The 139,343-nt window shown below is 44.2% G+C and overlaps 3 protein-coding genes, 1 non-coding gene and 1 pseudogene across 8 annotated transcripts in view; 4 read left to right on the top strand and 1 right to left on the bottom strand.

Annotated features, from left to right (window-relative positions):
• Positions 1–18,150: 18,150 nt before the first annotated feature.
• UBTD2 (ubiquitin domain containing 2) lies at positions 18,151–93,483 on the top strand. Of its 4 annotated transcripts, XM_003813991.6 has the most exons (4): positions 31,890–35,252; positions 35,447–35,563; positions 68,904–69,140; positions 90,926–93,483. In XM_003813991.6, exons 2-4 carry the CDS (start codon positions 35,542–35,544, stop codon positions 91,321–91,323), a joined length of 657 nt encoding a protein of 218 aa, XP_003814039.2. In that variant the 5' UTR covers positions 31,890–35,252; positions 35,447–35,541; the 3' UTR covers positions 91,324–93,483. The 4 variants fall into 4 exon arrangements, with proteins under 4 accessions (XP_034816855.1, XP_034816854.1, XP_054968848.1 ...); XM_034960964.3 differs by lacking the exons at positions 31,890–35,252; positions 35,447–35,563 and adding an exon at positions 18,151–18,376; XM_034960963.3 differs by lacking the exons at positions 31,890–35,252; positions 35,447–35,563 and adding an exon at positions 18,163–18,372.
• LOC134730464 (Krueppel-like factor 3) lies at positions 42,784–61,572 on the top strand (annotated as a pseudogene).
• LOC112439960 (small nucleolar RNA SNORA57) lies at positions 49,547–49,691 on the top strand. Its single transcript, XR_003028178.1, has one exon. It is a non-coding gene; the product is annotated as a small nucleolar RNA SNORA57 (small nucleolar RNA).
• EFCAB9 (EF-hand calcium binding domain 9) lies at positions 83,633–109,065 on the bottom strand. Of its 2 annotated transcripts, none has more exons than XM_063604704.1 (4): positions 108,861–109,065; positions 103,588–103,736; positions 102,376–102,552; positions 83,633–88,891 (listed from the first exon to the last, which is right to left on the bottom strand). In XM_063604704.1, exons 1-4 carry the CDS (start codon positions 108,994–108,996, stop codon positions 88,865–88,867), a joined length of 489 nt encoding a protein of 162 aa, XP_063460774.1. In that variant the 5' UTR covers positions 108,997–109,065; the 3' UTR covers positions 83,633–88,864. The 2 variants fall into 2 exon arrangements, with proteins under 2 accessions (XP_063460774.1, XP_003814038.1); XM_003813990.4 differs by lacking the exon at positions 83,633–88,891 and adding an exon at positions 93,870–99,906.
• Positions 109,066–115,216: 6,151 nt separating this feature from the next.
• The window catches only part of STK10 (serine/threonine kinase 10), a 143,233-nt gene continuing 119,106 nt past the window's right edge, over positions 115,217–139,343 (top strand). The window contains exon 1 of the mRNA XM_003813989.5: positions 115,217–115,676. Coding sequence (XP_003814037.1) covers positions 115,521–115,676 — 156 coding nt within the window. The 5' untranslated portion in view covers positions 115,217–115,520. The remainder of the gene's footprint in view (positions 115,677–139,343) is intronic.

The raw sequence follows: 139,343 nt of genomic DNA, 5'->3' as shown, positions 1-139,343 counted from the left end.
TCTATGAGTGAGAACATGCCGTGTTTGGTTTTTTGTCCCTGCAATAGTTTACTGAGAATGATGATTTCCAATTTCATCCATGTCCCTACAAAGGACATGAACTCATCATTTTTTTAAGGCTGCATAGTATTCCATGGTGTTTATGTGCCACATTTTCTTAATCCAGTCTATCATTGTTGGACATTTGGGTTGGTTCCAAGTCTTTGCTATTGTGAATAGTGCCGCAATAAACATACGTGTGCATGTGTCTTTATAGCAGCATGATTTATAGTCCTTTGGGTATATACCCAGTAATGGGATGGCTGGGTCAAATAGTATTTCTAGTTCTAGATCCCTGAGGAATCGCCACACTGACTTCCACAATGGTTGAACTAGTTTACAGTCCCACCAACAGTGTAAAAGTGTTCCTATTTCTCCACATCCTCTCCAGCACCTGTTGTTTCCTGACTTTTTAATGATTGCCATTCTAACCGGTGTGGGATGGTATCTTATTGTGGTTTTGATTTGCATTTCTCTGATGGCCAGTGATGATGAGCATTTTTTCATGTGTCTTTTGGCTGCATAAAAGAGAGTAATTTTTTCCTGAAGTAGAATGGTTAGTTGTTCCAAATGAGAAGAGAAAAAGTATAGGAGCAAAACCTGAATGGATAAGAAGGTTGTAGGTGTGTGGAAGATGAATCTTGTGATATAAATTTTATGTGTGATGTAGGGAATTATTTAGAATGTTTTTCCTAAAAAACTGAGCATTAATAGCAAAACTAGAATTTGGCCCTCTCTGTTAAAACAACAAGGTTTTCTTAGAGTATTGGCCTCTGATCTTAACAGAAAATTGTTAACAATTTTTCTTTACCTTTTAGGTAACTGGCCTAGGGGGAAAAAAGATTCTGTGTCTTACCAAGAAATTTTCCTGTGCTTCAATTTTTTTTTTTAAGAGACAGGGTCTCACTCTGTTGCCCAGGGTGGAGTACAGTGGCATATCATAGCTCATTGCAGCCTTGAACTCCTGGGCTCAAGCCATCCCCATGCCTCAGCTTCCCAAGTAGTTAGAACTACAGGTGCTCACTGCCACACCTGGCTACTTTTTTATTTTGTAAAGATGGGTCTCACTATGCTCGCCAGGCTTGTCTTGAACTCCTGGCCTCAACTGATCCTCCCACTTCAGCTTCCCATGCTGTTGAGATTACAGGCATGAGTCACTGCAACCAGCCTCGTGTTGTCTTTATTGGGTTTTCGGTCACTTAAGAAAACTGAGAGATCAGAAAGTTGACTAAATACAGAAAGTTACACGGTTGTCAAAAAAAACCTCAGCTCCAAGCTAAGTGTATAAATGTTTTATACACTTGAGCTGAGGTGTTTTTTTTTTTTTTTTTTTACAGCTATGTAACTTTCTGTATTTGCCTTTGAAGCCTTTTAATTGTCACTTTGGTTAAATGAATGACTATTGTTCACAGTGACCTGTGAACCTATTTTGATCAAATGTTTTAAATCTTTGATATGTTTGACAAACTCCCCCAAAATCAAAATCTAAATGAAATATTTTTCTTGACCTTGAATTAACTTTGAATTTTTCCAGGTGGGCCTTTGGAATATCTCAGAATGATACCTTTCCTTATAAAAAGAGAGATACCACATGAATTGAGCCTATTAAATACATTAAATTATATGGGAAGCATTGCCAAATGATAAGTAATAGTAAACCTTCTTTGAATTATATTTGTATAGATGTGTTATTAATGTGTGTTTTAGAAATTATATGATATTTATAGAAATCAAATAGTCCTGGTAGAATGTTATCATTCATAATTTTAGTTATTATTTTAAAATGTTGCATGCAAGAGAAATAATCAAATTTTGTTGTGAATTGTATTAACATTGTAATTAACTTTAATCAGATCTTTAACCATTCACAAATGGTTAATCTTTGTAACTCACAAATGATTGTTTACTCTGGTACTTTCCTGAATTAAAGAAATAAGATTGGTGTTTAAGAGGGTGTAAATCCAATGTGAAGCCTGGACCCACGAAGAGGCTGGATGGCTGCCTGGTAATTCCTGAGTCCTTAAATCTTCCATCATTAGGCCAGGCATGGTGGCTCACGCCTGTAATTCCAGCACTTTGGGAGGCTGAGACAGGCAGATTGCTGGAGTCCAGGAGCTCAAGACCAGCCTGGGCAACATGGAAAAACCCTATCTCTACAAAAAATACCAAAAAAAAAAAAAAAAATTAGCTGGATCTGGTGGTACATGCCTGTAGTCCCAGCTACTTGGTGCTGAGGTGGGAGGATCACTTGAACCCAGGAGGTTGAAGCTGCAGTGAGCTGAGATCATGCCACTGTACTCCAGCCTGAGTGACAGAGTGAGACCCTATCTCAAAAAGTTTCCTGTTTTTGTTTTTGTTTTTTTGAGACGGAGTTTCACTCTTGTTGCCCAGGCTGGAGTGCAAGGGTGCAATCTCAGCTTGCTGCAACCTCTGCCTCCTGGGTTCAAGAGATTCTCCTGCCTCAGCCTCCCAAGTAGCTGGGATTACGGTGCCTGCCACCTGTAATTTTTGTATTTTTAGTAGAAACGGGGTTTCACCACGTTGGTCAGGCTGGTCTCGAACTCCTGACCTCAGGTGATCCACCTGCCTAGGCCTCCCAAAGGAGCGATTATAGGTGTGAGCCACTGCGCCCGGCCAAAAGTTTCCATCATTAAAAGTTATGCCTGCCATAGCTCACCATGGAGTAGAAAAAAATGATATAAATTACAGAAAAAATATTGATGTGGTAACCAATGTTTGGTTTGTTAAACCCACAATTCTGTAAAGACAAAACTTCAGGTTTTGCTTCATTTCTGCTACTTGATGGGCCATTTGAACATTTTCAGAGGGATTTTATTCAATTGCCACCTTCAATGGGATATAAGTATGTTCTTGTAATAGTCTATGTTCTTTGGCTGAATAGAAGCTTTCCATGGAGGAAGGCCAATACTATTACAGTAGCTAAAAGTTTATTCAAAAATGTGTTTCCTTAATGGGGCATTCTTAGAGAAAAGAAAGCTCCACTGACAGAGATACCAATTTTACTCGGAAAGTTATAAAGCAATAAAATAAAGTGTTGCAAACACAATGGCATTACCATTGTTGCTATCACCTTTAGTCTTCTGGAAAGGTTGAAAGGACAAATGGCATCTTGGAACTGAAACTGGCAAAGTTAAGTGACTTGACTGGATTGCCTTGGCTAACAGTATTACCATTGGCCTTGATGGCAATCAGATTCCCCTCTCAGTGGAAAATGTAACTTGACCCCTTATGAAACAGTCACTGGGCCGGGCATGGTGGCTCATGCCTGTAATCCCAGCACTTTGGGAGGCCGAGGAGGGCAGAACACCTGAGGTCAGGAGTTTGAGACCAGCCTGGCCAACATGGGGGTTTCAACCCCATCTCTATTAAAAATAAAAAATTAGCTGGGTGTCATGGCACGCGCCTGTAGTCCCAGCTACTCAGGAGGCTGAGGAAGGAGAATTACTTGAACCTGGGAGGTGGAGGTTGCAGTGAGCGGGGATCGTGTCACTGCACTCCAGTCCTGGCGACAGAGCGAGACTCCATCTCAAAAAAAAAGAAAGAAAAGAAACAGTCATTGGAAGGCCTATGCCCCTAAGAATAGAACCTCATGTATCTTCTACTCTTATAAACTCTGCTATGATTCAGTAGTGCAAGGCTTTAATGCATTATGCCAAAGCATACTTTCACTAGGTCAAAAAAAAAAAAAAAAAAAGGCAGGCCGGGCGCGGTGGCTCACACCTATAATCCCAGCACTTTGGGAGGCTGAGGCAGGCGGATCACGAGGTCAGGAGTTCAAGACCAGCCTGGCCAAGATGACGAAATCCCGTCTCTACTAAAAATACAAAAATTAGCCAGGTGTGGTGGCAGGCGCCTGTAATCCCAGCTACTTGGGAGGCTGAGGCAGGAGAATCGCTTGAACCTGGGTGGCAGAAGTTGCAGTGAGTCAAGATCACGCCACTGCACTCTAGCCTGGGTGATCAAGTGAGACTCTGTCTCAAAAAAAAAGGAAAAGAAAAAGAAAAAAAGGGGGGGCCTTCATGACCCACCAGCAGATGACAACTAGATTTCTCAGAGTCCAAAACTCAGCGATTGAGTCTTTTGGAAATGACACCAGAGAAAGACTGTCCTTGAACTCTATTGGAAGGGACCATAACAAGTTCTTCTCTGCCACAAAACTTCAGTGCTCTGAGACTTGGATCCACAACTCTCAACTCAAAGGAGCCCCTCAAGACTCCTGAAGCCGTACACCCGTGGGATTCGAGACTCCTGAAGCCGTACGCCCGTGGGATTCGAGACTCCTGAAGCCGTACGCCCGTGGGATTCGAGACTCCTGAAGCCGTACGCCCGTGGGATTCGAGACTCCTGAAGCCCTACGCCCGTGGGATTCGAGACTCCTGAAGCCCTACGCCCGTGGGATTCGAGACTCCTGAAGCTCTACACCTGTGGGATTCGAGACTCCTGAAGCTCTACACCTGTGGGATTCGAGACTCCTGAAGCCGTACGCCCGTGGGATTCGAGACTCCTGAAGCTCTACGCCCGTGGGATTCGAGACTCCTGAAGCCGTACGCCCGTGGGATTCGAGACTCCTGAAGCCCTACGCCCGTGGGATTCGAGACTCCTGAAGCCCTACGCCCGTGGGATTCGAGACTCCTGAAGCCGTACGCCCGTGGGATTCGAGACTCCTGAAGCTCTACACCTGTGGGATTCGAGACTCCTGAAGCCGTACGCCTGTGGGATTCGAGACTCCTGAAGTTCTACACCTGTGGGATTCGAGACTCCTGAAGCCCTACGCCCGTGGGATTCGAGACTCCTGAAGCCCTACGCCCGTGGGATTCGAGACTCCTGAAGCCGTACGCCCGTGGGATTCGAGACTCCTGAAGTTCTACACCTGTGGGATTCGAGACTCCTGAAGCTCTACACCCGTGGGATTCGAGACTCCTGAAGCCCTACGCCCGTGGGATTCGAGACTCCTGAAGCCGTACGCCCGTGGGATTCGAGACTCCTGAAGCCCTACACCTGTGGGATTCGAGACTCCTGAAGCTCTACGCCCGTGGGATTCGAGACTCCTGAAGCCCTACACCTGTGGGATTCGAGACTCCTGAAGCCGTACGCCCGTGGGATTTGAGACTCCTGAAGCTCTACACCTGTGGGATTCGAGACTCCTGAAGCTCTACACCTGTGGGATTCGAGATTCCTGAAGCTGTATACCTGTGGAAGACTTTCAGGTAAAGCTGGTGAGGGAACTTTTCCCTCCAGAAGCAGAAGGCATTCTAGATGTGGACTCTTTCCCGAGATCATGGGTCAAGACTTCTTTGCATCATGAAAGCCTTATCCTCCCCTGACCCCCTCTTTCCTGCTGCCCTAATCCTTTCCTTTTCTCTCCAGGAAAATCCATGGGACCATAATTTGTGGCTTTAGCTAAGGTTCATGCTCCAGCAAAAAAACAGAGCAATTGTTGGGTATATGAAGACAAGCTAGTTTCCATTGAGGAACAGTTCCAATGGGGTTCTTGGGGGCTCACTCTTGATAATAGTGGAGTATTGTTAGTATCGAATTGAAGCTAATTCATAACTTGGGGAAAAATCTTGGACTTTTTGGCCAATCAGACCTCCCAGGGGTTCAGATAAGTAGAAGTCGCCCTCTGAAATGTGGATGACAACATACGTTTTCAATAAAAGAACTTAATGGGGCCGGGTGTGGTGGCTCATGCCGGTAATCCTAGCACTTTGGGAAGCCGAGGTGGGTGGATCACTTGAGGTCAGGAGTTCAAGACTAGCCTGGCCAATACGGTGAAACCCCATCTCTACTAAAAATACAAAAATTAGCCAAGCGTGGTGGCATGTGCCTGTAATCCCAGCTGCTCGGGAGGCTGAGGCAGAAGAATTGCTTGAACCCAGGAGGCGGAGGTTACAGTGAGCCAAGATTGCACCACTGCACTCCAGCCTGGGTGACAGAGCGAGATTCTGTCAAAACAACAACAACAACAAAAAAAAAAACAAGCCCTTAAGGAACATCAACAGCTTTAGCTCTTCTTTTTGCTCAGGGCTTGTGCATGGTCCTAAACAAAACTGAATCTTGTACCTATCTTTCCCCTGATTTTGCTACTACAGAAAGCTTAATTTAAAAGGTGGTTGATGGTAGGTGGGCATGATGGCACACACCTGTAGTCTCAACTATTCAGTAGGCTGAGGCAGAAGGATAGCTTTGAGCTCAGGAGTTCAAGTCTAGCATAGGCAACCTAGCAGGACCGCATCTCTAAAAATAAATTTGCTGGATTTTTTGTTTTGTTTTGTTTTTTGAGACAGTCTTGCTCTGTTGCCCAGGCTAGAGTGCAGTGGCTCTATCTCAACTCACTGTGACCTCCACCTCCCAGGTTCAAGCAATTCTCCTGCCTCAGCCTCCCGGGGATTACAGGCAAGTGCCACCGTGCCCGGCTAATTTTTGTATTTTTAGTAGAGACGGGGTTCACCATGTTGGCCAGGCTGATCTCGAACTCCCGACCTCAGGTGATCCCCCTGCCTCGGCCTTCCAAAGTGCTGGGATTACAGGCGTGAGCCACCTTGCCCAGCTGATATTGCTGTTTCTTTAGGTATTGCCACCAAATACATTAAGGAAATGTCTCAAGAAAAAGGAAACATGATGTATTTATAGGAGCAAACAACAGTTGGCTTGCAAACATCCTAAATGGTGGATGGCAAGCTTGGCTTTTCCAAGGTTTTCCAATCTTTATGTTCTTCTAGTGGGTCTTCAGGTTACTATGACTTGTGTTAACAGGCTAACAACAAAACTGGATACCTCTTTAAATCAGACTACTCTACAGTGAACTATGGTCCTCAATTGCCATTGTGCCTCAACAAGGACTATGACCAAATGAACTCAGATGCCTATATTGTATGAACTTTGACTTGTTTGATTTGGTTGTTTGGTTCATAGGGACTCCTATTGAAGAGTACTCTTTAGTCTTTTGGTATTATCCTCCTGACAGTCATCATAATAATCCCCCTAGTACACTATATCCTCTTGTTTTTTTGTTTTTTGTTTTTTGTGTTTTTTTTGAGACAGAGTTTTTCTCTTGTTACCCAGGCTGGAGTGCAATGGTGTGATCTCAGCTCACTGCAACCTCCGCCTCCTGGGTTCAAGGGATTCTCCTGCCTTAGCCTCCCGAGTAGCTGGGATTACAGGCATGCGCCACCATGCCTGGCTAATTTTTGTATTTTTAGTAGAGACAGGGTTTCACCACGTTGGTCAGGCTGGTCTCAAACTCCTGACCTCAGGTGATCCACCCACCTCAGCCTCTCAAAGCGCTGGAATTACAGGTGTGAGCCACCATGCCCATCTTAAATGTCATCTTAAATGTCTGTATGAAGCCATCCATTGAGTGTTCAGTGGTCTCACTTCAATTAGATCATCAAGAACATCAAGAATTATTCAACTGCTGTGACTTTGTGACTTGTGAATTTCATACTAAAACCAAATAGGTCCATTTGCAATGGTGACAGAGAGTGGCATCAATGCTCAAGGTTTAGGTCAATCTCTCAAAAATTGAGAGGCTGACCAAAATGGAGGAATTGTTAAACTAAATTTGGCTGGAGGATGCCTCTGTACTTGAGTCCTTATGGAACAAATTGTAACCTTAGTACATAAACGAACTACAAGCCTAACTTAGGAGTATACTTTTGTAACAGTAGCTGAGTCTCACCCGGTCACACTAGCCAAGCCTCAGTCAATCACAGTTGGGCAACTGATTAGACCATATTCAAATAAAGCAAATGCTGAGCTGTAATCACCTGAAGTATTCATAAGTGCTGCCTGCCCACATTGCAGGCTACAAATCTTTCAACCTGTTCTGGTTTTGAGGGTTGCCTGATTCATGAATTATTCTTTGTTTAAATAAATTCTGCTTTAATGTAATTTGTCTAAAAATTTTAACAGGGCTATGAATTTTCTTTTGATATATGAGTTTTTCTGGGGATATGTGCTTTACATATATCCCATAGATTTGGATTTGTAGCAATTCTTTAATGTCTGTAATTCCCTAGATCCAAGAGTTGTGAAGCACAGGTTTTAAAGTTTTCAGGTAGAACATTATGCCAGTTATCAAATTGTTGAATCTCAGATGCAAACTCAATCTTCATTGCCTGCTCTGTGAAAATGAATATGGGCCCTTTAAATATTGTTTCTTTGCCAGCTGGCACAATGTTTAGCTTTGACAGTAGAGGGCACTGGAGAGACACTGCAGGAGGCTCACTCACTCAGTAGGTTTCCACGGCCCGGGTGGCTTCTCCAGTGCCAGGTTCCTGCGCTGTGTGCAGCCTTTCTAAGTGGCCAGCTTTTGCGGCACAAACAAGCTTCTCTAGCGTAGCTCCTTCAGTATATATGTTGCTCCAGCACCAGGCTCCTGAGGTGGTGGGCAGCTTCTCCAAGGCCCAGATCCTGCAATATGCAGAAGCCTACACCACCTAGCAATGAGCAATTTCTCCAGGTACTTCGTAGTACCTGGTAGTTTCACAGCAGAATGGCTCTAAGTGGGGTACCTCCTATAAACAGCCTTTCAGCATTACAGGGCATATTATCAGCAAGTCCTAGAGAAGGGATTTCCAGCAACTTCCACTGGTGTGGCACAAGAGGAACTTCTCTGCCATTCACCAAGCCAAGGCCATATCCCCTCTAGCAATGGGGCACTGGCTTTCAGCCCTAGAAGGGCCTCTTCCTTAAGTGCACTGTCTCAGCCCTAGGGTTGCTGCTGCTGCTTATCTGCATTCCTCCGTTCTTTAGAGTTTCCTTTTCTCTTCCATAAAATCGAAATAATACCTGATACAAAAAGTGGACAAAGACCTTTAAGGAAAAAAAGAACTATAGACACTGGGTGCAATGGCTCACGCCTGTAATCCCAGCACTTTCGGAGGCCGAGGTGGTGGATCACCTGAGGTCGGGAATTCGAGACCAGCCTGACCAACATGAAGAAACCTGTCTCTACTAAAAATACAAACTTAGGGCCAGGTGCGGTGGCTCACACCTGTAATCCCAGCACTTTGGGAGGCCAGGGTGGGTGGATCATGAGGTCAGGAGATCGAGACCATCCTGGCTAACATGGTGAAACCCTGTCTCTACTAAAAATGCAAAAATTAGCCAGGCTTGGTGGCACATGCCTGTAATCCCAGCTACTCGGGAGGCTGAGGCAGGAGAATTGCCCGAACCCGGGAGGCAGAGGTTGCAGTGAGCCGAGCAGTGAGCCGAGATCATGCCACTGCACTCCAGCCTGGGTGACAGAGTGAGACTCTGTCTCAAAAAAAAAAAAAAAAGTCAGGCATGGTAGCTCATGCCTGTAATCCCAGCTACTTGGGAGGCTGAGGCAGGAGAAGTGCTTGAACCTGGGAGGCAGTTCAAGCAACAAGAGCGAAACTACGTCTCAAAAAAAAATTATAGGCAAATATTCATAACCAGAGATGCAATAATTTAGAACAAAATGTTATAAGGGCTAAATGGTAAGAGTTTATGAACACAAAGAAGGAAACAAAAGAAGGAAACAGGCCAGGCACGGTGGCTCAGCCTGTAATCCCAACACTTTGGGAGGCCGAGGCGGGCGGATCACCTGAGGTCAGGAGTTTGAGACCAGCCTGGCCAACATGGTGAAACCCCATCTCTACTAAAAATACAAAAATTAGCCGGGCGTGATGGTGAGCACTTATAATCCCAGCTACTCAGGAGGCTGAGGCAGGAGAATCACTTGCACCTGGGAGGCGGAGTTTGCAGTGAGCTGAGATCATGCCACTGCACTCCAGGGGTGACAGAGCAAGACGCTGTCTCAAAAAAAAGAAAGAAAGAAGAAAAAGGAGGAAACAACAGACACAGGTCTACTGGAGGAGGGAGAGTGGGAGGAGGGGGAGGAGCAGAAAAGCTAACTAGTGGGTACTGGGCTTAATACCTGGGTGATGTAATAATATGTACAACAACCCCTATGACACGTGTTTACCTATGTAACAAACCTTCACATGTACCCCCAAACCTAAAATAACAATTTTTTTAAATTGCTAAATATGCCACAAAAATCATTTTAATATAGAAATAAAAGAGCTGTTTATGATTCTGAAAAAAAAAGTTAGCAAATAGAATGCAACAGTACATAAAGAGGACAATACAACCTTGAATTTCCCAGCTTCAAAACTTACTGTAACACTACAGTAATTAAGACAGTGTACTACTCGCATAATCATGACATAAAAGATCAATGAAATAAAACTGACAGTCAGAAATAAACTCTAACATTTATGGTCAATTGATTTTTGACAAGGGCATCAAGACAATTCAATGGGGAAAGAATGGCCGGAGGTGGTGGCTCACGCCTGTAATCCCAGCACTTTGGGAGGCCAAAGTGGGTGGATCACTTGAGGTCAGGAGTTCGACACCAGCCTGGCCAACATAGTGAAACCGTGTCTCTACTAAAAATACAAAATTAGCTGGGCATGGTGGTGCATTCCTGTAATCCCAGCTACTTGGGGGGCTGTGGCAGGAGAATTACTCAAACCTGGGAGGCGAAAGTTACAGTGAGCCGAGATCGTGCCATTGCACTCCAGCCCGGGCAACAAGAGCACAACTCCATCTCAAAAAAAAAAAAAAAAAAAAAAAAAAGGTGGGCGGGGGTGGATAGAATAATCTTTTCAACAAATGATGCTGGGACACTGGAAATCCACATGCAAAAGAATGAAGTTGGATCCCTACTTTACATCATTTATAAATATTAAGTCAGGCTGGGTGCAGTAGCTCACACCTCTAATCCCAGAACTGTGGGAGGCCAAGGTGGGAGGCCAGAAGTTCAAGCTTGAGGCCAGAAGTTCAAGACCAGCTTAAGCAACATAGCAAAATCCCATCTTTAGTTCAAATACATTTATAAAAAATAAAAATAAGTTATTTCATGTTATATGTATTTTACCACAATAAAAATATTAATTCAAAACAGATCAAAGACCTAAATGTAAGTGCTAAAAGTATAAAACTCTTAGAGTGTAAATCTCCATGGCCTTAGACAATGGTTTCTTTTTGTTTTTATTTCTTTTTCTTTTTTGGACATGGTGTATTGCTTTGTCACCCAGGCTGGAGTGCAATGGCATGATCATGGCTCACTGAAGCTTCGACCTTCCATTCTCAAGTGATCCTCCCATCTCAGCCTCCCAAGTAGCTGGGACCACAGGCACACAGCACCATGCCTAGCTAATTCTTTAAATTTTTTTTGTAGATACAGGGTCTCATTATGTTGTCCAGGCTGGTCTTGAACTCTGGGGTTCAAGGCATTTTGCCTCCCAAAGTGCTGGAGTTATAGGCACGGGCCACTGCACCCAGCCAACAATGGTTTCTTAGATATGAGCCCCAAAGCACAAGCAATCAAAGAAAAAAATAGGTTAAATGGACTTCATTAAAATCAGCTGGTGCAGTGGTCCATGACTGTGGTCCCAATTCTTCAGGAGGCTGAGGTGGAAGTATGGATTGGGCCCAGGAGTCAGAGTCTAGCCTGGGTAACATAGTGAGACCCCCATCTCCAAAAAAAAAAACAAACAAACAAAAAAAGGAAACTACCTTTTGTGCTTCAAAAGACACTATCAAGAGGGTTAAGCAAGGAGCATTGGTTCACGTTTGTAATTCCAACACTTTGGGAGGCTGAGGCGGGAGGATCACTTGAGGCCAGAGTTTAAGACCAGCCTGGGCAGCATAGTGAGACCCTGTCTCTACAAAATATAAAGAAAATTAGCCAGGCATGGTGGCATGCAGCTGTAGTCCCAGCTACTAGAAAGGCTGAGGTGAGAAGATCATTTGAGCCTGGAAGGTTAAGGCTGCCGTGAGCCAAGATTGTGCCATTGCACTCCAGCCTGGGCAACAGAGCAAGATCCCGTCTCCAAAATTAAAACAAAAAAAAAGAAAAGAAAGTTAAGCCAGGTGTGGTGGCTCACACCTGTAACCCCGGCACTTTGGGAGGCTGAGGCAGGAGGATCACTTGATCTCAGTAGTTCAAGATCAGCCTAGGCAACATAACAAGACCCTATCTCTACAAAAAGAATTTTTTTTTTGAGATGGAGTTTCGCTCTTGTTGCCCAGGCTGGAGCACAATGGCGAGATGTTGGCTCACCACAACCTCTGCCTTCCGGATTCAAGCGATTCTCCTGCCTCAGCCTCCCAAGTAGCTGGGATTACAGGCACGTGCCACCACGTCCAGCTAATTTTGTGTTTTTAGTAGAGACAGAGTTTCACCATGTTGGCCAGGCTGGTCTTGAACTCCTGACCTCAGGTGATCCCACCCACCTCGGCCTCCCAAATTGCTGGGATTACAGGTGTGAGCCACCGTGCCCAGCCCAAAAAGAAATTTTTTAAGTTAGCTGGGCATGGTGGTGTGCACCTGTAGACCCAGCTACTTGGTAGACTGAAGTGGGAGGATTGCTTGAGCCAGGAGTTCAAGGCTGCAGTGAGCTACGATTGCATCACTGCACTCTAGGTTGGGCAACAGAGTGATACTTCATCTAAAAAAAAAAAAGAGAAAAAATTAGCCAGGCGTGGTGGCAGGTGCCTGGTGTCCCAGCTACTTGGGAGGCTGAGGTAGGAGAATCACTTGAATTCAGGAGACAGAGGTTGCAGTGAGCCAAAATCACGTCACTGCACTCCACCCTGGGTGACAGAGCAAGACTCCGTCACACACACACACACACAAAAGCAAAAAACCTACAATAGGCTGGGTATAGTGGTTCACACCTGTAATCCCAGCACTTTGGGAGGCCAAGGTGGCCAGATCACTTGAGGTCAGGAGTTCGAGACCAGCCTGGCCAACATGGCAAAACTCCGTGTCTACTAAAAATACAAAAATTAGCCAGTCATGGTGGTAGGCATCCGTAATCCCAGCCACTCAGGAGGCTGAGGCGGGAGGATCACTTAAACCTGGGAGGCAGAGGTTTCAATGAGCCAAGATCATGCCACTGCACTCCAGCCTGGACTACAGAGCAAGACTTCATCTCAAAAAAAAAAAAAAAAAAAAAAAAAGAGCAAGTATCTTGAGTAGACATTTTCCAAAATAGATATACAAGTGGCCTATAAGTACATAAAAAGATGCTCAACATTATTAGCCATTAGGAAAATCAAGTCAAAACCACTTTGGAAACAATTTGCCAATTTTTCAGAAAGTTAAACAGGGTTACCATATGACCAAGCAATTCCATTCCTAGGTATAAATCCAAGACAATTAAAAACATATGGCTACACAAAAGCTTGTACAGGGATGTTCATAGCAGCTTTATTCCAATACCCCAAAAATGGAAACAATCCAAATAACCACCAACTGATGAAAGGATAAACAAAATGTGGTACATCCATACAATGGAATATTGTCCACAAAGAGCAATGAAGTTAGTCTCAGCTACTGGGTATTGTGTGTGTTGGCGGCGGGTTGGGGGGGGGGCGGGGGGGAGGCGGGGGGAGGTGGGAGGATTGCTTGAGCCTGGAAGGTTGAGTAACATGGTGAAACCCCGTCTGTACTAAAAATACAAAAAATTAGCTGGGCATGGTGGTGCACACCTGTAGTCCCAGCTGCTCGGGAGGCCAAGGTGGGAGAATCACTTGAACTGCGAGGATGCAGAGAGCTGAGATTGCGCCACTGCACTCTAGCCTGGGTGACAGAGGGAGACTCCGTCTCAAAAAATAAAAAGAGAAAGGTTTGTGGTCGCCTAGGGCTGGGGTGAGGTAGGGGATAGAATGAAATGGGGAGTGACTGCTAATAGGTACAGGGTTTCTTTTTAGGGTGATAAAAATGTTTTAAAATTCATTGACTATTGATATTTAGTAAATATACTAAAAACCATTGACTTGTACAATGTAAATTGGTGAAGGGGTGGGGGTGGTTGGGGAAAAGGGAGATGTTGATTCCAGAGTAGAAAGTTTCAGTTAGGTGGAATAGGCATTAGTGACCTACTGCACAGAATGGTGACTATAATAATGCACTGTATACTTCCGAATCATTAACAGAGTAGATCTTAAATGTTTTCACCACAAAAAAGAGAAGCATGTGGACGGGGCGCAGTGGCTCGGGGCGCAGTGGCTCACGCCTGTAATCCCAGCACTTTGGGAGGCCAAGGTGGGCAGATCACGAGGTCAGCAATTTGAGACTAGCCTGGCCAACATGGCGAAACCCCATTTCTACTAAAATTACAAAAATTAGCTGGGCGTGGTGGCAGGCGCCTGTAATCCCAGTAACTTGGGAGGCTGAGGCAGGAGAATCGCTTGAACCCAGGAGGCAGAGGTTGCAGTGAGCTCAGATTGTGCCACTGCACTCCAGCCTGTGCAACAAGAACAAGACTACGTCTCAAAAAAAAAAAAGACAAATACGTGAGGTGATGGATTTGTTAATTAGCCTAGTCATTCCACATTGTAAACATGTATCTAAACATCACACTGTTACCTCATAATACAGTTATTTGTCAATTAAAAATAAACTGGTGAAATACATGGTATATGAATATCTTAATAAAGATACTATAAAACAGTAGAAAAGCACATGTGCACACACACACACACACAAAGAAGGAATTGTTTTGATAGAAAGTGCTATGCAGTCAGTTTTTTTTTTTTTTGGAGTCAGTCTTGCTCTGTGGCCCAGGCTAAAGTGCAGTGGTGCTATCTTGGCTCACTGCAACCTCTGCCTCCCAGGTTCAAGTGATTCTCCTGCCTCAGCCTCCCGAGTAGCTGGGATTACAGGCACACGCCACCATGCCCAGCTAATTTTTGAATTTTTAGTAGAGACGGGGTTTCACCACGTTGGTCAACCTGGTCTCAAACTCCTGACCACAGGTGGTCTGCCCGCCTCAGCCTCCCAAAGTGTTGGGATTATAGGCCGCAGCCACTGTGCCTGCCTGCAGTAAATTTAGATAGATGATGCTAGACATGAAATAAAGAGTTGATGAAGAGCCCCACAGAGTTTGGAGCATTATTTTTGGCCCAATTTTACAGGTGAGGAAACTGAACTCCACATAAACCTTTTTTTTTTTTTTTTTTTTTTTTTTTTTTTTTAGATGGAGTCTCACTCTATCGCCCAGGTTGGAGTGCAGTGGCAAGATCTCAGCTCACTACAACCTCCGCCCTCCGGGTTCAAGCTATTCTTCTGCCTCAAACTCCCAAGTAGCTGGGACTACAGGTGCGAGCCACCACGCCTGGCTTTTTTTTTTTTTTTTTTTTTTGAGATGGAGTCTCGCTCTGTTGCCCAGGCTGCCAGGCTGGAGTGCAGTGGCGCAATCTCTGCTCACTGCAAGCTCTGCCTTCCGGGTTCACGCCATTCTCCTGCCTCAGCCTCCTGAGTAGCTGGGACTACAGGCGCCTGCCACCACGCCCGGCTAATTTTTTGTATTTTTAGTAGAGACGGGGTTTCACCATGTTAGCCAGGATGGTCTCGATCTCCTGACCTCGTGATCCGCCTGCCTCGGCCTCCCAAAGTGCTGGGATTACAGGCATGAGGCACCACGCCCAGCCTAATTTTTGTATTTTTAATAGAGATGGGATTTCACCATATTGGCCAGGCTGGCCTCCAACTCCTGACCTCGTGATCTGCCCGCCTCGGCCTCCCAGAGTGCTAGGATTACAGGCATGAACCACCGTGCCTGGCCAAACTTTCTTTTTTCTTTTTTTGAGACAGGGTCTCGCTCTGTCACCCACACTGGAGTGCAGTGGCGCGATCACAGCTCACTGTAGCCTCCACCTCTCTGGATTCAGGTAATTCTCCTACCTCAGCCCCCTGAGTAGCTGGGACTACAGGCGCTCACCACCACGCCCCGCTAATTTTTAAAATTTTTTCGTAGAGACAGGGTCTCCCTATGTTGCTCAGGCTGGTCTGAAACAGCTGGGCTCAAGTGAGCTTCCCACCTCAGCCTCCCAAGGTGCTGGGATCACAGGCGTGAGCCACCATGCCTGGCAGAAACTTCAGACCATATAGCTAGTACACGATGGAAGCCAGATTCCAATCCAGGAAGTTAATAGCCAAGCTGGGGCCCTGACTGCGACACTACTCTGCCTCCTGGGAAATGTGTCTCTAAGATAAAGGCAGGGTGGAGAACATCTATTGCTGAGAATCTCTCCCCGAGATTGCTCTCTCTTCCTAGTGCCAACTCCTCAGTGCTCATCGGAGAGCCCTCATCATTTGGGTGCCTACCATCTGTTTAATAGACATCGTGGAAGTCTTGGTTTCTGCAATTTCTAGAGTGAAATTCAGGACAAAGCAATCTCTTTGCAAATATTCAGCATGCAGCTTCTCTTCTTCAGGGAAGTGATGAAGTGATGTGTCTGCCAACGTGTATAGTTAGTTGAAAATGATCAGACAGAAGGCTTTGTGACACAGCCCCTGATGTCAGAGCAACCTCTGAAAACTCATAATAACATCGATGGCATAAGCTCTTTTTGGAATGTTCAGGACCACAACTGAGGACAATACTAATTCTTCAGGATGAGTTTAATATAGCAGATTTCTATATCTCACGACATTTCTGTGTTTTAACCTAAGTGTAGGTTTTGCTTGTCTACTGTCTTTTTATCAAATGAATACAGAGATCTAAATCTTTGTATAATATCTTGATCTATTTCTGTGAGCTAGATTTCCAGATGTGGAATAATCCCGAGTCAAAGGATATGAACATTTTTAAGGCTCTTGATCTGCATTGCCAAGTTGCTTTGCAAAAAAGATTGAACCAATTTACACTCCCACCAGCAGTGTATGAGAATATATTTAAATGCAAATCCCAAGCTGCAGAGCATCTCTTTCTTAGGTATTTCAACTTAAAAAATTTTTTTTCGTGCTAAGCAAAAGCTGACCCAGGATGTTAAAAAAAGAAAGTCTGATATAAAAATGGAGCCGATAGTTAAAACAGCTTCTTAGGCAGAAATAAGCTTTAGAAAGGCCCAAGCAGGATGATAACAATTTTAAGGCATCATAGCACGAAGCACAATTCTAAAGGGACCATTAACAATTTGGCTGAGATTGGAAAAGTAACCGCCAAGAATGTTGGGCGTGGTCAATGTCCCAAATTCTAGATTCGAAAAGGCAGGGTGTTTCACTCATTTACACTTCACTTTGGCCTAAGGACGATTTAAGATACCCAAAGGCAGGATCTTGATAAGTAGTATTGTTTGAATCATTAATCCCGTGAAAATGAAAGAAACCCACGCCCCCTGAACTAAGGTCAGCGTTTATCTCTTCTTTCCAGGCGTTCCATCAGGACGCCTCGCCTCTAATCTCAGTTTGGTTTGCCACAACCACTGCCTCCACCCCTAATAATGGGGCCCCATGATTTTAGGGAAGACGGGGGTGGGCAGGCAGGAGGAAGCCCAGATTCGGGGTACCAACCCACGGAGCGCCATACAAATTCAAAGGGCGCTGGGACCTCAAGGTTCGGCCAGGACACTCTCCCCCGAGCCCCCGTTATTTGGGAAACCGCCCCGTCCCCGCCTGCGAGTCTTCCACGACTACTTCTCGGTTCCCCCGTGCGACCCGCTTCCACCAGCAAGAAGGAGCCGACGGCCGAGGAGCCAGGAACTCGATTTCGCCCCTTCCCACTCCTCTTTTCTCACTTTTGTTCGGCTTTTCCTGCTTTCCCTCCCTTCTTCCCTCTCCTTTCTTCTTCCCGTCCTCCCTCTCTCCTCCTCCCCTCGCCTCCAGTCCTCCCCCCGCCTGCAGTCCTCCCCCCACCTAGCCCCCTGCGTCCCCTCCCCCGCCTCACCCTCGCCCCGCTCCGCTCGCAGCCCCGCCCGCAGCCAATCAGAGCGCGGCCTCCGGTGGCCCCGCCCTTCTCCGGCGATTCCGGGCGGGCCGGGCCGAGCCCAGGCCGTGGGTGCGGAGGGCGGCGCCGCGGGGCGGGGGCCGATGGGTCCTGGCGGACGCGAGGCGCCGGCGCGGGGCTCGCCTGGACTCGGGTGTGCGGGGCTGTGAGGGGGCGAGGCGGGCGCTGCGGCCCGCCCGGGATGGGCCAGCCCTGGCCTGGCGGGGCTGAGCCGACGGCGAGGGCGGCGCGCGGGCCAGGCCTGCCGGGCGGGCGGCCCGGGGGTTGAGGTAGAAGTGGGCGCGGAGGAAGGGGCCGAGCCAAGGCGGTGGGTGGAGCGGCGAGGGGGGCGGAGGCTGGGCCGCGGCGGGCGAGCGGAGCGGCGCGCCTGTCCGGAGCTCGGCGGTGGCGCCGGAGGAGGCTGCAGCGGCGGCGGCGGCGGGCCCGGACGAGCGTCCGGAGGTGGCGGACGAGGCGCCGGGGGCCCCCATGGGCGGGTGTGTGGGCGCCCAGCACGACTCCTCGGGCAGCCTCAACGAGAACTCGGAGGGCACCGGAGGTAGGTGAGCGCCAGGGGGCAGCCTCGGCCCCCCATTGTTCCCGGCCAGGCCCGGCCACCTGTCCCGACCCCCGCGGGCCGCGCCGGGCCCCCGCGCCCCTTTGTCATCCCCTCTTCCACGTCATTCCCCGCGCTCCGCTTCCGGCTGCCCTGCCAGCCGCGGGGGTCGCCCCTTCCCACCCCAGCCCCGAAGAAAAGTCCTCTGAGCGCCGGGGACGTAGCCCTTGGCCTCGCCGACCGCCCCGCTCGGCTCAGGGAAGTCGGACCCGAAGCTGCCCTTCTGGCCACCTCACTCCCTCTCCAGGCCGTTTAATTATTGAGGATCAGGATGGCGGCGCCGGGGTTGCAGAAAAGCGAATTGATGGCGGGGGGAGGGAGCTTGATGCGTTCCCTCCGACGGGCCCCGCCACATCTTTCCGCACCCTTCCTTGTTCTGTGGAGTTGGCTGGTCTCAGCTTTCCTGAGTTTCAGATGACAGCTGCCCCGGTTGGTTCCAAATTGGCCATTTAAACCTGCGAGTTTCTGGAGCTCGGCTGGAGGAGTCTCCAGTGGCCGCAGGCATTGTATTAAGGAGGGGTGGGGAAACGGTCTTCCCGGGTAAAACGTGGCTCCTTGCTACAGCTTGGGGGTGTTAGGCCGGTGTGCTGTCGGGGTGGGCTAATCAAATTCCCATCTGTCTTACGTAGAAGGAAAATATGTAGGATAAAAGTACAAATGCAGTTGGACCCTGACTTACCCCAGTAAGATCAGTACTTTAAAAGTTTTCTAACACGGGAACGCACTCCTACTTTATAGTAAAAGCGTGCTGAGGATAGGTATTTTAATTCAATCAGTAGTAGTTGTAGTATGGCAGTATAATAATAAAATTAGTTCTATCTTTATTTAAGTGACCTTTGGTTACGTCCATTCTGTAGAATATTTTAGTTATAAACAGCCTTTAGGCAAAGATGACAGCGTTGGTTTTATTTGTGACCTAATGTTAGCTGCCTTAAAATGTGCATGTCTGTAAATTTTTAAATTGTTTGGGTATGGGAGGGTTTACAACTTTATCGTAGCATACTAACATTTAGACCAGTTGCTTGCCCTGTCACTTAAGCTCTCTTCACAAACCATGTACACCTAAGTTTTTTGGCTAATGGATTTCCTGAATTCCATGATGGTTAGCCATGCCACTTTATTAAAATCTGTGGGTATCCTGTATGACTAAATCCTGGGTAAATAACTTGAGAACTCAGTGGAAGTTGTCTTGAAAAAGTCCATGAAAATGCTACTTTATAGTGTATTTTATGTCGTAGCATTATTACTGGCATATTGAGATCCTCAGTGACAACAAAGCAGGAAGATAAAAAGGGCACGATTTAAAACAGCCTTGGGTTAAGGTGAAATTGAAGGATCAAAATGAATCTTCCTCTAATTGTGTTGATCATTAATGGTTCTGAAATATATTAGTATTTGTTATCGCTAGTGTTTAGTTTTAATTAAATTTTTTTCACACTCATTTTAATATTGTCATAAGCATTTTGCTCTTCTCCGTAATGTATGTGGATTAATTTATTTAAGCCTTTTGGTAGTGTGACTTATGACCAGACAGGCATTATTAATATGGGCTTTAAAAAGCGTGAAATCTTAGCTTTGGGTAATTTATCCAGTTAGATAGCTATAGTATCAGTTTCTTTGAGGACTGAGTTCTCTGGACCATAAGCTCTGCTGTACATGAAGTTTAGAAAAAGGAACATTAACCACCAAACGTCTTTATTTTCTTTTGGAGAGAGGACATGGGCCCTGATGTAACTGGGGTCAGGGAAGAGGCTCTTGTACTAAAAGGATTATTTCTGGAATTTGATTATGGACGCTTTTATTCTCCATTATTGTCATGATAATTAAGAGTTAATTGTGGTTTAGTGAAATTAACTCAGGTGTGTTGCAGGTTAACATATAAAAAAAATTATTGCTTAATAAGTAGATTGTTGGGAAGGGAAAGACTTTTTCCTAAGGGTGTTGGCACAGATCCCTAGCTTTTCAAACATACTGTGGTAGTGAGTTAGGTTTGGGGGATGTGTGGAGGGCTTGGTTTGGTTTCTCGAGACAGGTTCTTGCTTTATCGCCCAAGCTGGAGTGCAGTGCCAGATCACAGCTCACTGCAGCCTTGACCTCCCAGGTACAAGTGATCCTTCTACCTCAGCCTCCCAAGTAACTGGGACCACGAGGTGCATGCCACCGCACCCGGCTAATTTTTAAAAATTTTTTAGTAGAGGTGGGTTTTGCCGTGTTTTTAATCTGAATGTGTTGGGTTATGAAAGTTGTTTTATCAATATGGAGTCTTCACATGCTTCTTACAACGGATTTAAACTTTTCATGACAGATTTAGTTACATTCACCAACCAGGCGGGGTGGCTCATGCCTGTAATCCCAGCACTTTGGGATGATGAGGCGAGAGGATTGCTTGAGCCCAGGAGTTGGAGACCAGCCCAGGCAACATAGTGAGACTCTGTCTTTAAAAAAATAAACAAAATAATTACATTCACAGTGTTGTGCAAACATCACCATTTTAGAATAGCTTGACCCTTTCTAAATATCAGCCAGCCTTAGGAAGAAAAAGATTTTTAAAAAATCTTTTGACTATTTGAAATACTATACTTTCCTTTTTTCCTCTGAATCCATCTCTTATGTATGCAAGTAATTATGTGTCTATCAATAAAACCTTCCTTATTAGGTGTATTACTTCTTTGAAGGAATTTGGGAGATTTTTATAAGAGACTGTAGAATATGGAAGTGGCTTAATTCACATTATAAGCTTTGCATTATCTGTTGTTTTGGGATTAATTGTTGTATTTTCCTTTGGCATATACCTTGCCTAGAATTTAGTTCTTGAGCTCCAGCTACTTAGGCTTTTTTCAAATAAAAAAACTTTTATTTTTATATTTTATTATTGAGATAGTATCTTGCTCTGTCACCCAGGCTGAAGTACTGTGGCATGATCATAGATTACTGCAGCCTTGAACTCTTGGGCTCAGGCAGTCATCTGGCCTCAGCCACATGAGTAGTTAGGCTGGTTTTTGTTTTTTTGTTTTTTTTGAGATGGAGTCTTGCTCTGTTGCCCAGGCTGCAGTACAGTGGCACGATCTCTGCTCACTGCAGCCTCTGCCTCCCAGGTTCAAGAGATTCTCCTACCTTAGCCTCCGGAGTAGCTGGGATTACGGGTGCCCACCACCACGCCCAGCTAATTTGTTTGTATTTTTAGTAGAGACGGGGTTTCACCAGGTTGGCCTGGCTGGTCTTGAACTCCTGACCTTTAAGTAATCCGCCCGCCTGTGCTTCCCAAAGTGTTGGGATTACAGGTGTGAGCCACTGTGCCCAGCCTACTTTTTTTTTTAATGCCTACTTTTAATCAAGACAGGTATGTCATAGAAGTTATGTAAGATTATTTAACAGTTCCAAGCTTCCATGCTCCTAGAATTTCCCATTGTTTTGACTTTTTTTTTTTTTTGAGACGTCGTTTCGCTCTTGTTGCCCAGGCTGGAATGCAATGGCACGATCTCAGCTCACTGCAACCTCCGCCCTCCCGGGTTCAAGCAGTTCTCCTGCCTCAGCCTCCCAATTAGCTGGCATTACCGGCGTGCGCCACCATGCCTGGCTAATTTCATATTTTTAGTGGAGATGGGGTTTCACCGTGTTGGTCAGGCTGGTCTTGAACTCCTGAGTTAACGTGAGCCACCTCGCCCAGCCTGTTTTGACATTTTCAGACATTCTGTATGGTTCTCCGCCATACTATAATGACATTGTGATGCTGGAGTTGGCACTTAGGACCTCTAGACAAGCCTTTAGCCATGACATTTGCTAAGGAATTAAATCCTTTATGATTTTTTGAAATAAATATGTGGGCAGAAAATCCAATAAAATTGTATTAATTGAAGACAACCAACAACCTTTTCTTTCTTCACCTCTTTAATGAAAGTATAATGATGTACAAAGTAACTTCTCACTTTCTGAGTGTGTCATTTATTTTGTGCATTCAGTGATATCCTAAGAGAACTGACCGTGGTGGTCACAAGTTTCCAGGTTTACAGAGAATAACTGAATGCTGGACATTCATTCCTTTAGTCTCTATTCCAGAATGTCTTGAGAACATCATGGAGTTCTTTCAGATACCCATTTATAGCAGCCTTACAGACACCTACTCAGTGAGTAACAATGGTTTTTGAATAGCATCTACCATTTATCCAGTATTTATTATGTAACAGGTCCTAACAACCTTATGAGGTGGATAGTATCTCTGTTTCATAGATAAAGATTGAAGCCCAGAGCAGTTATTAGGTTAGTGCAAAAATAGTTTTGTTCTTTGCCATTACTTTTAATTGCAAAAACCGCAATTACTTTTGCACCAACCTTTAATAACTTGCTCATCATCACATAGCTTATAACTGGCAGTCAGAGCTTAAACCCAGGGCTGCTATAAAGAATGCTAGTTTTCTGTTTTTCCGTAGTTTACTTTTTTTAAATTGTGACAAAATTGGCCAGGCCCAGTGGCTTACACCTGCAATCGCACCACATTGGGAGGCCAAGACAGGTAGATCACTTGAGGTCAGGAGTTCAAGACCAGCCTGGCCAACATGGAGAAACCCCATCTCTACTGAAAATACAAAAATTAGCCGGGTGTGGTGGCGAGTGCCTGTAATCCCAGCTACTCAGGAGGCTGAGGCAGGAGAATCGCTTGAACATGGGAGGCAGAGGTTGCAGTGAGCCAGGATCACGCCATTGCACTCCAGCCTGGGTGACAGAGTGAGACTTGGTCTCAAAATAAATAAATAAAAATAAAATTGTGGCAAAACATATAACAGAATTACCGTCTCAACCATTTTTAAATGTGTAATTCAGTGGCATTGATTATATTCACAACGTTGTGTGGTCCTATATGTAGAATCATAAAATATTTGCCCTTTTGTTTGTGGTTTATTTACTTACCATAAAGTCTGCCGTGTTCATCCTGTTGTAGCATGTATTTGTACTCTATCCTTTTTATGGCTAAATAATATTCCATTGTATGTATATACCGCTTTTTTTTTTTTTTTTTTCCCCTGAGGCAGAGTCTCACTCTGTCGCCCAGGCTGGAATGCAATGGCGTGATCTCAGCTCGCTGCAACCTCTGCCTCCCAGGTTCAAGCCATTCTCCTGTCTCAGTCTTCCGAGTAGCTGGGATTATAGGTACGCACCACCACGCCTGGCTAATTTTTTGTATTTTTAGTAGAGATGGGGTTTCACCATGTTGGCCAGGCTGGTCTCCAACTCCTGCCCATGTATATACCACTTTTTTTTTTTAGCCATTCATCTGTTGGACATTTGGGCTGCTTCCAGATTTTGGTGTGAATGATGCAGCTCTGAACTTTGGTGTACAAGTGTCTGTTTTCAATCTCCGTTTCCAGTTCTTTCAGCTGGATAGGAGTGGAATTAATGGGTCATATGGTAATTCTGTGTTTACCTTTTTGAGAAACTACCAGATTATTTTCTACCACTTATTCTTACCAGCAGTGTATGATGGTTCCAGTTTCTCTCTTTTCACCATCACTTGTTATATTCCATTTTTTAAATTACAGCAATTCTGAAGTAGTATCTCTTAGTTTGATTTGCATTTTCCTGATGAGTAGTGGTGTTGAGCACCTGTTTTCATGTCCATTTATATATCTTCCCTGGAGAAATATTTATTTATGCCCTTTGCTCATTTTTTGAGTTGTTTGGCTTTTTTTTTTTTTCTGAGTTGTAAGAGTTTTATATATTCTGGATATTGAACCCTTATCAAATATATGATATGCAGATATTTTCCCCCATTCTGTGAGTTGTCTTTTCATTCTCTCGATGGTGTCCTTTCATGTACAAAGTTTTTTTGTTGTTGTTGTTGTTGTTTTTTAATAGAGTCTCGCTCTGTTACCCATGATGGAGTGCAGTGGCGTAATCATGGCCTACTGCAGCCTCTACCTCCGGGGGCTTAGCCAATCTTCCTGGTTCAGCCTCCTGAGTAACTGGGACCACAGGTGTGCACCACCACAGCCAGCTAATTTTTAAATTTTTGTAGAGACGGGGTCTTTCTGTGTTGTTGAGGCTGGTCTCAAACTCCCGGGCTTAAGGGATCCTCCCTCCTTGACCTCCCAAAATGCTGGGATTACAGACGTGAGCCACCGTGCATCACCTAAAGTTTGTAATTTTAATGATGTCCGATTTATCTATTTTTTTCTTCTGTTGCTTGTGCTTCTAGTTTCAGTTTTAAATATAAAGTAACCTTTCACTGATGTATACAGAATAGATCTATAGCCAATAATTTGCAGATCTCACAGCTAACATTTGCTTTCTCAACAAGAAGTGGAAAATTTTTATTTCCTCTGTCTGATCTGATGAAAGGTTATTAGCAGTGAAATGGTTTATAGAAGTTGACAATTCAGTTAACAGGGTAGCTAAAAAAGAAAAAAAGTTGACAAAAGTAATTCATAAATGTACTTCGTCTTCTTTTTGTTCCCTTCTTTTTTTTTTTTTTTTTTTTTTTTTGAGACAGAGTCTGCTTTGTCACCCAGGGTGTAGTACAGTGGCATGATCTCAGCTGATTGCAATCTCCGCCTCCCAGGTTGAAGCAATTCTCCTGCCTCAGCCTCCCGAATAGCTGGGATTACAGGTGCGCACCTCCACACCGGGTAATTTTTGTATGTTTAGTAGAGACGGGGTTTCACTGTGTTGGCCAGACTGGTGTCGAAATCCTGACCTCAAGTGATCCCCTGCCTCAGACTCCCAAAGTGCTGGAATTACAGTTGTGAGCCACTGTGCCTGGCCATTTTGTTTCCTTTTTTTGTCTTCTTCCTTCCCTTCCTCCCTTCTCTCCCCCTTTCCCTTTCTTCCCTCTTTCCCTCCCTCCCTTTCTTTGTCTCTGCACCCCAATAATGAACCTTACAAATGAAAGCATCTGTCCTAAGGAACATAATGCAACTGGCCCACATGTACGGGGTCAGAAGGCGTGGGGGACTGATCTTCGCCCCAGTTGATTCTCCAGCTCAGTTTGTAAACTGATAGTACATGAGTCACATCCAGTCAACAAACATGCTTTATTTGGCCGGTATGATGTTTTTAAAAACATACCAGATAGAAGAATGGTTATGAAGTAAAGCTTGGAAGTGGTTGTAAACAATACATGCATGGGGTAATCGTTGGTAAAGTGGCTGCTTTGGCTTGAGCAGTGTGTGTGAGAGAAAATGATGGAGAAACTGGACAGGTATTGCGTAGGATGTTAGTGTGGACTCTTGAAGAGAAGTGCTTATGTGATGAAAAGAGTGTACTGACTGCTAAATATCATTCACTAAATATTAGTTGAACCACTATTATGTACTAGTTACTGGGATTACAACAGGGAAAAAAAAATCTCTGCCCTCAAAGGAATTTACAGTCTAGTACTTTGCTGCTCAGAAAGTTTTGTCTCTGGACCAGCAATATTGGCATCACCTTGGGAGCATGTTAGAAATTCAGAGCCTCAGACCTACAGAATCTGCATTCTCACAAGATTCTCAAGTGATTTCCTATGTACATTAATGTTTGAGAAGCACTGGTATAGGATTGCCTAAAGTGGGAAGGGACTAGGATGAGGAACCCGTGAGGGAAACAAATGGAATGAGTTGGTGATTTATTGGATGTAGGGGTACAGAAGAGAAAAAGAGAAGTAAAATAATACCATGTTTATGAACCTGAGTGACCGGGAATATTGAGGTAGCTTGTCAGGTTTTGTGGAATAAGAAAGATATCTGGGAAAAGCCCTGGTTTAGCATTCAGTATATGTTAAGGTGTAGGTGACAGAAGAATGTCTAAGTGGAGTCACCATGTAGTGTGGTACGGAAATTTAGATAGGGAACTCCTAGATGCTTAGGGCTATGATTGTGGATTTTGGGATCAGCTGGGGTGAGTTGACTGAAGGTGTAAAAGTGAGTGACTGCTAATAAGTAAGTGAAAGAGGAGGAAAATACTAAGAATTGAGTCATGAGAGTTTCATAAAGGGTGAAGCAATAGGAAAATCACCTCTAATCAGGCCTGACACATAGTAAGTAGGTACTTACTGAATTCTGTTGAATTGGGAAAGAGGGAAGCAGGTCTCTGCTTGTGAAACTAATCTGGTTGTATTTAGAACGGATCATTCTTGTAATTTCAGAAAATAATTTGGTTCAGTAACTTGGTTCTAGCTGTGGTGTGATACCGTTTGGCTGTGTTCCCACCCAAATCTCATCCTGAATTGTAGTTTTCATAATCTCCACGTGTCATGGGAGATACCCAGTGGGAGGTAATTGAATCATGGGGGCGGTTACCTCCATGCTGTTCTTGTGATAGTGAGTGAGTTCTCACAAGATTTGTGGTTTTATCAGGGGCTTTCCCCGCTTTTGCTCGGCACTTCTTCCTGCCATGTGAACAAGGACGTGTTTGTTGCCCCTTCCACCGTGATTGTAAGTTTCCTGAGGCCTCCACAGCCCTGCGGAACTGTGAGTCAATTAAACTTCTTTCCTTTATAAATTACCCAGTCTCAGGCAGTTCTTTGTTTTTGAGACGGAGTCTCGCTCTGTTGCACAGGCTGGAGTGCAGTGGCGCAATCTTGGCTCATGGCAAACTCTGCCTGCTGGGTTCATGCCATTCTCCTGCCTCAGCCTCCCAAGTAGCTGGGACTACAGGCGCCCGCCACCATGCCTGGCTAATTTTTTGTATTTTTAGTAGAGATGGGGTTTCACCGTGTTAGGATGGTCTCGATCTTCTGATCTCATGATCCGCCCACCTCGGCCACCCAAAGTGCTGGGATTATAGGCATGAGCCACCACGCCTGGCCTCAGGCAGTTCTTTATAGTAGCATGAGAACGGACTAATACATAGTGTTTGCAAAAATTCTAGCTGTAGTTTGTTACTCATATCCTAAAATAAGGTAGACTTCTTAGGTATACAATTCCAGAATATACCAGTAGCCCTTTTGAGGTTGGTGTGGTTCAGGACAAACACAACATTCTCTATAAGACTTTCTTCACCAAGAATGTCGAGTGTACTTCTTTCTTATGTATTTTCAGTGTCCATTATGTTCTGCACATCATCTAACTGGTTTATTGAATTTTCTTATGCTTCTATTCTTTGGTTTGTGCCAATAGTAAAGAGTAAAACAGCCAGGTGCAGTGGCTCACACCTGTAATCCCAGCACTTTGGGAGGCTGAGGCGGGCGGATCATGAGGTCAGGAGATCAAGACCATCCTGGCCAACATGGTGAAAGCCTGTCTCTACTAAAAATACAAAAATTAGCTGGGCATGGTGGCACGTGCCTGTAGTCCTAGCTACTTGGGAGGCTGAAGCAGGAGAATCGCTTGAACCCGGGAGGCGGAGGTTGCAGTGAGCCAAGATTGCGCCACTGCACTCCAAGCCTGGCGACACAGCAAGGCTCCGTCTCAAAAAAAAAAAAAAAAAAAGTAAAGCAAAATTGAGCATGAGGAGGACTGAAGATTTAGTCTCCTTGTATCCCTAGTGTGACAGTGGAGGTGAAAATCCTTCATATTTTCTGGGTCGGTGAGCTCTGGGGCTTTATGAGAGAGGTGCCTAAAATTTCATACCACTTTGGCAAGAGACTTTTAGGGCATTTACTTGATACAAAGCAGAAGGCAGCAAATTTTACTAGGAGGAGTAGAGTTGTAGGGAGGGGACCAAAAAGAAAATGGGCAGCAAGAAGATATAGGTTGAAAATACAGTGGTACTCTGGGTAGGCAGGTCTGGCAGGTATGAGAACCTAATATATAGGTCAAGGAAGCTACAGTCGGAAAATATTAGACATGAGGAGAGCTGAATCCTCTTTGGGAAAAGTTTTAGCACTAGAGTTTACATTAAAAATTGACATGGGCCATTGTAGCTGCTTCCTGATCATCTACCTTCCGTTGGGCTAGTCCCACTCCATTTTCAATTTTCTATCAATAAAGGATTGGAATTTATGTTGGAAAGCTTTTTTTTTTTTTTTTTTTTTTTTTTTGAGACGTAGTCTCACTCTGTCGCCCAGGCTGGAGCGCAGTGGCACAATCTCGGCTCACTGCAACCTCTGCCTCCTAGGTTCAAGCGATTCTCCTGCCTCAGCCTGAAATAGCTGGGATTACAGGCGTGTGCCACCACGCCTGGCTAATTTTTGTATTTTTAGTAGAGACGAGGTTTCACCACATTGGCCAGGCTGGTTTTTAACTCCTAACCTCAGGTGATCCACCCGCCTTGGCTTCCCAAAGTGCTGGGATTACAGGTGTGAGCCACCATGCCCAGCCAGAAGGCATTTTTAAAGAAGAATCTTGCAGTGGGCATTATTTGAGGATGTTTTCATCTCTAATTTAAATTTATTTAGGAATCAGTTATTAGTGCTGCATTTTATGGACAGAAGCTTTAATCCATTAGACATGATAGCAGTTTTTACTCTTCTAACTTTTGATAGCCCTGGTCTATAATGCCTCTTCTTTGGACAGATTTTTTTTTTTTTTTTTTTTTTTTTTTTTGGAGACGGAGAGACGGAGGCTTGCTGTCTCGCCCAAGCTGGAGTGCAGTGGCACGATCTTGGCTCACTGCAACCTCTGTCTCCTGGGCTCAAGCGATTTTCCTGCCTCAGCCTCCCGAGTAGCTGGGACTACAGGTGTGCGACTACGCTCAGCTAATTTTTGTATTTTTAGTAGAGATGGGGTTTCACCATGTTGGTCAGGATGGTCTCAATCTCTTGACCTTGTGGTCCGCCTGCCTCGGCCTCCCAAAGTGCTGGGATTACAGGCGTGAGCCACCGCGCCTGGCCTCTTTGGACAGATTTTAGTAGATGGGTTTTATTTTTAAATCTGGCTGATTTTATTACTGTATATGCAAAGCTTTGGCAGTACCTTCTTAGTACTACTTTACCCAGGTGAGTCCTCTAATGAGAATGATTATTGAGTATTAAATCACTAGTAACAAAATTTTGCCTTTACATTGATGAATTAATTATATCTCTTGTGGCTTTTGACTAAAACACATTCTTATCTTGTTGCAGGAATACATTAGGTTTATTTAGTTTAAGCAACATAATCAAATTAACCGGACATGATCAATTTGCTGATTTAATGACTCATTTTTTTCCTTACTGCAGACCACCTGAGTGGTTATCTTCATTTGGGGGGCCACTGCACCTGCTTCTCCCCATGCCCCTCATCCCTCGCATCTTTCCGCTTCTGCTTTTCTGGCAGTACTAGGCTGCCAGCAAGCTTTTCTTGAGTCACTGGTAGTTCAAGGACCATAGGCTGAGACTTTACTAATGCATATGTACTTAAAGATGCATGTGTGTTGGCCAAGAACAATCAGCATGTATTTGTCTTGCATCAGCTACTTTGACATGCCGTCAGCAAGAATCAAGTTTGGTTTTTAATATATCCGTATATTGAGCTGAGCGGTTAAATACTGCTGAGTGTACATTGGGTGTTGTGATGCCATATTTTTGCATGTTTGCAGTGAAACTTAGAAGTTTCCATTATTGCTCGTTTTCTGAAGTGGAATTTCTGTTGAAGTTAGACATCTAAGAAAAATGAAATATTTACATGTGAAAATCATTCTAAATGAATTTTATTTGAGTGTGAGGTCATAATTATATTTACATTTGCTCAAAGCTTGACTAAGTAATGAATTAGTGACTTGGGCTTTTCTCATTGAGTTCTTATCCTCACAGTAAAACCTTTAAGTTTTTTTTGCATTTATTGTAGTGGGCTTTTAGGTATAAGCAAGGTGAGACTATTTCTTTGCATTGGTTCAGATCATTTCCATGCTTGTGGGCTATGTGACAGTATCAAAGGAGTGGAGTAACAAATAGTTCAGTTCATTTAATTATGAATCTGCCTTCAACTTAGGGCAACCACTTTATTTCTTGAGTTAAGATGCTTCTTCCTGAAACTTTAAAAAATAGCCTCCGTTATTCCAACTCCCAGCACTTGACGCTAGCTGTAATTAGAGATGTAAATAAGGCCTGCTGTATGATATTAAGTGTCTTATGGCCTACTGGAGGAATCATACATTTAAGTAGAACTTAGGTAAAATTTAAAAAGTCTCTAGAGCAATGAATATTATGTAAGTTCAAGGAGGAGTGGGGGGCAGGGTCAGAAAGCGTCACTGAAACAGTGATACAAGAAGTTGGTCTTTTTTTTTCTTTTGTGATGGAGTCTAGCTCTGTCACCCAGGCTGGAGTGCAGTGGTGTGATCTCGGCTCACTGCAAGATCTGCCTCCTGGGGTCACGCCATTCTCCTGCCTCAGCCTCCGGAGTAGCTTGGACTACAGGCGTCTGCCACCACGCCTGGCTAATTTTTTTATTTTTAGTAGAGACGGGGTTTCACTGTGTCAGCCAGGATGGTCTTGATCTCCTGACCTCGTGATCCACCGGCCTCGGCCTCCCAAAATGCTGGGATTACAGGTGTGAGCCACTGCGCCCAGCCCAAGAATTTGGTCTTAAAAGAGGATTAGATGAAGAAAAGGCAGAGAAGGGCATCATTCTGTATGTAGAGGAAATTACTTGTACAGAGATATGAAAAAACATAGCATTTAGGGGGATTGCTAAGAAGCTTGTAGAGGAGATAGGTGAAATGTGAAGTTATTAAGATATGTTATTAGATTTGGGAAGACAGGATTGCCATAAGTAGACCAAGTTGTGAGACTATATTATAGGTGATATTAGTGAAGTGGTTTAAAATTTTTGTTTTTTGTGCTTCTAACAGACTAATTCCCATGTAATGCTGCATTTTGCAAGGTTATTTTATATAAAATTCTAATGTACTAGGTTATTATAGTCTAACAGAGTTTTATTCTGTTACAATTTTAATGCTACAGGTTGGACATCCCTAATCCAAACTTAGAGGATTTCAGGTTTTCAGATTAGGGATACTCACTTAGTATGTGTGCTGCAAGTATTCAAATCTGAAAAACTCTAAAATTCTAGGCTGGGTGCTGTGGCTCACACCTGTAATCCCAGCACTTTGGGAGGCCGAGGTAGGCAGATCACGGGGTCAGGAGATTGAGACCATCCCGGTCAACATTGAAACCCCGTCTTTTACTAAAATACAAAAAAATTAGCCTGGCGTGGTCGTGGGCGCCTGTAGTCCCAGCTACTCGGGAGGCTGAGGCAGGGGAATTGCTTGAACCCAGGAGGCAGAGGTTGAAGAGCCGAGATCGCACCATTGCACTCCGGCCTGGGCAACAAGAGCGAAACTCCACCTCAAAAAAAAAAAAAAAAAAATTCTAAAATTCTAAATACTTCTAGTTTCAGAACTTTTGAATAAGAGCTACTCAGTCTGTATTATCACAGATTAAGCATAAGAAATGTATTTAAATTAAAAATTAGGCAGGCCAGGTGGTAGCTGTGCCTGTAGTCCCAGCTACTGGTGAGACTGAGATGGGAGGATCTGTTTGAGCCCATGAGTTCAAGGCTGCAGTGAGCCGTGATTGTGCCACTGCACTCCAGCCTTGGTGACAGAGCAAGACTCTGACTCTTGTTTTTTTGTTTTTAAATTGAGACAGAGTCTTGCTCTGTCGCCCAGGCTGGAGTGCAATGGCGTGATCTTGGCTCACTGCAACCTCTGCCTCCTGGGTTCAAGCAATTCTCCTGCCTCAGCCTCCCGAGTAGCTGGGATTACAGGCGTGTGCAACCACGCCCAGCTAATTTTTTGTATTTTTAGTAGAGACGGAGTTTCACCATGTTGGCCAGGCCGGTCTCGAACTCCTGACCTCGTGAACTGCCTGCCTTGGCCTCCCAAAGTGCTGGGATTACAGGCATGAGCCACCGTGCCTGGCCTACCCTGACTCTTAAAGAAAAAAAAAATGTGTTTAACTTTTTTTTTTTTTTTTTTTTACATGCACATGTATATGTTTGTTACAGAATCAGTCTGTGTCTCTTAGTTCCCAGTTTTCTGGCATATGGAAAGAGTTTGGTCTAAGATTCTTCAGACCGCTTGGGTTTTAATCTTGTTACGAGAAGAGGCCTCCATTAGCTGTGTGCGACTCAATTTCTTTCATTGTTGAAAGGAGTGGATGGATAGACCATCTTTACCAAGGTTACATCTAATTCTTTTTTTCCAACTTTTAATTTTTTTTTTTTTTTTTTTGAGACAGGGCCTCACTCTGTTGCCCAGACCGGAGTGCGGTGGTGCAGTCTCGGCTCACTGCAACCTCCGCCTCCCAGGCTCAAGTGATTCTCCTGCCTCAGCCTCCCGAGGAGCTAGTATTACAGGCGCACACCACTACTGCCTGGCTAATTTTTGTGTTTTTAGTAGAGATGGGGTTTCACCGTGTCAGCCAGACTGCTCCAACTCCTAACCTTAAATGATCCACCTGCCTTGGCCTCCCAAAGTGCTGGGATTACAGGCATGAGCCACCCCGCCCCGCCCAAACTTTTTAAATGACAATTTTCAAACATACTGAAAAGTTGGAAGACTCTAGTACAGAAACCCTTGAACGCCTGTCACCTATATTAAACAAATGATATTTTGTCATATTTATATATCTTTTTTGATATATATTCCTTTGTATCTCTTTTTTTTTTGCACTTAACTGTTTGAAAGTGAATATAGACATCATGACACTTCAATGTGAATCTCTTAAAAGTAAAGCTGTTCTCCTACATAACCACAGTACCATTATCACTGCTAAGAAAGATTATTATATCTTCATGTCCTCTGAGATCTAGTCCATAGTCCAAATCCCTTAATTGTCCTCAAAATGTCTTTTATAACTGGGTTTTTTCCCCCAAATCAGATCTTATCAGCATTTAGACATTGCATTTGTCACTTCAATCTTTTAAAACCCGGAACTCCTCCTCCTCTCCTTCCCTATGACATTCTCTTTTTTTAAGATGGAGTCTCACTTTGTTGCCCAGGCTGGAGTGCAGTGGCATGATCTCTGCTCACTGCAACCTCTGCCTCCTGGGTTCAAGCAATTCTTCTGCCTCAGCCTCCTGAGTAGTTGGGGAATACAGGTGCGCGCCACCATGCCTGGCTAATTTGTCTATTTTTTGGTGGAGACGGGGTTTTACCATGTTGGCCAGGCTGGTCTTGAACTCCTGACCTCAAGTGATCTGCCACGCCCGGCCGACATTGACTTTTTGAAGAGTCTCGTAGAATGTACCACAATCTGGATTTGTCTGAATGTGGCCTTGTATCATTTAATGTGTGCTGTAGCCTCTGTTTTCCCTGGAAATCAGGTAGATTTAATTCTACAGAGGATGGTTGAACTATTTTCCAGGCTACAGTAGATCCACACTCTTCCCACTTCTCTTTTTCTACGTTCCAACTAGGATAATCTTTCATTATTGACCAACTCTGAGCGTTTTTCTCAGTTTTCTACCCAGAAATAATCCTGCCGTTTTCTGAACTTCCTTAGTACTATTCTTATAGTACTTATCCTCTCCACTCTACTTAAAAAAAAAAAACTTCTATCATGGCTATTTTTATACATTACTTATCTTCGCACAATGTAAGCTGCATTGGACCTGGGGCAGAGACTGGTTCTCTCATAATGCTTTAGGATCAATTATCATTCGTGTGGAACACATCTTTGACTTTATAATGGCATTGGAGAGAAAATAATATCTCTTAATAGAAGCCTTTCTTAGTTCTAGAACAGAAGCTTTGTTAAATAGGACCACAGAGTATAATGAAAAGATCTGGGAGTCAGAAGAACCCTTGAGTGCTAGTTCCACTCATCTTCCGTTTCTTTATGACCTTAAATAAGTCAGTTGACTTCCCAGCTTTCGTTTTTAAGTATGTTAGATGAAATCAGTAGATTCAGACATTAACATGGAATCTTCTTTTTTTAAAATCTGACATTGAACACTAACATAGCCTCAGCATTTGATTTCTTTATATTTTATTTTGATGGTGTGGAATCAGTAAAGTCCGGTACACAAAAAAATTTTTAAACATGATTTAGAGTCTCATAAAGTTCTGTAGGAGATTTTAAGTTTGAATCACCAACATCATCAGCTGTACTCAGAAGTTAAACACGTCATGTCAAGCAGTTATGACTTAAGTTATATTTTCTCCGAGTATTGTTTATTTACTTTGTGTTGATGAGAGCGTATACTGAGCAGATGCATCTGAGCTTGCTGTGACATTTAGTGGAACCTAGACATCCATGTACTGTGTTAATGTGCTCACTTGTACAGTTTTACGGGACTGGATGTATACATGCCTGTATTAACAAAAGACACCATGCAGACCTGTGGTTTTCCCAGTCAGTAACACATTTGCAGGAAGTTTCCTAAATTTCATATATGCGTAAAGATGGCAAGAAAAGCTTCATTCCAATGCCTTTACAATCATTTTGACCTGGTGGCATAAGCTAACATGTCTCATGATGGTCTTCATATTAGAAACTTAACATTTGTGGAACTTTTTATTATAGTTCTTAAAAATAGCAAAAATAGGTTTTACAGAGTAATCTCAGTTGTGTTTATGGATCTCTGAAGCAGGTGTTTCTTTTGTTCTCTTGGGTTCTTTGGAACCAGTTTTTAAAATCATACGGTAAGATTCTAGGAAAAACCTTTTTTTTTTTTTTTTAAAGAGAGGCTCTCTGTTACCTAGTGGAGTGCAGTGGTGTGATCAGAGTTCACTGCAGTCTCAAACTCCTGGGTGGTCAAGCAATCCCCTGCCTCAGGCAGCCTCTGGGGTAGCTAGGATTATAGGCTCACACCACTGCACCTGGCTGATCTCTAAATTTTTTTTGTATAGATGGTGTCTTGTTTTGTTGCCCAGGCTGATCTTGAAATCCTGGCTTCAAGTGATCTGCCCTGCCTGGGCCTCCCAAAGTGTTGGGATCACAAGCATGAGCTACTGCAGCCGGCCAACTTTTGGCTGCTTAATGTACTGTAAGTGAAGTTGTTTGTTTATGATGTGAACCTTACCTCTTAGCCCATTCGAAGCTGGAAATGCAACTTAGCACTATTAGGCCTACTCTCCCTATCTCTCACCTGACATTACTTTTCTCCTTCCTCTCTTGGGCATAAAATATTACATCTCTTCGCCTCCAATTGGAACAGACTTATATTATGTTTAACCGTAGGAAATTCAGACAGGAAGTACTTCACGGAAAAGGGGCCGGTGGATGAGATGTGTTTGACAGTTTGGCTGTGGCTTGTGGAGTAGGAACCAGAATAGATGGCATGCCAAGAAGGACCTGGTAGGTAAAGTCTGGTGCCTGCTCTGCTGTGTTTTTAAAAATCTGACTGTTGCTTATGAAGAATGGATTAGATTCAGATGAAACCAGTTGGATACCGATGCAGTCTTTACATCTAGTGACTCACACACAGCTTCTTCCCATCTTAGGGCTTTCATGCTGTTCCCTTTACTTGGAATCTAAACAATGTGTGGTGCTGGCCAGGTGCGGTGGCTCACACCTGTAATCCCAGCACTTTCGGAGGCCGAGGCGAGTGGATCAGCTGAGGTGAGGAGTTCAAGACCAGCCTGGCTAACACAGTGAAACCTCATCTCTACTAAAACAAAAATTAGCCGGGCGTGGTGGCACACACCTGTAATCCCAGCTACTCAGGAGGCTGAGGCAGGAGAATTGCTTGAACCCGGGAGGCAGAGGTTGCAGTGAGCCGAGATCATGCCACTGCACTCCAGCCTGGGTGACAGAGCAAGACTCTGTCTCAAAAAAAAAAAACAATGGGTGGTGTTTTTTATTACAGTTCTTAAAACTAGCATGCCCCTCCCACTTGCTTTAAAAAAGTTGCTTTTAGAAATTATTTGTTTACTTATATGCTTCCCGTCTTCCCCCAGAATATTGTAAGCACTGTGAAGGCAAGGATTTTGTCTGATTTGTTCTTTACTATATCCCTAGTATCTGGTATAGTGCCTAGTACATCTGCAATAAATAGTTGTTGCTCGAGTAAATAAGTGAAATAATGAATAGACAGTTGTGGCTCTTTTATCATTTGGAGAATGAAAAGTTTACTACTCAGTGGCCAGGGACGGTGGCTCACGCCTGTAATCCCAGCACTTTGGGAGGCCGAGGCGGGCGGATCACAAGGTCAGGAGATCGAGACCATCCTGGCTAACACAGTGAAACCCTGTCTCTACTAAAAATACAAAAAATTAGCCGGGGTGGTGGGCGCCTGTAGTCCCAGCTACTCGGGAGGCTGAGGCAGGAGAATGGCGTGAACCCAGGGGGCGGAGCTCGCAGTGAGCCAAGATCGTGCCACTGCACTCCACCAGCCTGGGTGACAGAGCAAGACTCCGTCTCCAAAAAAAAAAAAGTTTACTACTCGGCTTTAATTATTTCGTTTGGGTTTTGGGTGAAATTATTTTATTCCTGACTGGTTCCTTAGTTGTGCAGAAGCCTATTATCTTTAGAGAGACTCTTCATGGTAATTAACTCAGATAGATTCTTATTTGCCTGGTGAAAGGAGGCAGTGATCTAATTTGCTTGTTAAGAGCTTCCTACTTATTTTGTGTTTGTGTATTTTATTCTGTCATCCTTAGCAAACATATTGGTGACTTGACTTGCTTTGGAGGTGAACAGAGGATTAATTGCATGTATAGCCTATTCAGCCCAGTGGACTTAGGTTGCCCTTGGGCTGATCTGTGCTTATGTTGAATGAAGCAGAAATTCAGGCTTCATGTGCAGCCTACACTGAGTACTGTATGAATAGGAAGTAATGATAACAACTTTTAAGAATTCTCTGAATTTTTTTTATTTGTTTTGTTTTCATTTGTTTGTGTTTTTTTTTTGAGATGGGGTCCCCCTCTGTCTCCCAGGCTGGAGTGCAGTGGCACAACCACAGCTCACTGCAGCCTTGACCTCCTGGGCTCAAGCCATCTTCTCACCTCAGCCTTCTGAGTGGCTGGGACTATAGGCGCATGCCACTATGCCTGGTTAATTTTTTTATTTTTTGTAGAAATGGGAGTCTCACCATGTTGCCCAGTTTGGTCTCTTAACTCCTGGGCTCAGGTGATCATCTTGTCTTGGCCTCCCAAAGTGGATTACAGGCATGAGCCACGGTGTGTGCCTAGCCCCTTGGGTTGTTTTTTTTTTTTTTTTAATTTTTTAATTTTTTTTTTGAGACGGAATCTCGCTCTGTTGCCCAGGCTGGAGTGCAGTGGCACTATCTCAGCTCACTGCAACCTCTGCTTCCTGGGTTCAAGTGATTCTCCTGTCTCAGCCTCCCAGGTAGCTGGGATTATAGGTGCCACCACACCTGGCTATTTTTTTGTATTTTTAGTAGAGATGGGGTTTCACCATTAACCAGGCTGGTCTTGAACTTCTGACCTCAAGTGATCCGCCCTCCTCAGCCTCCCAAAGTGCTGGGATTACAGGTGTGAGCCACTGCACCTGGCTAGGTTGTTTTATTTTAAGCAGACATTTTAGAGGATGCTGGAGGAGGAGGAGAACAATCTGAGGACAAGTTATTGCTGGTACTGATTTTTAGAATACTTGTCGAGGCTGCAGTGAGCTGTAATTGAGCCACTGCATTTCAGCCTGGGTGATGGCAAGACCCTGTTTCAAAAAAAAACAAAAGTAAATAAAATACCAAAGACTAATTTTATTTCAGGGGTCAGAACTATTCATCCTTTATCTTTTTATTTGAAACCACATATTTCACCATATAAAAATTAGAGCCTAGGTGTGTTGTTGCACACCTGTAGTCTCATCTACTCTGGAGGCTGAAGCGGGAGGAGTGCTTGAGCCCAGCCTGGGCAACATAGCAAGATTCCATCTCAGAAAAATTACACACACACACACACACACACACACACACACACAGAGAGAGAGAGAGAGAGAGGCGCTTGCATTGTATCTTGGGGGGAATTTATTACTCAAGGTTTTTTTTTTTTTTTTTTTTGAGATGGAGTCTCGCTCTGTCGCCCAGGCTGGAGTGCAGTGGCGCGATCTCGGCTCACTGAAGCTCCACCTCCTGGGTCCACGCCATTCTCCTGCCTCAGCCCCCGGAGTAGCAGGGACCACGGGCGCCCGCCACCGTGCCTGGCTAATTTTTTGTATTTTTAGTAGAGATGGGGTTTCACCATGTTAACTGGGATGGTCTCGATCTCCTGACCTCGTGATCCGCCTGCCTCAACCTCCCAAAGTGCTGGGACTATAGGCGTGAGCCACCGCGCCCGGCCCCTACTCAAGTTTTTAAATATAACTTTATATAACATACAATTTAAACTTTATAACATATGTTTATGCCTTTATATTACATGCTTTGTATTATGAGATGTTTAGTAATACAGATATATTTCACAACTACTGTCCTATTTTAACTTACGAAAGTCTCCCTTCCCAACTCTTGTTATTTTCACAACAAACGTACCCTGAATATACCTAGTGACATACTTGAACTTGTATGTAACTATCTCAACAGTGATTTATAAGCAGTGGGTATATAATAAAATACTAGTTGAGGCCAGGTACTGTGGCTTGCACCTGTAATCCTAGCACTTTGGAAGGCTGAGGTAAGCAGATTGCTTGAGCTCAGGAGTTGAAGACCAGCCTGGGCAACATGGCGAAACCCTGTCTGTACAAAAAAATTAACTAGATGTGGTGGTGCGCACCTGTAGTCCCAGCTACTTGGGGGGCTGAGGTGGGAGGATCGCTCGCCCGGAGGTCGTGGCTGCAGTGAGCCACCAAGATCATACCACTGCACTCCACTCTAGGTGACAGAGCAAGACCCTGTCTCAAAAAATAAAACACAAAAAACTAGTTGAATGCGTATGAGTGTATCTTATTGAAGTTATTAATAGCTTTTCAGTTGTTTAAGCTTCACAAATACAATTTATAGACGTGAAAAGAACTGTGATTGTTAACGATACTTTTTTTTGAGATGAGTCTTGCTCTGTCACCTGGGCTGGAGGGCAGTGGCGTGATCTTGGCCTACTGCAACCTCCGCCTCCCGGGTTCAAGCGACTCTCCTACCTCAGCCTCCCAAGTAGCTGGGACTACAGGCACGTGCCACCACGCCTGGCTAATTTTTTTTGTATTCTTAGTAGAGATGGGGGTTTGCCTTGTTGGTGAGGCTGGTCTCGAACTCCTGGCCTCAAGTGATCCATCTACCTCGGCCTCCCAAAGTGCTGGGATTACAGATGTGAGCCACCATGCCTGGCTGTTAATGATAGATTTTATTGTACATTTTTATTTTTGAAGAATCTTCATATACATTTTCTTGATTTTTTTTTTTTTTTTTTTTTTTTTTTTTTGGTGGATCTGTCTCTGTCACCCAGGCTGGAATGCAGTGGCACGATCTCAGCTTGCTGCAACCTCTGCCTCCCAGGTTCAAGTGATTCTTCTCTCTCAACCTCCCAAGTAGCTGGGATTACAGGCATGTGCCACCATGCCCAGCTAATTTTTGTATTTTTAGTAGAGATGGGGTTTCACCATGTTGGCCAGGCTAGTCTCAAACTCCTTACCTCAAGTGATCCACCTGCCTCAGCCTCCCAAAGTGCTGGGATTATAGGTGTGAGCCACCGCTCCCGACCACATTTTCTTGATTCTTAAAAAGACCCTTTGACTTTAATGAAGACTGATGTTAATATTGCCATCTTATAGTGGAGGAAACTGAGGCACAGGGTCTCAGTTCTGATTTTGATCTGAAAGAGAAATAAAAAGAGTAGCTAAAACTGTAAGCTTTGTCTTCTGTTGTCTAGTTCAGTATTCTCTCCACAGATGGTGGGAGTTTTTGGTTGGCTTTTCTTTCCTTGCAGTAGAAGTGTATGTGAGTGAGGCTGGGTGTGGTGGGTCATGCTTGTAATCCCAGCACTCTGGGAGGCAGAGGCAGGCGGATCACTTGAGGCCAGGAGTTCAAGACCAGCCTGGCCAACATGGCGAAACCCATCTCTGTTAAAAATTCAGAAATTAGCTGGATGTGGAGGCGCATGCCTGTAATCCCAGCTACTAAGAGGCTAAGGCATGAGAATCACTTGAATCTGGAAGGCAGAGGTTGCAGTGAGCCGAGATCGTGCCACTACACTCCAGCCTGGGCAACAGAGTGAGACTCCGTCTCAAAAAAAAAAAAAGTCTATGTGAGTGGTTTCCTTCATGACAGTAAACACAGTTATTATCTAACTGGGTCAAGTAGAGAAAAGGCATAATCCTGCTCATCTTTCCTTGTGCCCCTTTACTTGATTATGTTCTTTCTCATTACCTTTTTGCCTTCTATCCCAGACCGAATGTTTTCAGCTTAAAACTCCATTCAAACTTGACTTGAATTTAGCAGTTGAACTGTGTGGGGAAAGAAGTTTCACTGAGGTACAAGAAAGGAAGGCATTGTTTAATCTGTAGAAAGATTAATAAAGCTTTTCTAGGTCTGTGCTCTTCAGTCACTTAGTGGAGTTTTGGAAAATCTATCTCGGTTATAAAGTGGTGCTTGTCCCAAGGGGTAAGTTGAAGGAGATTGCATGAAAGTGTTCTCTCTGCTCTTAGAATATCAGCATGTGGTCATTTGGGGTCACCTTCTGGTTTTATAGTTGATAAAGGGAGCAGAGACATTCTTGCTTCCTAAAGTGTCTCACTTAGAAGCGGAGGAGGGGGAACCTACAGTGGTCCTGTAATACAGAGTTTCATTATCATAGCTTGTACGTTTTCTGATAGTCACCCATTTCTGTCTTGGGCAGTTACCTGGATAATAATTTTAACTTGATGGTGATTCAAGAGCTTTTAAGGCTTTGATCATTGTTGTATTGCTAAACATTAACACATAGGGCCTATTCAACAAACCCTGGCTTTCACTGCTCTGGGTTTGTGATGGCTGCATCATGTCACAGAGATGCTCTTCCTAAATGAATCAGAGTAGTTCATATTCTCTTTAAATTCTCATAATTTCGAAGTTAAAAGTTGAGATGTGCCACAACATATAACAAGTAGGACATAGTGAAAAGGAACTTTAGAAACAATAAAATGATACCCAGTACTTCTGGAATGGACATCGAGTGAGACACTTAATCTGTAACAAGAGCTCTGAGAATGGGAAGAATTGCTTATCTGTTATTGAATGAAATGACATGTAATAGTCTTGGAAGCAAGGAGACTATCTTTCTGCATTGTATCAGTTGTAGGGTAGGAATAGGTTATTGTGGGTGTTTGTATTTTTGTTTTTTATATTTTAATACTAAATTTGCTGACTAAAACCTATGATATACCCTGCATAAGGCAAGCACGTAAGTGAAAAAATAACCTTTTTTCTATAACAAGCAATCCTTAAGCATTTTAAGAAGGGAATAATCAATAGGAACAGAACTTATGCTTCAGTGGTAAAGATAGGTTTTTCAGCTGGGGACAAGGATGGATACTAAAAGTCTTATCTATAGGAAGTTTCATAATTGCTCGAAGAGGGAGGAAGGAAGTTTTCAAATAAAACATTAAGAGAGAGTAAAGAAAATTAAGATGTATTAATAGAATAAAATTCAGTTTCCACCAAGAAATACTTCTGATTTAATAGTAAGTAGAAAGTATAAAATACATTGGCAGGTTATTTTTGCAGCAGAATCTCAGGGACATATTATCAAATTTTAATGAATAGGAAAATACTGATTAATGATGTCTTTGCATTTGCTCTTCTTTTTGTTGGGGGGTGGGGGTGCGGCGGGGAGGGGGTGGGGGCGGACAGAGTTTTACTCTGTCACCCAGGCTGGAGTGCAGTGGCACGATCTTGGCTCACTGCAACCTCTGCCTCCTGGGTTCAAGCGATTCTCCTGCCTCAGCCTCCCGAGTAGCTGGGATTACAGGTGCTTGCCATCATGCTCAGCTAATTTTTGTATTTTCAGTAGAGACTGGTTTCGCTGTGTTGGCCAGGCTGGTATCGAACTCCTGACCTCAAGCGATCCACCCACCTCAGCCTCCCAAAGTGCTGAGATTACAGGCGTGAACCATCCTGCCTGGCCCATTTACTGTTGATACAGTCCAAAAGCTTATTCTGACCTTGCTAAACTAAATCAATACCTTGTCAAGTTCAGATTGGAACACTTAAAAGATCACTTTTGCCTTCTAGGTAACAGAAAAAGTAAAGCTTTAATTTCCTCCCCACCCCCACACCGCCTCCACACACATACATTTATATGGTGTATACAGTACATATACACATACAACATATATACATAGAGTATATATGTTTTTTATTGTATTAATATATAGTCTCTTCTCTCTTCTATGAGAATGTGTTGAAGACTACTCCTTTCTTACTATAATTATAGTCATTTTTAAAACCCTCAACAGGGCTGGGCGCGATGGGTCACTCCTGTAATCCCAGCACTTTGGGAGGCTGAGGTGGGCAGATCATGAGGTCAGGAGTTCAAGACCAGCCTGGCCAAAATAGTGAAACCCCGTCTCTACCAAAAATACAAAAATTAGCCAGGCGTGGTGGTGGGTACCTGTAGTCCCAGCTACTGGGGAGGCTGAGGCAGGAGAATCGCTTGAACCCAGGAGGCAGAGGTTGCAGTGAGCCAAGGTGGCACCACTGCACTCCAGCCTGGGTGACATAACGAGACTCTGTCTCAAAAAAACAAAACACAAACCCTCAGCAAAGTAGCCATTAAAGGAACATACCTCAAAATCATAAGAGCCATCTATGACAAACCCACAGCAACATCATACTGAATGGGTAAAAGCTGGAAACATTCCCCTTGAGAACCAGAACAAAACAAGGATGCCCACTCTTAGCACTCCTATTTAGCATAGTTCTGGAAGTCCTAGCCAGAGCAATCAGGTAAGAGAAAGAAATAAAAGGTATCCTAAGAGGAAGAGAGGAAGTCAAACTCTTTCTTTGCAGATTATATGATTCTGTACCTAGAAAACCCCCTAGTCTGCCCAAAAGCTCCTAGATCGGAAACTTTAGCAAAGTTTCTGGATACAAAATCACTGTACAAAATCAGTAGCATTTCTATACACAATAACATCCAAGCCAAGAGCTAAATCAAGAATACAATTCTATTCACAGTAGCTGCAAAAAGAATAGAATACCTAGGAAAACAGCCAACCCGGGAAGTGAAAGATCTCCACAACAAGAATTACAAAACACTGCTGAAGGAAATCAGAGGACATAAACATGCTCTCATGGAGAGGAAGAATCAATATTGTTAAGATGGGCATACAGCCCAAAGCAATTTACAGATTGGATGCACTCCTGTCAAACTATCAATAACATTTTTCACAGAATTTGAAAACACTATTCTAAAATTCATATGGAACCAAAAAGGCCAAAAAGCCAAAACAATCCTAAGCAAAAACAAGAAAGCATCACACTGCCTGACCTCAACTATACTTCAAGGCTACAGTAACCAAAACAGCATAGTACTGGTACAAAAACAGACACATAGAACAATGGAATGAGTTAGATAACCCAGAAATAAAGTCACACACCTACAATCATCTGATCTTCAACAAAGTAAGCAGTGGGGAAAGGACTCCCTATTCAATAAATGGTCCTGGGATAACTGGCTAGCCATATGCAGAAGATTGAAACTGGACCCCTTCTTTTCACCATCTACAAAAGTCAACTCAAGATGGATTGAAGACTTAAATGTAAAACTTGAAAAACCCTAGAAGAAACCCTAGGAAATACCATTCTGGACATAGGCCCTGGCAAAGTTTTTATGATGAAGATTGCAAAAGAAATTGCAACAGAAACAAAAATTGACAGGTGGGACCTAAGTAAACTAAGAGCTTCTGCACAGCAAAAGAAACTATCAATAAAGTAAACAGACAACCTACACGATGGGAGAAAATATTTGTAAACTCTATGTCCAACAAAGGTCTAAAACCCTGAATTGATAAGAAACTTAACAGACAAAAAGCAAACAACCCCATTAAAAAATGGGCAAAGGACATGAACAGACACTTCTCAAAAGAAGACATTCCTGTGGCTAACAAGTATATGAAAAAATGCTCAACATCACTAATCATTAGAGAAATGTAAATCATGACTTTTTTGGTTTTCTTGTGTTTTAAAAAAATATAAATCAGAACCACAATGAGATACTATCACACCAATCAGGATGACTATTGTTAAAAAGTCAAAAAATAACAGACGTGATGAGGTTGTGGAGAAAAGGGAACGCTGATGGGAATGGTATATTAGTTCAGCCTCTATGGGAAGCAGTTTGGAGGTTTCTCAAATAACTTAGAACTACCATTCGACCCAGGAATCCCATTACTGGGTATATACTCAAAGGAATATAAATTGTTCTGCCATGAAGACTCATGTGTGGATGTTTATCATATACCATTCCCAATAGCAAAGACATGGAATCGATGTAGATGTCCATCATCAGTGGACTGGATAAAGAAAATGTATGTATACACCATGGAATACTTACACAGCTATAAAAAGAAGGAGGTCATGTCCTTTGCAGCAACATGGATGCAGCTGGAGGCCATTATCCTAAGTGAATTAACACAGAAACAGAAAAGCAAATACTACATGTTCTCACTAATAACTGGGAGCTAAACATTGAGTACACGTAAACACAAGGAAACAGTAGTCACTGGGACCTCCTTGAGGGCAGAGGATGGGAGGAGGGTGAGGATCATAAAACTACTTACTGGGTACTGTGCTTGCTACCTGGGTGACATAATAATTTATACTCCAAACCCCAGTGACATTCAATTTACCCACGTAACAAACCTGCACATATACCTCCGAACGTAAAAGTTGGAAGAAGAAAAAGAAAAAGAATTCATCAAGAAGGAAGAAAGTTATAATCATTTTTAGAACTTTTAGAAACTTTTTTTTGAGACGGAGTCTCGCTGTTATCGCCCAGACTGGAGTGCAGTGGTGCGATCTCAGCTCACTGCAACCACCTGCCGGGTTCAAGCGATTCTCCTGCCTCAGCCTCCCAAGTAGCTGGGATTATAGGTGTCTGCCACCACGCCTGGCTAATTTTTGTATTTTTAGTAGAGATGGGGTTTCACCATTTGTCCAGGCTGGTCTTGAATTCCTGACCTCAGGTGATCTGCCCGCCTTGGCCTCCCAAAGTGCTGGGATTACAGGCGTGAACCACCTCGCCTGGCCGCTTTTAGATACTTTTTGTGAAAAAAAATCAGAAAAATATCAAAAAGTGTGTTTACCAGCCTGGACAACATAGCAAAACCACATCTCTACTAAAAAAAAAAAAAAAAAAAAAAAAGCTGGGCATGGTGACATGCACCTGTAGTCCCAGCTACTTGGGAGACTAAAAAAGGAGTATCACTTGAGACTGCAGTGAGCCCTGATGGTGCCACTGAATTCCAGCTTAGGCAACAGAGCAAGACCCTGTCTCCAAAAAACAAAAAAGTATAAGGAAAAGTAAACCACATTTATCCTACCACCTAACATAAACATTTTTATGTATACCTTTTCAGACTTAAGGTGTGTGTGTGTTGGGGGCAGGTGTTGGGAGTACATGGTCAGAGAAATTTAAAGTGCTTAATGAGGTTATCACAACTATGACTTAATAGAGTGGCTTTACTGATGTTCTGGTTTGGGAATGTAACAGGAATGTCATTGTTAGCTTTTCATTATAGGACGGATTGTCAGTATTTTTTTGACCTTGCTATCCATCTTTTTTTTTTTTTTTTTCTCTTTTGAGACAGAATTTGGCTTTTATTGCCCAGGCTGGAGTGCAGTGGTGTGATCTCGGCTCACTGCAACCTTCGCCTCCTGGGTTCAAGCAATTCTCCTGCCTCAGCCTCCCAAGTAGCTGGGATTACAGGTATCTGCCACCACGCCGGGCTAATTTTTGTATTTTCAGTAGCGATGGGGTTTTACCATGTTGGCCAGGCTGGTCTCGAACTCCTGACCTCAGGTGATCCATCTGCCTCTGCCTCCCAAAGTGGTGGGATTGCAGGCGTGAGCCACTGCGCCCAGCCCCTTGCCATCTATCTTAAAAGTTAAGAATTCAGCCCTGACCCTCCCACCCTGGGTCCTAGCCTCTTCTTACCCCACCAGCCTCGGGGGACTTGCTGAGCGAGCGGCGCCGGCATCGTGTGACTGCCTGGGGTTGGTGCCAGGAGCCAGAGGGGAGCCTCGTGTAGCCGGGCCCCAGCCGGAACGCAGGGAGAGCGCCTGCTGCATGCGCGCCCGTCCTTGTCCCCTGCCGTCAACGCTGCCCGGAACCCTGACATTACTGCGCTTGGGGGCCTCCAGGCAGCCCGGATCTGGGCCTTTATTTCTCGTCAGCGGCGTCCCTAACCGCACCTCTCAAAGCCAAACACCAGAGCACCCTAGAAGGTTTAAAAGAATGCTCATGTTTGACCCAGTTCCTGTTAAGCAAGAGGCCCGTGGACTCTGTCTCGGTGTCATACTCATCTAATTACAAGGAATCCATGAAGCCCAACAAGTATGGGGTCATCTACTCCACACAATTGCCTGATAAGTTCTTTCAGACCCTAGAAGGCCTGTGGCACGGAATACAGATGGAGCCAGTGGACTTCATGGTGAGCAAGCGGAGTTCACCTCCTTCTGCTGGGAATTTGCACTCCTCTCTCAAGTTCCTATCCTCACACCAGAGAGCCTCGCCTGGGTTGAGCATGCCTTCTTCCAGCCCACCAATGAAAATACTCATCCCCTTCTCCAGGCTGGCAGCCTTTTGACGTGCCACTTGTCCATGCCGCAGGTGATGGCAGCTGCCCTCTCCTGGCACAGAATATGGAGCCTGGGGATCTTGCTGGTCATCCAGCCGGTGGTGGTGCAGCCCATCCCCTTTATGTACATGAGGCACCTCCAGGAGCCTCTCATGGTCTCCTTGAGGAGGAGGAGGAAGAGGTCTTCCATGGAGGAGATGAAAAATTCCAGTAGTAGCATGCAAGTACCTGGGATTGAATCATAAGAAAATCCTATACCAGAGAAAAAAATTAAAATAGAACCTGGGATTGAACCATAGAGGACGGATTATCCTGAAGAAATGTCACCCCCCCCCCCCTTAATGAACTCAGTGTTCCCCCCCACAAGCATTGTTGCAAGAGAATCACCCTTTGGTCATCTTGCAGCCTGGGAAGAGACCTTTACCTGTGGAATCCCCGGATACTCGAAGTGGAGGATACACAGATGTGATTACGATGGATGCAGCAAAGTGTACACTAAAAGCTCCCACTTGAAAGCACACAGAAGACGACACACAGAAAAACCCTACAAATGTACATGGGAAGGATGCACATGGACGTTTGCTCGGTCTGATGAACTAAAAAGACATTTAGGAAAACATACTGGAATCAAACCTTTACAGTGTCCGGACTGTAACCATAGCTTTTCCCGTCCCAACCATAGGAAAAGCCACATGGAGGCCGGGCGCAGTGGCTCACGCCTGTAATCCCAACACTTTGGGAGGCCGAGGCTGGCGGATCAGAGGTCAGGAGTTCGAGACCAGCCTGACCAACATGGTGAAACCCCATCTCTACTAAAAATACAAAAATTAACCGGGCGTGGTGGCGCTCCCCTGTAATCCCAGCTACTTGGGAGGCTGAGGCAGGAGAATCCCTTGAACCCGGGAGGCAGAGGTTGTAGTGAGCCAAGATTGCACCACTGCGCTCCAGCCTGGGCGACAGAGCGAGACTCTGTCTCAAAAGAAAAAGAAAAAGGGAATGCTAGTTTGAATGCCTCTGTGTCCTGCCTCCCATTATCTAAACCATTTTAATTTGATTCAGCCGGTCTGAATCTCTGAACTTATATTATCCAAAACTTCCATATGGTCAGTAGATGTTGTCTAATCCTCCCTCTCCTTACCATGGGTAAGACCTAAAGAATGAGAACACTTTTTTTTTTCCCTAGGGTTGCTAAGCAAACCATTCTTATCATAGATAACATTTGATGTAATAAGAACAAGGGAACATGTAAACTAACCAATTGTCAGTTGTCCATGTATTCCTCAAAAGAATGTCAGAGTAAATTTATTAGAAATAAAAAAAAAGTTAAGAATTCATTGGGTTGGGGCCGTGCGTAGTGGCTCATGCCTGTAATCCCAGCAGTTTGGGAGGCCAGGGCAGGAGGATCATGAAGTCAAGAGATCAAGACCATCCTGGCCAAAAACGTGAGACCCCATCTGTACTAAAAATACAAAAATTAGCTGGGTGTGGTGGCGCGTGCCTGTAATCCCAGGTACTTGGGAGGCCGAGGCAAGAGAATTGCTTGAACCCAGGAGGTGGAGGTTGCAGTGAGTGGAGATCCCGCCACTGCACTACAGCCTGGCAACAGAGTGAGACTCCATCTCAAAAAAAAAAAATTCATAGGGTTGATATTGACAATATCAATTTTGTCAGTTGATTTGTGAGATTTATATCTCAGGACTTAACTTGAGGAAATACAGTATAGAGCAAAAGGAATACCCAGCTAATAATGGGCAAGTTTCTCAAAGCTTTTAGGAGCATAGTTTGCAAGAATATAGTATTTCTTTCTCTTTCTGAACATTGTACTTAAGCTAAAAATAAAGCTTAGAATTTTGTAATGATCGTAGTCATAGATAAAATTTAAAAATAGTAAATGGCCAGGCACGGTGGCTCACACCTGTAATCCCAGCACTTTGGGATCCTGAGGCAGGAGGGTCACTTGAGCCCAGGAGTTTGAGTCTGCACTGAGCTATGGTGGTGCCACTGCACTCCAGCCTAGGTGATGGAATGAGACCTTATCTCAAAAAACAAAACAAAAGATTAAGTGACATCTAAGATACTTCTGTCTTTACCCATGAATCTAACCCCAAGAGAATACAGTTTCTAGTTGTTTTTTTTCTGTTTGCATCAAAATATCTTTTTCTTTATAACTGGATAGAATTTAACATGTTAGTCCCAGTTCTGTTTTATTGATTTCGTAGCAAAATCTTGCACAAGCCAAAATACCAATATGTTTTATGGTTCTGTTGAACCTACTTTTTGATTCTTGTCCATTCTTGAAAGCAAGAGGGCTTTGACTGCAAAAACCCATTAAAGGAGAAGGACTTGACAAATGAGTACAACCTCAAGTGAAGTATGTTTATACACATTTTTGCCAGGCTCTTAACATTAGAATTTCTCAAGCCGAGGAAACTTCAGATAGAAGAGGGAGACCAGCTTGAAGAAAGAGTCCTTTGTACTCCTAGTGTATTTCTTAGGAAACAATTAGCCCTTCCCTTGATCGTGGTCTCAGGACAGGCAGCAATATGCTTTTGATAATTGATGTATGCTGCCTAGGAATTATTTTGTTTGGTCACTAAAGGTCAATGCCACCCTCGCTTTCTTTGCAGGGAGCAGGTATGTATGTTCCCTATTATGTCTGGAGGCAGAGGGAAAGGGCTTCAGTCCCCTGGGCATCATGTCTTTGGTGCCGGTGGCTTCCTGTCTGCCAATTCTATCCTCAAGCACTGGGACACAGAGGGGGAAAAAAAAGGCCAACTTCTGTGCCATCCTAAGTATGGGTTCACATCTTTGAAATCTTATGGAGGCTTAAAACCTCTCAAATGGGTTAATACAGTTTCACTTTGGGTGGGTAGGTGAAAATCCAAATCCATGTTAAACATTTATTCAAGTAACTCCTAAAGCCAGGAGGCAGAATAGTCCTGGTTAAGAGCATGAACTTTGGAGTCAGTGTTGGTTTGAATCCCTGTTACACTGTTTAGTTCTATGATCTTTGAGAAATAGTTACTTCTTCTAATTCAGTGTACATTTATGTGTTTTCTTTGTGACAGGCACTGTTCTAATTGTTTGAGAAATATTACCTCATTAAATCTTTATAACAGTCCTATGAAACAGATATTATTGTCATCTCCCTCATCTTCCTTTCCATCCTACCCAGGTAATCGACATCTTTATTTGCAAAGTCAATTATACCCTATACTTCAGGAACCATCTGTATTCTGAATTTTACTTTCACCAGTTTTATACTTTGAGATGTTTTGTGTTTCTCATTGACATCCTTTCTTTCAGCTTCAAGAATTACCTTTAGCATTTCTTGTAAGACAGGTCTGGTAATGAAGGACTCACTCAGCTTTTGTATAGGAAACTCTTTTATCTTTCCTTCATTCTGAAGAACAGCTTTGCTGGTTATGGTATTCTTGGTTGCCATTTTTTTTTTTTTCATTGCACTTTGAACATACCCACTGTCTCTGGGTGTGAAGGTTTCTGCTGAGAAATCTGCTGCTAGCCATATTGGAAGTCCCTTATATGTTATTTGCTGCTTTTCTCATGCTGCTTTCAGGATCTTCTCTTTATCTGTTTTTTGTTTGTTTGTTTGTTTTTGTTTTTTTTGGACAGTTTGATTATAATGTCTTGGGGCAGTGTTGTTTGGATTGAATATGATTGGACACTGTAGATTTTTCTGTATGTGGAACTGTTTGATTATATTTCTGACAGGAACCCATCTTATCTTTAAATACTTTAGTGGCTATTTTCTTTTTTTTTTTTTTTTTTTTTTTTTGAGACAGGCTCACTGTCACCCAGGCTGGAGTGCAGTGGCGCGATCTCGGCTCACTGCAAGCCCGGCCTCCTGGGTTCAGGCCATTCTCCTGCCTCAGCCTCCCGAGTAGCTGGGACTACAGGCACCTGCAACCACGCCCGGCCAATTTTTTTTTTTTTTTGTATTTTTAGTAGAGATGGGGTTTCGCCGTGTTAGCCAGGATGAGCTCAATTTCCTGACCTCGTGATCCACCCGCCTCGGCCTCCCGAAGTGCTGGGATTACAGGCGTGAGCCACCGTGCCCAGCCTTTAGTGGCTATTTTCTAAGAACAAGGACTTTATCTTTCTTTTCTTCCTTTTTCGTCCTTTTACTTTCTTTCTTTCTTTTTTTTTTTTTTTTGAGACAGGGTCTCGCTCTGTCACCCAGGCTGGAGTGCAGTGGTACAATCACAGCTCACTGCAGCCTCGACCTCCCTGAGCTCAGGTGATCCACCCACCTCAGCCTCCTGAGTAGCTGGTACTACAGGTGCATGCCACCATGCCTGGCTAATTTTTTATTTTTTGTACAGACAGGGTTTTACCATGTTGTCCAGGCTGGAAGGATGTTATCTTTCATGAGCACAATATAATTATCAAAATCAGGAAGGTGGATATTGACATAATGCTAATATCTACTGTATAGGCCTTATTCACAATTCACTATTATCTCCATTAATAGTCAAAGTTATCCAGGATCATGCATTGTTTAGTTATATCCCCTTAGTTTGCTTTGCTCTGAAACAGTTCCTAAGACTTTTTTGTCTTCTCATTATGTTGGCATTTTGAGGACAGGCCAGTTATTTTATACATGTCTATAAATTTGAATGCTTAGATTCCTCATTACACAGGAATATTATAGAAGTAAATTGTGTCCTCAGTGCAGCATATCAGGAGTCACAAAATGTCTGTTTTCCCATTATTGGTGATGTTAACTTTGATCACGTAGGGCGACTGCCAACTTTCTTCACTGTAAAGTTAACTATTTTTCCTAATGCAAATGATAAGTATTTTATGGGAAGATTTGAGCCTATGTAATTTATTTTATTTTATTTTATTTTTTTGAGATGGAGTTTCGCTCTTATTACCCAGGCTGGGTTGCATGGAGTGCAGTGGCGCTATCTCGGCTCACTGCAACCTCCGCCTACCAGGTTCAAGTGACTCTCCTGCCTCAGCCTCCCAAGTAGCTGGGATTACAGACACCCACCACCACGCTCAGCTAATGTTTGTATTTTTAGTAGAGACGAGGTTTCACCACGTTTGCCAGGCTGGTCTCAAACTCCTGACCTCAGATGATCAACCCACCTTGGCCTCCTAATCTTAGAAAGGAAACCTTTCAGTGTCTCTTCATTGAGTATGACATTACATGTAGGTTTTCAATAAAGACTATTTATTATGTTGAGGAAGTTTTCTTCTATTCCAGTTTTATGAAAAAGCATTTTGTCTGATGTTTTTCTGCATTAATTGAGATGATCACGTGGGTTCCCCCTTAATTCTATTAATGTGACATATTACGTATCTTCTTATGGCCTTGCAGTTTTGAGAAAAATCTCAATTGTGATATATAATCTTTATGCATTTAGATTTAGTTTGCTGGTATTAATAATTTGCTGAGGATTTTTGCATATGCTATTTTGACCAGGCTGGGCTGAAACTAGTGATCTTCCCATCTCAGCCTCCCAAGTATCTGGGGCTATGAGGGTGTGCACCACTGTGCATGGGTTTTGCGTATATCTTAAGGGATATTGCTCTGTAGTTTTCTTGCGGTGTTTTTGTCTGGCTTTAGTATTAGGGTAATGTTGGCCTCATAGAATGAGTTAGGAAATGTTCTTTCTATTTTTTGGAAGAGATTGAGAAGGATTGCTGTTCTTTTTTTTTTTTTTTTTTTTTTTTTTTTTTCATGAGATGGAGTCTTGCTCTGTCACCTAGGCTGGAGTGCAGTGGTGCAATCTTGGCTCACTGCAACCTCCTCCTGGGTTCATGGGTTCAAGCGATTCTCCTGCCTCAGCCTCCCGAGTAGCTGGGATTACAGGCGCACGCCACCATGCTCAGCTAATTTTTTGTATTTTTAGTAGAGATGGGGTTTCACCATGTTGGCCAAGTTGGTCTCGAACTCCTGACCGCAACTGATACACCCGCCTCGGCCTTCCAAAGTGCTGGGATTACAGGTGTGAGCCACTGCACCCGGCCCCACTATTAATTCTATTTCTATAAGATTGGTAATATTAGCCCCACTTTTGTTTCTAATTTTAGTTATTTGTGCCTTCTCATTTTTTCTTAGTCTAGCTAAAAGTCTTTCTATTTTGTTGAATCTCTACTGTTTTTCTATTCTGTTTTATTTATCTCTGCTCTAATTGTTTTCCCTCCCAAGACAGGGCCTCTCTCCGTGACCCAGGCTGGAGTGCAGTGGTGCAATCATGGCTCCCTGCAGCCCCACCTCTCAGGCTCAAGTGATCTTCCAGCCTCGGCCATCTGAGTATCTGGGATTCTAGGCACATGCCACCACACCCAACTAATCTTTTTAATTAATTTATTTTTTTTTGAGACAGGATCTTGCTCTGTCACCTAGGCTGGAATACAGTGGTGCATTCTCAGCTCACTGCAGCCTCCACCTCCCAGGTTTAAGTGATTCTCATGCCTCTGCCATCTGAGTGTCTGGGATTACAGGCAAGCGTTATCAGGCCTGGCTAATTTTTGTGGGTTTTTTTTTTTTTTTAGACGGAGTCTCGCTCTGTCACCCAGGCTGGAATGCAGTGGTGCGATCTTGGCTCACTGCAACCTTCGCCTCCTGGGTTCAAGCAATTCTTCTGCCTCAGCCTCCTGAGTAGCTGGGACTACAGGGGTGTGCCGCCACACCCAGCTAATTTTTGTATTTTTGGTAGAAATGGGGTTTCACCATATTGCCCAGGCTGGTCTCGAATTCCTGACCCCGTGATCTGCCCGCCTTGGCCTCCCAGAGTGCTAAGATTATAGGCATGAGCCACCCCATCCAGCCTCAGCTGTAGTCTTTATGTTCTTTTACTTTTGGGTTTTGTCTGTTCTTTTTTGGTTCCTTGAGGCATGAAGTTAGGTTATTCATTGAGATCTTTCTTCCCTTTTAATGTGACTGTTTACATTTGTAAATTTTCCTCTGAGCATTGCTTTCACTGCATCTCATAAGTTTTTGTATGTTTTGTGTTCACTTCTATTCATCTTATTGTATTTTCTCATTTTCCTTGTAATTTCTTTTTTGGTCCATTCATTGTATGAGTGTATTAGTTTTTTTATATTTGTGAATTTTCCAGTTTTCCTTATTTCTTGCTTTATTCCATGTAATCATAGAAGATAACTTTGTATGATTTCAGTCTTTTAAAGTTTATTGAGACTTGTTTTGTGGTCTAACATATAGTCTATCCTGGAGAATTTCTATGTGTTTTTAAGAAGAATGTGTATTCTGCTCCTTTTGGGTAGAATGTTCTTTATGTCAGTTAAGTCTAGTTGGTTTATAGTGTTCAAGTCTCCTGTTTGCTTATCACTATTCTGTCTATATGTTTCATACATTATTGAAAATAGGATATTGAGGTTTCCAAGTATTGTTTGTAGAACTGTATCTCCCTTCAATTCTGTGCTTGCTTCATATATTCTGGGGTTCTGTTGTATATACTTGTTATGTCTTTCTGATGAATTGACACTTTAATTATAAAACATCTCTTTTATCTTTAGTAAAAATGTTTGTCTTAAAGTCTATTTTATTGTTTACAAATATAGCCACTGTAGTCCTCTTGTTTTTGGTGGTGGTGGTTGTTTTTTGTTTGTTTATTTGAGAAAGTGTTGCTCAGGTTGGAGTGCAGTGGTGTGATCATAGTTTTATTTTGACCTCCCAAGCTCAAGAGATCTTCCCACCTCGGTCTCCCAGAGTGCTGGGATTACAGGTGTGAGCCACTGCACCTGGCCTGTTTCTTCTGTAATTCTCTCAGTTTCTGCTTGATGTCTGTTATTAGGTACATACTTAATATTGCCATGTCTTCTTGGTGAATTGACTTTTTTACTGTTATCATTTATCTCTGGAGCTGTTCCTAGGTTCTGAAGTCTACTTTGTGTAATGATAGTGTAGCCACTTAAACTTTCTTTTGGTTAGTATTTGCATGATTCTATTTATCATCCTGTAATGCTAGTTATCATCCTTTTACTTCTACCTTCTCTATGTTAACATACTTACAGGGATTTCTTGTAGATAGCATGTAGTCGAATCTTTAAAACTGCAATCTTGGGCCAGATGCCGTGGCTCATGCTTGTAATCCCAGCACTTTGGGAGGCTGAGGCAGGCGGATCATGGGGTCAGGAGTTTGAGACCAGCCTGACCAACATGGTGAAACCCCATCTCTACTGAAAATACAACAATTAGCAGGGAATGGTGGTGCAATCCCAGCTACTTGGGAGGCTGAGACAGGAGAATGGCTTGAATCTGGAAGGCAGAGGTTGCAGTGAGCCAAGATCAAGCCATTATACTCCAGCCTGGGTGACAGAGCAAGACTCTGTCTCAAAAAAAAAAAAAAAAAAAAGCAATCTCGGCTGGGCGTGGTGGCTCACACCTGTAATCTCAGCACTTTAGGAGGCCAAGGCGGGCAGATCACTTAAGGGCAGGAGTTCGAGACCAGCCTGGCCAACATGGGGAAACCCTGTCTCTACCAAAAATACAAAAATTAGCCAGGCATGGTGGCATTCACCTGTAGTCCCAGCTTTTGGGAGGCTGAGGCAGGAGAACTGCTTGGACCTGGGAGGCGGAGGTTGCAGCGAGCCAAGATCGCACCACTGCATTGCAGCCTGGGCGACGGAGTGAACTCCATCTCAAAAAAAAAAAAAAAAAAAAGCAATCTCAATGTGTTTCTTTTTTAAATTGGTTTGTTTAGATCATATAGTGACTGATATGATTGGATTTAGGTCTGACATTGTATTATGTGTTTTCTGTTTGTTCCCTCCGGTTTTTTTTCCTTTGCTTTCTGTTTTCTGCCTTCATTTGGATTGTTTAAATGTTTCTGTTTTTTATTTTATTTATTGAGAAATAGAATATAGATTTTCTATTTTTCGTTTATAAAATTTGTATTTGGCTCTTGATTAGCATTTCAGTTTCTCTGCTAAAAACGTTCATTTGTTTCAAGAGAGTTCCCTTTCCTCTCCCACCCCACCATGGAACATTGTTATAATAACTGCTTTGAAGTCTTTGTCTGATAATTTCAACATCTGGATCATCTCAGATTTTCCATTTGCTGATTGTCTTTTCCTTTGAAAATTGGTCACATATTTCTGGCTCTTTGTGTGTTGAGTAATTTTGGATTACATCCTGGACATTTTGAATATTATGTGAGAATCTGTTTCCTCATAAAAATCTGGAGAACTTTGATTTTGTTTTGTTTTAGCAGGCAATCAACCTTGCTAGGTTCAGCCAGCATGTTCTGCCTCTCCTTTTGTTGCTAGTGGTTCTGATGTCAGTTCACTTTTCAAAGCCTTTGCTTTGTGCACAGCACATGCACCATTTAGGTTACTGTGGGGCTAAAGTGGTGGTTTATATCAGAATTCATTTTTCTTTCTTTTTTTTTTTTTGAGTCAGTGTCTTACTGTGTCACCCAGGCTAGAGTGCAATGGTGTGATCTCTGCTCACTGCAGCCTCTGCCTCCAGGGTTCAAATGATTCTCCTGCCTCAGCTACCCAGGTAGCTGGGATTACAGGCATGCGCCACCACGTGGGGCTAATTTTTGTATTTTTAGTAGAGGTGAGGTTTCACCATGTTGCCCAGGCTGGTCTCGAACTCCTGAGCTCAAGCAGTCGCCTGTCTTGGCATCCCAAACAGAATTTATTTCTCAGAGAGCCATGGCTGTATTGTTTTGGGACTGTTCCATGCATGCACAGGTTAGAGGTGAACGTGGAACTTGGGTCAGTTCAAACACAGAATTTTAGGGTATTCTCTTCTTTAGCTGTTTCTGCTCTGCAGTTTCCCCCATGATCTCCATTACCAAGGAGATCTTTTATCTGCCTTATGGCTAGAAAGACAAGCTCCTCTCAGAGTTGTTACTGCCAGCACTGCCAGATGGTTCCATGTAACTGGAACTGCCTTTGGGGTAAAGTGGCAATAATAAAGTGGTAAAATGCAAAGGGAGAAAAAATATTTTCCTCATATTCCACAGTACCCTTTTTCTTGGTTTGTCTAGAATAGATTTTCTTATTGAGTGTTATGTGTCCACTCTACCACTACTATTGCTAGGAACTTTTAAAAGACTGCAAAACAGGCTGGGCCCGGTGGCTCATGCCTGTAATCCCAGCACTTTGAGAGGCTGAGGCAGGCAGATCACCTGAGGTCAGGAGTTCATAGACCAGCCTGGCCAACATGGTGAAACCCGTCTCTACTAAAAATACGAAAATTAGCCGGGCGTGGTGGCAGGTGCCTGTAATCTCAGCTACTCGGGAGGCTGAGGCATGAGAATCGCTTGAACCCCGGAGTTGGAGGTTGCAATGAGCTGAGATCACGCCATTGCACTCCATCCTGAGGGACTAGAGCAAGACTTCGTCTCAAAAAAGAAAAAAAAAAAGAATACAAAACAGATTTCTTCCCTCACTTCGCAGGTTTTTGGGCATAATCAGTAGGGAGATAGGCTCTAGTGGGCTTATAACATCTTGACCTGCACCAAATGTCCAGGACATTTTAACACCAAAAACTGGGAGGGGCCGGGCACGGTGGCTTACATCTGTAATCCCTGCACTTTGGGAGGCTAAGGCAGGCGGATCATCTAAGGTTGGGAGTTCGAGACCAACCTGACCAGCATGGAGAAACCCCGTCTCTACTAAAAATACAAAAAATTAGCTGGGCGTGGTGGCGCATGCCTGTAATCCCAGCTACCCCGGAGGCTGAGGCAGGAGAATTGCTTGCACCCGGGAGGCAGAGGTTGTAGTGAGACGAGATTGTGCCACTGCACTCCAGCCTGGGCAACAAGAGCAAAACTCTGTCTCAAAAAAAAAAAACCTGGGAGGAAAGGGGAAACAGTCTTGCGATAAATTGATTCATCAAATAAAATTTAACATTCTTTTAAAATACTGTTGCTGACTTAATAGGTTTTTGTTCCAAATAAGCACTACCCCATAGATGAGGATATTTTTTCCATATATCCATTCAGTTGTTGGATTCTGACTGTAGAATGCCCCCAATCAGCTTTAATGTTCAAGGAGCACAAGAATATGTAGGAAGATTAGGCATGGGCCCAAATAGAACGTTGCAACTAGATCAATGTTTCCTTCATGCTGAAACCCAAGATGATGGTCTCCCTTTTTGAAACCAAGGAGACAACCCTCTTGATCTCTGATTTGCCTTCGGAGTCATTCTTCCCATGTCTTGAAAAATAGTGCACGGTCTCAGCCATATAACTCTGTGGTCGTATCCTGTAAAAAAAGAATTCCATTATCTGGGTGGCTTAACGCCAAAAAAAAATTCTTTGGGAGGCCGAGGCGGGTGGATCACCTGAGGTCTGGAGTTCGAGACCAGCCTGGCCAACATGGTGAAACCCCGTCTCTACTAAAAATACAAAAATTAGCCGGGCGTGGTGGCAGGCGTCGGTAATCCCAGCTACTCAGGAGGCTGAGGCAGGAGAATCACTTGAACCCTGGAGGCAGAGGTTGCAGTGAGCTGAGGTCGCGCCATTGTACTCCAGCCTAGGTGACAAGAGAAAAACTCCCTCTCTTAAAAAAAAAAAAAAAAAAAAAGGTTTCTCACAATTCTGGAGGCTGGAAAGTTTGAGTCAAGGTGCCAGCTGATTTGGTATCTGGTGAGGGCGTCCATCTTCCTGTTTTACATACAGTTATCTTCTTGCTGTGTCCTCATGTGGCAAGGAAAAATCATCTCTCCTCTCTAGTCTTACAAGGTCACTAGTCCCATTCAGTGCCCCACCTCCAAATACTATCACATTGGGTATTAGATCTTCACCACACAAATTTTGTGAGGACACACATGCAGTCTATAGCCATGCTGTGGAACTTCAATTGTATAAGCTATTGGTAAGTGATATCAGGGTCAGAACTGGAGTACCTTATTGTATTTTATGTCTTATTCTTTACAGGGTTTGAGGAGTTTTCCCCAAAAAAAGTTTTATTGGCAAAGTATTCAAATATTAAAAAAAAAAAAAAAAAAAAAAAGGCCAGTCATGGTGGCTGACACCTGTAATCCCAGCACTTTGGGAGGCTGAGGCAGGAGGCTCACTTGAGCCCAGGAGTTTGAGACCAGATTCGGTAACATAGTGAGACCCTGTCTCTACAAAAAAGCAATTTGAAGGAGACAATGTGGGTCAATTTTGGAGCATACATAGTGACTGAAATTTATTTTAATATATTGACTAAATAAAAGTTCATGAATCCTTACTACTACTAAAAAGGGAATGAGGGAAGACCTTTTTCTTACCAAAGAATGCCAGTATTAAAGGAAGAAAAGAATGACATACTTAGAAGAATCACCCTTTTACAACCCTGTAGCTGATTCAGGTAAGGATCATCAATAGATATACTAAAGCATCATGGGTAACAGGATATTCAAGATGTCAGAGATCACCCCCTGTACTGGTAATTGCCAAGGACAAATTATACCATAGACGTGACATTCAGTTGCCTTAACCAGGTAGCCAAACTTAGCCTTCTCATGTGTCACAATATAAAGAATATAAGACATATATGAAGAATTCTTACGCAAAATGTTTTACTTGACTCTAATAAAGCTTCTAAACCTAACTTCCTATTTATAGGTTAATACAAAGGGTAAAGGAACAAGTTAAAATGTCTTCACACATTGCCATATATCCCCTGGAGGGCAAAACTGTCCCCAGCTGAGAAACGCTGGCCTACATCAAATGACAACACATAAGCCTTGATTGGAACTTGGTATGAAAAACATTTTGGAAAAGTTGGATAAATCTAATAAATAAGACTTCATAATAGATGATATAAATTTTTAAAAAATTTTTCTTAGGTATGACAACGATATTATAGTGTGTTAATCTGACTGTTTGCCTTGCCATAAAGGAATACCTGAGACTGGGTAATTTATAAAGAAAAGAGTTTTATTTGGCTCATGGTTCTACAGGCTGTACAGGAAGCATGGCACTGGCCTCTGTTCCTGTTGAGGGCCTCAGGGAGCTTACAATCATGGCAGAAGGCAAAGGGGAAGCCATTGCATCACATAGCAAGAGAAAAAAAGGGGAGGAAGTGCTGTATTCTTTTAAACAACCAGATCTCATGGGAAGGGCACCAAGCCATTCATGAGGGTCTTCCTCTGTTGCCCAGGCTAGAGTGCAGTTGCACGATCACAGCTCACTGCAGCCTACATCTCCCAGGCTCTAGTGATCCTCCCACCTCAGTCCCCAAGTAGCTGGGACTACAGGTATATACAACTACACCCAGCTAATTTTTGTATTTTTTGTAGAGATGAGGTTTCGCCGTGTTGGCCAGGCTGGCTGGTTTCAAACTCCTGGGCTCAGGTGATCCTTGCATCTTGGCCTCCTAAAGTGCTGAGATTAGAGGTATGAGCCAGCACACCCAACCAGCCTTATACTTCTTTTTAAAAAAACTTTTATTTACCATAGTGAGAAAAAGTGTCAGAAAAGCCTTATACTTTCAATTATAGAGGTTTTGTAATACCTGGCCCTAACAGATATCAAACTATATTATATCATCTGCAATTATATATATAATCTAATTATATCTAATTACAGGTTTGATATATTATCTGCAACTAGAACTAGTTTTATTTCTGGTCCTTAAATTTCTAGTTGTTTTATTCTGTCTCATTTTGCATCTAACACTGTTTCCAAATAGTGTTAAAAGTGGAGATAGTGGGCATCTTTTTTTTTTTTTTTTTTTTTTTATCGAGACAGAGTTTCATTCTTGTCACCCAAGCTGGAGTGCAATGGCATGATCTCAGCTCACTGCAACCTCCACCTCCAGGGTTCAAGCGATTTTCCTGCCTCAGCCTCCTGAGTAGCTGGGATTACAGGCACCGCTGCGCCTGGCTAATTTTGTATTTTTAGTAGAGACGGGGTTTTGCCACGTTGGCCAGGCTTGTCTCAAACTCCTGACCTCAGGTGATCCACTCACGTCGGCCTCCCAAAGTGCTGAGATTACAGGTGTGAGCCACCGTGCCCGGCCAGCATCCTTGATTTATGTGTGTGCCTTCTTTCTCATGAATTGAGAGAAGAAAAGGTCTCTACAATAAAAAAAAAAAAAATGTTAACTCATGGTAAAGCCATTGCCCCCATCCAGTAAAATAAACCATCTTAGAGTTTATATACTACTTAAAAGTTGCAGTGGTCTCATGTTAGGTGATCATATTCTTTTATTTATATATATGTATTTATGATAGAGACAGGGTCTCAATATGCTGCCCAGGCTGATCTTGAACTCCTTGGCCACAGTGATCTGTCTGCCTTGGCCTTCCAAAGTGCTGGGATTACAGGCATGAGCTACCACACCCAACTGCCTAGGCGACCATATTCTTAGTCCCAGTTTCATATAATATTATCTTTCTCAATAAAGTTGTTTTGTGGAGTGGGGAGGACTTAATTGTGTGATTTCATAATACTTTTAATAAGACTGACCCATTAAGAAAAGTTTTGTAGGATCTGAGAGCTATAGTTAAAAAAAAAAGTGGGGGGAAAAGTCTTTGAACATACTATGTTGCGGTAGGTGTTACAAAATGTTGCCTGTTTGTATGCTGAGATCATTGGTAAGGGGACTTACACTCTGAGAATCAGGGCTAGGAAGTTATGTTGACTTTTTCCCCCCCAATAAAGCTACCTCAAAAACATTGAAATTATATAAATGCCTTTAAAATTATTATGCTTCAATTGGTAAGCTTTAGGATATAAGCATGGCAGAAGTTCATTTTTATTTCATTTTTAATAAAATTATAGTACGGAAAATGATGTATCTAACTTGTCTAGGCAGATATTCCTACATACGATCCTTAGTCTCTAACTTGTTGTAGATGCTAAGTATTTATAAGTTGAAAGTGATAGGCCGTAAAGCCACATCACCCCTTCTTTACTGCAGGATTCCTCTTCAGTGATCATGGTTGGTATCTCCACAACATAGATTAAGTGGTAGATTAGATAGGGCTAGGGAGCTGCTTAGATAGGGCTAGGGAGCTGCTGCTTCTCCTTTGTTAGCTTTTCCTTTGTCTGGTCATAACCATTCCATTGGCCATAGTAAAGCCCATGGATGGATCATTTCTGTAGAAAAACAATTCAGCATATGCTTTATTTAGAGTGAATCTTCGTTATTGGTTTGCTATGTGAAAACAAGCAGCCCAGTAAGACATGAAGTGCTATAATGGAAAGAGAGATCTGGACTTTGTTGTTGCTGTGTTCTGTTTTGTTTTGTTTTGAGACGGAGTCTCGCTCTGTTGCCCAGGCTGGAGTGCAATGGTGTGATCTCGGCTCACTGCAACCTCTGCCTCCCAGGTTCAAGTGATTCTCCTGCCTCAGCCTGCCGAGTAGCTGGGATTCCAGGTGCCTGCCACCACGCCTGGCTAATTTTTGTATTTTGGGTAGAGATGGGGTTTCACCAGGCTGGGCACGGTGGCTCATGCCTGTAATCCCAGCACTTTGGGAGGCCAAGGCTGGTGGATCACCTGAGGTCGGGAGTTCGAGACCAGCCTGACCAACATGGGAAAACCTTGTCTCTACTAAAAATATAAAAATCAGCTAGGCGTGGTGGCAGGCACCTGTAATCCCAGCTACTCGGGAGGCTGAGGCAGGAGAATCACATGAACCCGGGAGGCAGAGGTGGCAGTGAGCCGAGATCATGCCATTGCACTCCAGCCTGGGCAACAAGAGTGAAACTCCATCTCAAAAAAAAGAGAGACGGGGTTTCACCATGTTGGCCAGGCTGGTCTCAAACTCCTGGCTTCAAGTGATCCCCCCTGCCTCGGCCTCCCAAAGTGCTGGGATTACAGATGTGAGCCACCGGGCCCAGTGAGATCTGGACTTTGAATTTGGGCACGTGTGTTCTAGTACGGGGTCATTATTTTAAGCCATCCTTGTTACATCTTAGTTTCCTATCTGTCAGTAAGGTTGGATTATACAATCTAAGGTCTCTTCTAACTTTAAATTCTCAAACAGTAGAGAAGATTTGCATATTGTATTGATTGTTGGCATTTTAGGCATTTTAATTCCCATATCCCTATTTTTTTTTTTTTTGGCAGTTAGTTGCTTTAGGTAAAGGGAATATATGTATTATGCATGTATGTATATATGTGTGTATATAGTGCATTCTAAATTTACGTGAAAATATTTGCAAGTGTCCTTTTAGTTTAGCACCGTCTGTTACGGAAGGGTTCTAATACTCCATTTTTTCCCCTCACACTATTGTCTTATGGAAACTGATGCTTCCAGTTTTCAACCTGTTAAAGCTGTTGCTTGAGTCATATCTTGATATTTTCACCTTATCCATGCATTATGGCCTCTTCTTCATTTGAAGCATTCCATCATTAAATCAAGGTTTTCAAAGAGGAACCCAAAACAGGAAAACAATTATAATCATACTTAACTTCAAAATTGATTGTTTTTTACCAATGTCAAAATGAGTTTTTGGTAGAATGCTTTAAATTATGTAGTAAAAATATTTAAAATTATGTGTTATTTAGATCTGAGAAACAAGCCTTACTTGGGTTTTCTGTGTGTTAGATCTGTTTATTTGTTACAGAGTGGGAAGAAGTGTTTAAAGATTACAAGGAAAGATAAAGAGTGGGTGAATATGATTAAGAGGCTTCTGAGAAAAAGATGACTTTTGGACACGTTTTGAAGTAAATGTGGATTGATGGGGGAAAGGATATTTTCTGAAATAGACTGTGTGGTTTTTTAACGTTAGATTGCTTTATTAATTTTTTATTTCTCATATGTTAATTCATAGAGCACTAAAGATGGTTCGTTACCTGCAGTTTAAGGATAGAGAAGCAGAAATTTGGGGAATAAAAGATGTTTCCTGTCTTTAAATTTTTCACTGTTAGAGCATGGTACCTAGTCCTATATGCTATGTATGGTACCAAGCATCTCTCTTTTGGTATCAGCAGTCAGAAGATGTGTGAAGCAGATAAAACTGAAAGTTTAAGAGCATAAAATGAAATCTAGTTGAGTATGTATATATTCCACATCTTACAAAAATGTTTGGCTTGGTACAAACATGAGGTACTTAGCTGCCAGGCTGATAATCTATGTCCAACTACTGCATTTTCAGAAATACAGGTTTGTGGCACCACCTGAACTCAAAGGATAAGATTTGGTGAACAAATGCCTAGCAAGTATACTCTGATAAGGCACAGGAAGTGCATGACAATCAGAGGACATTTCTTTAACATTTAAGGAAGGGATTGGGAAGTTATGAAAAGAAGAAAGCCTGTATATTTTTGCCAAAGGACTTAAAGATGTTATTTCATATAGTACCTCTAAGTTCATTTTTACTTATTTAGCAAACATTTATTTGCAGTTTTATTGTATATCATGCATTATTATGAGTGGTTTATGAATATGAACTTAAGTCCTCTTAACAAACCTAAATATTTTCATGTTTTCACGAGAGGATAGTTCAAATGCTTTTGCTAAATGCTAATTTTTTTCCCAGTTATTTATTTAACAAAGGTTAGTCATTTAGTTTAACATGAAGCTTGAAACCTCAGATTTTGTAGTGAAAATTCTGCACTGCTCTGTGGTTTCACTAAAGTAATTATGTTACAAAGATTTAATCATTGTTTAACAGTGGACATTCTATAGACAGATATTCTATATTATGTTTATAATACAGGCAGAAATAGGCAAATAAAAGTAATCTTCCTTCATGTCACAAGCATTTATTTTGTCTTTTGCGGGATAATTACTGTGAAACTTTTGACAGCATGTAGATTTGAAAATGCATTGGGGGCCTGTCGCAGTGGCTCATGCCTGTAATTCCAGCACTTTGGGAGGCTGAGGCGGGCAGATCATGAAGTCAAGAAATTGAAACTAGTTCTAGATCCCTGAGGAATCGCCACACTGACTTCCACAATGGTTGAACTAGTTTACAGTCCCACCAACAGTGTAAAAGTGTTCCTATTTCTCCACATCCTCTCCAGCACCTGTTGTTTCCTGACTTTTTAATGATTGCCATTCTAACTGGTGTGAGATGATATCTCATTGTGGTTTTGATTTGCATTTCTCTGATGGCCAGTGATGATGAGCATTTTTTCATGTGTTTTTTGGCTGCATAAATGTCTTCTTTTGAGAAGTGTCTGTTCATGTCCCTCACCCACTTTTTGATGGGGTTGTTTGTTTTTTTCTTGTAAATTTGTTTGAGTTCATTGTAGATTCTGGATATTTGCCCTTTGTCAGATGAGTAGGTTGCGAAAATTTTCTCCCATGTTGTAGGTTGCCTGTTCACTCTGATGGTAGTTTCTTTTGCTGTGCAGAAGCTCTTTAGTTTAATTAGATCCCATTTGTCAATTTTGGCTTTTGTTGCCATTGCTTTTGGTGTTTTGGACATGAAGTCCTTGCCCACGCCTATGTCCTGAATGGTAATGCCTAGGTTTTCTTCTAGGGTTTTTATGGTTTTAGGTCTAACGTTTAAATCTTTAATCCATCTTGAATTGATTTTTGTATAAGGTGTAAGGAAGGGATCCAGCCATCCCATTACTGGGTATATACCCAAATGACTATAAATCATGCTGCTATAAAGACACATGCACACGTATGTTTATTGCGGCATTATTCACAATAGCAAAGACTTGGAACCAACCCAAATGTCCAACAATGATAGACTGGATTAAGAAAATGTGGCACATATACACCATGGAATACTATGCAGCCATAAAAAATGATGAGTTCATGTCCTTTGTAGGGACATGGATGAAATTGGAAACCATCATTCTCAGTAAACTATCACAAGAACAAAAAACCAAACACCGCATATTCTCACTCATAGGTGGGAATTGAACAATGAGATCACATGGACACAGGAAGGGGAATATCACACTTTGGGGACTGTGGTGGGGAGGGGGGAGGGGGGAGGGATAGCATTGGGAGATATACCTAATGCTAGATGACGAGTTAGTGGGTGCAGCGCACCAGCATGGCACATGTATACATATGTAACTAACCTGCACAATGTGCACATGTACCCTAAAACTTAAAGTATAATTAAAAAAATAAAAATAAAATAAAATAAAAAAGAAATTGAAACTATCCTGGCCAATATGGTGAAACCCCGTCTCTACTAAAAATACAAAAACTAGCTGGGCGTGGTGGCACGGGCCTGTAGTCCCAGCTACTCGAGAGGCTGAGGCAGGAGAATCGCTTGAACCCAGGAGGCGGAGGTTGCAGTGAGTCGGGTTGCATCAGTGCACTCCAGCCTTGGCGACAGAGCAAGACTCTGTCTCAAGTAAATGAATAAAATTTAAAAATTAAAGAAAATGCATTTGGAATGATTTTCCTTAAGCAACATAAATGCATCATCTGTTCTTTTTGTGGGACTTTGTTCATCTGTGCTTAGTACAAACGGAGAGAGGTGAAATGAACCTACCTCACATTTGTAAGGACGGTGTTTTACAATTTTTCCAAGGTACTTTGTACCCTTATTATGATTGTTTTTCTGTTGGCTTCCTCTTTTCAAAGTCCTCTTCCTTTCATTTGCTTTAGTTTTAGGTCCTGAGATTCTTCTGTAGAGGTTTTGTTGTTTTTGTCCATGCTTTGTAATTCTCTCAGAATGACAGGAAAAATTATACTGAGTTATCTCTCATGCATTTAATACATATGAGGCCAGATAATTCTGTAGAAATACTCAGACCCAAAACTTTATTCAGATAAATATCTTACTGAGTCTACCTACTTACTGTGCCATCTTCCACTTCCTGGTCAGTAAGCTGAGTGTTGTCTGTAAACTGTCTCTAACTCATCTAAATGATAATGTAGCAGAAAATAAAATCTACCTTGCATTCCATCGTGTTGGTGCAATCAGTGGGTTGTGGTTATCAGACCAGATTCTGAACATCTTCTAGAGAATTATGCTCTAGCTGCATTGTCTGTATTATTTGGAAGAGGTAGGGAAAAATCATTAGTATAGACTGTGTTTCTCACATTTGAATTAAATATAATAGGCACATCTGTAGTGTTACTCCCAGTAGACACTCAGTACATATTTGTTGATTAAATAAAGAGACTTGGATTCTGTTTCCAGCTCTGCTACTAAATGGGTGGGTTTCCTATTCTGCTTCCTCACCCTTTCAGTTTTGCATTTCACTAGGACAAGTTAGAGGGCAAAAAGTATTTGAGTTAATGCTGAGTGTTTTAAGTGGAAAACAGCTAGTCTTTTGGTGTGCCACCCTGAGGGGAGAGGACAGAAGAGACCTGACCTGGCAGTCTTTATTGAGAATATAGCCTGGAGAGTAGAGAGAGCCCAGGGTCTGGAGTCATTTTATTTTCTGTTTTGCATAGTCCAAATTTCATCTGGCCCTGGGCCAATGAGGGAGTAGTCAATTTCATGGATGCTTTAGAACCAGTTTGAGAGTGATTTCTTTAAAATTGGTATTCTTTCTGCAATTAAATATAGAACATTGAATTTTGACACACACCCTCTCTCCTTCCCACCCGCTGTGTCATTTATTTCCCACCCACTCTTTTCCAACACTCTTCTTATCTTTTCATCCAGCTTCAATTTTCTTTCTATCTTCTATCCCATCTATCAAACTATTCCCTATCTATAGCACTGTATAATCTTACAGAGCCATAAATAAGAATGGCTCTGTAGGTCAGTATGACCCATGGAAATAGATCACAGATAATACACCAGATGGTTATCTGGGTGCAAGGATGCTGCATCAGACTTATTCCAGCGCTACTACTACATAACATTGTCTAAGGGGAGATGCTGCCACTTGCCCTTTGTTTTCTTCTTCTCTTGGGTTGAAACTAGGGTAGGGTATCATAGTTCTTCTGCTCCTTGTGGTTCGGAGCTAATCCCTTGGCCTAGCATCAAAGATTATCTCTTTTATTCCCAGTTCCTCAAAAAATACTAAAGTACTGATTCTACCCTTTGTAAATTAGTTCCTGTTTGAGTTCCAGAGAAAGGTATTTACAGTTCCTTGACTAAAGTCCAGAGAGTAGAATGCTAGAGGAGCATTCCTCTAATCAGTTTGTTCATGATTCTGGTGGTTTGGCTCTTCTTTCTCTGGGCACTGAAAAGCAGTCTTTTACCTCTTTGGATTTTCTCAGTTCCTACTTCCTGGTTTCATGTGTCCAAGCTACTATTGCCGTTTGGCTTCCCCAAGTATCTTGCCTCTCTTTCATGGTGTCTCTTGACTCTCATATCCTGCTCTTACAGTCTGATGAAACACTTACCTGCTAGGCAGTTCTTTTAAAATGAACAAAACGAAACTTTCATTGTATTAAAAAAAATTTTTTTAGAGCAGTTTTAGATTCATAACAGAATTGAGAGGAAGGTACAGAGATTTCCTATGTACTCCCAGTGCCTACACATACATAGCCTCCTTTCCCTGATTATCAGCATCCTCCACCAGAGTGGTACATTCATTACAACTATAATTCTCTGGGGTTCTTTAGTTTTGTTTTGTTTTGTTTGAGATGAGGTTTCACTCTCGCCCAGGCTGAAGTGCAGTGGCGTGATCATGGCTCACTGCAAACACAACCTCCCAGGCTCAAGTGATCCTCCCACCTCAGCCTCCCGAGTAGCTGGGACCACAGGCACATGCCAACATGCCAGGCTAATTTTTGTGTATTTTGTAGAGATGGGGTCTCACCACGTTGCCCAGGCTAGTCTCGAACTCCTGGATTCAAGCCTTCCTTCCACCTCAGCCTCCCAAAGTGCTGGGATTACAGGTGTTGAGCTACTGCACTCAGCCTGTAATTCTTTTTAATGATCCTGTGGAGAGGGTGTACTGAGTGGAAAAGAGCTACCAATTTGTTTTGCATAGAGCAATCTAATGTCTCTATTCACTTTTGTAGTTCCAAAATGTGTTAGAGGAATTTCAGGATGCACAAATTAGCTAGCAGGTAAATTTCTGGCTGTGATTTTGATGAAATAATCCAAGAGAGGAATGACCAGATAATTTTTGATACATATTTTATAAATTTTGGGTTTGATCTCAGTCTTTTATTTTTCTTTTCAGTTGCTCTAGGTCGTAACCAGCCTTTGAAAAAGGAGAAACCAAAATGGAAAAGCGATTATCCTATGACAGATGGACAGCTACGCAGCAAGAGGGATGAATTTTGGGATACAGCACCAGCTTTTGAAGGCCGGAAAGAGATTTGGGATGCCTTGAAGGCTGCTGCACATGCTTTTGAGAGCAATGATCATGAACTGGCACAAGCAATCATTGATGGTGCAAACATAACATTACCACATGGTAGGTTTGGTGTTCCTCAAGGACAGAGGAAACATAATCAGCTTTGTTTCTGATAGCAAGAAACCAAATGGGAGAGTTTTTTCCTTGCTATGAATTATTCTAACTTTTTTTTTTAATGTAGCAAGGAATAGCATTCCTCTTTTTTTCTTGTACATCTTTCAGCTGGAGACAGGTTTTACTTTGTGTGTTTGTGTATAGATATATATTTTTTAAATATATCTTAATTTCAGAAAAGAACTCTTGATCATCTAAAAAGTTTCCGTGCAACCTAGTTCTCCGTGAAGACCTCTTCCCTCCACCCTCCCACCCCCACCTCCCCAGCCTCATCACCCGGCCAGTCTATTGGAGCTTCCACTTCACTGGTTCCCTCCTAGCAGCGCTAGAGATAGAGTCTCAGTTTAGATTTTGTAAGCTGTAGAGACTCAGAGGATGCTCCTTTTAGTCATTATACTTTCTCATCTAGCCTATTTTTGGCATAATAAGCAAACCCAAACTTAGAAGAGAGTCCCGCATGTTTTTAAGGACAGTTTTCCATGATTGTAGCCCTGAGCATTCTTAGGAACTTCTCTTTTGCGTAAGAATGTGACTCTTTTAAGGATAACCGTAAGCTTTGAATGTTTCCGGGGATACACATATGCTGGTCCGTGTACATACTCTTGTTTGGTCTCCTTGATGAGAAACATAGGAGAATTTTTCATGCTACATTGAGATTTAGGTGTTAATTTTGTATTTACATTTTTTATTTCTGTATTAATATTCTCAGTATTCTCTTCAGTTTTTCAAGTTCAAGGTTGTCTTTTCAGATTTATGTAATAACCACCTTGCATTGATTCTATTCATTATTATACCTTCATTGTTTTAATCCCTAGTATGTCCCTTTATCTACATTCTTAGAGGAACAGGGACTTTCATTGTTTAACCATCTGCTTTATGTCCTTTCACTGTATGTCAAATGAAAGATTTTTATTTTATTCTATTCTTTCTCCCTCTCTTTTTTGAGACAGAGTCTTGCTCTGTCGCCCAGCAGGCTGGAGTGCAGTGGTGCACTCAGCTCACTGCAACCTCCGCCTCCTAGGTTCAAGTGATTCTCGTGCCTCAGCTTCCCCACCATGCCTGGCTAATTTTTGTATTTTTAGTAGAGACAGGGTTTCACCATGTTGGCTAGGCTGGTCTCAGCTCCTGACCTCAGGTGATCCGCCCGCCTCAGCCCCCCAAAGTCCCTTTTTTTAAGAGACAGGTCTCACTCTGTCATCCAGACCAGAATGTGGTGGCACGATGACAGCTCATTGCAGCCTTGACCTCCCAGGCTCAAGAGATCCTCCCACCTCAGCTTCTCAAGTACCTGGTACTACAGGCACGCATCACCATGCCTGGCTACGTTTTTTTTGTTTTTTTGTTTTGTTGTGTTTTGTTTTTGGAGAGTCATGGTCTCACTATGTTGCCCAGATGGTCTCGAACTCCTGGGTTCAAGCAATCCTCCTGCCTTGGCCTCCCAAAGTGCTGAGGTTATAAGCATGAGCTGCTGTGCCTGTCCAAAAGATACTTAACTTACTATATCCTTGCCAGATTCCAAATCACCATTAGTTTTCTGATTAATTGTGCTTCCAAGAAACATTCCTTTTTTTATAGCTGCCTGTTCTTTATTATGAAAGTTTATTAGCATAGTCTTCTTGCTAATGTTATTGAGCACCCACTGATCACTTTTTCTATACATGTATAAAAGTGATCCCTCCTACATTTGAAGAATTTATAATAGAATGCCATTTTCAGTGTGACTTTTTTTTTTTTTTTAATGACAGTCTTTTTCTTTTGGTAACTTATTTTATTTTTTTGAGACAGGGTCTCACTCTGTTGCCCAGGCTGGAGTGCAGTGGCATGATCTTGGCTTACTGTAACCTCCACCTCCCAGGTTCAAGCAATTTTCATGCCTCAGCCTCCCAAGTAGCTGGGATTACAGGCATGCGCCACCATGCCCAGCTAATTTTTGTATTTTTTTGGTAGAGACAGGGTTTCGCCATGTTGGCCAAGCTGGTCTCGAACCCCTGGCCTCAAGCTATTTGCCTGCCTTGGCCTTCTAAAGTGCTGGGATTACAGGCGTGAACCACTGCACCTGGCCTCAGTATGACTCTTTAGTCTCAGTTTTCATGGATAGTCTCTAAATTCTTTACCTTTATGTGATTGTGGGTTGGGAGGTGGTGGGCATCATCTTAGTCCATTTACCTTTTTCAGTTTTGTAATTATTGTCTTCACATACCACCTTTATATAACGGGAAGGGGTCTTCCTTTACAGATAGTTTTATCATCCTTCTCTTTTTGATGTCCATATCCTCTGTTTTTCAAGGAGAATATATGTTTTATAGACCTGTATGTAGGTGGAAGAAGAGTCATGTATGTGTGATTATGTGAGATCCAGAATGTTGGAACTTTGAATTTCTTATTTTGTACTTATAATTACCTACTGGAATACCTGGTTGCATTCTGTATATTGTAGCCTTGTTTAAAACTTCATGGAGGCAAAATAATTCTGTTGCATGTAAGGCTGGGGCTCATGCATATCCTATTGGATGTGGGCTCAGATCACTAAAGACCGAAGTCCCTCATTTCTGCTTCTCTGTGGAAAATGTTCCCGGCAGCCCTGCCTACCAGCAGATCAAGGAGAATTACTCTCAGAAATTCAAGAATTATTAGATGACCCTCTATTTGCCTTCTATGTTTAAGGAATATTTTCTCCTTAAGCATGGAATAATCAAGCCAATATCTGAGCTTTTCTCTTTCAAAACTCTGTGATAACTTTCTGGGTGTTAATATTGTCACTGGTGCCCTTGATTGACTTCTTTTGTTCATATCTGAATCTTGTCAATATTTCTTGGACCTTATAATTTTGTTTTGTCATGTACTCTAACTCACCATCAGTTTATAACTAGGCTATTGTATGCTTTTACCTAGACTGGCTTAGTGGTATTGCCGAAATTCTTTCCATCTTTTTTGTGTAAATTACATGTTTGAAATTTTACTTTGGGCCAGGTGCAGTGGCTTACGCCTGTAATCCCAGCACTTTGGGAGGCCGAGGTGGGCAGATCATGAGGTCAGGAGATCGAGACCATCCCAGCTAACACGGTGAAACCCCGTCTGTACTAAAAATACAAAGGATTAGCCAGGCCTTTTGGCAGGCGCCTATAGTCCCAGCTACTCAGGAGGCTGAGGCAGGAGAATGGCATGAACCTGGGAGGCGGAGCTTGCAGTGAGCCAAGATCGCGTCACTGCACTCTAGCCTGGGCGACGGAGCAAGACTCCGTCTCAAAAAAATTTAAAAAAAAGGAAAAAAATAAATTTTACGTTGGGCACATTGTGTTGTGCTACCCCTTAAATATCCCAAAGCACTTTAAGTTTAAATTATTACATAGACTTGACTATTATTTAGTTCAGCGTTTGATATCAGTTCTGGTCTTACTTCTGTCCCTACCGTATTACTTGCAGCTATGTGACTTTGGGCAAATCACATCTTCTGTAAGCTTCAATTCTCTCATATGTAAAATATGGATAATAACTGTCTACCTCTTGGGATGGTTATGTTGATTAAATGTAATAATAATACATGTAAGTTGCTGATCAGAGTGCTCGGTATCCAAAAAGCACTTAATAAATAGTAGTGCTGATGATCTTATTTCCTGAACTCTGAAATTAACAGTAAATTCCCTGTTCCCTGCACCAAAATTCTGAATTATAGATTTTGATCATTTTCTAAATTATCTTTTTTTTTCTTTGAGATGGAGTTTCACTTTTGTCACCCAGGCTGGAGAACAAAATAACATTACACTTTTTAATTATCTTCCTCTGTTAATAACAACAATAAGTCTTCAGTTTATTCTCAAGTGGCAGTGGGGAGAGTAAGAGGGAACTTGTCATAACTACCTGTTAATTTTATATATACACATACGGTATATTTTCATTCTGGAAATTGACTCATATTGAGAATGGTATGAACATATACTGTGGAAAAAGCTCCCCATGTGATTTTGATACCTGATACCTTTCACAGTTTTCCTGCCCTGTATGAGCTTTATTTTTCATGATTTGCACAGCATGTTATTACTCATTGTCTTACATTTCTTAAAGAGCTTATTTCCTTTTTCTCATTGATTGCTATTTTGCCATTACCTACAAATCCTAAAAATATTCTTAATATAGTAGTTTACCAGTGAAACCAGGTTATAGATTAGCGATTTGCCAAATTAGCATAAACAGGGTAAGAAAAAAACAAGTAGTATTTACACTTTTCACACAGTTTCTGCGTAGTGAATAGTATACTATTCAGTACTTTTCAGTGAAAGCTTATTCAGAAACTGTATCTTGTAAAGATGAACACTTAATACTTTTTGTAATTATGATATAGAAGATTTAAAAGGATTTTAGGAATTGCCTACTGCCTTCCTCTACCTCCTGATTTTCTAGAAAGGTAGTTGTTGATATTTGTTTAGCATCTACAATTATCTCATAATTCTTAGTGAGAATATTTTTTTCTAACATGTTTTCCATATCCCAGCAATTCAAATGTAAAAGCGCTCCTCTTTTTTTTTTTTTTTTTTTTTGAGACGGAGTCTTGCTCTGTCGCCCAGGCTGGAGTGCAGTGGCGCAATCTCAGCTCACTGCAAGCTCCGCCTCCCGAGTTCACACCATTCTCCTGCCTCAGCCCCCCAAGTAGCTGGGACTACAGGTGCCCGCCACCACGCCCGGCTAATTTTTGTATTTTTTAGTAGAGACAGGGTTTCACCGTGTTAGCCAGGATGGTCTCGATCTCCTGACCTTGTGATCCACCCGCCTCGGCCTCCCAAAGTGCTGGGATTACAGGCGTGAGCCACCGCGCCTGGCCAAAAGCTCTCCTCTTAACCTCCTTGAATAGATGGAGTAGCTAGCTACTTACTCAAACATGCTTTTCTACTGGGAAACAGAAATTTAACCCCGATTTTATTCATACTTATTATAGCTAAATGTTGCCAGTTCTTCAGTTTGGCTTTTGAGGACCTGTTTCTTTTGTCCTTAACCCTTAAGGGGTATGGGAGGTAGAAAAAGTTAATTCTTAAAAGGCTTAACTTTTTTTATTTCTCTTTTCACAGAGTTTGTTATATGGGTGGGAAAGGAGTTCCCCAGAATGTTTTTTTCTTTATCTCAAAATATATTAAATGTGCATTATGTATAATAAAATTTAATTTTTAAAAAAACAAAGGCACTTAGAAATAGTATAAAGAGCATGTTATGTGTAAGGAACCAACGTATGAAAAGAACACTGGACTGAGAATCAGCAATAAAATACTCAAAACTCATGTTGTTTTTATTTATTTGTTTATTTTATGTTTTTTTTTTGGAGACGGAGTCTAGCTCTGTCACCCAGGCTGGAGTGCAGTGGTGCGATCTTAGCTCACTGCAACCTCCACCTCCTGGGTTCAAGCAATTCTTGTGCCTCAGCCTCCTGAGTAGCTGAGATTACAGGCGTGCAGCACCACGCCCATCTAATTTTTGTATTTTTAGTAGAGACCGGGTTTCACCATGTTGACCAGGGTGGTCTCAATCTCCTGACCTCAAGTAATCCACCCGCCTTGGCCTCCCAAAGTGCTGGGATTACAAGCATGAGCCACTGTGCCCACCCTCATGTTTTGAATTAACATTTAATTCTTATGCCTGTAATAATCACCTACAACAGTCCCCACTTTGTACAGATCAGAAAACTGAAGCACAGAGAGGTTGCATCATTCTTCCAAAGTATAAGTCATGAAATTGGGATTTGAACTCAAGTCTTGGATCTAACAGTAACTAATGCAACTCAATGCCCTGGACAAGTCATTTCATCTCCCTGTTCTGTAAAGTGATTGCACAAGTAATCTTCAGTGTTTAGTCTATGTCTAATGTTTTAGTTCTCTTGCACACTATATAGAATACTTTAAAATAGTAAACTGTTAAAGAGAAAAAAGCAAATTCTCTTAAGACATAGACAGGAAATGCATGTGTGTAAGTCTTGTTTCTATTTTCCTTAGGTGTTTCAGAGGCCCATTAAGAAGCAGGCCATGAATTTTGGTGTGGACTTTAAAGGTTCCTATAAGAATTTTTCAGGCCGGGCACAGTGACTCATGCCTGTAATCACAGCACTTTGGGAGGCCGAGGTGGGTGGATCACAAGGTCAGGAGTTAGAGACCAGCCTAGCCAACATGGCGAAACCCCGTCTCTACTAAAAATACAAAAATTAGCCGGGCATGGTGGCGGGCGCCTGTAATCCCAGCTACTCGGGAGGCTGAGGCAGGAGAATTGCTTGAACCCAGGAGGCATAGGTTGTACTCCAGCCTGGACGACAAGAGCAAGACTCTGTCTCAAAAAAAAAAAAAAAAAAAAAGAATTTTTCATTTGGCCAGGCATGGTGGCTCACGCCTATAATCCCAGCACTTTGGGAGGCCAAGGCAGGCAGATCATGAGGTCAGGAGATCGAGACCATCCCGGCTAACGTGGTAAAACCCCATCTTTAATAAAAATACAAAAAAAAAAATTTGTCATTTAACAAAGTTAATTGATAAGTTAATTCATAAACATAAAGCTTAGGAATGAAGGCATGAAGATATATTTACACAGGAGATGGGATTTTTGCTGGACTGTTGTAGGGTTTAGAAATGAAACAGGGCCTTAATGAAGGATCTGATGACTGATTAACCATAAAATAAATGTTATATCATTTTTCTCTCTCTATCCTCAAACAAAAATAGTTCAAGGTTTTAAATTGTAAATGTATTCCAGTTTATCTATTCCTCTGCTGTTGTCAACCTTTTTCTTCAATTAGAGCAATAAAGGCCTGCAAACAGCTGAGGTGAGAGGTTGTCCCTGAGTCAGAAGGCTTGTCTCTGAAAAAGACCTCCTTTTTATGCCATTCTGGGTAGTGGAGGTAGAGGAACACAGGGTTTCTAACATGGTCCCAGGGAGTATGTTATACCAACTTCTACTTCTGTAAAGCCAGATCAGCTTTACACAGACCACTGTGTTCAGGTGCTTCTAGTCTGCTCCGTTGTCCCTTTTAGAGCACTGAAAATTAAAGATCAGTGTCCCCCTTAAAACTGTGGTGAAGTGTTACACAAGCTCTTAATCATGATTTGCCTATCATATGACATCAACAGTACGTATACAGGTTAAGCCACTTTTCACTTATGTTTACTAAAAGAGATGATAGACTTAGTTTTTCTGAATGCCACAGTCTTGATGGCTGATTTGGTAGTTTGAGATAGCTAGACCTTCTGCTTCTAAAGCCTGATTGCCAAATATAAACTTGATATATATAATTCCTAGCAAAGTGTTTGCATGAGAGAACCTGTAATTTGTTAGCATCTCTACAATCCTGAAAAACTGCACCTAATTTCTGGATGGAAGATAATTTTGATGGCCCTTTGGACATTAGTGTGATTCAGGTTTGTGGAAATCACCATGAAATATGGAGCCATGGACTCAAATTTTATGAAACCTTGATCCTTTGTGACATTGCTGTTGGTGAGTGTTGCCCTGTAAGTCTGATTGTGAGATTTAAAACTTGAGAGAAGACAGCCAACATTATTGTGTGTTTTCTATGGATTTGTTATATGTACTAGGCAATTTTTCATGTGCTTATTATTTAATCTTTACAACAACCTCATAAGGGAGGTACTATAATTCTTGAGGAAATAGACTCACCATATCCAAAATCAGGGTCTAAATTCAAATGGGGTATGACTGACTCCAAAGCCATGGTTCCTTCTGTCACATCTCACTGCTTCTCCTGGAATCTTATGTCCCTCTATCAGGCTTGAGTATACTGCCTGAACGTTCACCCCACTGTTTCATTCCTTTGCATTCATTCTGTCATTTAAGTGTTCTCATTCTTTCTAGCAATTTCCAACTCAAATGTTAAGGCTTTCCTTTGCCATAGCAGGGCATGGTTGTCAAGAAGTAGAAGAGTTCATAATACAAAAATTTGCCAGGGTTGATGGCAGGCGCCTGTGGTCCCAGCTACGTTGGGAGGCTAAGGCAGGAAAATTGCTTGAGCCCAGGAGGCAGAGGTTGCAGTGAGCTGAGATTGTGCCACTCTCCTCCAGCATGGGCAGCAGAGCAAGATTCCATCTCAAAAAAAAAAAAAAAGAGAGAGAGTTTAAGCCTTCTGAATCAGAAAAGAGAAGTCAGGAGCAAAGACATTTATTCCTACAGGCTTTGGAAGAGGCCCATAGTGCTACAAAAACCTTGGAGTTCTAGAACATTGCCCCCTTCTTTCATTTTGGGAGGATGGTTTTCTGTACCAGATTGCCAATGTGATCTAAATATTAAGTTTGTCAACTTTATTAAGTACACTAAACAGCATGTTTAAAGTGGACAATTTGATCAGCTTTGACATGTATGTAAAACTCCCCACAGTCAAGATAACAAACATTTCCACACCCTTGCCAACACTGATTTTTAACTTTTACAAACCTGTTCATGTAGTGATGCAAGTCTCACGTGGTAAAAATTTTTAACACTGAGCTGCAGTCTTAAGGGAGTGAGAGCACAGAGGGATAAACAGTGAGGCCTTTAAATGCTGAAAAATACATCTTTCTTTCTAACCTGAAAGATTGCTTGAAAAACAGTATAAAGCATTAGTCCTAATGACATTTAGTAAAGGTATTATTTGTCAGCTAATTTAGTTTTATCGTTCTTATTTTCTAGTGGAATATTTTGAGACATAATTTAAAATAATCATAGAAGAAAACAGTTCACCAAGGAAAACAGAAACATCTGAGCCAATCATCTAGATAAAAGATAAATAGAAACAACTTCAGAAAATTATGTATGAAATCAGAACAGAAGGTGGAGACTTGGCAGCTTTCTTCCTACCATGGGGAGCTTTCAGGGCTTCCTGGCCTGGGGAAATGATGCCCTGGCACTTATTTAGCCTGGTGGCCATCTGTCTCTGCTAGGACATGAAGCCTACAATAGGTTTGTGAGAAGAAAAAAAAAAAAAACCTGTCCTTCCACAGAGGATGTTAGGTGAGCAATCTGAGCAATCCTGGCTAGAACTATGTTAAAACTAGTAAATGCTAAATGAACTGCACCCTTGGTGGCCAGTGGGTGGTAATTAAAACGTTTTGTAAAATTTTTTGTAAATTTTGTAAATGTAGCTAAAAGTGATTTTGGAAAAATAGAAAAATCCCTGTATTGTCAACTTTTAGAGTGTTCCTTCCCTTTTGTGTTTAAACATACTGGGTTTCTTTAAGCAAACCTCTCTGTATTAGTCTGTTTTCACACTGCTGTAAAGAACTGCCGGAGACTAGGTAATTTACAAAGAAAAGAGGTTTAATTGACTCACAGTTCCACAGGGCTGAGGGGGCCTTAGGAAACTTAACAATCATGATGGAAGGCAAAGGGGAAGCAAGGCCTCCACATGGCAGCAGGAGAGAGAAGAGTGAGGAGCAGAGGGGGAAGAGTCCCTTATAAAACCATCAGATCTTGGCCGGGCACAGTGGCTCATGCCTGTAATCCCAGCACTTTGAGAGGCAGAGACAGGCAGGTCACTTGAAGTCAGGAGTTTGAGACTAGCCTGGCCAACATGGGGAAATCCCATCTCTACTAAAAGTACAAAAATTAGCCAGGCATGGTCGTGCATACCTGTAATCTCAGGAGCCTGAGGCTGAGAATTGCTTGAACGTGGGAGGTGGAGGTTTCAGTGAGCTGAGATTGTGCCACCTCACTCCAGCCTGGGCGACAGGGTGAGATTCTGTCTCAAAAAAAAAAAAAGAAATGAAAAACATCAGATCCCATGAGAACTCCCTCATTATTATGAGAACAGCTTGGGGGAAGCCGCCCCTGTGATCCAGTCACCTCCCACCAGGCCTCTCCCTAGGTACTTGGGGTTTATGGGGATTGCAATTCAAGACGAGATTTGGGTGGGAACAGCCAAACCATATCACCGTCTATCTTCTGTTGCCTCATTTTTTTCACACACTCCTCTCAAATACTGTAGATGAGACAGCCTCATACCACTGAAACTTCTCTCAGTCACCACCATTTCCTTTGGACCAACTTGGGCTCATCTTCCATTTCCTTCTTTAAGCTGTCGTAGGCATCATTAGCAAATACGTTGTTGGGCTCCACTGGGCACTGTTGGTTTCTTGCTCCTTGTGATTCATTTCTCAACTTTTTATCCCTTGTATTTGTCCTCTGTCTTTTGTTCTCTTCCAAGTACATTTTCTCCTTCTCATTAACTAATCTGAGAACCAATCCCTGTACCTCTTATACATTATACACTTGGCCACTTACTAGTTCTGTGACCCTGGACAAAAGTTACTTTATTCTACTTCAATTTTTCCATCTGTAAAATGGGTATAATAGACTTAGCTTATAATGCTTTTGTAAGGATTAAATGTTAATGTATGTAAAGTGCTTAGACAGGGTTAGCAGTGGTAAACACTCCTAAGTGTGCTTTTTTTTTTTTTTTTTTTTTTTTTTTGACTCCGTCGCCCAGGCTGGAGTGCAGTGGCGTGATCTTGGCTCACTGCAACCTCTGCCTCCCGGGTTCAAGCAATTCTCCTCCATCAGCCTCCTGAGTAGCTGGGATTACAGGAGCGTGCCACCACACCTGGCTAATTTTTGTATTTTTAGTAGAGACAGGATTTCACCATGTTAGGCTGGTCTCGAACTCCTGACCTCGTGATCTGCCCACCTCAGCCTCCCAAAGTGCTGGGATTACAGGCATGAGTCACCATGCCTGGCCAAGTGTTTGCTTTTTTATGTTAAATCTTATATGTTGGAAATTATTGCTCTCCAAACTTATTTTACCCTGACTTTTCCCAGTCTGCTTTAGTTACTTGTAGATAATTCAGCTGAAGCATCTCATGGAACCTGGAACAATTAAAAGCTAAGCAAAGAATCTTGTAACCCTAAATTATCTATTTTTTTCTGTCATTCTAGTTTCCAGTTACATGATTCTTTCCTTTTGGTTTTCCATCAAATCTAACCCATCATTTGGTTCTGCCAGTTATCTTTGAATTTCTCAGTTTGATTTTTTTCCATTTCTGTAGTCAGGCAGTCATGATTCCAATCAGTCTTTCTTTCTTCAGGTAGATGATAAAACAGTCAGCAGGCTTTGTCTTGTTCACCAACACAACCTTAGCACCTAGAATATCCAGTAGCATATAAAAGGCAGTGAATGTTGAACGTCTAATTTACCTGTTTTAGCCACCTCTGGTAATTTCCTGTAGTATTAAGCCTAAACTCCTGAATCTTACTATCAGGTTTCACTATTACTGCCTATTTATTAATTTTACATCATTGAATCTGTATTCTACTTCAACAAGGTCCCATGGTATTCTCTATTTACCTTGTAATTATTCTTATTTCCATATCATTTCTATTTCTTGGGATTCCCTTCATTGCTATTCTGTGTCTTTAAAGTCATGCCCAGAACACACCATTTCTACAGAATTCCTCCATGTTGGCTCTACCAACTCTAGTCACTTTTCTGTTCTGCGATGTCTCAGCACGTGTGTTTGTTTTTCATTGTATCCATTTGTACTAAAATCTGTGATGGGTATGCTGTATCTGCTCATGAATATATGCTCCTGGAGATCAGGGACAGTCTTGGTTCTCTTATAACCTTCTTTCCTCAGTGCCAGTGACATGCCCTACTCACTTCAAGATGATCAGTAAATGTCTATGCAGTGACTCTAGAATGTAAGAATTGTTTCCTATTGATCCTTGTTAGGTCCTAAAGAGGTTGTGTGGTAGAAACCACTATTATCAGTGCAGCTTTGTCTTTAGTAGAGATTTGGGGCCATTAAATAGTGGAGGATTGGGATTATGTTGTTCAAGAGTCTAGGCCACAAAGGGGCCAGTCTGCTCTGAATAGGTAATTCTGCAGTAATAGTCAGCTATGGACTACAATGTAAAATATTACTTTTATTGATATTTTGTGATCCCAGATATTTAATTCAGGAAGAGTGTAACCCATAAACCTATAGACTTAAAATGAAATCAAATAGTATTTGAGTAAATGATATGGATTTTTCCCTTATTTATTTTAGAGTGGTTTTAAGTTCACAGCAAAATTAAGTGGAAGAAACAGGGATTTCCCATATACCCCCTGCTCCCACACATGCATAGCCTCCCCCAATATCAACATGCACCATTAGAGTAGTTCATTTGTTAAAAATAAATGAACCTACATTGAAACATCATTATCACTCAGAAGTCCATAGTTCATGGTTCACTCTTGGTGTTGTACATTCTGTGGGTTTGGACAAATTTATATTGACATGTATCCATCATTAATAGTATCATACAGAGTAGTTTCACTATCCTAAAAAATCCTCTGTGTTCTACCTATTCATCCCTGCCTCCCTCCTAATCCCATGGCAACCATTGACCTTTTTTATTGTCTTCATAGTTTTGCCTTTTCCAAAGTGTGAAATAGTTGAAATCATATTATATATAGCTTTATCACACTATCTTCTTTCAGTTAACTAATATGCATTTAAGTTTTCGCCATGTGTTTTCATGACTTACTGGCTCACTTATTTATTTTATTATTTATTTATAGATAGGGTCTTACTCTGTCACCCAGGCTGGAGTATGGTGGCCCAGACATAGCTCACTGCAGCCTCAAATTGCTGGGCTCAAGCAGTCCTTCCTCAGTCTTCCAAGTAGGTGGGACTATGGGCAGGCACCACCATGCCTGGCTAATTTTTTATTTCTTTGGTAAAGATGGGGCCTTGCTATGTTACCCAGGCTGGTTTTGAACTGTTAGCCTCAAGCCATCCTCCCACCATAGCCTCCCCAAGCACTGGGATTGCAGGCATGAACCACTGTGCCCAGCCTCCTTCTGGGATTTTGATTGGGATTTGCATCAAATCTATAGACTAAGCTGGGAAGAACTGACATCTTGACAATATTAAGTCTTCCTATCCATGAACATGGACTCTTTCTCTATTTAGTAATTATTTTATCAAGGTTTTTTTTTGTTGTTGTTTCATATCTTATACATACTTCGTTAGACTTATACCTATTTTCTTTTTGAGGTGCTAATGTAAATTGTGTTTTAAATTTCATATTCTACTTGCTCATTGCTGATGTATAGGAGAGCAGTTGACTTTTGTATATTAACTTTGTATCTTGCAACCTTGCTATAATTGCTTATTAGGTCTAGTAGCTTTTATGTTGATTCTTCATATTTTTTACATAGACAGTATGTCATCTGCAAACAAAGGCAGTTTTATTTTCTCCTTTCCAATCTGTATACCTTTTCTTATCTTGCCTTGTTTTATTGCATTAGCTAGGACTTCCAGTACAGTGTTTAAAAGTGGTGATGGGAGGGGACATCCTTGTCTTGTTCCCAACTTAGTAGGAAAGCTTTGAGTTTCTCATCATTAAGTATGTCTTAGCTATAAGGTTTTTGTTTGTTTGTTTTTAAGGAATTTTGCTCTTGTTACCCAGGCTCACTCCAATCTTGGCTCACCACAACCTCCACCTCCTGGGTTCAAGTGATTCTCCTGCCTCAACCTCCCGAATAGCTGGGATTACAGGCATGTGCCACCACGCTCGGCTAATTTTGTATTTTTAGTAGAGATGGAGTTTCTCCATGTTGGTCAGTCTGGTCTTGAACTCCCCACCTCAGGGGATCCACCCCTCTCAGCCTCCCAAAGTGCTGGGATTACAGGCGTGAGCCACCGTGCCCGGCCAGCTATAGCTTTTTTGTAGATATTCTTTATCAAGTTGAGGAAGTTCCCTTCTATTCCTAGTACAGATAATCAGTGTTGGGTTTTGTTATATGCTTTTTCAGCATCTATTGATATGATCATGTAATTTTTCTTCTTTAGCCTATTGATATTATGGATTATATTAATTGATTTTCAAATGTTGAACCAGTCTTGAATACTTGAGACTAAAGCCTACTTGGTCATGGTGTATAATTATTTATACAGTGTTGAATTTGATTCATTAATATTTTGTTGAGGATTTTTCAGTCTATGTTCATGAGAGATATTGGTCTGTAGTTTTCTTTGCTTGTAATGTTTGGTTTTGGTATTAGGGTAATGTTGGCCTCATAGAATGAGTTAGGAAGTACAGTGGTACCCCCTTATCCATGGGGAGATATGGTCTTGGAATGTTCCAGAACCCCCAGTGGATGCTTGAAACTGTGGATAGTACTGAACCTAAATGCTGTCAATTGGAACACAATTCTTTTCTTGTCTTCCACCCACAAATGTAATGCCTTTTTCATCTGAACTAATCGCTTGTCACGCACTGTGTTTTAACTATTGGGGTTTGAAGTGCCACGGCAAAACTAGCATGAGTTTTTTTTCCTTCTTTACAACTTCACAAATAAATTTGTTCTTATCTTAGATCTTAGCAACATCAACATACAGATGTTTTTCTTTATTTATTTGAGAACCTCCACATTTTCATTTTTAAAAAGTACTTTATGGCTTCTTTTGGCATATCTAAATTGCCAGCACCACTACTCTTGTGTTTTAGGGCCATTAAAGCACTGCGATAATGCAACTGTTGATCTGATAACCAAGATGGCTACTAAGTGATTAATGGGCAGGTGGTGTATACAGCATGGATACTCCAGACAAAAGGTTGATTCATGTCCCAGGCCAGATGGAGCAGGATGGCAAGAGATTTTATCATGCTACTCAGAAAGTTAAATAATTTAAAACTTGTGAATTGTGTGGTTCTGGATTTTTCCATTTAATATTTTTGGACCACAGTTGACCAAGAAAAATTGAAACTGCAGAAAGCAAAACTGTGAGTAAAGGGAGGAATGCTGTATTCCCTTTTCTATCTAATGAAAAAGATTGTAGAGAATTGTTATAATTTGTTTCTGAAATGTTTGATAGAATTTACCAGTGAATCCATCTGGAATTGGTTCTTTTCTGTTTTGGAAAGTTATTAATTATTGATTCAATTTCTTTAATAGATGTAGGCCTATTCAGATTGTCTGTTTTGTGTGAGTTTTGGCAGACTGTGTCTTTCAAGGAATGGGTCCATTTTATCTAGGTTTATCAAATGTGTAGGCATAGAGTTGTTCATAATATTCTTTTATTATCCTTTCAACATCTGTGGGATCTGTAGTGATGTCTTCTCTTTCATTCCAGTAATTTGTGTCCTCTTTTTTTCTTGGTTAGCCTGGGTAGAGGCTTACCAATTTTATTGACCTTTTGGTCAATAAAACCTTGTAATCAGCTTTTGGTTTTGTTGATTTTTTTTTTTTTTTTTTTTTTTTTTGGTGACAGGGTCTGACTCTGTTGCCCAGGCTGGAGTGAGATCACAGCTCACTGCAGCCTCAAACTCCCAGGGACAGGCATCCTCCCACCTCAGCCTCCTGGGTAGCTGGGACTACAGGCATGTACCACCACACTCTGCTAATTTTTGCATTTTTTTGTGCAAAAATTTTTTTGTGCATGTTACCCAGGCTGGTCGCAAACTCCTGGACTCAAGCGATCTACCTGCCTTGGCCTTCCAAAGTGCTGGGATTACAGGCATGAGCCACAGTGCCCAGCCTTGTTGATTTTATTCTTTCATTGATTTTTTCCATTTCATTGATTTCTATTTTAATTTTTTTTCTGCCTACTTTGGACTTAAATTGGTTTTCTTTTTTTAGTTTCCCAAGGTGGAAGCTTACTGATTGATTTTAGATATTTCTTCTTCTCTAATATAGGCATTATAAATTTCCCAGTGATCACTGCTTTTGCTGCATCCTGACATTATAAGTTGTTTTCCTTTAATTAAAATATATTTTAATTTCTCTCGATTTCTTCTTTGACCCCATGTGTTATTTAGAAATGTATTGTTTAATATCCATATATTATGGATTTTCCAACTACCTGTCTGATATTCATTTCCAGTTTATTTCCATTATGGTATAAGCAGACATTGTATGATTTCATTTTGTTATGGTGTGTTTTATGTTTCAGAATGTGATCTCTCTTGGTAAATGTTCCATGTGAACTTGAGAGAAAAATGTGTAGTTTGCTATTGTTGGATGAAGTAGTTTAAACATGTTCATTACATTAAATCGATTGATGGTATTGTTGCATTCAAGTATGTCATTTCTGATTTTCTTCTTGTTAGATCTGTCCATTTCTGATTGAGGGGTGTTGAAGGCTTCAACTATAATAGTGGATTCATCTCTTTCTCCTTGTAGTTCTGTCAGTTTCTGCCTCACATACTTTGCTGTGCGGTTAGGTGCATACACATTAAACATTATTATTTCTTCTTGGTCCAGGCATGGTGGCTCATGCCTGTAATCACAGCAAGCGAGGTAGGCGGATCATTTGCCCCCAGGAGTTTGAGACCAGCCTGGACAACATGAACATGGCAAAACCCTGCCTCTACCAAAAAATACAAAAATTACCTGGGCATGGTGGGGTATACCTGTAGTTCCAGCTACTCATGAGACTAAGGCAGGAGGGATAGCCTTGAGCCAAGGAGTTCAAGGCTGCAGTGAGCTGTGATCACACCAGTGTATTATAGTCTAGGTGACAGCAAGACCCTGTCTCTAAAAGTAAATAAGAAAAAAAATTTTTTTAAAGGTTCTTATTTCACCTTTGCTTCTTTCTTTCTTTTTTTTTTTTTGAGACAGAGTCTCGCACTTTCGCCCAGGCTGGAGTGCAATGGCGCGATCTCGACTCACTGCAAGCTCCGCCTCCTGGGTTCATGCCATTCTCCTGCCTCAGCCTCCGGAGTAGGTGGGATTATAAGCACCCGCCACCATGCCCGGCTAATTTTTTTTTTTGTATTTTTACTACAGACAGGGTTTCACTGTGTTATAGCCAGGCTGATCTTGAACTCCTGACCTCAGGTGATCCACCCACCTTGGCCTCCCAAAGTGCTGGGATTGTAGGCATAAGCCACCACGCCCTGCCTCTCCTTCAGTTTTGAAGGATAATTTCACAGCATACAAAATTATAGGTTGGTGGTTTTTTCTATGCCTTAGATATTTCACTTCACTGTATACTTGCATGGTTTCTGAGAAGTTGGAGTTGGATATGTAATTCTGTCTTTGTTTTGTGTGTGTGTGTGTTTTTTTTAGGCAAGGTCTGTCTCTGTTGCTCAGGCTGGAGTACAGTGACACAATCTTGGCTCACTGCACCCTTGACCTCCCGGGCTCAAGTGATCCCCTCACCTCAGCCTCCTGAGTAGCTGGAAGTACAGGCACACACCACCACACCCAACTAATTTTTGTATTTTTTGTAGAGACAGGGTTTCACCATGTTGCTCAGGGTGATTTTGAACTCCTGAGCTCAGGCTATCTCAAGCTATCTGCCCATCAGAGCCTCCCAAAGTGCTGGATTACAGGCATGAGCCACCGTGCCCAGCCATTTAATTCTTTTCTTTGCTCCTCTGTGGGTAAGCTGTTTTTTTCCCCTCTGGCCTTTTTTTTTTTTTTTTTTTTTGGGTAGAGATGGGATTTCCCTATGTTGCCCAAGCTGGCCTCAAACTCCTGGGCTCAAGCAATCCTCCTACCTTGGCCTCGCAAAGTGCTGGAGTTATAGGCATGAATCAGTATGTCTGGCCAGGAGTTTTTTGTTTTTTTTTTTTTAATCTTTGATTTCCTGAAGTTTGAAAATGATATGCTTAGATGTGTGTAGTTTTTCTGACATTAACTCTGGAAAATTCTCAGTCATAATTGTTTCAAATATTTTTCCTGTTTCTTTCTCTTGTTCTTCTCTGCTGTTCCCATCATGTGTATGTTACACTTTGGTTTGTCCCACAGTTTCTGGATACTCTGTTTTGTGGTGGGGTTTTTTGTTTTTAGATTTCGTGGGGTTTTTTGGGCTTTTTTGTTGTCGTTGTTGTTTATTTGTTTTTTGTTTTTTTTTGAGACAGTCTCGCTCTTGTTGCCAGGCTGGAGTGCAGTGACGCAATCTCAGCTCACTGCGACCTCTGCCTCCCAGGTTCAAGCGATTCTCCTGACTCAGCCTCCTGAGTAGCTGGGATTATTACAGGCGCCTGCCGCCACGCTCGGCTAATTTTTGTACTTTTAGTAGAGACGGGGTTTCGCCATGTTGGCCAGGCTGGTCTCGAACTCCTGACCTGAGGTGATACCCCCGCCTCAACCTCCCAAGGTTTTTTGGTCTTTTTTGTCTTTGCTTTTCAGTTTTAGAGATTTTTACTGAGATATCATCAAACTCAGATATTCATTCCTCATTTGTGTTCAGTTACCAGTAAGCCCATCAAAGGCATTCTTTATTTCTGTTACAGTGGTTTTGTTCTCTAGCATTTCTTTTTGGTTCTTTTTAGAATTTCCATCTCTCTTATTACATTCCCATTTGTTCTTCTTATATGCTGTCTGCTTCATCCATTAGAGCCATTAGCATATTAATCATGTTTTAAATTCCCAGTCTGATCATTCTAACACTTCTGCCATATCTGAGTCTAGTTTTGTGCTTGCTCTAAAAAACTGTTTTTTTGCCTTTTGGTACATCTTGTAATTTTTTGGGAAAGGTGGACATAATATACAGGAACTGTGTGAAATGGGCCTTCAGTAATATGGAGGTTTTAGTCTTTTTGTGAGCCTCTGCCTCTGGATCATGAACTGGACCAGTGCTTCTCAGTCATAGTCCCTGCCTTAGGTGGGACAAGATGGCTAGAAGGGGCTAGAGCTGGGTATTTCTCTTCTCCCAAATTAGTTAGGCTCTGATAAAACCCCAGCAGGATAGACTCTAGTTAGTTTCTTCTGAGGGCAGAATTCTCTGGCATATTTAAAAATGGTTCCTTTTGCACCCTCCTCCAACCCAGGGAATTATTCTGACTGTCACTACGAGGAAGTTGTAGAGGTCCAGAAGGTAAAACTCAGGAAGGTATCACTCTTCCCAGACACCCTTCACCAAGTCCCCATGGAGCTTTCTCTCTAAGACTTGTCCACACTGAGCCTTTAGCAATTCACTTAGTTACATTTGAGGTTTCCCTACCCTGCACTGGTTCCACAGAGATTTCAGCTCCTGGGTGTCTTCTATGGTAAATGGTGATGCTCTGTATTACCCTGCCTGTCTCTCCTATTTCGGGGGCAGTGGTTTGCCCTGTGACCTTACTTCTCCCACAGATTAAGAATATCTGTTGATTTTTCAGTTTGCTCAGCCTTTTACTTGTTAGGATGGAGTGGTGACTTCTAAGTTTTTTGCATGCCAGACTAGAAACAGAAAGTCTGATTTTTAGTTTAATGTAAAACTAGAGCATATTTACAACTCAGATTATAATTTTGTAGAAAGAAGTGCCGAAAAGAATAAACTAGAAAATTCCCTATTAAATAAAAAACAAATTACTGTTTCTAAAAATACCGAAATACAGGAGCTTCTGTAACCATCTAAATAGCTTACTTCCAGCATTATGGATTGAGCACTGGCAGAGCATGAGTAAGAATATACACCATCCAGCTGTAACTCTTCATGGAGTTTTTCTCTCTCACCTTTTAGAGATTTGAAAACTAAACCCTGACTCACTGGGATGAAGGGCAGAAGGGAAAGGGCAGTGTGAAGTTACTGGTATAGGGACTGCTAGTGATCACAACTGTGCCTGAAGTAGATCCATTTCTACAATAGTATTAGTGAATACACAGAGGCTAAACAGAGAAGAGGGAAGATTCATGTGTGTTCTGCTTTCCAACTAAGCTATCACCCCAGCCCATCTTACGTAACTTAGAAGGCAGACCAGATTGGACCTGTGGTGGGTTGATGACCATTCCAGACTCATTTCAGGTGCTTTATATTTTCATCCTATTGACATTAAACACAAATACCGGTTCATTAACTCATTTGTTCATTGATAACCATTTCTCAGTGTTCTGGATTTGGTAGACATTTTGGTTTTTTATCCAAATTTATAATAAGCTGATACCATATTCTAGTTTGGGGAAACGATATGTATAACCTTAAAACGTTCATTAAGTTATGCTTTTGGCCGGGCACGGTGGCTCACGCCTGTAATCCCAACACTTTGGGAGGCCAAGGCGAGCAGATCACCTAGGTCAGGAGTTCAAGAACAGCCTGACCAACATGGAGAAACCCTGTCTCTACTAAAAATACAAAATTAGCTGGGCGTGGTGGCGCATGCCTGTAATCCCTGCTACTCGGGAGGCTGAGGCAGGAGAATTACTTGAACCCAGGAGGCGGAGGTTGTGGTGAGCCAAGATCGCGCCATTGCACTCCAGCCTAGGCAACAAGAGTGAAACTCCATCTCAAAAAAGAAAAAGAAAAAGAAAAAAAAAGTTATGCTTTCAAGTTCCCCCGAGGAAGTCCTGGTAACTGTAATGTAGTTTACACACCTAGTCTCAGCTACTCAGGAGGTGGAGGCAGGAGGATTGCTTGAGCCCAGGAGTTTTGAGTCCAGCCTGGGCAACATAGCAAGACCTTGTCTCTAAAATTTTGTTTTTGATTTTGAAATTATAATATATGATTTGTAAGGAAGTTAACCATTAATGCATTTTTTAAAAACCTTGAGTGCTTTTTCCCTTCCCTGAGCTAGCTTGTTATGTCATAGCCCTTTTGTTTTTCCTTTTTAATCCATAGCTTCTCTGTACTAGATAGATTAATTGGGGTTAAATAAAACACCTCAGTCATTTCTGTGGTAATTTTACTAATGAGACTCACAGATAAGCAATGAATCTGTGGCAGCTGCTAAGGCTGTCATCTCTAATTTGTGATCTCTGGACTAAGGACTTCTTGCCAAGTGCTTCAATTTAGGAAGTCCAGGCACTGGGCTGGGCATGGTGGCTCATGCCTGTAATCTCAGCACTTTGGAAGGCCAAGGCAGGTGGATCATTTGAGGTCACGAGTTTGAGACCAGCCTGGCCAACATGGTGAGACCCTGTCTCTCCCAAAAATACAAAAATTACCCAGGCGTGGTGGTGTGTGCCTGTAATCCCAGCTGCTCAGGAGGCTGAGGCAGGAGAATTGCTTGAACCCGGGAAATGGAGGTTGCAGTAAACTGAGATCACATCCCTGCACTCCAGCCTGGGCAACAGAGTGAGACTCTGTGTCAAAAAGAAAGAAAGAAGTCCAGGTACTAAGAAAACTGCTCTAGGGCTGGGCACGGTGGCTCATGCCTGTAATCCTAGCTCTTTGGGAGGCTGAGGTGGGTGGATCACCTGAGGTCAGGAGTTTGAGACCAGCCTGGCCAACATGGTGAAACTCTGTCTATACTAAAAATACAAAAAATTAGCCAGGTGTGGTACCAGGCACCTGTAATCCCAACTACTCGGAAGGCTGAGGCAGGAGAATCTCTGGAACCCAGGAGGCAGAGGTTGCAGTGAGCCGAGATGGCGCCGCTGCACTCCAGCCTGGGCAACACAGCGAGACTCCGTCTCAATAAAAAGAAAAAGAATAAAAGAAAACTGCTCTGGAACACTTGTGGTGAATTGAGCTTAGAAATCAATTTTTTTTTATTTGCTTGCTTGTTTAAGGTAGCGGATTCATTTCTGTAAAAGATATCCTAATGTAATTTAAATGTTCTCTAAGTCTTGTGTAAGCATTAATATTAGTACATTTGAGTTGTATGCCGTTTTAATGAAATTGTGAAAAGGATATGAAATGACTTAGAAGAGCGTAAGCGTAAGGACCTAGCATTCTGGTTAATATAAAATTAAATACTCAAATAATTGGGCATGGGATTTGATAATCATTGATGATCAGCTGACAGTGATGTTTTTTACAGTGCCATGCTAGCAAGAGAAGCTTAAGCATTTTGTGAGGCATAAACAAAAATGCATTCATTAAGGATTAAGTTCTTATTCATATCTTCTCTTTCTGAAGGTGCACTTACAGAGTGCTACGATGAACTGGGGAACAGATATCAGCTTCCAGTGTATTGCTTGGCACCGCCAATCAACATGATAGAGGAAAAGAGCGACATAGAGACTCTGGATATTCCTGAGCCACCACCCAATTCTGGATATGAATGTCAGCTTCGTTTGCGCCTTTCCACAGGCAAAGACCTCAAGCTTGTGGTTCGCAGCACAGACACAGTATTCCACATGAAGAGACGGTTGCATGCAGCAGAGGGAGTGGAACCAGGTAGTCAGCGGTGGTTTTTTTCTGGCAGACCTCTCACTGACAAAATGAAGTTCGAAGAGCTGAAGATCCCAAAGGACTATGTTGTACAGGTTATAGTGAGCCAACCTGTGCAGAACCCAACACCAGTGGAGAACTGAACTGAGCCCTGTTGGCCAGCTCCCACATCCCTCTGCTCCTTTTTATGGTTGTTGTTGTCATTTCCTACTCTACGGCGTGAAATCTGTTTCACTGCTCTAAATTCCCTATGAATGGATTTAGTTCTGAGGAATTACCAGTGAAAAATTCCATCTGTGATGGAGACCAACAAAAATAATAAAACACAAAGAGCCAGGCTTTGAGACTCATGTAATTACAATTTCTAATTTGAAAGGCAGTTAAGAAATAGATAACCATTTATTTTAGAACACTCAACAACTATGTAATGGCTATATTTCAGTGACTTGGACTGTAAATGAAACATTGCATCCATGAAGGACAGCACCAAGCACCTTTTTGAATACAGAATTTTTTTAGAAAAATATATCAAATTATATAATTTCCAGAAACCATAAATAATGGATATAAAACTTAACCTTTTTGTTTTGTTTTGTTTTGGTTAATGGAAACTGAAAAGAGCAGTATTTGAGGTTGCTTCTATTCTGGTTTTTTATTCTTAGCTCAATTAATATTTAGCCATAAATGAGTAGAGACTGGCAAATTGTGCTTTAGTGTTGCTTTCCTCATCCCCACATCTTGAGCTCCTTATTTACATTCACACTAAATTTTGGTGGCTTCCAGCACATTAGTGGCAGGCACCCTTCTGGAACACTAGGCAATAATTTCATCAATACAGTCAGGTCTGTTGAGTTTCAACAGATACTCAGTTGAAAAGTCGCTGTCATCTTGCTGCATAAGTATTCTGAAAGGTCTGTATAACGAAGCCGTTTTTATATCCAGGCTTAGAAGGTCACTACTATATAGTACCTTCATTGATCTATCTATTCTGCTTGGAACTTTTCATAGCTAAGTATAACCCCCAAATGCATGGTTCCTGGGTCAGGAGACACCAAAATCAATTATAGCTGTTCCCACTCAAGTTAATAAAGTAAATGATCTCCTCCACTTTGCATGGAGGGGTGTAAGGAAAGCCTATTTTATCTGTGCCTGGGAGAACTGTGCCTATTTTCAGTCTTTTAGAGGAAATTTCAACTCAAAATTTTTAAGTGTGAAAGGTTTACTGGTGTCACATAAACATTAGCAGTGAGACCAAATAATGAAACATTGCTTTATACCTTAGTGTTTTCCAGTTCACTGTTACCTCTAGTCATGGTAGATGACAATTTTCCTCCCTCATCTTTTGTAGCAAAGAAGCAAATTAAGAGCCTTTTGCAAGTTAGATTAGGGGACTGAAAAATCCAGGGAGATAACCTGATTCTTCTATACTATGACTGGAGTAAAGCTGCCAAGAGTTGGGTTGAATTTGGAGCCTTTTAAAAGTTGGTTCCATAAGTGAGAAGGGGGGCTAACATGTGACCACTGTGCCCCTGAGAATCCATGAGATGGAAAAGTACAGACAAGAAGGCACTTAACGCTGTTCTCAGTTGGAAAATGTCAGCCCTCCACACCTGTTTGGATGTGAAGTGCATTATTAATTTTAATGACAAAATGAAACTGCTAATTAGTTTAAATGTAATGTTTAAATGGTATTGAATTTCCTATTGCCTGATTAAATATATCTGTAATTGTAACATCATGTTTCTGAGAGCTTTAACTACTTCCTTATTTTTATGCAATCATTTTAAAGATTGTGGGTATATCTAATTTAAATTTGCTGATGATTGAATCTAAATTCAAGTGAAGACCACAGCATTAATCCCAAAGGAGAATTTTTTTATGTTTAGAGGTGGAGATATTAGGGTAAATCAGTATATTGCTCCTGTCATCAAAGTTTTTGTTCATTTGTGTGCCACATCGAATAGCAGCACTTCTCAAAGTTTGTCAACTGGAAAAAAGTGTTTAAAACTGTTTTTTTCTTAAGCAAATTTGGTGATGTCATCAATATCTATGATATCGATTGGTAAAAGGTCTTTCTTTGTTGAGGATTTGAGCTCTCTTTTTAAGAGTTTATTTTATTTTAAAGGAACATATGCTTTGAATAACAATTCTCTGGGCATGTTTAACTAACCTAGGTGGGAAAACCATGGTGCTGTTTAATTGTAAATAGATTGATATAAGATTGGACCAGTACTTGATGTGTATAATTTTAGTATGTAGGGTTTATGTGCTTTTTAAAAAAAAAAAAAAAAAGGTTCAATTTTTCTCTTTGTCTTTGCCTTTATTATTGGTTTCTAATTGTTTTTACTCTCTATAAGGGTAATTGCCTCATTCTAAGTGAGAATTATGAAGGTTTTCCTCCTTTTTAAAACCTCTGCTCAGTAAATAACAGGTTCATTATCACCAAACTTAGGCTCTGCTATGCCAAGTCATACATGGTAATTTATAAATGTGCTTCATCTTCTGCACTGAAATCTTGGTCTAAAATAGGTTGTTGTGGGGTTTTTTTTGTTTTTTGTTTTGTTTTGTTTTGTTTTGAGATGGAGTCTTGCTCTGTCGCCCAGGCTGGAGTGCTGTGGCATGATCTCAGCTCACTGCAAGCTCCACTTCCCGGGTTCACGCCATTCTCCTGCATGAACTCAGCCTCCCGAGTAGCTGGGACTACAGGCGCCCACCACCACGCCCGGCTAATTTTTTTGTATTTTTAGTAGAGACGGGATTTCACTGTGTTAACCAGGATGGTCTCAATCTCCTGATCTCGTGATCCGCCCGCCTCGACCTCCCAAAGTGCTGGGATTACAGGCGTGAGCCACCACACCCGGCTGTGTTTTTGTTTTTCTTTTTGTTTTTTAAGAATCATGCTGGCCAGGTGCCGTGGCTCATGCCTGTAATCCCAGCACTTTGGATGGCCAAGACGGGAGGACTGGGCTCAGGAGTTCAAGACCCAGCCTGGGCAGCATAGAGGAGACCGCATCTCTACTAAAAATTAAAAAATTGGCCACGCGTGATAGAGCATGCCTGTAGTCCCAGCTACTTGGGAGGCTGAGTTGGGAGGATCACTTGAGCTGGGATGTCAAGGCTGCAATGACCCATGATCATGCTGTTTTACTCCAGCCTGGGTAAATTTCATGTAAAGCAGGTGATACTTCATAACTTTATGAAGTAGGCAATACACACCCATGGTAAAAGAATCCAGATATATCAAAGCAAAAAGAGTCTTTCACTCCTGTCGCTCTTCTGTTTCTCCTCCCAGAGGCAACAACTTTGACCATTTTCTGTGTATCTTTAAACTTAAGCATGCATCAGAATCACCTGAAAGGTTATTAAAACAGATTGCTTGACCCTTTACTCAGATGTTCTGAGTCAGTAGATCTGAATGTTGCCCTATAACTTACATGCTTAAAAGGTCCCGGGTTGTGCTGCTTCTGCTGATCTGGGAGACACACTCAAAAACCACTCTTTTAGTGTATATGGGTATATTCACTCCACCTCATTTTTTTCCATAAATACATATACTATTCTGCACCTTTGATTTTTCTAAAATGGTAAACCTCAGAGATCATTCCGCATACATAGATCTAGATCTGCATCCTTCCTCTTCATAGGTGCAGTGGTACTCCATGGTCTGGGCATACCACAGTTACATCAGTCTCTATTCTGGTCGGCTTTGCTGTTCCTAGTTTTTTGCTACTGCGAACCATGCTGCAATGAGTTTCCTTTTATATAGGTAAGATCTTTGTATACATAGATGGAGGAATTGCATTCTATAGATTTATGTGACTTGTCCTCCAAAGCGATTTTACCAATTCTTATACTACAGCAATATGACTGCTCTAATTTTCCTACACCCTGACCGCCTTTCTGATCTTTGACAATCTGATAAGTAAAAACTTTGACCTGTGGTTTTGCTTTGTATTTTCCTTATGAGCAAAGTTTAACATTTTACTATATTTTAAGGCCATTTTTTTTTTCTGTGAATGTTCTATTTGCCCATATTCCTATCGCATGTTGGTCTTTACTGTCAAGACTTGTGAGTACCTGTCCTCTATTGAGGAAATTGGTTCTTTTCTATCATGTGTTGTCATTTCTTTTGTTTGGGTGGAATTTACCATGTGCAGATTTTAAGTTTTTCCTGGTCAGATCTGTCAGTCTCTTATTTTACAGTTTCTGAGTTTTTTTCTTAACCTCAAACAATCTTCCCCAATTTGAGCTTATAAAAATGTTTCCCCAATCCGAGGTTACAAAAATGTTTCTTGTGTGTTTCCTTTTTGGTTTCATTGTTATATGAAATTTATTTTGGTGAAAGAAGTAGGGTAGCAATCCACATTTATTTTTCCAAATAGCTACCCCACTTTTCCTGATAATACTTACTGAATAACTTTTATCTATCTTTTCCCCATTGATGTGAAAAAATCCTTATTTTATGACAAGTTTTTAAGACACTATAGTTTTTTAATGGTCTTTTCTTATCAATTGGACAAATTAGCAGGTATACATTATGTCTACCTCCAACTCTCAAATACTGTAATTTAGTGTTTTCACTTATGGAGAGGAAAGAATGAAGCTGATAACCTCCCTTGCTATAGCCAATCTTCTGTGATGTCTGTTTGGGTTTCTTGTGGCTCCTCTGATGCTCCAGGTTCTGTAGGCTGCTAAGGTGGATAACTGTCCCACTCAGCAGATGTCAGCACAGTTCATTTGGCTCTTTCTAATCATTGTCTTTGGTATGAGGCTTAAGATGATAAGACATGAACTCTAAGAACTGGTGGAAGATGTTGAGTTGGTGCAAAGGGGATTGCAGTTTTGCCATTGCGTTTAATGCTTTTAATGCCAGTGGCAAAAACAGTTCCCTTTGCACCAACCTAATAAATGATCTCACTTGATTTATAATTAGCTTCCTCCAAATGTCTTCCCTCTTTGTAGCGGATATAGATTATGGAGGAACCAGTCTGGGCCTGGGCTGAAACTGTAGCTGGGTCAGCCCTCCCTCCCATCAGGCCTGCATTTCCCTACCTCTGCAGGTGCTGCTCTCTTCCCAGGGCTCGGGCCACCTGAACACACTTGGTTGACCAAAACATTTTAATGCAACTATGACTTAGTAATAATACAGAGGGTTGGTACCATCCAAAAACATACCTAAATGTACATTGTCTAATAAACTCTACCCTTAAAAGCACAATCCGATGGGTGAATTCACTGTGGAAATAGTGAAACTTAAGTTGAAGCATCTACACACATACCTACAAACACATTTAAAATTTGTTGTCATAAAATGTAATTGTGAAAAAGTCCTAAAGTGTACATTAGTAGATTGTTTTATAAATTGTACTACTAAGTCCCAAAAAAATATCACTGAAGTGGTGCGTTTGAATTTTCTTTTTGACACTAAGTTTCAGTGTGAGCTATTCAGAGAGTTGCTCAGTTTCCTGATACCACTCTAGAAGCATCCAGTTTAGGAAAATGCTCTTAAAAGTAAGAACATTTTAAAAATCTGATAGTTGGGCCGGGCACGGTGGCTCACGCCTGTAATCCCAGCACTTTGGGAGGCTAAGGTGGGCAGATCACCTTAGGTCAGGAGTTCAAGACTAGCCTGGCCAACATGGCGAAACCCCATCTCTACTAAAAATACAAACAGCCGGGCGTGGTGGCGAGTGTATGTAATCCCAGCTACTCAGGAGGCTGAGGCAGGAGAATCGCTTGAACTGGGAAGTGAAGGTTGCAGTGAGCCGGGACTGCGTCATTGCGCTCCAGCAAGAGCGAAACTCCATCTCAAAAAAAAAAAAAAAAAAAAAAAATCTGATAGTTGGTTAATTATACCTTTTATAGCCACCCTAATGGTTCCCAGAGTGGAGGGGAAAACTTTTATAAAATTGCTCATTCATGAAACTTCAGTCATTTGATGTGGTTTTAAATTAGCCTAAATCAGTACCTATATGTACCTATTATCTTTGGCCATCTTTTCTCCCTGCCCCCATTCTGAAACAATAAAGAGTATAGTATTTTCATTGCTTTAGAGACCATGTCTGAAAAAATACATATCCATGGTTACCCTTTTGTTTTGGTTTGGTTTTAATACAGACAGGGCCTCACCATGTTGCCCAGGCTAGTCTCGAACTCCTGAGCGCAAGTGATCCACCCACCTCGGCCTCCCAAAGTGGTGAGGTTACGGGCTTGAGCCACTATGCCTGGCCATGGTTACCCTTTATATATCTCAGGACCCCTCTGGAAGGTAGGACAGAGAAGGCTTCCTGAGACCTCACTAATTTCTTCTTCCAAAACCATGCCTAGATCCCAAGGCTGTCTGGTGGCAAAAGCCATCGAGGCTGCCACAAGAGGCAGAAACGGTTTATGCCAAGATGAGCTTAGTGGGGCACTTTGGAACTATGGCTAATCTCTAGCTGCCATTTTCTGACCAGATAGTGCTCATCTTTCAGTACAGTGGGTAGGTGTAGTAGTGTCCATACTTGCTTGCCAGAGAGTCTCCTTGGAGAATAATTGCAAACTCTTCACCAAAGCAAAGGAAGGGAAGAGCACTGTTGTGAGATGCATTGCATCTTTTTGTTTTTCACAATTCCATGAGGTAGATACCATTATCCCTAGATCAGAGGTCAAGTATCTTGAGTTGGGTTTGTTTTTTCTGGTACCATTGTGGGGAAGAGAAGTTTTGGCTGCTAATTACATTTGTCACACTTGAAAGCATGAAATCAAAATCCTATGTCTATTAAATAGAGACAGAGAGTAATTATTTGCTGTTATTTACAAGTTTAACTTATGAATGACAATCTTAAGCAGTATTCTTGTCTGTTGCACATTGACAAAGTAATTAAATTTTATTTTTGATATTAAGTACTCTGGAACTCATGGAATTCCTTAAGGCCAGTTATGTAATGTATCCTTAAGAAATCCTTGGTTTATAGTAAATGAGCTGTATTTTTTTCTTTTTTTTTTTTTTTTTTTGAGCTGTATTTAACTTCTTCCCTGAGAAATTTATGGTAGCAGGAGATGTGGTGATTAATAACATTATGCAAAATAGATTTCCAAGCCAATGACATCTCAGCTTAAAACTTGGATCTGCTGAAACTAAAATGAGCTGCTCAGATACTGGCTCTAAGCACAGGCATCTAATTGACCTTGAATTTGAATCCTGGTCAGCCCTCTTGCGAGCTATATGTTCTTGAGTAAGGTTCTTAACCTTCCTAGGTCTCAATTTTCTCATCTGCACATCAAGGATGACACCTAATTCATAGGGCTATAAGGATAAATCATGCCTCTAAAGAACTACCGAACCCATAGCAAGCACATGATAATATGGTAGCTGTCATCAGTAACATTACAGTACAATTGGGTAGAGAGGATTCATAAGTTCCATCCCCAAAAAATATTTTTAAATTATTCAAGGCATAAAAAAATTAAAATTATTCAATGGCATATAATAATTATTTTACCGAGCCAGGCACGATGGTTCACGCCTGTAATCCCCGCACTTTGGGAGGCCAAGGCAGGTGAGTCACGAGGTCAGGAGTTTGAGACCAGCCTGGCCAATATGGTAAAACCCCGTCTCTACTAAAAATACAAAAATTAGCCAAGCCTGGTGGGGTATGCCTGTAGTCCCAGCTACTCGGGAGACTGAGGCAGGGAGAATCGCTTGAACCGGGGAGGCAGAGGTTGCAGTGAGCCGAGATTGCGCCACTGCACTCCAGCCTGGGTGACAGAGCGAGACTCGGTCTCAAAAAATAATTATTATTATTTTACCCTAGTGAATTTGGTATGCTTGTTTAAGTACCTAACTCAGAGTAATTAAGATTCTAGGAAGAACATGGCCTCCATATTCTTAAATGTCAACTACTGTGTGGTTGGAGCACGTCACCATTGGCTAATTTGAAATCTCTGGCACCTAGGTGGCCTTAGCCTAAGAAGTAGGAGGCTGTTGGACCACTATGACCAATATCAGGAAAGCTGCACCTTCTTTCGCCTACCTGGCTCCAGTATGTTGTGTTAGCAATTACTTGGATACAGAGGAAGCTATTGATCAGGGTTGATCTGAAAAGCAGCAGCAGAATTAGGACATGTCAACAAAACGAAAGTGGTTATTCCACATTATTGTGAGTTCTGTGTGAGATCAAGAGGTTATTAAAATTCAAAACCTGGCTGAGCACAGTGCTCACACCTGTAATCCCAGCACTTTGGGAGGCTAAGGTGGGTGGATAACTTGAGGTCAGGAGTTCGAGACCAGCCTGAGTAACATAGTGAAACCCCATCTCTACTAAAAATACAAAAAATTAGCTGGGCATGGTGGTAATCCCAGCTACTCGGGAGGCTGAGACATGAGAATCACTTGAACCCAGGAGGCAGAGGTTGCAGTGAGCCCAGATCATCCCACTGTACTATAGCCTGGGCGATAGAGCAAGAGTCAGTCTCAAAAAAAAAAAAAGTCATTATAAAGATATCTACTTTGATGCTCTGAATTTATTTTTAGACATGTTAACAGTCTTCATCAATGTTCATGTTCTGTACTTTCAGATCCCATTTTTTTCCAAGACTCTTTCAGCTTGTATCTACTTGATGTGACATTTTGAGTAGAGACTTCTCTTTCTCTCTCCTTTTCCTTTCTCCTCTGTTTTCTGCCTCTTCTGTAATTTGTCAGTGTAGATGATTGTATACAGCTTAAATTCCTGATAATTAAGACGCTTTGGTTAGGGGGGGAAAAAAAGAAAAATTATTTCAGGAAAAACTTCATACTTTGTTTCAGATGATAGCAGGATTATATTCATTTCTATTTTAAAAACTTGGAAAATTAAAGACACTCAGTAATTGGGACATAATTATAGTCTGATTGTAGTCGAGTACCCAGGAATAGAGAGTCTATTGTAGATGCTAAAGGAACAAGGGCCACTTTTTTTTTTTTGAGACGGAGTCTCTCTCTGTCGCCCAGGCCGGAGTGCAGTGGCGCTATCTCGGCTCACTGCAACTCCACCTCCCAGGTTCAAGTGATTCCCCTGCCTCAGCCTCCTGAGTAGCTGGGATTACAGATGCACACCACCACGCCCAGCTAATTTTTGTATTTTTAGTAGAGATGGGGTTTCATCACGTTGGTCAGGCTGGTCTCAAACTCCTGACCTCATGACCCGCCTGCCTCGGCCTCCCAAAGTGCTGGGATTACAGGCATGAGACACTGTGCCTGGCCTTTTTTTTTTGAGACGGGGTCTCACTTGGTCACCCAGGCTGGAGGGCAGTGGCGTGATCTCAGCTCACTGCAACCTCCGCCTCCCGGGTTCAAGAGATTCTCCCATCTCAGCCTCCCGAGTAACTGGGCTTACAAGCGTGTGCCACCACACCTGGCTAATTCTTGTATTTTTCGTAGAGACGGGGTTTCACCATGTTGGCCAGGCTGATCTTGAACTCCTGGCCTCAAGTTATCCACCCACCCCAGCCTCCCAAAGTGTTGGGATTACAGTCATGAGCCATGGTGCCCAGCACAAAGGTCACTTTCTTCCATTAGGTTGGTAGAAAAGGCAAAAGTAATTGCGGCTTTTGCCATTACTTTCTTTTTTTTTTTTTTTTTTTTTTTTTGAGATGAAGTCTCACTCTGTCGCCCAGGCAGTGGCGTGATCTCGTCTCACTGCAAGCTCCGCCTCCTAGGTTCACACCATTCTCCTGCCTTAGCCTCCCGAGTAGCTGGGACCACAGGCGCCTGCCACCATGCCCAGCTAGTTTTTTTGTATTTTTAGTAGAGATGGGGTTTCACCGTGTTAGCCAAGATGGTCTCGATCTCCTGTCCTTGTGATCTGCCCACCTCGGCCTCCCAAAGTCCTGGGATTACAGGTATGAGCCACCGCGCCCAACCCCAGCCTGCCAACTTTAAATGGCAAAAACCGCAATTACTTTTTTCACCGATCATTACCATGTGAAGTCCAGAGGCTTCAGGCTGGCATCTAAGGTTGTTCACAGTGTGATCATTGTTTTCAACCTTAGCTGCCACTTGTTTCCCCAATGTGGATTTCCTCTTTAAATAGGCAGAATTCACTGTCTTCACCATAGCTTTCTCTTAGGAATTTTTTTTTGAGACAGGATCTCACTATGTTGCCCGGGCTGGCCTGGAACTCCTGGGCTCAAGCGATCCTCCCTTCTCAGCCTCCCAGGGAGCTGGGACTACAGGTGTGCACCACAGTGCCCAGCCCTTAGGATTATGCTCACATGCTCCCATTCATCATATAATCTCTTCCTGTTTAATTCAAATCTACAAACGCTTCCCCCAACACTAAACTACTGTCATATTATTATATTTCCTCCAAAGTATAATTTTGTATCCATATTATATGATGTAGCATTTTTTGTTTGTTTGTTTGTTTTTTAAGATGGAGTCTCCCTGTGTCACCCAGGCTGGAGTGCAATGGTGTGATCATGACTCACTGCAACCTCCGCCTCCCGGATTCAAGTGATTCTTCTGCCTCAGCCTCCCAAGTAGCTGGGATTACAGGCACCTGCCACCACGCCTGGCTAATTTTTGTTGTTGTTGTTGTTTTTAAGTTGGAGTTTCCCTCTTGTTGCCCAGGCTGGAGTACAATGGCATGATTTAGCTCACTGCAACCTCCACCTCCCAGGTTCAAGCGATTCTCCTGCCTCAGCCTCCCAAGTATGTGGGATTACAGGCATGTGCCACTGCGCCCGGCTGATTTTATATTTTTAGTAGGGACAGGGTTTCTCCATATTGGTCAGGCTGGTCTCAAATTCCCGGCCTCAGGTGATCCGCCCACCTCGGCCTCCCAAAATTCTGGGATTATAGGCGTGAGCCACCACGCCTGGCCAATTTTTGTATTTTTGTATTTTTAGTAGAGACAGGGTTTCACAATGTTAGCCAGGCTAGTCTCAAACTCCTGTCCTCAGGTGATCTTCCTGCCTCGGCCTCCCAAAGTCCTGGGATTACAGGCATGAGCCCCCGACCCTGGCCATGATATAGCAGTTAGTCCACCCTTTCTCTTAAAGAGCCCATAAGTCTCTTAAGTTTTTTTCTGATCCTTGTGCCATGCAATGTGCTTATTTGAGTAGGTTTTTCCCTCCCTCCTCCTCTCCCATCTCTCCTATATGTAGTAGGACATTTTTCTCTGCTTTTGGGAAGAGACTGCCACACAGATGCCACATTTTGGATCTGTACTTACATTGTCACCTGTAATGTCAAACTCATGGAAGAGATCTTTGAGTTCCTGTTTTTGAATATTGAAGAGAAATCTGTACATTTCGAAGTTTTTTGCACCAATTCTCAGATCCCCTTTCAGGTCAAGCAGGTCAAAGACAGGCCGGGAATGACGATACATAAACTGTCCTTCCAAATGGTTCTATTGCGAGAGAAATAGGTGAGATGAGCAACAGTGTTGTCGATGCTGCTTTCTAAACTTGTTTCCTCAAGACATATCTTCACCAGCCCCTTCCCTAGAGAGCTAAAAGCAAAAGAGAAAATCAGAAGCTCTGGGCTGAAAGGGTTCTATCAGCAAATGCAGCAAGTCCCACTTCAGCATCTGCATTCAAAAGGAACTTGAATTCTGCCTCTTGTAATAATCAATTCTGCTAGACGGAACCCTAGTTACTATAATGCATTTCCTTACCTTCAGTGAAAGTCTTGTGAAACATCATGGCGTGGGTGATAAAATGATGACCTCCTTCCCTCAAAAAAATGGGAACTGAGGCGGGGTGTGGTGGCTCACACCTATAATCCCAGCACTTTGGGAGGCTCGAGGTGGGTGGATCACTTGAGGTCAGGAGTTTGAGACCAGCCTGGCCAACATGGTGAAACCCCATCTCTACTAAAAATACAGAAATTAGCCAGATGTGTGGGGGTGTGCACCTGTAGTCCCAGCTACTTGATCTATTGAACCCAGATGGTGGAGGTTGCAGTGAGCTGAGATCGCGCCATTGCACTCCAGCCTGGGCCACAGATTGAGAGTCTCAAAAAAAAAAAAAAAAAAAAAAAAAGGGAACTGGGTAAGTACATACTGGAAATGTATATACGGTAAGAAAATACCTCAGAAGGTTCTCTGAGAAAAAGGATCATTGAAGGAGTGAGGCACTTGAGCTAACTGGTGATTCTCTGAAAATCACCAGCTAGAGCAAGTGAGGAAAGGAATGCCAAGAAGGGATGCGATGGGCCACATCTGTCCTTTACGAGGGTGGGCAGAGTAGGAGGGCGGCCAAGAGGCTGGGGCTGCCTCAGGGAGAAGCTGTTGAAAAACCTGAACCATTCAGGAACCAAAACTCATTTTCCCCACCACCCATCTTTTCTTCCTCTTTTTAGTGAAAGGAGGAAAACTTCTGATGCATTCCTAATTCAGTGCTCCCATTAGCAAGAGGATGGCAGCAGCCGCGCGGCTACTTGCCTGGTGGGCCAGCAGCATGCACACCAGCATGTAGAACTTCTCAAAGCCGATCTCGCCCACAGCGTTCCAGTCCAGCATGTCAAACACAATGTTGATCTGTGCCTTTTTCAAGTCAGTCACATGACGAAGGAAGTGATAGAACAGCACATCTGTTAAGGTGGGCAGGTGAGGAGATGTGTTATTTGGATATAGTTCCAAAATGCTAAACAGCTAGAAGCCATGTAAATGGTAGTGATGTTGGAAGCTTATTGATCTAGGAAGAATGATGATAATATTTTGTTTCTGGCTCTGCCACTGTACTTTCTACAGTTCCTGAAACCTTCGTCACCCTTGAGCTTGTGGAAAAGCACTGGACCTGGAGTTGTGGAGAATGAGATCGTGGACAGGGCTTGGCTCCTGCCCCCAGCTCACGCACTCCATGGAGCAGACAGATGTGTACACAGCACTGATAAAAGGCAAGGTGCTAACATATAAAATGGGCACAAAGTGCTCCTTATGTATGAAAGGAGAGCTTAATTCTCACTGGGGACTGAGAACACTTTCCTGGAGATGCTGACATTTTTCCTTTGCCTTTCCCTTGAGATAATTAAAATGAGGAATACAAAATCATTCCCCTTCGGCCAGGCACAGTAGCTCATGCCTGTAATCCCAGCAGTTTGGGAGGCCAAGGCAGGCAAATCACGAGGTCAGGAGTTCGAGACCAGCCTAGCCAATATGGTGAAACCCTGTCTCTACTAAAAATACAAAAATTAGCCAGGCATGGTGGCACACACCTGTAGTCCCAGCTACTTGGAAGGCTGAGGCAGAGAATTGCTTGAACCCGGGAGGCGGAGGTTGCAGTGAGCCAAGATCGTGCTACTGCACTCCAGCCTGGGCGACAGACCAAGACTCCGTCTCAAAAACAACAACAACAAAAGTCATTCCCCGTCTATAAACGCCTTCATGTGCCTCATGCTTGTATAAAGCAAATGCATCTGGCTGTAGGGGGAAGGGACCAAACCTTATTTACCACCTTATGTGTTAGGCACTTTATTTTTTATTTATTTTTTGGCTGGAGTGCAATGGCACATTCACAGCTCACTGCAGACTCAACCTCCCAGGCTCAAATGATCCTCCCACCCCAGCCTCCCAAGTAGCTGGGACCACAGGTGCGTGCCACCATGTCCAGGTAATTTTTTAATTTTTTGTAGAGATGGGGTCTCCTTATGTTGCCCAGACTCGTCTTGAACTCCTGGGCTCAAGCAATCCACCTGCCTCTGCCTCCCGAACTGCTGAGATTATAGGTGTGAGCCAGTGCACCCAGCCATGTTAGGCACTTTAAATGCCACATTTCACTAAATCCTGACAACCCTACAGAGAAAGTGGCATCATGCTGAGAGGTGAAGTCAGCTGGACTTCCTGGGTCGAGTGGGGACTTGGAGAACTTTTCTGTCTTGCAAGAGGATTCTAAAAACACACAATCAGCACTCTGTGTCTAGCTAAAGAATTGTAAATGCACCAATCAGCACTCTGTAAAAACACACCAATGAGCACTCTAGGTCTAGCTAAAGGATTGTAAATGCACCAATCAGCACTCTGTGTCTAACTAAAGGATTGTAAATGCACCAATCAGCACTCTGTGTCTAACTAAAGGATTGTAAATGCAGCAATCAGCACTCTGTAAAATGGAGCAATCAGCACTCTGTAAAATGGAGCAATCAGCACTCTGTAAAATGGACCAATCAGCAGGACGTGGGCAGGGACAAATAAGGGAATAAAAGCTGGCCACCCCAGGCAGCAGCGGCAACCCGCTTGGGTCCCCTTTCATGCTGTAGAAGCTTTGTTCTTTTACTCTTCACAATAAATCTTGATGCTGCTTACTCTTTGGGTCTGTGCCACCTTTAAGAGCTGTAACACTCACCACGAGGGTCTGTGGCTTTATCTTGAAGTCAGGGAGACCACGAACCCACCAGAAGGAACCAACACCAGACACAATACCCTTTATAGTAAGTCTCAGATATCAATTAGTCTATATTAGCATTTCTCAAACTGTAATGGGGATACCAGTCACTTGAGGGATATTGTAAAACTACAGATTCTGATTCAAGAAATCTGGCATGGAACTTGAGACTGCCCATTTCTCCAAGCTCCTAGGTGATGTGGCTGTGGCTAATCTGAGGACCACACATTGAGCAGCAAAGGTGTGCCTCACGTTGGGCGCGGTGGCTAATGCCTGTAATCCTAGCACTTTGGGAGGCTGAGGCAGGTGGATTACCTGAGGTCACGAGTTCGAGATCAGCCTGACCAACATGGAGAAAACCCGTCTCTACTAAAAATACAAAATTAGCGGGGCATGGTGGCGCATGCCTGTAATCCCAGCTACTCGGGAGGCTGAGGCAGGAGAATTGTTTGAACCCGGGAGGCAGAGGTTGCGGTGAGGCAAGGTTGTGCCATGGCACTCCAGCCTGGGCAACAAAAGTGAAACTCTGTTTAAAAAAAAAAAAAAGTTGTGCCTCACATAGCAAGTGGCAGAGCTGGGGTTCGAGTGTGGATTTCCCTCACCGTGGTGTTTTTTTTCCATGGTGAAACTCTATCTTTTGTGCATTAGTTAATGCATATTTAATCATACACATTCAGAAGAAAAAATACTGAAAAACTCTTTAAAGAACTGGGAAGTTTTTTGTTGTTTTCTTTTTTGTTGTTTTCATTTTCAAGATCTTGTTGCAAACCAAGTACAGAGAAGTTTTTTGCCTGCCATTCCACTCATTAATCATGAATAAAATATGAAAAAAACAAACATGGCAATACACTTACACAGTGGTGTGTGGCTGTCTACAGTTGTATGTACAAATTACAGTAACGAGGGATTTTTACGTTTATCTACATGTGTTTCCCCTTACTCACTGATGACAGAAACTCTCTCCTGCATAAGAAATGGCTCCAGTGGGCAGGCGCGGTGGGTCACACCTGTAATCCCAACACTTTGGGAGGCCGAGGCAGGAGGATGGCCTGAGGTCAGGAGTTTGAGACCAGCCTGACCAACATGGAGAAACCCCGTCTCTACTAAAAATACAAAATTAGCCGGACGTAGTGGTGCATGCCTGTAATCCCAGCTACTAGGGAGGAGAATCGCTTGAACCCAGGAGGCGGAGGTTACAGTGAGCCAAGATGGCGCCACTGCACTCCAGCCTGAGCAACAAGAGTGAAACTCCGTCTCAAAAAAAAAAAAAAGAAATGTCTCCACTGAATAGGTAAAACCTATCTGTGTAATGTGGAGTCCCAGCTAAAAGCACAGCAAATTAGTAGTCACAATGTCATGATTTGGGGGCTTCTGACCGCCTCTTGATGTTCCTTCTCCACGCCTCTCTGGATATGAGCACCTGGAAACAACACACCATATATATGCACAGTGATGTTTGTGTAGTTGCTGCTTGAGAAATGTTTCCATGTGCAACTTAGTAGCTACTTAACAAAGACTGTTTTGAGGCCGGGTGTGATAGCTCACGCCTGTAATCCCAGCACTTTGGGAGGCTGAGGTGGGCGGATCACTTGAGGTCAGGAGTTCGAGACTAGCCTGGCCAACAGAGACTAGCCTGGCCAACATAGTGAAACCCCGCCCGTCTTTACTAAGAATACAGAAATTAGCGGGTGTGGTGGTGCACAGCTGTAGTCCCAGCTACTCAGGAGGCTGAGGCAGGAGAATCGCTTGAACCTGGGAGGTGGAGGTTGCAATGAGCCAAGATTGGGCCACTGCACTTCTGGGTGACAGAGCGAGACTCCGTCCCAATAAATAAATAAATAAATAAAAGACTGTTTTGAAACCGGTGGACTCTGGCTCACCCAAGTCTCCAAAACCTTAAGTCATTCCCCCACAGGAAGGCAAACATTAAGGCTGTGCCTTCACCCTTCCAGGTCACTCTCCAGTCCCTCTGTGACCAGAAGACATGAGCATGGCATTACCTCCTGGGTACTGCATCAGCAGGGAGGTTACCAGGGAGCTTAAACTCCTCAAGCATCCCAGAGAGACTCAGCATGGGCTTTGCAGGCAGAGAGCCCTGCGTTTCCATCTCAGCCTTTTATTTACAACTAGGTCCCCTGCAGCTGCCTTATCTAGGGCAGGGTTATTGTGAAGATTTGGCAACGCACTGTACATAAATCTCTATGTAAAGAGAGAAAGAAGGTGTTCTTTTTTTATTGTTTTTAAAAATTGAATGAACTCCTTAAAATCATGACGGAGGAACCCCTTACTCACGGATGACATTTCTCTCTCTGAGGTCAGAACGAGTGAATGGATAGGATACCTTATTTCTACTCAGTCCTAAAAATAACCTCAAGTGTTTAATTGGACTTCTATTAGTTTGTGAACTCAACAAGCATGGCTGAGATCTGCAGCTTTTATATTTATTTATTTATTTATTTATTTTTATTTATTTATTATTATTATTTTTTTTTGGTCATTCACAAGTACCAATAAGTAGAAGGGATCCTGCAGCTCATCAGATTCAAACTTCCCACATGACAGATAAATCTTGCTGAGGGGTCTCCAGAGTTAATGCCTGAGTGGGGCTCAGCTCCCAAGAATAATAATTACAATAATAACAAACACTTATTAAGTCCTTACGATGTGTCAGACACTGTGCTGAGCATTTGCCATACTCTCATTATCTTTTTTTTTTCCAACTATGAGATGGACTCCATTATGAGAAGCCTCACCTCTAGATGAGGAAAATGAGACTTAGAGAGGGCGATGACGTGTTATCCACATCACCAAGGAATAATGGGTGTGGAGCCAGGATTCCACCGGAGTCTGCAATTTTCTCCTCCCGGCTGAACTGTCCCCAGTGTCAATTCTGAGTTGGCAACTTCTCTCTGTGCTTCAACTAGAAGATAAAATATTTACTAACAGGCCGGGTGCGGTAGCTCACACTTGTAATCCCAGTACTTAGGGAGGCCGAGGCGGGCGGATCACCTGATGTCAGGAGTTTGAGACCAGCCTGGCCAACATGGTCTGGTCATCGCTACTGAAAATACAAAAAATTAGCCAGGCGTGGTGGCAGACACCTGTAATCCCAGCTACTCAGGAGGCTGAGACAGGAGAATTGCTTGAACCCTGGAGGCGGAGATTGCAGTGAGCTGAGATCGCGCCATCGTACTCCAGCCTGGGCAACAGAGCGAGACTCCGTCTCAAAAAAAAAAAATGTACTAACAAAATAGTTTCTGGCTCTGCAAGTTTTCTTACACATTAGCTAAAACCCAGGTAAGGACCCAGAGGAGACATGTCTGAAAGTACTGACCATTCAAGGTGTTCTTGCCGTGCACGTCCAGAATATGAAAATATTCTGCCAAAGCCTTCACGTTTCTCACGGATAATAAGCAGTATATTTTGTCCAGATAGAGGTACCACAGAAACGATCCTTGCTTCAGTCTCATCTTAGTACTGTGTCAACTGAAGGCTCTGGCAACCAGAAATAGAATACAGAACCCTGCCTCAGAAGTAGAATGTTGGATATAGTGTCTGAGATCTGGCAGCAGTGAAGGTAAACACGTCAGAGGAAACAGTCAAAAATTAAAATTGCTGCTTCTTAATTTTTCCAGCTATGCTATAGATAGAGATCTGTTGTCCGAAACCTCTTGGTAACGTGATTATCCTTATGTCACTAAAATACAATCAGTTCTAAAGGAGATCCACAGGCTGTTCAGAAATGAATGAGAGAATGTGCTACATAGGAAAACTGCTACACAGCCCAAGTGGATTTCAGAGCATTTATAGCCTAAATCATTTATTAGAAAGAAGAAAAATTGAAAAGCACATGGAAAAGTACTAAAAGAGCCTAGAATAACTACAGTATAATAATGCCAAAGAGAGGAAGTTTTTCTTTTTTCTTTTCTTTTTTTTAATTGAGACAAGAGTCTTGCCTTGTCACCCAGGCTGGAGTGCAGTGGCGCGAGCTCTGCTCACTGCAAGCTCTGCCTCCCGGGTTCACGCCATTCTCCTGCCTCAGCCTCCTGAGTATCTGGGACTACAGGCGACAGGCGCCCGTCAACACGCCCGGCTAATTTTGTGTATTTTTAGTAGAGACGGGGTTTCACCACGTTAGCCAGGATGGTCTCAATCTCCTGACCTTGTGATCCGCCCGTCTTGGCCTCCCAAAGTGCTGGGATTACAGGTCTGAACCATTGAGCCCTGCCTCTTTTTTTTCTTTTTTTGAGACAGAGTTTCACTCTTATCACCCAGGCTGGACTATAATGGCACAGTCTTGACTCACGGCAACCTGTCTTCTGGATTCAAGCGAATCTCCTGCCTCAGCCTCCCGAGTATCTGGAATTACAGTCATGCGCCACCACGCCCAGCTAAATTTTTGTTTTTATTTTTTATTTTATTTTATTTTTATTATTATTATTTTTTGAGATGGAGTCTCGCTCTGTCTCCCAGGCTGGAGTGCAGTGGCGCGATCTCGGCTCACTGCAAGCTCCACCTCCCAGGTTCACACCATTCTCCTGCCTCAGCCTCCCCAGCAGCTGGGACTACAAGCACACTCCGCCACTCCCGGCTAATTTTTGTATTTTTAGTAGACACGGGGTTTCACCGTGTTAGCCAAGATGGTCTTCATCTCCTGACCTTGTGATCCGCCTGCCTCGGCCTCCCAAAGTGCTGAGATTACAGGCGTGAGCCACTGCACCCAGCCCAATTTTTGTATTTTTAGTAGAGATGAGGTTTCACCATGTTGGCCAGGGTGGTCTTGATGCCTGCCCTCAAGTGATCCACCCGCCTTGGCCTCACAAAGTGCTGGGAGTACGGGTATGAGCCACTGTGCCCTGACATTAATTTTTTTTTCTTTTTTTTTTTTCTTTGAATTTTCAAATTTATATATTTGAAAATATATAAAATAATTTATATAAAGAAAGAAATTATTTGTAAAACCACACAGACTAATGTCTTTCAGTAAGAACAAGCTTTTGATTCTTGATTTTTGTTGTTGTTGTTTTTTGGGTTTTTGTTTTCAGGATCTCACTCTGTCTCCTAGGCTGGAGTGCAGTGGTATGGTCATACCTCACTGCAGCCTTGAATCCCAGGCTCAAGCTATCCTCCCACCTCCACCTCCTGATAGCTGGGACTATGCCCATGTGCTACCACGTTGTATTTTTTGTAGAGATAGGATCTTGCTACATTGCCAAGGCTGGTCTTGAACTCCTGGCCTCAAGCTATCCTCCCACCACAGCCTTCCAAAGTGTTGGGATTACAGGTGTGAGCCATGGTGCCCAGCCCCTCCTCTGTCTTAATTTTCTACTCCCTACTCACTCCCAAATAAACCACTTACACTCAAATCCTTGCCTCAGGGTCAGTCTCTAAGGGAATCCAACCTAAGAATACTATAAAATGCTTTTTCTGTGACTATTAAGACTACGTGGTTTTTCTCCTTTACTCTGCCAATGCAGTGCTATTACAGTAGATTTTCTGATGTAGAACCATTCTTTTATTCCTGGATAAACCTTTCGTGATTACGATATTTTTATTCACCTCTGGTTTGATCTTGCTAGCATTTGTATTTTCCTTGTCTTTTTAAGAACTGAAATTAGGCCGGGCGTGATGGCTCACACATGTAATCCCAGTACTTTGGGAGGCTGAGGCAGGCAGATCACGAGGTCAAGAGATTGAGACCATCCTGGCCAACATGGTGAAACCTCATCTCCACTAAAAATACAAAAATTAGCCGGGCGTGGTGGCGCGTTCCTGTAGTCCCAGCTACTTGGGAGGCTGAAGCGGGAGAATCGCTTGAATCTGGGAGGTGGAGGTTGCAGTGAGGTGAGATCACACCATTGCACTCCAGCCTGGCGACACAGCAAGACTCCTCTGTCAAAAAAAAAAAAAAAAAAAAGAAATGAAATTAGTCTACAATTTTCTTTCTCTCTCTCTCTTTCCTCTCCTTCCCTTCCTTTTTAAGACAGGGTCTCACTGGAGACCAGGCTGGTGCAGCAGTGAGATCACTGTTCACTGCAGCCTCGGCCTCCTGGGCTCAAGGAATCCTCCTGCCTCAACCTCCTGAGTAGCTGGGACCACCGGTGTGCACCACCACGCCTGGCTAATTTTTTGACTTTTTGTAGAAACAGGGTCTCACTTTATAGCTCTGGCTGGTATGGAACTCCTGGGCTCAAGTGATCCTCCCACCTCAGCCTCCCAAAGTGCTGGAATTACAGGTGTAAGCCACTGTGCCTGGCTTACAATTTTCTTTTACTGTTCTTATCTAGTAATAGTAAAACTCATCTTATAAAATAAATTGGCAGATTTCCTTCATTTTCTATCTTTTAAAATAATTTATATAAAGAAAGAAATTATTTGTAAAACCACACAGACTAATGTCTTTCAGTAAGAACAAGCTTTTGATTCTTGATTTTTGTTGTTGTTGTTTTTTGGGTTTTTGTTTGTTTGTTTTTGTTTAGAGACAGAGTCTCACTGTGTTGCCCAGGCTCGAGTGCAGTGGTGTGATCTCGGCTCACTGCAACCTCCGTCTCCTAGGTTGAAGGGATTCTTGTGCCTGAGTCTCATGAGTAGTTGGGACCACAGGCACGCACCACCACACCCGACTAATTTTTGTATTTTTAGTAGAGACAGGGTTTCACCATGTTGCCCAGGCTGGTCTCGAACTCCTGACCTCAGGTGATTCACCCGCCTCAGCCTCCCAACGTGCTGGGATTACAGGCATGAGCCACTGTGCCCGGCCTGATTCTTGATTTGATTTCTTTGTTGGTTACTAGTTTATTTAGGTTTTTATTTCTTATTGAAATTATCTTTTACCTATCATTTATATTTTCTTCTCAATAATTACCCATTTTATGTAAATTAAGACATTTATTCACATACATTTGTCTAAAATATCACTTTATGATTATCAAAATATCTACAATATCTAATATGATGTTCTCTTTTCATTTTTTATTTCTTCCAGTGAATATTTCTTTCTTGCACCAATTATTTTTTTTTCTTTTCTTTTTTTTTTTGAGACGGAGTCTTGCTCTGTTGCTCAGGCTAGATGGAGTGCAATGGTACGATCTCGGCTCACTGCAACCTCCATCTTCTGGGTTCAAGTGATTCTTCTGCCTCAGCCTCCCAAGTAGCTTGGGTTACAGGCGTGCACCACCCCGCCTGGCTAAGTTTTGTATTTTTCGTAGAGCTGGGGTTTTGCCATGTTGGCCAGGCTGGTCTTGAACTCCTAACCTCAGGTGATCCACCCAGCTTGGCCTCCCAAAGTGCTGGGATTACAGGTGTGAGCCACCGTGCCCGACCCTTTTTTTCTTTTTCTTTGACTAGTCTTGTCTATTAGTTATTTCAAAGAAGTAGCTTTGATTCTATTGAACCTCAATGTATTTCTTACAATGCTATTGAGGTATAATTTATACATAAAATTCATCCATTTACAAAAATGAAAGTTTAAAATTCAATTATTTTTGGCAAATTTACCAAATTATGAAATTGTCACCATTGTGCAGTTTTAGGACATTTTCATCACCCCAATTAGACTGTTTATTGTTCATGTACAGTTAATTCCCATTTCACACCTAGCTCCAGGCAACCATTAATCTACTTTCTGTCTGTATGGATTTGCCTTTTCCAGACATTTCATATAAATGGAAATTTATAGAACACAGGGCCTTTTGTGTCTGGCTTCTTTGACTTAGTGTTATTGAATGAATGAACCTCTCCATTTTTCTTTCCCTTCCTTCCTCCCTCCCTCCCTTCCTTCCCTCCCTCCCTCTTTCTCTCTCCTTCTCTTCCTTTCCTTTTTCTTTCTCTCTTTCTTCCTTTCCTTTCCCTTTCTCTTTCTTTCTTTCTCTCTTTCTCTCTTTCCTTTCTCTCTCTCTCTCTCTTTCTCTCGCTTGCTTGCTTTTCTGGAGCTCTCAGAGCTGGTCAGAGCCCTCCAGGCCTACAGCTTTCGTGGAGTCAGAGCCTTCATCTCCCAGTATGGAAGCAACCCTCTTGGTCTCCCCACCCGCTTCGTACAGTTGGCCAAATGGTCTGAAACAAATGAAAGACCTGCCTTTCAGCATGTTTTGGGAGGTTCAGACAGCGCCTGACTCAATGAGAACGGTCAGCGACGAGCGGCATTTCCTTCTTTTTTTTTTTTTTTTTTTTTTTTTTTTTTTTCTTGAGACGGAGTCTCGCTCTGTCGCCCAGGCTGGAGTGCAGTGGCGCGATCTCGGCTCACTGCAAGCTCCGCCTCCCGGGTTCACGCCATTCTCCTGCCTCAGCCTCCCGAGTAGCTGGGACTACAGGCGCCCGCTACCACGCCCGGCTAATTTTTTGTATTTTTTTTAGTAGAGATGGGGTTTCACCGTGTTAGCCAGGATGGTCTCGATCTCCTGACCTCGTGATCCGCCCGCCTCGGCCTCCCAAAGTGCTGGGATTACAGGCGTGAGCCACCGCGCCCGGCCGGCATTTCCTTCTTTTAAAGACCCTCTACAATTCCAGGCACTCCTGCAGCTGTGGAAACATTCCGAACGGCTTAGCAACCTTTAGTCAGGACACCCTCTGCGCCGACCACTACCAGCATCGCAGGCTTCTTGAGCTGGCTTTCCCAGTGGAAAACCATGCTTGGTGTTTGCACACTGCTCAAAGGATGTTTTCGAACAAAGCACCGAGGAAGGGGCGAAAACACCTCAACACAGCCGTTCTCTGGGGTTGGAGCTATTGAAGTGTGACATTTGCGAAGACTCAACTTGTTTATGACACGGTCCAAATAATAACCCTTGCAGACTGCCCGCCCCACCCGCCCCCCAGCACTCTCCTTAGATTCAGGTAAAAGCATGATATAACCGTCTATAGGACAAACAGGCAACAGTAGCAGTGAAGTGACTCAAGCAGCCAGGATCGAGAATGAAGGTGCTCAAAGAAGACTTTAGTTTGATCTGTATGTAGTGCGCTCATCTTTTTTGAAACTAGGAAATTAAAAATTAGAATAAAGTTTTTATTTAATATGCAAATACATCCGCAAACCCATCAGGAAACATAAGAGAAATCAGTGCCAAAGGAGCTCTTTCTCCCAGCCCTCTAATCCTGGCAGGTTTGTGGATCGCGGACGGGGAGCCCCTGGAAAGGACCGCGCCGGGAAGCCGGGCCCTGCAGGGACTGGCCGCGGCTGCACCGGCGTTGCCCGTCGCACACTAGGAGGCAGCACCGCGCCGAGGAACCCGCAGCAGACGGGCAGCCAGCGTGTGTGCCTGGGGCGAGTGCCCTCGCCTGCCGGCGTCCCCATCGGAAAAGTGGGGGCGAGGGCAGCCTAGCGGAATAGCTGCGGGAGGATTAAATGAACGAGTGCAGGTTCACCTTCTGGGCGCTGACAACGATCCGTGGGCTCTCGCGAAATGCCAAGTCGCCGTCCCGCTTGCTCCCACAAAAGTTTTGGGAGCCACGCGGCGCGGCTGGCGGGCTCCTGAGTCCATGAGCGGTCCCACCGAGCGGTCCCCGAAGCTTCCCCAAAGCCCAGCCCGCGGCTCGCGGAGCGTGGTGTGGGGGGACTACAGTTTCCAGAGTGCCCTGCGGCGACGGGCGGAGCCGGGGAGCGCCCGCAGCCAATTAGGGGGTCCCGGGGCTCTGCCGGGGAGCGGCAGGTGGAGCCGGGCCGGTGGGCGGGCGCGGGGACGGTCCCCTGGAACGGGTCCGAGGCTCTCGCAGGCAGGGCTGGGCCGGGCAGGAGCTGCGAGGCCGGCACAAGGGAGGCGGCCCTGGGGACCTGACAGGGCGAGGGCGGGGGCGGGGACGCCGCCGCCTGCGCGGTTCCGGGTGCTCCCGGCGCGGCGCTGCCCAGGGCACACTTGACCGAGGTCGGGCTGCGGGGAAGGGCGGGTCTGGGGAGAACCCCGAGAGACGCGGCGTCCTCCAACTCCTCCTCCTTCTCCTCGCGGCCGCCGAAGCCACAGCCCGAGCCCGAGCCCGAGCCGGCGCCACCGCGCCCCCGGCCATGGCTTTTGCCAATTTCCGCCGCATCCTGCGCCTGTCTACCTTCGAGAAGAGAAAGTCCCGCGAATATGAGCACGTCCGCCGCGACCTGGACCCCAACGAGGTGTGGGAGATCGTGGGCGAGCTGGGCGACGGCGCCTTCGGCAAGGTTTACAAGGTGAGGGCGCTGAGGTGGGTGGCCGGACGCGCGTCGAGGGGCTCCGGAAGGAAGGGATGCCTGACCCGGACCCGGCCAGCCTGGCTCCGGCTCCGAGGGCTGCCCGGCGCTGAATTCGGGGTCCCTGGCCCTCATCCCGATGACTCCTGTTTTTTGGGGGGAACATCACTCGGCCCGGCCGAGTCCCTGCGCTCTGGGCGCCCCCTCCGGGCACGGTTGCCGCCCCCACCCTAGCCCTGTTTGGGAGCACTTCCTGTGTGTCCTGCACTGCGCTCGGCGCCGCACGGGGAGACAAAGGGGCGTTGACAGGACCTCAGCATCCGAGAGGGCCACTCGAGGGACCTTCCAGGGACGTTCCGTAAAACGGCGATACGGGCACACTTTTTTTTTTAGAGAGACCACACAGATGCTGTGGGAATATCGAGGCGATGTGGACCGAGAAACTCGGCTGCGCTTGGACGGGCTGGGAGCTAGGGACACATCTGAAGATGAGCCAGAGACAGGGAAGTGGGGTGGGCGAGGGGTGGCCCATGGACTGAGAGGTGGGGCTTGGAAAGGTGGGTTGGGGCTGGGCAGAGGGGGAGGTCAGGATCTGGTGAATGCTGAGCCTGGGGGAACAGATTTGATTCCGTCGGTCTGAGTCACAGCTGGGGAGTCTCCCAGCTTGCAGTCACCTCTCCCCTAGAGGAAGACGCGGCAGAGAGCTTTTGTGGAGTGGGTGGGGCAGAGCTGATTGAGTCTAGAGAAGTGTGGCAGCAGGACGTTGGTTTCTGCTCCTGGGAGCTAATTCTGAGGTGGTGAGTTGTTTTAGGGAGCCAACACCTACAGCTTGACTCCCCCCTTTCCCCTAAGAAAATTTTTACTGGGAGACTCCTACTTGTTAAATTGGCGTATACCTCCAGGAGAGCACCTCTCTTCTAAGCCACTATCCTCCTCCTTGGGGCTCCTGTAGCTTGTAGGCCACTCTGACCCTAGGATTGTCGTTCTATGAGGCTGGACCACAGAGAAGGCTTCTCCAGGCCTTCTCCTCTGACTTGGAAGTGGTCTATCGCCTAGTTACCGAAGTAGTTCCTAGATGACCGGTGTTATAATAGCATCATTTGGGAGCTTGTTAGAAGTGAACAATCTCAGGCCCAGCCCCGACCTGCTGAATTAGAGTCTACGTTTTAATAAGATCCCAGGTGATTCCTAAGCAAATAGGTTTGAGAAGTACTTCCCTAGAGGCTTGGAGTGGTGGCAGTTTTTCTTTTTTCTTTTCTTTTTTTTGAGACAGGGTTTCCTTCTGTTGCTCAGTCTGGAGTGCAGTGGCCCGATCTCGGCTCACTGCAACCTCTGCCTCCTGGGCTCAAGCAATTCTGCTGCCTCAGCCTTCGGAGTAGCTAGGTCTACAGGTGCACACCACAGCCCGGCTAATTTTTGTATTTTTTGTAGACTTGGGGTTTCGCCACGTAGCCCAGGCTTGTCATGAACTCCTGAGCTCATGAAGTCAGCTCGTTTCAGCCTCCCAAACTGTTGGGATTACAGTGGTGAGCCACCCTGCCTGACCTGGAGCGGTGGCAATTTTGAGACCAACCAGGCCCACTCAGTGCCTTTTTTTATTTTTATTTTTTGTGAGACGGAGTCTCACTCTGTTGCCCAAGCTGGAGTGCGGTGGTTTGATCTCGGCCCTCACTGCAACCTCCACTTCCTGGGTTCAAGCAATTCTCCTACCTCAGCCTCCCAAGTAGCTGGGATTGCAGGCACACACCACCACACCTGGCTAATTTTTGTTTTTTTAGTAGAGACGGGGTTTCACCATGTTGTCTAAGCTGGTCTCGAACTCCTGACCTCAGTTGATCCACCCACCTCGGCCTCCCAAAGTGTTGGGATTACAGGCGTGAGCTACTGTGCCTGGCCTGGTGCCTCTTTTGTTTCCTTGCCACCTCCCCTCTGAGCCCACACTTCCTGTTACGGGGTAGGGAGAGGTCTTGTGGTCCGAGAGGCAGTGCTTTTGGACTGCCCCGACTTGCTGTCCTCCTTTGCCTGAGGGCCTTGCCCATATTTGAGGGCAGCCAGCTCACCCTGTCCTCAGCACGTCTTTTCTTCACTCTCCTCAGAGCTGCATCTTCTTCCTGGTGGCACCAGAGAATGACCCTCAGCCTTGCAGCTCTCTCTGGACACTGCCAGTGTCCTTGACTGCCTTAGACAGAGCCTGCTCCTGCAGCTGTGCTCTGACTACTGTGAGGGCAGCTGGACCCCTGTGGGCAGCTCACCACAGGACCCACTTTCTCCAGAAGGTTCAGTTGGTGTTTTTAGCGTATGCTAAACATATGGGTTTTTTGGGCCGGGCGTGGTGGCTCACGCCTGTAATCCTAGCACTTTGGGAGGCTGAAGCAGGCAGATCATGAGGTCAGGAAGTTGAGACCATACTGGCCAACATGGTGAAACCCCGTCTCTACTAAAAATACAGAAATTAGCCGGGCATGGCGATGCGTGCCTGTAATCCCAGCGTCTCAGGAGGCTGAGGCAAGAGAAACGTTTGAACCAGGGAGGTGGAGGGTGCAGTGAGCTGAGATAGCGCCACTGCACTCCAGCCTGGCGACAGAGCGAGACTCCGTCTCAAAAACAAAACAAAACAAAACAAACATATGGGTTTTTTTTTTCTCCGTTAGGGGCTTTCAATTGCATTCTTGTCCCCTTCCCTGCAGTGTGTCCTGGCTTCACAGGGTTCATCTTCCTTTAAACTTAAACGCAGAACTTTGCTTTCATGCTGGTAAGATTTCCCCTTGTCATTTTCAGTTGTGTTTCCTCCTGCTTTAGTCCCTTAAGACTCCTCTGCTACTCTGAAAGTTTCACACAAAGGAACTCATCCGATCCACAATCTATACTGTCTCCTCTTGGTTCTCCAAAGCACGTGGAAAGTCAGTTTTTAAAAAAGTGACTCCAGGGCCAGGTGCTGTGGCTCACGCCTGTAATGCTAGCACTTCAGGAGGCCGAGGCGGGTGGATCACTTGAGGTTAGGAGTTTGAGACCAGCTGGGGCAACATGGTGAAACCCCACCTCTACTAAAAATAAAAAAATAAAAAATTAGCCGGGTGTGGTGGCGCATGCCCTATAATCCCAGCTACTCGGGAGGCTGAGGCAGGAGAATTGCTTGAACCCGTGAGGCGGAGGTTGCTGTGGGCTGAGATCATGCCGCTGCACTCGAGCCTGGGGGACAGAGGGAGACTCTGTCTCAAAAACAACAACAATAAAAACAAAAAGTGACTTTAATTCTCAACGTTGTGAGCTGTCTCCGCCACAGCCCTCTCCGCCTACCTCCGAATCCACCATTTTCTCTTAATTAAGGGTGAGCCAGACCAAGAGAGCTGTGTGATTGCTGATAGACCTGAACAATCTATTGTGTTACCTACTTGGCCTTAGCATGTACCCCTCTGACCTAAGCCAACCCCATATGCCCCGGTGCCCAGAGAAGAGAAGGTACTAGAACCCAGGGCTCTGGGCTTCAGTTGAACCCTTTTTCCTTAGTCACCAGCTAAGGAAGACCCATCCTGGATCAGAGATCCCTGTCACCCAGGCTGCCTACTCGAGAGGTGCTGTTTACTCACCCCTCCTGCTTGAAGTCGAAGTAGGTATTGCTTTTACTAAAGACCCCTCTAATCAAGGACCACGACTCCTGCCCACTTGGTTTTCCCTGGCCTGGTCACTGAAGTAACCCAAACCAAAAATTCCATCTTGGTGTTATGGCTGGAACCAGAGATTCCATTTTGACACGGCACCTGAGAAAGCAATTGGCAGGGAGCTGAGGAGGGACTGCCAGTAGCACTGTTTTTCTTCTGACAGCCTAAGTGTTGAAGGCTTCCTGAGGTCTTTCTGGGCCTTGGAAGTCTGAGTTTGTCACAGTGTCAGGAGAGGACTCTGACTCCAGATTTCCTGAGGAGTCTTCACAGGAGCAGTCTCCGAGATATCAAACCTCTTTTTTTTCCTCCTCTCCCTGATAAGCCTTAATCTGTCTGCCTCAGGAGAAAAAGAGGAGGATAGGATTGATTTTGTGCAAAGTCAAGCTCATTCTCACTCAATGCCTATGTGAATGCAAATTGGTTTCAAAAGAAAACCATTGCTAGTTAATTACTAGAATACAAAGTAGACTGTAATCCCAGCACTTTGGGAGGCCGAGGCTGGTGGATCACTTGACGTCAGGAGTTCAAGACCAGCCTGGCCAACATGGTAAAACCCCATCTCTACTAAAAATACAAAAAATTAGCTGGGCGTGGTGGCGCATGCCTGTAAGCCTGTAATCCCAGCTACTAGGGAGGCCGAGGCAGGAGAACTGCTTGAACCTGGAAGGCAGAGGTTTCAGAGAGCAGAGATTGTGCACTCCAGCCTGGACAAGAGAGTGAAACTCTGTCTCAAAAAAAAAAAAAAAAAAAAAAAGTAAAGTTTACAAGCTATATGGTTTCAAAATTCTTATCACTGAAAATAATCTTCATTTTGAAGAGGAGGTAGAAAGGGGAAAAGGTGATAGATTGAGTGGGAAAAGCTGACTTTAGCGGGTGTGCTTGCTGTGATAGCAGCAGCCAACACAAGTACTCATGCACACAATGTGGACAGGGAGCATGGAGAAATGAAAGGAGTTGGGTTAGCAGGCTGAGATGATTTTTCTGCTTCTTTTTGTTTGTTTTTAGAGACAGTGTCTTACTCTGTCTCAAGGACTGGAGTGCAGTGGCACCATCATTGCTTACTTCAGCCTCGAACTCCTGGGCTCAAGGGATCCTCCTGTCTCAGCCTCCAGAGTAGCTGGGACTACAGGCACACGCCACCACACCTGGCTAATTTTTAAATTTTTTGTAGAGATGGGGTCTCACTATATTGTCCAGGTTGGTCTTGAACCCCTAGGCTCAAGTGATCCTCCTGCCTCAGCCATCCAAAGTGCTGGGATTATAGGTATGAGCCACTGAGCCTGGTATCGTTCTTAAAAATTGCTTTGCCAGCCTGAGCAACATGACGAAACCCCATCTCCACCAAAAATACAAAAAATTGGCCGGGCGCGGTGGCTCACACCTGTAATCTCAGCACTTTGGGAGGCTGAGTTGGGTGGATCACGAGGTCAGGAGTTCAAGACCAGCCTGGACAACATGGTGAAACCCCGTCTCTACTGAAAATACAAAAATTAGCCAGGCATGGTGGTGGGTGCCTGTAATCCCAGCTGCTCTGGAGGCTGAGGCAAGAGAATCGCTTGAAATTGGAAGGTGGAGGTTGCAATGAGCCGAGATTGTGCCACTGCAAACCAGCCTGGGTGAAAGAGCGAAAACTCCGTCTCAAAAAAAAAAAAAAAAAGAGCTGGGCGTGGTGACATGCGCCTGTGGTCCCAGCTACTCAGGAGGCTGAGGTGGGAGGATCGCTTGAGCCTGGGAGGCAGAGGTTGTGGTGAGCCACTGCACCCACGCCTCTGCACTCCAGCCTGGGCAACAGAATGAGACCCTGAGACCTGGCTCAAAACAAAACAAAAAATAGAAAACTGCTTTGGTTTTGATTTTTTGTTGTTTTTAAGCCTTTTTTTTTTTTTTTTTTTTCCCTCCGAGACAGAGTCTAGCTGTGTCACCCAGGCTGGAGTGCAATGGTGCGATCTCAGCTCACCGCAACCTCTGCTTTCCAGGTTCAAGCAATTCTCCTGCCTCAGTCTCCCAAGTAGCTGGGATTACAGGTGTGCACCACCGCACCCGGCTAATTTTTGTATTTTTAGTAGAGACGGGGTTTCACCATGCTGGCCAGGCTGGTCTCGAACTCCTGACCTTGTGATCCGCCTGCCTCAGCCTCCCAAAGTGCTGGGATTACAGGCGTGAGCCACCGACCCCGGCCTTTTTAAACTTTTAAAAGATTTATTATTTTGCAAAATTGGGAGTTTACCAAACAAATAGCAAATATTAAGAAGAAAAAAATTACCATGGGTTCCATCAACGTCTGTTGACATGTTGATATATTTCCTTCTAGACTTTTGATGTTGTGGTGAATTTTTTTTTCCTGCTTGGTTCTAATCATATGTACCTGTAGTGTTTTATTTCTTTTTTTTCTTTTAGACAGAGTCTTACTCTGTCACCCAGGCTGGATTGCATTGGCGTGATCTTGGCTCACTGCAACCTCCACCTCCCGAGGTGGGAGCATAACCTGAGGTCAGGAGTTCGAGACCAGCCTGGCCAACATGGCAAAACCCCCTCTCTACTAAAAATACAAAAACTAGCCTGGCATGGTGGTGGGCGCCTGTAATCCCAGCTACTCAGGGAGGGTGAGGCAGGAGAATCGCTTGAACCTGGGAGGTGGAGGTTGCAGTGAGCCGAGATTATATCACTGTTCTCCATCCTGAGTGACACAGCGAGACTCTGTCTCAAAAAAAAAAAAAAATTAAAATAGATTAAATAATCGTATGCCAGGCACAGTGCTAGGCGCTTTACTTAATACGTAATAGAAGACAATTATGCCTTCGTAAAAATCACAGAGCTATGCAAAATCATGCAGTAAAAACTAGAGGCCTTATGGGAAGAATGGGGTTGAGGGCACAGCACTTAAAAACTTCATCAGTGGCATCTTTTAAAAAAAGTTCAGAATCTGAAATCCAGTAGTACAGTTTTACGCAAGTTACGTGGAGAAGAAATACGCACATGCTGCGGTAAGTAGGCATTTTACCTGAAAAAAGATGCACCACGTGGGTGGATGTGGGTGCTGGGAAGGCAGCAGCGTAGGGAGCTGTGGAAGGAGGTGTGCGTGCAATCTGATGGCAGATGCACATGGGTGTGGCTCAGAGGTGGTTGATGGATGTAAGAGGTGTGTGCCTGTGTGTTTTGTGCATTCCTTCAACACCTGAGTCAGCTGAGTGCAGTTTTCTGCATTCATCTGCGGTGTTCACTTGCTGTTTCTATATGTAACCAAATACGACCTTAGCCTTATAGCAGAATCACTCCCTGGTATGTCGATGGTGTTGGAGCAAAGTTGGCAGGTTCAAAATAAGGGTTCTCACAGAGCCGACTGTATCTTGATGAACAGCTTTGTAGAGTTCTTGCTGTATATTATTTTATTTTACTTTAGACAGTCTCACTCTGTCACCCAGGCTGGAGTGCAGTGGTGCAATCTCAGCTCACTGAAACCTCTGCTTCCTGGGTTCAAGTGATTCACCTGCCTCAGCCTCCCGAGTAGCTGGGATTACAGGTGTGCGCCACCACACCCGGCTAATGTTTTTTGTTGTTGTTGTTGTATTTTTAGTAGAGACGGGGTTTCACCATGTTGGCCAGGCTGGTCTTGAACTCCTGACCTCAAGTGATCTGCCTGCCTCGGCCTCCCAAAGTGCTGGGATTACAGGCATGAGCCACTGCACCTGGCCGTTGCTGTATTTTAACTTACTTTTTAGACTAGACTTTCTTTTTTGAGACGAAGTCTTGCTCTGTCTCCCAGGCTGGAGTGCAGTGGCACAAACTTGGCTTACTGCAACCTCCGCCTCCCAGGTTCAAGTGATTCTCCTGCCTTGGCCTCTCAAGTAGCTGGGATTACAGGCGCCCGCCACCATGCCCAGCTAATTTTTGTATTTTTTAGTAGAGACGAGATTTTGCCATGTTGGCCAGGCTGGTCTTGAACTCCTGACTTCTGGTGATCTGCCCGCCTCGGCCTCCCAAACTGCTGGGATTACAGGCGTGAGCCACCACGCCCGGCCTAGGCTGGACTTTCAAAGGGAATTACTAGGTCAAAGCATATGCCTATTTGAGGGTGATTTTAAAAATAAAATGAGATAAATTAATACAGGTCCCCTTTGTCTCTTGCTATTGCTGAGAGCCAATTCCCAAGTCCTCTTAGACCCCTCAAGTGCACAGGGGGCCTTGGCAGCTGCTGCTCAGAGCTTAGGTGCCTCTGCTGTGTGCTGGCTTTAGGAGTGATGTGACATTCTGCCCACCCTGCCTGGTTGAGAGGAAGCTCAGGTTAAGTGAGGTAGGAGCCCTCCCAGGCCGTCTTGCCCGTCCCTGAGCCAGAGCCTTCTCCTTTCACCTCCTCTCCTGCCTACTAGTTTGAAAGCTTGGGTTTCCACTTCCTCTGGGGATGGGGAAGGTCTCAGTCCTCCCCTCCTCCTCCGGAAAGAGATCTGGCCCCAGGCAGTAACCTTGTTTCCGCTCAGCCAAGTATTTTTAAACCCAAGTCCATGCTATTGTGAGCGGGTTTCTAACTCGTGACTCAGCCCTCATCCAAGGGGGTCTGAACGTCCCGTGGATGACGCCCTTCAAGGGGGCCCGGCTTCTGCGTGGGGCCCTGCCCACGGCCCTGCGGGTCTGATTTCACACTGGCCGTTCTGGGAATTTTTTTTGGCTGATGCGAAAGCAAGCTGCGGGGGAAGGGATCGAAACAAACAGATGGACCCGCCCTCCACCTAGGACTCTCCCGTGGCCTGGCCTGGCCTGCCGAGGTTACCTAGATTAGGGGGACTCTCCAGAGGTTGTCACCCCATAGCCCCCAGAACAGCCCTGGGTGGTCACTCTCAGGCCCCCTGCTGCTGAGGGTAGTGGAACAGGGTGGTGGTGAAGGGAAGAGATTTGGGGCTCAGTAGGATCTGGGTCCTAGTCCTGGCCCTATTTGAACCCCAAATAGGTGACCACCTCCTCCTCTGAACCTGAATCTTGTGTCTGCAAAATGGAGTTGGCCACAGGGCTGAGAGGAGTTGAGGAGGTGACGTGTTTAGCATCTGATTCTCACCCAGGAAGGGCTCAGGAAATGACGATGAGGTGTTATGATTGCTGCTCTTGGTGTCAGATGGAGAAGCTCCTGACCTGTCACTATGACTTTAGGGACAAGGCAGGAATACCTCGGTGTTGATAGCATAGCCCTCCTACCAGCGCTTCCTCAGCTGGCACTACTGGCATTTTGGGTGGGGTCGTTCTTTGTTATGGAGCTGTCACGTACATTATAGGGTGTTCCACAGGATCCCTGGCTTCAGCCCACTGGATGCCAGAACACCTCCTTGCAGTTGTGGCAACCAAAAGTGTCCCCAGACGTTGCCACATGCTCCATGGGGGAGGGAGGCATAATGGCTCCAGCTGAGAACCACTGTCTTGTGCAGACGAGCGTTCCTTTATTCAGCCCGGCGGACGGTATTTGTTGACCTCCTCTGTCAGGTCTCTGGGTGTGCAATGAAAGAGTTGGGTCTTTCAGTCAGAGAAGCCAGGGTTTGCATCCCGGCTGTGCCATTTAGCCACTGTGTCCTTTCAGGCAAGTGGCTTGTCTCAGCCTCCCTCAGCTTCCCCATGAGTACAGTGGGGCTGACTACACCTGCGGGAGCTATTGTGAGAATTGCCTGAGTAGCTCACACAGCGGGTATCCAGTTAGCCACAGTAGGTGCTCAGGATAAGGAGGCCTCCCCTGCTGCTTCCAGTGTGTCATGGGGGAGGAGACTGGAAGGTGCTGCCTGAGATGAGAGTTGTACAGGGACAAGCAGGCAGCCAGCCGAGAGCGGGGAAGCTTCCACCTGGGGAAGCTTCCACCTGGTACGGCAGGCGGGATGGTGATAAGGTGGAGGGAAGGAAGTCCAGGCCAGGAGAGAGGCCGGCCCATGAGTGGCCCGAGGTTGCTGACTGCTGGCCGTTGAGCCTGATGTGGGGGCCTGATGTGGCCTGAGGATGGGGCCACATGGTGTGGCCCCTACGCGGGTTGAACCAAATTTAACTTGATTGCCAGTATTTTTAAATGAAGAGATTTCACAGAAAATCCCAGATTTCGGTCTTCTCTGTAAGTATCAGATAATTTGATCCTGGGCTGGGCGCGGTGGCTCACACCTGTAATCCCAGCACTTTGGGAGGCCGAGGTGGGTGGATCACCTGAGGTCAGGAGTTCGAGACCAGCCTGGCCAACATGGTGAAACTTCATCTCTACTAAAAATACAAAATTAGCTGGGTGTGGTGGCACATGCCTGTAGTCCCAGCTACTTGGGAGGCTGAGGCAGGAAAATCATCTGAAACCTGGGAGGCAGAGGTTGCAGTGAGCTGAGAAAGCGCCATTGCACTCTAGCCTGGGCAACAGAGCAAGACTCTGTCTCAACAAAACAAAACAAAACAAAACAAAAACAGGTAAGTTGGTCCCTTCTGTGTCTGGGCTAATGATGCTGTCCAAGGGAATGTTACGCAGGCTATACAGGCAATGGCAGGTTTCCTAGTCACCTCGTTCAAACCAGAGGAAAAATAGGGAAATGAATTTTAATGGTATATTTATCACTTCAGCATGTAATAAATGCAGAATTAAAGCAATGTGTTGTATTCTTTTTCATGCGAAGTCTTTGAAATTGGTGGGTGTTGCACTTATGGCACATCTCCATCTGCACCGGCCATATGTCAGGTGCTCGATAGTGACATGTGGCTAGTGACTGCCGTGTTGGGCACGACAGATCTGGCCTCTACTGTTGCCTCCTCAAACCCAGTGGTCACTGGATTTGGGAAGTGGGCATGGGCCAGGGCCAGGCCAGATCTGCAATAGCATTTGGGGGCGTGGCTCATTGGGGCTGCCATAACAAAATACCATAGGCTGGGTGGCTTGCAAACAATAAACATTTTATTTCTCGTAGTTTGGAGGCTGGGAAGTCCAAGATCAAGGCTCCCACAGAGTTGGTGTCTAACGAGGGCCTGCTCTGCTTCATAGATGGTGCCTTCTCGCTGTGACCTCACATAGTGGGAGGGACAGAAGGACAGCTAGCCTTCCAGGGTCTTTTTTTTTTTTTTTTTAAAGACTGCACTCCTTCATCCAGGCTGGAGTGCAGTGGCATGATCGCGGCTCACTGCAACCTCCGCCTCCTGGGTTCAAGCGATTCTTGTGCCTCAGCCTCCAGAGTAGCTGGGATCACAGGCGTGCACCACCACATCTGGCTAATTTTTGTATTTTTAGTAGAGATGGCGTTTTACCATGTTGGCCAGTCTGGTCTCAAACTCCTGGCTTCAAGTGATCCACTCGCCTCGGCCTCCCAGAGTGCTGGGATTACAGGCGTGAGCCACCGCACCGGCCTCTGGGGTCTGTTTTACAAGAACACTAATCTCATTAAGACCTAATCATTTCCCAAAAGGCCCCTTCTTCTAATGCTATCACCTTGGAGGTTGGGATTTCAACATAAGAATTTTGTAGGGACACAGATACTCGGACCATAGCAGGGACCAAGTCAAGAGAGCTTTGAATGCTAAGCCAATGAATTTAGACTTGGCAGTTTTGATCTCAAAAAATGTCCTGCCTGCCTTAAGTCCCCCAGGGCCTGATCAGGTCAGCCCATGTAACATTAGAGAGGGACTCTCTTTTGATGGGGGAGGAGGCCATGACCAGAGAGGCGACACAATTGCAGGGTGCCAGAGCCAAGATTCCTGGCTGCCCAAAACTAAGGTGGTCCATGCTGAATGGAGGCTGAGCCAGAGTGGCCGACCCTGGTGACCGAACCAGGTGGGTGTGGGAGGGAAGGCCAGAGCTGTAGTTGGAACCTGAATCAGAGCTGAGGGAGTGAGGTGACAGGTGAGAGGTGACCAGCCCGAGAAGATGTTTGTGAGACAGGAGGCATGAAAGAGTCTAGGGCATCTTAGGAGATGGAAAGAGAGCAGAGAGGATGAGACAGGAAGGCAAGCTCGTGTCTGCTGCGGATCAGAGGTTGTCTGGGAACCTGGAGGAATTCCTGCAGTTCAAGCCTGGCTCTACCTCTTGCAGGCTGTGTGATGCTGAGGAATTTACTTATCTCTGCCTCAGTTTCTTAAGCTGTGAAATGGTGATGGTAATGGTACAATCACATAGGGCTGTTGGAAGATGAAATGAGACAACCCATGGAAACCACTTAGTCTAGGACACTGGAAGAAGTCATGTAAGTGTTAGCTCTAGATTGTTTATTGAGCACCTACTTGTGCAGGCCCTGTGGGTTCCAAAGTGAACAAGATAGATGAGTAGGGAGTTGACTTTTGCTCAGTTCCTACATGTCCATCATTTATTCTTCTCTTATCCCCATGAAAGGTAGGGGGATATCCTCACTCCACACCTGATGAAGCAGAGACCCAGAGAGGTACAGTGACTTACTCAGGGTCACATAGCTTTTTTATGGCAGGGCTGGGACTTGCATCCAGATCTTTCTGGCCAGGAGCGTGTCTCTTTTCTCTTGCATAGCACAGAGAGAAAGACAAACGGGCTTGTTGGGCAGTCCACGGTCGCTTCAGTGCGGTGTCTGCTCTTGGCCTTGTGGTCTCTGTGCCCAGGAATGTCACCCTTCTTTGCAAGCCTGCCTCAGCTGGATGGCAATGGATGGTGGCCTCTCATGCAGAGGAAGTGGTGAGGGGTGCAGGCAGGACTAGCACAGGAAGTGGCAGGGGAAAAGGGCGGGTGTCAGGGCGGGGAAGCTGAGTGCTCCTGGGGCCCCTCCTGGCACCCTGGTGGGTGGGGCTGCTGGGACCGCAGCAGCCTGCAGTGCAGGGTGTCTCTGGGTCTTGTCAGCAGAGCAGGGAGGGCGAGTGCTGCAAGGCTTCCTTCTCCCTTCTCCCTCTCTCCACCACACTCACCTTCCACTTCACTCTTTCTCTTCCCCTTTCTCTCTGCTTCCCCTGTGATGCGTTTTTTCCCTTCTTCCCCCATAGCTTACCGATTTTTTCATACTAACGGACTATAGCAGGGCTGGCACAGTGGGCCACATCTGTAGTCCTGGCACTTCGGGTGGCTAGGAGTTCACGACCAGCCTAGGAAACATAGGAAGACTCCATCTCTTCCAAAAATTTTAAAAAATTAGCCAGGCGTGGTGGCACCAACTGTAGTCCTAGCTGCTCTGGAGGCTGAGGCAGGAGGATCACTTGAGGCCAGGAATTCAAGGTTGCAGCGAGCTGTGATCACACCACTGCACTCCAGTCTGGGTGACAGAGCAAGACCCTGACTGAAAAACAGGTTGTCTGAAAACAACAATAACAAGAAAAAACAGGCTATACCAGAGCCAGAATTAGACACTAAGTCTTGGGGAGAAGGATGGGGACAAGGAGGGACTTTACCAATGCACTGGTGACTGAAGAGTTAACTCCAGCCAGCCTGGGTCAGGTGGTGCAGGGTGGTGGAGGCCAGTGGTGCCTCTGGAAGGAGCTAAGGGAAGCGCAGCTCCTTTCTGCTTCCGGACCATTGCCATTGCGCTGGCGGGTCCCCTGCCTGCCGGTCTACCTGTGACTCTGTACAGCTGGCTCCTCCTCATTCTCCGGGTCTCAACTCAGATTCCCTCCTCAGAGAGGCCTGTCCCGACCACCCCTCCCTGACCATGGTGGCAGCTGCCTGTAGATTTCCTTCAGGGCTGTTGTTACAAACTGGGATTCTCTTGTGTTTCTCCTTCTTTATTTTCTGTCCCCTCCAGCAGATGTGAAGTCCCTGAGGACAAGGAGTGATCTTTGTGTCCCCTGCATTTGGAACAGGGCCCGCGGAGGGTAGATGTTCAGTTCATAACTGCTGAGCTGCAGGCGTGCAGTGGCTTGCTCATACCTGTAATCCCAGCACTTTGGGAGGCCGAGGCGGGTGGATCATCTGAGGTCAAGAGTTCGAGACCAGCCTGGCCAATATGGTGAAACCCCATCTCTATTAAAAATAGAAAAATTGGCTGGGCGTGATGGTGCGCGCCTGTAATCCCAGCTACTCAGGAGGCTGAGGCAGGAGAATAGCTTGAACCCGAAAGGCGGAGGTTGCAGTGAGCTGAGATTGCGCCACTGCACTCCAGCCTGGTCAACAAGAGTGAAACTCCGTCTCATAAAAAAATTAAACAACAACAACAAAAAATACCTGCTGAGCAATTGAAAGGATGAGTGAGTGAATGCCGGGCCTCGCTTTTTCCCTCTCCCTGGACAGGCCCCGCGTTGTGGTTATGACGTGGCTACACTCGGGAGGCCGCACTGTGGTTATGATGTGGCGCTGGAATCAGTTCTGAGCTTCCTCCTAGCTTCCCTGCCTGTTTGCTGTGTGACTTTGGGCAAGTCACCTCACCCCTCTGATCCTCAGCATCTTGAGCTGTGACGTCTAAATCAAAACAGCCCTTTGCCCCGACTTTGCGAACATTGATGCTTGTGGCCAGCCCTTACTGTCCTGCCTCACACACAAGATGTAAATGTGGCTGTTACTGTGATTGTTGCCATTTCTGTGGGGTGACTTAAGCTGATCTTCCCCTTCCTGGGGCTTGACAGAGGCAGACTGCCTTGAGGACCTGAACTCCTCCCTTGCCTGTTACACTGCAGGGTGCTTCTGGGTGGAGGGTTCTGGGATCAGCCTCAGTTTGTTGCTCTCTCTGTTATGAAGATAAAATAAGCCTGCATCCCAGCCTGGAGACGGCACAGGGCTACTGGGGGGTCTGGTGGAATGAGTGTAAGGTCTCAGCTCTGTGCCTGCCCCAGGGTGAGTTGTAGTTGAGGGCACCAGAAGTGGAGCATTCGTGCCCTGGAGAAAGAAGCTAATGCTGATGCCTGGCTTCCCTTCACCCTCCTTCCTGGAAAGCTCCACACAGTCTTGTCTGGGAGCCCAGGCCCGACGCTTGGCCCTGTGAGGCAGTTGCCACTGTCAGAGCCAGCATTGTCACCCTGAGGCAATGACCCTTGTCAGAGCTGGCGAGCCTCCCTGGTCAGCCCTGAGATTCTACCCTTGCTTTGCATCTTAGAGGGCCCTGATACGGGGTTGGGGAAGCCTGAGCTCCCTCTCAAGACCCCTTCTTTTTGGGGGCCCTCACTGCCCTCCCCACAACCGCCACTTTGAGGTGATAGGAAACCCATCTTTGAGCTGGGGAGAGGTGACTGGGGCGCCTCTGTTAATGAGGAAACTGGAGCTCCAGACACTGGTGCTGGCCTCTGGTCTGGCTGCAGGACCATCTGCAGTGGCTGGTAGAGGACCCCTGAAGACCCCAGCCCACCCCACGCGGGTCTCCTCGCCTCAGAGGCTTTTTTTTTTCTTTTTTTTGACAGAGTCTTGCTCTGTCGCCCAGGCTGGAGTGCAGTGACGCGATCTCGACTCACTGCAACCTCCGCTTCCTGGGTTCAAGCGATTCTCCTGCCTCAGGCTCCCGAGTAGCTGGCATTACAGGCACGTGCTACCACACCCAGCTAATTTTTGTATTTTTAGTAGAGACAGGGTTTCACCATATTGGCCAGGCTGGTCTTGAACTCCTGACCTCAAGTGATCCACCCGCCTCAGCCTCCCAAAGTGCTAGGATTACAGGCATGAGCCACTGTGCCCGGCCACTTCAGAGGCTTTTGACCTGGGGATGCTGTTCATCTTACAAGTCTCAGCTCAGCAGTTGGCATTGCTGTGTAACCCTGCGCAAGTGATGTCACCCCTCTGAACCCTGGTTTTCTTTTCTGCAAAATAGGGACAATAGTGCCTCTCACAGTGGGACATAGGCATCTTTACACCTGCACCATCATGAGGCCAGTGCCAAGGACACACAGCCAGATGTGGCAGAACCGACCCAAGCCCAGCGTCACATCTGGATGATACCTAGTGTTGGTGGAACACGGGTATAGCTTGGTCCTGCCATTTGGAGAGCGTTTGACAACATGTAAATCAAGGCCTACGCTTTTGGATGCGGCACCACGTGACCAGGGTGGCATGGCCCCATGATAGGGAGCTGCTCAAATAGAGGAGGGTCCTGTCACTCAGTGGAACATTCTGCCACCCTTGGAGATGACGTTGGGGAAGAGTGTTTTGTGCTCCGAAGGGCTGTGCATGCCATACTGTTTGTTTTTTTTTGAGATAGAGTTTTACTCTTGTCGCCCAGGCTGGAGTGCAGTGGTGCCATCTCAGCTCACTGCAACCTCCACCGCCCGGGTTCAAGCGATTCTCCTGCCTCAGCCTCCCGAGTAGCTGGGACTATAGGTGCGTGCCACCATGCCTGGCTAATTTTGTATTTTTGTAGAGACAGGGTTTCACCATGTTGGTCAGGCTGGTCTCAAACTCCTGACTTCAGGTGATCCACCCGCCTCCCCTCCCAAAGTGCTGGCATTACAGGGGGATTACAGGTGTGAGCCACTGTGTCCAGCCATGCTATACTGTTAAGTGAAAGTAAGAATGACCAGTGTATACAGTTTAATCCCAATTTTGTAAAGTATGGAAGAATATATTTGTGGCCAGAGAGAGTATAATGAGTGAATATTTCTAGACTTTCACTCTGGACCCAGCCTAGCCTATTCTATTCTATTCTATTCTATTCTATTCTATTCTATTCTATTCTATTCTATTCTATTCTATTCTATTCATTTTATTTTAAGACAAGAGTCTCACTCTGTCGCTCAGGTTGGAGTGCAGTAACGTGATCTTGGCTTACTGCAACCTCTGCCTCACGGGTCCAAGTGATTCTCCTGCCTCAGCTTCCTCAAGTAGCTGGGACTACAGGCGTGTGCCACCATGCCCGGCTAATTTTTGTATTTTTAGTAGAGACGGAGTTTCACTCTGTTGGCCAGACTGGTTTTGAATTTCTGACCTCAGGTGATCCACCTGTCTCAGCCTCCCAAAGTGCTGGGATTACACGTTTGAGCCACCACACCCAGCCAAGGACCCAGCCTGTTCTAAGCGCCTTTCACATATAACTCATGAAATGCTCACAACAGCTTCTGGAGGAGGAGCGGTTACATCTTCATTATGTAAAGGTATAAAAGGCTGGGAAGTGAGGACAAAGAAGTCCCCTCAGGGGCACACAGCTGGGAAGTGTTAGAGCTGGGATTGGGAAACAGTTCAAGAACGTCCCACCGCAGAATACCAAAGGCGAGTCCCTTGGATTATGAAAGGCTTTGATTTTCTTCTTTGTACCATTATATTTTTAAGATTGTCTTTAACGCACAGATGTTACTTCAGCACCACAAGGACTGTTGATGGTATAAACAGGCCGCCTTAACCTCTCTGAGGTTTGATACTGTCTCTAAAACAGAGTTCATGAATGGACACGACCCCCAAGGTTGTGGTGAAGATTAAATGAGTGTCTTAAACACGTGCAGGCAGGGGGCATAGGTGGCCCTCCGTAAAGTGCTTCCTTCCTCACTTCCTCCTCTTCTGTGGACCCCGGAGTCCTCTCCCCTCTGCAACTCCGCATTGAGTCTCACTGTCCTCCTCTGGGTAGAGAGGAGCCTGGGAAAGGTGGGAGCGGTCCCCTGCAAGGAGGGAGAGCCCATGGGCACCTTTCACGCCTCCTTTATCAGTGATATGTGGGTTGGATTCCCCATTGTTTTTGGAGAGCTAACATCTGAGGGCTCCCACATCCCCAGCCAAGTTGGACAGGTTGCTGCCGTTTTCAGCCAAGGCCAAGACTTGGTATCTTTGGGCCAATCCCGTTTGGGTTTCCGTATTTTATTTGCTGGTTCACAAGAACTTTTGCGGCTCAACATTTCCCTGAGCTGTGCCAGGGTGGCTGGCCAGGCTTCCCCTCCCTGAGGGAGACAGTGTTCAAGGCACGTCTTTGGAAGCCATGTCACTCTGCTTTTGGGCTTCATGATCTTTGCCATCCTTACATGTCACTTGTTCTGAAACTTGGCCATCTCATTTGTCGTTGAGCTGAAACTTGGCATGGTGATGATTGATTGGGAAGTGGTTTCTCTCTGCTTGGCAGGACTCAGCTGTGTACATCCTGGCCCAGTCGAAGGCTTTGGCTCCTGCAAGGTAAAGAGGTGCCATCTTTCAAAACTGGAGAACAGCCAGAGATTCAGAAATAGAAATATGTTATGGAGAAAGTCGACTTCTTATCACTTTCCTTTCATCTCTTATGTGGAGGACCTCATTTCTCTCTGTTTGCAGGGAGGCACAAACACCAGTTTTATTCATTCATTCCTTAGTCATTTAAGAATACATACTGAAAAAAAAAAAGAATACATACTGAGTGTCTGCCATGACCAGAGTAATAGATACATTGGTGAACAGAATAAACATGTTTTTAGGCTTTCAAAAACAAAAAATACACAGTTCCAAGAGAGAACAGTAACAACCGATAGTCAACTGGCTAACCCATAGTGGTTTATTGATTTTTCCATGCGTCACTGAAATTGTTTATGTCTTCATCAGGAAACGAAGGCCTGGTGTCCTGGCTTCTGCAAGCACACTTAGCTAGTAAGTAGTAGAGTTGGGACTTGAGCCTAGGTCCTGTGCTGTTTCCACAAATTGCTCGATAGAAATTTGCTCATTTCTAAGTTTGCCAAGATGGGGACATCGGAGGGAGCGGAGTCGATTCCTGTAACAATAACTTTATTGGCTACAGGATTGAAGGAAGGAGAGAGGCTGATGTTCATAGAACCCAGCAAGGGTAGGCTCAAGTGCCTTTTGGAAAGAAGGGAAGATGATAATTGTCTACTCCCTGGACATACATGTCATTCCTTTATCCCTCTCATACCCACCTAGTCTCATGCACACCCATTCATGCCCCTGCCAACTCACTCTCCCATCCATCTGTCCATCCTTCCATTCATCTGCCCATCCACCCACCCTCCCATTCTTCTGCCCACCCATCCATTCACCCAACCTCTCATCCATTCACCATCCCACTTAATTCATTTTCCCATCCATTCCTCCAGCCCCTACCTCCCATCCATTCATTCCTCCATGTGCTTGTCTGCCCACCTATCTTCCCGTTCAGTCCCACTCCCACTGTTCCATCTACCCACTGGCTCTTCTGTGCCAGGCTCTGTAGGGTAGACTGAGAGGAGTCAGGTGGGCTGAGCCTTTCAGAGATCACAGCCAGGTCAGAGAATCTGTAATGCAAATGCCCAGGGGACAGGGCAGTCTGCGATGAAAACCTTAACAAGGTGCAAAGAGGTTCTAGTCGGGGAGGTGGGCTGGGGTTCTGGGGAAGATGTCATGAGCTAGGCTGGGATTGAGTTCGATTTTGCTGGCTGATTAAACGCAGGTAGGGAGGAGGTGTTCTCTGTGGAGGAGGGAGCATGAAGAGGGCTGGGAAGTAGGGAGCAGGCACGGGGCTGAGTGAGAGGGAGTGGCGGGACCCTGGGGAAGTGGGCAGGGGCAGGTCATGAGGGTGTGAGTGCTGGGCCAGGGAGCTCCGGCGTTAGCTTGTCAGCAGCTAGGAGCCCTTGAGGGTTCACCCTGAGTGTTTCTGGTTGAAGGCCACGGAGGGAAAGAGGGGAAGGAGGGCTGGCACACTGAACAGCTGGGCGGGAGACCCCTGGCATGAGAACTTTGGTGGGCTGCTGAGGGCACAGAGCACTGGGCGGAGAGCCAGAGCTGAGCTCCAGGCCTGCCAGTGCCTCCTAGCTATGTGACCTGGGACAAGTCAGTTTCTCTGCCTGGGCCTCCCTTTTCTCTTCAATAAAAGGCGATGGTGGTACCTCTGTGTACTTCATGGGCCTGTGCTGGAGAAAGGCGGGCTGCTCGTTGCCTTGCAGCAAGAGACCATAAGAGGGTTTGGCAGGCCTTTTTCATCCTGAGCCCGCAAGGACCTGGGCCTCCCAAGGCCCAGGCCCGTGGTGCATAAGGCTCCTGTCCTCTGCTGACTCACGCCTGCCAGCCAGGGGCCTTAGTGGGCTCTAAACTCAAGCCCATGTCAGCTGGCCACCCCGGCTCTGTGTCTGCTGTCCTCAGGTCACCCCCTTTGGCTTTATGTTGGGCCCTTTTCCTGCACACAGTCAGTTCTGCTGTGACCGTGGTTTTCTCTGGGGCCAGATTTTCTCTCTCCTAAATAGAGTCGCAGCCCTTCCTGCGATTGACCGCCTTCATCACCATGCAAAGATTAACTGTGTTCAGGCAGGGACAGCACAGCTGTACATTGTGTGACACCCAGACCAAGCCCTGCTTTGGTTCCAGTGGCCTGAACCATATTTGATACATGCCTGGCACGGCCGTCCAGAATAAAGACAGGGAAATAGGAACCCTGAGCCCTGACTGCTCCGTTCTTTGGCTCTGACCCACACCCAGGCTTTTCATCTGACAGGTCAGCTGGGAGCCTTCCCTCACGCCTGCCACTCAGCCAGGTTGCTAGGAGACTTCTGTAGCAAATGATCATTGGGTGGGGTTCCTCTGCTGATTCCTTGCACATGTCCCCTTTTGCTTCCTAGAAAAAGAAACCCATGTTTCCGAGACTGGGTCTGGGACAGTGGAGTGAGTTTTAGATGCTCCCTTACCTCTGAAGAGGCATTTTCTGCCAGAGAGGGCTGGGGGTGAACTTTCTACAGTGATGGAAGTGTTCTGTATGTACCTGCTCTGTTCAATACGGTAGCCACAGTGTGGTAGCACGTGAAATGTGGCTAATGCAACTGAGGAACTAAATTTTTGTTTCATATCTATTAATTTAAATAGCCACGTGCGGCTAGTAGCTACTGTATCCGACAGTGCAGCTCATGTGGGTTCCGAAAGAACGAGGGTGTCTGTCTCTGGAACGCTTAAGGCAAGGTCAGATGAAGTGGTCTCTTTCTATGTGGGAGGCTTCTTTGCACCAGCCCCAGTCTGCCCTCGCTGGGACCCCTGTGGATAATTGCCAGATGTCACTGGGTGAAAATCATCTTTATAAATTGCTTGACTTCATTATGCTGTGTTTTAGCTCGTCCCTGTCCATAGGCACATACAGTTTGCCCAAAGGAAAATTGTAGCCTAGTTACAATTTCATTATCCTATTTTGTTATTTACTATTATGGCTTAAGGATTTTTTCTCATTACTCTATTATCTTCTTGTTTATCATTTAAGGGTTACTTAATATCCCATTAAGTTAATTTAACCATTGTCTTTAGGTGATTTCACCTTTTTTCTATTATTATGGACTAATATAAACTGAACATGATCCTAGTACATTTCTTTTGTTGCCTTTTTTTTTTTTTGAGACAGATTCTTGCTCTGTTCCCAGGCTGGAGTGCAGTGGCACGATCTCAGCTCAACACAACCTCTGCCTCCCAGGTTCAAGTGATTCTTCTGCCCCAGCCTCCCGAGTAGCTGGGACTACAGGTGCGCGCCATCTTGCCTGGCTAATTTTTGTATTTTTAGTAGAGACGGGGTTTCACTATGTTGGTCAGCCTGGCCTCGAACTTCTGACCTTCTGATCCGCCCGCCTCAGCCCCTCAAAGTGCTGGGATTACAGGCATGAGCCACCATGCCTGGCCTGTTGTCTTTTTAAAAGTATTTCCTGGCCTTAAATTCCCAGGAATGAGGGATAATAGGCTGAAAAGGTATTTTCATGGCTTTTAAAACCTATTGCCAATTGTTGTCTTTGAAAGATTGAATCAGTTTCTATTCTTGTCAGTAATGGGTTCACCCATTTTACTACATTGTCTCCAGTGCTGGATTGTCACAATTGCATGTTTTTGCTAATTTATTAAGTGTAAAATGATCCTTTCCACTTTTTTGGAGGAAGATTCTTTTGGCAGAAGAATTCCATAGTTGCTGTTGGCCTCTGTCCTACGTGTTTTCCATGTAGGTCTCCAAATCCTAGATTATCAGTCAGCTCTTTGGTGAGGTCTCAGTGAATGTCACCTTATAGATTATGGTGGGCTTAGGAATGAAGGTGGCCCTTGATACACACGTGTTGTGTGGTGAGGCACTCCTCTAGATATCTGTTCCTTGCTGGAACACCCCCAGAGAGAGGGAACTCATCTCCTTCTTGGTGGCCAATGGCAGGAATCCAAAAGGGAATTTATTGGCTCATGTAACTGAGAAGTCTACGGGTAGAGGCCGCCTTCAGGTACAGCTGTCTCCAGGTGTTCCACAGAGCCAGTAGCACTCCATTTATGAGCCCTGCTTCTGCCATCTTGGCCTCACCCTCCGGCAGCCACTCTGAAGGAGTGGCAAGATGGGCTACAAGACCCTTCAGCCTTTCATTCTACCGATTTAGCAGCGCCAGAGAAAGAAAAAGCTGCTTTCCTGATAACTTCAGCAAAAATGCAAACAACTGGCCGAGCGCAGTGGCTCATGCCTGTAATCCCAGCACTTTGGGAGGCCAAGGTGGGCGGATCACTTGAGGTCGGGAGTTCGAGACCAGCCTGACGAACATGGAGAAACCCCGTCGCCACTAAAAATACAAAAACAGCCGGGCATGGTGGCGCATGCCTGTAATCCCAGCTACTCGGGAGGCTGAGGCAGGAGAATCACTTGAATCCGGGAGGTGGAGGTTGCAGTGAGCTGAGATCGCACCATTGCACTCCAGCCTGGGTAACAAAGAGGGAAACTCCGTCTCAAAAAAAAAAAGCAAACAACCAAAAACAAATTTAAAGAGCCACCCAGGCACAACCCTGTTGGCCTGCCTTGGGACCATGCCCAGGCATCTCTGAACCAATGGCTGTGACAAGTTTCATTTTCAGGCACCCTTGGTTCAGTCCTCTGATTAGCTGGGCCTGGGGTATGCCCCTGGCCCAGGGTGAGGTCAACCCGCTATGAATCCCTTGGACTCAGAGCGAGGGAGAGGCAGTGTCCAAAGGCAACTAGAGTTTTGAATCCACAAGAGGGAATGGATGCTGGCCAAGTCCCCCACTGCTCCCCAGCCCCAGGGTCAATTTCCCAGCAGCTCTGGTGGCTCCCAGACCTGAGGTTAGGGGTGCCCCCAGGAACAGGCCCCTCTAGGCTCTTTGCTCTTGTGTTCTCATTTACTCTTCTTGAGGCACACCTGTGTCACAGATGAGACAAGTGTCACAGATGGGACCCTGGTCTCTGCATTCGCCTTGGTGGACTCAGCTTCCTCATCTGCAGAGGGGGGTTGGGGAGCTGGAGTTAAGGAGGGGTGGCTAATGTTTTCTCACTGTCCTGAGGTCTGTGATATCAGCTATTTCCCGGGAAGCGGTGGGAGCAACACATTGATCAGTGGGCAGCCGGGAGGGAAGGGGAGGGCCTGGGGGTGGGTCCCCTGCTGGCCTTTGTGCAGCTGACTCTCAGGAAGACCCCAGCCCCTGACTGGGCTGGCTGGGCCCCTTGGGTGAAGCAGTGTCCCCAGCTGGGAGAGTTATCCCCACCTCCTCCAGGCTGGGCCCCTTGCGGGCACAAGGGGGAGGATTGTTCCCACAGAGGTGCTTGGGCCAGAAAACACAAGTGGCCACTGTGTATCTGCTCGCAAGGGTGTGGGCTGAGGCGTTAGTCACTGCCAGCCAGCAGTGGAAGGCTGGGCCGAGGCTCCCCTCATCGTGCGCTGGAACCCGGCCTTGCTTCAGCCACTGGGAGAGAGGGACGTCGGAGGCCACAGACAGCCGCTTGTTCTTTGTGCTATTCCTTGCCTGCCAACTCCCACGTGGGCCTCATCTACTTGGACCACCCTTAGCTTTCCAAGACTCACCCACTCCCTAAGACGGCTCTCATCAGAGCGTGGAGAGAGTTGGACATCATTTTACCATCCATCCTCCCCCATATAGGGGGAAGACTGAAGCCCAGATGAGACTTTTGCAGAATATACAGGCATCTCTGGCAAAGCTGTCAGATACATGGAATTTGAACCCACATTGGCCGGAATTCAATTCCTAATCCTTTGAACCTGCTGTGTGACCTTGGGCCGGTGACTTCATCTCTCTAAGCATCGGTTTTCTTATATATAAAATAAAGCCCTTAATAGAGAGTTGTAAAAGTTAATTGAAGGGATCAACGGTCTTCTCATGCCCTCTCTCAGCTTTAGTGCCTCAGACCTAGTTTGATTTTCAGGCCCACTTAGGGGCAGGATGGCTTTAGGCTGGAGGCTAGAAGTCAAGGAGAGCTTGCAGCAGTCTCAGCTGGCTCAGCAGTTGTTCTGAGAATGCATTTCATTGGCT

The sequence above is a fragment of the Pan paniscus genome, chromosome 4 (assembly GCF_029289425.2).
Source record: "Pan paniscus chromosome 4, NHGRI_mPanPan1-v2.0_pri, whole genome shotgun sequence".
In the NCBI taxonomy this organism is placed as follows: Eukaryota; Metazoa; Chordata; class Mammalia; order Primates; family Hominidae; genus Pan; species Pan paniscus.
This window is presented reverse-complemented; position numbering and strand designations above follow the sequence as displayed.

What these genes read in the sequence shown, in the direction of transcription:
- UBTD2 (XM_034960963.3), top strand. Translation starts at nt 18,303, where the DNA reads ATGGGCGGGTGTGTGGGCGCCCAGCACGACTCCTCGGGCAGCCTCAAC. An exon ending in GAACTCGGAGGGCACCGGAG is followed by an intron (nt 18,373 to 68,903) that starts GTAGGTGAGCGC and finishes TTTTCTTTTCAG; the next exon opens with TTGCTCTAGGTCGTAACCAG. An exon ending in AAACATAACATTACCACATG is followed by an intron (nt 69,141 to 90,925) that starts GTAGGTTTGGTG and finishes CTCTTTCTGAAG; the next exon opens with GTGCACTTACAGAGTGCTAC.
- EFCAB9 (XM_003813990.4), bottom strand. Translation starts at nt 108,996, where the DNA reads ATGAGACTGAAGCAAGGATCGTTTCTGTGGTACCTCTATCTGGACAAA. An exon ending in GCATGCTGCTGGCCCACCAG is followed by an intron (nt 102,553 to 103,587) that starts GCAAGTAGCCGC and finishes CTCTCGCAATAG; the next exon opens with AACCATTTGGAAGGACAGTT. An exon ending in TTGACATTACAGGTGACAAT is followed by an intron (nt 99,907 to 102,375) that starts GTAAGTACAGAT and finishes CCCTAACCAAAG; the next exon opens with CGTCTTAATTATCAGGAATT.